The sequence below is a fragment of the Eptesicus fuscus genome, chromosome 23, assembly GCF_027574615.1.
Source record: "Eptesicus fuscus isolate TK198812 chromosome 23, DD_ASM_mEF_20220401, whole genome shotgun sequence".
Taxonomy (NCBI): Eukaryota; Metazoa; Chordata; class Mammalia; order Chiroptera; family Vespertilionidae; genus Eptesicus; species Eptesicus fuscus.
In genome coordinates, this window is record NC_072495.1 from 22,275,096 (window position 1) to 22,415,707 (window position 140,612).

Sequence of the window (140,612 nt, forward strand, 5' to 3'; positions counted from 1 at the left end):
CACATCGATTGGTTGCCTCCCGCATGTGCCCCTACCAGGGCTGGGGAACCTGCAGCCAAGGTACATGCTCTTGACTGGGAATCAAACCCGCGACCCTTCAGTCCTCGGGCCGACGCTCTTTCCACTGAGCCCAAGCGGCCAGGGCACATACATGTAATCTTTAATCCTCAGAAAAGCACGTGACTGTATACTCTTTTTTTAAAATATAATTGATTTTTTACAGAGAGGAAGGGAGAGGGATAGAGAGTTAGAAACACAAATGAGAGAGAAACATCGACCAGCTGTCTCCTGCACACCCCCTCCTGGGGATGTGCCCGCAACCAATGTACATGCCCTTGACCGGAATTGAACCTGGGACCCTTGAGTCCGCAGGCCGACGCTCTATCCACTGAGCCAAACCAGTTAGGGCGTGACTGTATACTCTTAAAGATGAGGAAACCATGGCTCAGAGAGGTGGAGTGACGTGCCTAAGGTCACACAGCTGGTAGAGTTCTAGGTGGGATGGGACTCCCAGCTGGTTGACTCGGGACATCCATGCTCTGCACAGTCATACGGAGGGACACAGGCAGGGCCAGGGACCGGGGGCTCCCGGCTGCCAGTCCCGCATGTTATTCCCCCAGACACTGTGTCCTCTGAGCTCTGAATAACTGGTGATTATGCTGGGCAAAATTAGGGTCTGGGAGGACGGAGAGCAGACGGTGTTTACCTGCATTTGGGAGACTGTGTAGTGTTTTCGGTGACCTGGCCGGGTGAGCGGCCTGCAGGGGAGGGGCTCACCGTGACTCATGGGGAATGACCCCTGTCTGCCCAGCTGGCATTTCTGGCAGGATGTCTCCGTGGAGGCCTCTCTGGACTCAGCGGGACCTTTCAGAGCGTCAGTGCCGGTGGCCGAAAAGCAGGGATATTTCGATGGGGTCCTTCTGCGTGTCTTTTAGAGATAAAAGCGAAAGGATTTGAAACGGAGGGTAGACTTGCCCCCAACATGCACGCACCCTAATGGACATTGCCTCCCCTGCGGGCTGGGCTCCCGGCACGTCCTGAGTTCATCACTGTCATTGTCACTCATTTTATTTTTGTTTTTTAATAGAAATGACCTTTTTTTGTATGTTCGCCAAGTTGCTTTATTCGTGTGTGTGTGTGTGTATGTGTGTGTGTGTGTGTTGTGTGTGTTTATTGATTTCAGAGAGGAAGGGAGAGAGTAGAAACATCAATGATGAGAGAGAATCATTGATTGGCTGCCTCTTGCATGCCCCACATGTGCTCTGACTGGGAATCGAACCGTGACCTCCTGGTTCATAGGATGACACTCAACCACTGAGCCAAGCCGGCTGGGCTATTTTTAAAAGTTTATTTTTCAGTTATGGTTTGCATTATTTTGTGTTGGTTTCAGGAGTATGTTGTCATCTATTTTAGACTTGTGTTTCGGGGCCGGCGCATCCACCCTGTGTCCAGGCAGGTAGTCTTGGTTTGCTGTCTTAGATCGGGTCCCCCAGCCGCAGAGCTTGGGATGGGCCTTCTGTGGAAGCCATTGGCTGGGGCGGGCTCCCCGGAGGGAGGGAGGGAGGGAAGGAGGGAGGGAGGGAGGGAGGGAGGGAAGGAAGCAGAGGGGCCAGGGGAGGAGAAGCTGTCTCAGCTGAGTTTAAAACCAGTTAAGCTGCCATGCGTCCAAAGCGGAAACCATCCCCACACGCCACGATATTTTGAATTTAATTAAAAAAAATCAATTTGCAATGAATATTATAAAAATAAATATATTCCTCACAATTCGGGTGTTCTTGAATATTTTCAGTGGAAAATTCTCACGAAAAAAATGATTTTAAAGTTGGTCAAGGCTGCCACTTAGGGAAAACATTTTTTTTTTTTAATAGACGCGCGTGGTGTGTGGGGAAGGCCCACCGCTTGCGTCTACAGACGCTTATGGCGTACAATGGGTTAACTTCAGCCTAATCCCACTGGAGCGGGTGTCTAGAGCCACAGAATAAATCCTGCCTGTGGCATCATTGGCGCTGGATGCCATACTTTGGGAGGGGGTTTACAGAGAGGGACGGGGGTCTTGGGGTGCACCAGTGAACTGTTAGCAGACAAACCTCACAGCAGCGGCGGGGGGCGGAGGGGTGCAGCCCCCAGGACAGGGGATCTGGTGGTGTGTGTGTGTGGGTGGGGGGGTGGGTACAACTGTTTCAGGGAGGTGCTGTGCTGCATTTGTGCCTGATAGGCTGTGAGACCTTAGGCAAGTCACTTGCCCTCTCTGGGTCCAAATTGCACCTTCTATACACTGAGGGGGTGGCGTAGAATCACTCTTGGCCCCACCCCATCCTCATCCTCCCTCAAATGACTCCTTTTTCCCACTGGAACATTCATTTGCTTCAGTGAATGTTTGCTGTGGACCTACTGTGTTCCAGGCACCTTGCTGGGCTCTGGCCGTGAGGCAGGGAACAGGACAGAGAGGGTCTCAGCCCTCACAGGGCAAGGCAGACAGGCAAACAGGCTTAAAACGGTGAGGCCAATGTCACAAAGAAGCTGAGAGCTGTGGGAACCAGAGCCTATGGGCGCGGCGGGGGGGAAGGGGAGTAGTCTGGGAAGACTCCCTGGAAGAAGAGGCAACTGATCAGGGCCCTGCCGCTGCATTAGCACACGTGAGTGCTCACATCCCTCAGGAAAAAGGGACGGTGGCTGGCGGTTTCCTGCGGGTCTGTTTCCCACCCAAGGGTGGGTTTGCGCAGGTCCTGACTCCTTCCATGTTCAAGCAAACTGAGACCTCCAGGGGGAGTGGAGCCAGGAGAAAGGGGGCGGGGAGAGGATCTGGCAAGTGCTGAGTCCCTGGGGATGGGCAGCAGCAGAGGATGCGGGGCTATGGTGAGGGCCGGGCTTTCTTTCCTAAGCACCCGAGGCCACTGGGAATCTTAGGTTTAGTTTCTCAGGCGTAACTGACGTGTAGTGAAGTGCGCACACCGTCAGTGTGAACTTGATCCGTGTTTGCATGTGTACACAGCACGGAACCACCACCCATATCCAGACACAGGACATTTCTAGGCCTCCAGAAAGCTCCCTTGTGTCCCTCCCTGTCCGTAACCCCCACATTGACCTGACCTGCCTTCAGTCACCATAGAGGAGCTTTGCCTGTTTCCTGAACTTCGTGAAACTTTACGGTCCACGCCCTCCGGGGCCCTCCTCGTTTAGCTCCGCACCATGTCTGCACCTGCGAACGTCCCTCCCTGTCGTGTTGGCCATTATGGCAGGTGTGGGGTAGCATCTCATTGTGACTTTAATTTGTTTTTCTGACGACCAGTGAAGTTGAGCATTTTTTCAAGTGCTTCTTAGTCATTTGGAGAATTTTTACTGCGTGTATACGTTTCTTTTTTGTCCTTAAAAAAGGAAAACCAACCAGATTGTCTTTTTCCTATTGGTTTAGAGTCCTTCATATATTCCGGAGAGTCCTTATGAACTGTGTATATGTGTATATGTGGAATATACTTGTAAATATAATATCCATATGTGCTGTGCGTTGTATACTTTATATGTAAGTTTATCCCAGTGCATGTCCCGCCTTTTCACCCTCTGAATGGTGCCTGCTGATGAAGAGGGTTTGCTTCCCTTGATTTAGTTTATCCCGTGTTTTCTTCTAGAAAGTTCATTGCTCGGCTCTGCTCTATGGAGGAAACCAGGAAGGAGGCTGCTGGGGTCCTCCGGGCTGGCCCCAGGGAGCGGGTGCAGAGAAGTGGGGGCCTGGAGAGCGATGTGAGCGGCAGATTGAACAGGCGTGGATGCGGGTCATGATCTCTTAGCATCCCCCAGGGCACGTTCTGTTTTAAAGAGGGCTAGCCCGTGAGGCCAGACCGACTGGCCGGGCTGGTCTGGCCTTTCTCCGAGCTGGGCCCGCAGAGTGGCTGGTAGCTTTCCGATGATGCCGTGTGGTGGTGTTGGCAGCTCGCTCAGGATTCCTGTAGCTGGGAGAACCGGTATTTACAGAACCCTGGAGCAAAAACAATCTTCATTACATATAAATAAGTATATACTGTGTGGATATCATGTAAATAAATATATAAGTAAGTATGTAATAGCAAGCATTGTGTTATATGGATTATATAAAATATATAATACATAGAAAGTATTTAATAATACCTATAAATACATATAAATGCACAGTCATATGTATACACGTTACATATATTAAAAATTGCTTGATGATCAGGGACCCCAAGTTCTAGTTGTAATTCTGACGGCTGTGCCCGCCTCCGCGTTAGGACACATTCTCTCCCAACATAGTTCCCCCGGGCTCACCTCCTTCCCAGCGTCCTGCCTTGAAGAGACTAAGGTCACGCAGGGTCAGCTTATTTCTGGAGTCAGCATTTGCCCCGGAGGTGCCATAGTTTAAAGATCCAGGACGAAAACCACCTGCCGAGTCTTTTCCCAACCCCTGGGGAGTGCTGGGCTGTCACCGTGAACGGAGGGAGGGGGCTGCTCCTGGTTACCATTGGTAACCACGGACACAGGCAGAGATGCTGGGCGCCCAGAGGTGCTGTCGTCGGGCTCCCCCAGCACCGAGCCCTGAGGCCCGGATGGGAGCATGAGTGGTTCTTTGAGGAGGTGACCCCAGGGAACACTAGTGGGGAGAGCGGAGGTGGGACACGGAAGGCCAGGAGCTGATGGTGTGTTATGAAGACAGTGCAGCCCGGCCGGCGTGGCTCAGTGGTTGAGCGTCGACCTATGAACCGGGAGGTCGAGGTTCAATTCCCTGTCAGGGCACATGCCTGGGTTGCAGGCTCGATCCCCAGTGTGGGGCGTGCAAGGCGATCAATGATTCTCTCTCGTCATTGATGTTTCTGTCTCTCTCTCTCTCCCTCTCCCTTCCTCTCTGAAATCAATAAATATAAAAAAAGAAAAAGACAGTACAGATCACTCACCTCAGAGATGTCCCCAGAGAGGGAGGAAGCGGGGATTGACACCCCAGTTTCCCCTAGTCTGTTTTTGGTGGAGAGCTGCCCTTGGGCATTGACCCCCAGGCACTTCTGCCCAGTGTTCCCGGGGCAGAAACCAAGCCCCCAGACCGTGAATGGCAGGCCCCTCAGGAAGCGGCCTTCTGCGTTAGGGCTGAGGGCACAGGGCACCGAAGGCGTCTGCAGCACCCTCCTTGAGAAACGCTTGCACACTCTGAGGTTCGTTTTCTGTTGAGAAGTTCAGTCTGTTTCCCTCTGTGCTTTCACTTAGCATTTAAAAAGCATTTCTTTATTACAAACACATTCATTTGTATCAGAAGGCAGCACAGCAGAGGAATCGAGAGGGTGGGCCTCGTGATCTTAGTGTCTCTGAGCCTCAGTTTCCTCATCTGTAGAATGGGAGTAAAATACTCCCTGCCTCAGAGGTTGCTGGGAGAAATGAGTTTTTGCCTGTGAAGTCTTTCACATGAAGCCGGCTGCACACTCAATAAATAGAAACTACTTTGTTGTCGTTGTTATTGTAAAAATTAAAAAACGTATAACTAAGCAAAAAGATTCAAATCAACTATAGTCTCATCTTCCCCTCTTAAGAGTTAACCTCTCGGAACATTTCCTATATATTCCTCCATTCCTTTCTCTAAGGATCCATACATTCAAATGTAAAATGAGAAGTGGGATCTTTGTTTGAAATATATTTTTATTGATTTCAGAGAGGGTGGGAGAGAGAGACACACACAAACATCAGTGATGAGAGAAAATCATCGATCTGCTGCCTCCTGCATGCCTCCCCCTGGGGATCAAGCCCACAACCCAGGCATATGCTCTGATTGGGACTCAAACCTTGACCTCCTGGTTCATAGGTCGACACTCAACCACTGAGCCACTCGGGCCGGGCGAGAAATGAGTTCTTAATGGTCCATATTGCACCTCAGTGTTTTACATTTTAACTCTTATTTATTTGGCTAGGCAATACACTCGCAAGTTCAGAGTGGGAAGTGACCAGTGTAGACAGTGAGAAATCTCCCTCCCATCTCTGTCCCCCACCCACCTATTTCCCCACCTCCCAGGGAGCGAATTTAAAACTTATTTTTAATTGTAGTTTTCCCCCTGAAACTCTTTGTAACTGCCTTTAGCTCAAAGGGTAAAAGATTGATTGCACTCATTGTAACTCATTATACATTGAGTGGCCAGATTATTATGATCTCTGAACTCATAATAATCTGGCCACTCAGTGTATATCCTATATAATAAAAGGCTAATATGCAAATTGTCCCCTCATCCAGGAGTTCGACCAGCAGGCAGGCCAGCCAACCGCCCATGTCCCCTCCCCCTGGCCAGCCTGGCCGGACCCCACCCATGCACGAATTCATGCACCGGGCCTCTAATATATACACTGAGTGGCCAGATTATTATGTGTTCAGAGGTCATAATAATCTGGCCACTCAGTGTATGTCCCCTATCGAATCCCAGGAGAATGCCTTATAACCTTGGGAATTGATCTGCCGTGTCCTCTTGTACGTATCGCAGAATTCCGGCCCTGGAGGTAGAGATTGGTCAGCGCCCTGTGTTCCAGTTGGTAATGGTGATGGACCCGGGGCCGAGCGGGCAAGGGTCACCTCGGGGACATGTGGCAGTCCTCAGTCTAAACCACAGAAGCTCTGTGCCCTGAGTGGATGCATGGCTTCATTCCTGGAGCCGCCATGAAGCGGAACCTTTCATTAACCAAAGCCGTTCCTCTACCCACCTGTGTTTAAGGCAGAGGGACAGAGGGGTCAAAATAAACTGTTCTCGTGACGTTATAGGTCATGACTCCTTCCAGCGGGTAAATAACTTATGGTTCAGTTCAGTCTTGACCTCCTGAAACCTCAGTTTACCAATCTCTAAAATGGGGATAATAATATTCCCGACCCCAGAAAGTCATTTGTTGAACAGATTGAAAGAAAGTAATCCCTTCAATGAATTAAATTAAGTTGACTTAATTAAAGGTAGAGCGCTCGGCACAGTGCCCAGTCCACGGTAGCAACGAATGATGCTGCCAGGATTCATAGGGTGGGATGGGGAGTGTGGCTCCACCCCTTGGGCAGATTGCTAAACCTCCCCAGGCCTTATCTGCACCCATCAAGTGGGTCTAATCCTATGACCCACCGCAGAGGTGGATTAAATGGGGGAAACCCATTTAATGTGCCATTTGGCACAAAATCAGGGCTCAGCTAGTGATCTGATGATGGTAATTATTAATACCAGGCTTTCCGAGGGCCCCGCACTTAATAGGTGGGAAGACAAAGCAATCGAATAGACTTGGAACAGCTCAGTGGGGTCTCCTTCTGGCAGTGGGGCCGGGTACATATCTCCAGCAGAGGCCGGCCTGGGTTCTCGGCCAAGAGCAGGGCCTGTCTGTCATGCCCTGAGGCTGCCAGGCCAGGCCCTGACAGGTTTACGAGGTGCTAGAAGCTGGTCCAGGAGGAACTGGTTGCCTGAAGGGCGTGGGAGGCACAGTTATCCTCCTGGGAAAGCCAGGAGAGGCCATGTCACCTGTCCTGCAGGTTGATTGCCATGACAGCGTGCAAATGGGGATGGCTGGTGGGGGTGGGGCGGGGACTGGGCAGCAGCCTGAGCCTGTCACATCTCGGGGACATGGGTTCAGTCTCCATCATCCTGTAGGCTTTTCTTGCATCCTGGTTTGGGGGGTGCTGTTTGAGGTTTATATTCTTTGGCACTTCCCTCCCACTTCCCATCCCTCCCCGATTTTCCTCAAAGCTTGTGTAGATGACAGGCGGATATTGGATCGTAGGCAGCCTTGCAGAGAGTATCCACTTAGCCAGTCGCCCTGCCTTTCTCTCTCCCCAGCTGTGAAATGGGTACAATTTGAGCATAGCGAAGGGTGGCCTCCCCTGAATCACTGTCTCTCCCAGATTTCTTCACCACACAGCTGTTTCTTTAGGTCTTAAAGAATTTGAATCCTGCCCCCCCCCCAAAAAAAAAAATTCCACCAACCCACAAATCCCTCCCGGAGGCTTCATGGTCTGTTTATTTCTTCACTCATTCATTTATGCCTTTGCAGAAACCTACTATGTGCCAAGTCTACTGATAGGTGTTTTACATATGCCGTCTCCTTTCATCCTAAGAGTCCTTTGAGGTAGTTCTCATTGAACTTAATTTACCCATGGAAAAAAAACGAGCGTTCAGAGGTGAAGTGGCTTGTCAAAAGCACTATATTCACTCCGGTGACTTAGATTTGCCCACTTACCCAGTTTGTACCAAGCTCCCTGTGTTGGATAGGAACGGTTTTGCCTTTCTATAATAGAAAACTATCTAACAATGGCTTAAATAGTACGTTGTTATTCTTTTACACAACACAACAACAACAAAAATCCAGAGGAGAGTGGTTCCAAGTTAGTACAGCGGCTCAGCTATGTCATCAATATCATTTCCATGCCACTACCCTTAAAGTAGCCCTTATTACCTCATGGTCCCAAGATGGTTGCCAGGGCTCCGGGCATCACATCTTTGTTCCAGGTAGGAAGAAGGAGAGGGAGCACTGCAAGCTGCACCTGCCTGTTTTATCAGCTAGCAAAAGCCTCCCTAGAAGTTTTCTAGCCATTTCTCTTTACTGGTATGTCTCTTTGGTCAGAACTGGATCGAATGGCCCCTCCTAGCTGCAAAGGAGGCTAGGAAAGCTTGTCTCTGCCTTCGCTTTAAGAAGGGAAGCTTCTAGAGAGCCTGCACCTGCAGTTTTTGACTCCACTCTACCGTTGATTTCCATAACCCCTGCACCATTATTTTATTTTTAAACTGTTCACTTTTCTTTTTTAAAATATATTTTATTGATTTTTTTACAGAGAGGAAGGGAGAGAGATAGAGAGTTAGAAACATTGATGAGAGAGAAACATCGATGAGAGAGAAACATTAATCAGCTGCCTCCTGCACACCTCCTACTGGGGATGTGTCCGAAACCAAGGTACATGCCCTTGACCAGAATCGAACCTGGGACCTTTCAGTCCACAGGCCAACGCTCTATCCACTGAGCCAAACCAGTCAGGGCTAAACTGTTCACTTTTTCAAAAGTCAAATACAATTTTAAAATAACCTATGGAGACAAAAAAACAAAAACAAACATAAAATAAAATAACCTATGAAAAACTGTATTGTAAATAGTAAGTCAGTGTCACTTATCTTAAATAAAAAATAACGGTAAAATTAAATGCAATGAAAATAAAATTATGTTTTAAAACCTGCTGCTCTAGCTGATGGTCTGAGCTTGGGGTTGTCTGTCTGCTCGTTGTTAAATTGGGAGGTTAGCAGATAATGCAGATGTGGGTGTCCAAGGCGGACCAAGCAGAGACCATCTCGGGGACTGCATGAGAAGGCTCCCCTGAGACTCAGAAAGGAAGCAGCTTTCACAGAACGTCATTCACAGAAGCTCGATGCTGTGCCTGGGCATCAAAGCATCCTAAGTGTTTCCCCAAACCAGTGGTCGGCAAACTGCGGCTAGCGAGCCGCGGTTTGCCGCTCTGTTGACTAATGAGTTTGCCGACCACTGCCCCAAACCATCTCATGTCCCACAGGGGCTGCCTCCCGCCTCGGGGGAACCCCACACTCTTCTATTCTGCCTTCCATGTGCCAGGCATTAAGGAGGTTCTAGGAAGGGGAACCCTGAATGCCAGGGTCTATGCCCTGGGTGGACTGGGGAGGGGAGACTGTAAATCTTGCAAGGGGGAGAGCCTCAGGCTTATTTCTGATACGAGGCATTATAATCAGGTAACATGACCAAGGAAGGTTGGAAGGCAATCAGGATAGGCTTCCTGGAGGAGGTGTCCCTTAACAGGGTTCTAAAAGGATGGGTGGGATTTGGGCAAATGGAAATTGTGCTGTAGATAAAGGGCTCTCATGGAGAAGGAATAAGTGAAAACGACACTGGAGTCCTGGAACCCTTTGGGAATTTGGGAGTGTAGGCAGGGCCTGCAGTGTAGAGCAGGTTAACTAGTTTTGGGGTGGTCCTGACCTTGTCCAAGGCAACGGACAATGGGAGCCATTTATTTTAGAGCGGGGAGCATCATGACCAGACCTTCCCAGAGTTTGAGCTTTTCACATAAGCCAGCTCTCGGGCCAAAAGAAGCAAATTCCTTCAGAAATCTATTTGTACTTTGAGGGAACGATTTTTTTTTTTTCCTTCTGAAATGCAATATGCACTCCTCAGCCTCCCTAAAGAGGGAGCGCGTTGTCTCCCATTTTTCTGAATCCGGCATTGTGCTGCGTGCGGCGTTGAATTGAGCTTTGAGATTGAATTTCCTCTGCTGTTCCGGGCTGGGTCTTCCTTCCTAGCCCCTCGTCCACGGCCAGGCCGGACATGGCCTCCGGGCTTGACCCAGACTCTCTGTGAGCAGTTCTAATTGCCCTAACAATCAAGTGTGGGATGATTCTGCCATAAACAAGAACCAGTGAAGTTGCCAGTGAGGGCATGGCCAGCCGGGGTGGGGCCCTGGTTTATGGCTCATTAGACATCTTTATTGGGTCTGCCCCAGGGAGAGGCGGAGAACCCTGACCTCCAAGCTTTGAATGAAGTCAGCAGGGGATGTGTTTCCCTTAGGTGTGCAGGTCCATTCTGCATCTACCAAAAGCTCTAAAAAAGCTGTGCACCCCTCCAACCAGCCTGCCCGCTTCTGGGCAACAATTTAGTGCATGTGGGTGTCCATTGCAGGTTTTAATGGTCAGGGATTGGGGACAGCCTAGCGGCCCAGTGGTGGGGGTGGGTTATCTGATGATGAGTGCGTGCACAGAGCACCACAGAAGCACTAGCAGCGGCTGTGTAGGTCGTGCAGCTCGGGACGTGAGAGATGTCCAGGACCAATTTTGACATTAAACAACCAAAAAAAAGGCAAGTTCCTGAAGAACGTGCACGATCTGATTTCATCTTTCTTTTGACCAAAAGTTCCCGTTGACATTGGAAACGCACACGTCGATGGGCATCGGAATGCCAGGTCTTGGGCTGTGCCAAACATGTTTGCTCGTGTGCATTTTTAAATTTCCTGCGGTTAGCGTGTGGGACGTCTGAGGAGATCTGGTGGAGGGCTGGGCCCCAGCCAGAGCGGTGGGAGAGCTTTGGATGGTTTAAGGAGGGGAATGTCACCCTGGCCGGTGTTCTTCAGTGGTTAGAGCATCGGCCTGCAGACCTAAGGGTCGAGGGTTCGATTACTGGTCAAGGGCTAGTACGTAGGTTGCAGGTTCAAGCCCCTCGGGGCAGGTGTGGGAGGCAACCAGTTAATCAATCTCCCTCCCTTCCTCTCTCTCCCTCTCCCTCCCTCTCTTCCCTCCCTCTCCCTCTCCCTTCCTCTCCTCTCTCTTTCTCTTCCTCCTCCCTCCTTTCCACTCTCTTTCTAAAGATCAATGGACAAAATATCCTTGGTGAGGATTTTAAAAACAAATAAATAAATAGGGAAATGTCACATCCTTGTCCAGTTTCTCAGGGGACTGAGTTTTCCACAGTCCAGAGGCGGTGTCCCCAAACCCTATCTGCAACGGGCCGACCAGTGAAGATTGCAGGCTTTCTGGGCTAAACAGCTTCTGAGGCAACTACTCAACTCTGTCTTCAGACCTAGGAAGAAGCCGGTAGATCACGTATGTAAATAAGTGGGCTGTGTTCCAATAAAACTTTATTTACAAAAACAGGCAGTGGGCCGGATGTGGCTGGCAGACTACAGTTTGCCCCTCCCTGATCTAGGCGAAAACAAACAAACAAAGGACAGCTTGATGAATGGTTTCAGGGAGTGCTTCAGCCAGTTCAGAAATAGCACCAACAGCAGGAAGGAACCGGCCCAGGAACATTGAAAAGGCGGATGTTTAGGTAGAGGCGTAAAGATAAGTTGTAATGTTCTTCCTGCTGCGGACCAGCAGCTGCACCTGGACCAGGGGAGAGAAAAGCCGGGGGGGGGGGGGGGGGCGGGGAGGAGCAGTTTGGGGGTGGGGTAGATTGGGGAAAAACCAATTGATATGAGTCAGAAGTATTGAACGCTGGCTCTGCTTTCCACTAGCGTGGGATCTGGCTCATGTCCTGAACTGCGTTTTCCTCATCTGTAGAATGGTAATAATTTGAAAGGCACGAGGTTGTTGAGAGTGTTAAACGGGAGAAGGCAGAAGGTGCACAGAGTCCCTTGGTATGGTGCCTGACTCAAAAAATATTAGTTGGAAGTGAATATCGCCAAATTGCTTTTATGGCTTACATTGGCCCGGGGGAGCAGATGAGCATATCAATTTCTCCACACCCACGCCTGCATTGGATATTATTATTTCCCTCTCTCAAGGATGCTCTCCCTTCACGTATTTTTTTTTTTTTTTTACAGAGAGGAAGAGAGAGGGATAGAGAGTTAGAAACATCGATGAGAGAGAAACATCGATCAGCTGCCTCTTGCACACCCCCTACTGGGGATGTGCCCGCAACCAAGGTACATGCCCTTGACCGGAATCGAACCTGGGACCCTTGAGTCCACAGGCCGACGCTCTATCCACTGAGCCAAACCGGTTTCGGCCCTTCACGTATTTTTTTGCACACTGATTTTATGTCCAGTGTGGTGGTCAGACCCTGGGAATACAGCTGTGAACTGGACCCAGGTCCCTCCTGGCCAGGAGCTCCCAGTCCAGTGGAGGAAACAGAGGCAGTTACCAGGTGTGCCCCTCAGTGCTGGGTGAGGGAGAAGTACCAGGAGTTTGATACCAGGCTCCCCGGAGTCACCTGGACCTGCCCTGAGGCATCAGGGAGGGCATCCTGGAGGAGGTGGCAGCTTGGAGCTGAAAATTGAGGGATGGCTGGAATCTGCCAGGTCGTAGGAAATGGCAGTGTGGAGGCTTGAAAGCGTGTCTTGTGACCTGTCTGGGGTTCATTGTGCTGAAGTAAGAATGTGAGAGCATCTGAGAGACAGACAGACGGATAGACAGACGGATGGATGGGAGGTGTCGATCATTAGACTGAAGCTGGGGAGATGAAGAGGAGCCAGATCCCGCCGGGCCTCAGGGAGGGAGTTTGATCTTTATCCAGAGGTCGGTGGGGAGACTGCGTGGGCTTGGCGCAGGGGGGCGACGTGGTGGTGCTCGCCTATCAGATCCGCTCTGGCTGCGGCTAGGAGAGTAGATTGGGGGCATGTCAGCGGAAAGGCGGATTTTAAATGTCTCTTCTCAGTGAAGTTTTCCCTGGCCACTCCTTTGTTGTCATTGATCTAACATTCTGTACATCTTGCTTATTTATATTCATTGTATGTTCCCCTCTTCTTTTAAACAAATTTTGTTTAATTACTGATTTGAGAGGGGGGGGGGGAGAGAGAGAGAGAGAGAGAGAGAGAGAAGAGAGAGAGAGAAACGTTGATTTGTTGTTCCACTTAGCTGTGCATTCATTAGTTGCTTCTTAATATGTGCCCTGATTGGGGATCAAACCTGCAACCTTGGTGTGTCGTTGGCCAGGGCCTGCTCCCCTTTTCTTGACTATCAGCTCCACAGGGACAAGACTTTCTGGATATGTGTCCCCAGAACTCAGTCCACAGTGGGTGCTCAGGGAACGAATGAGCGAAGGAAGCAGCCATGGGGATGGAGAAGAGAGGATGCCTGCATTCCAGTGACGTGAGGCATTGGGCTGTTTCCATCTGGGGCCTGTGGATGGATGAACCACACGCGTTTTCTGCATCCTGGCTCCTCTGGGAGGCCCCGGGCATGCACGTGGCCCTTTGCGCAGTGCCCCACACAGATGCAGACTTGGGAGGCCAGGTCACATTCCGGAAGACGCTGCAGGGTGTCAGGACTGGCTCGCACCCCTCGCCAGATGGTGGCATTCCCAGGGAACAGCACCCAGAGATGGCTGAGTGAATGACTGGTGAGCTCCCAGATCGGGTTTGAGGGTATAATTATGAAGAATTGGCAACAGCTGTTAGAATGAATCAACGCCTCTGAATCCGAGCGGAAAAGCTGCCAAACTGTTGGGTTTTGAATGGAAGCACTTCTCTGGCCTCCTCCCGGTGCCGTTCTCTCGGATTTCCCCGGAGACTTTGAGCTCCGTGGCTGCACCCCCAGCCCCGAGCCCAGAGCCTGGTTTGTGGAAGGAAGGTCAGAAGGATGGACGAATGAATGAATGCCCTTGAGAGACACCTGCCTAATTTCAGCAGCTATTGGTCTTGGTGACTCAGTTCCCAGGAGAAAAAAAAAAAATGGTTTTCGCTGCATGAAATCATAGGAAATGGAATTTTAAATTTTGCAAATCAGTTCAGTGAAATCAAGCCTGTGGACTTGGCAGGTTTAGCAAAAGCAGAGACAAACCCATCACCACCCTCTGCTCCAGGTCTGCTTGAGGTCTGACTGACATCCTCTGTCGCCTGGTCTAGTGTAGCCTCTAGACCTCCCAGGTCAGCCTTGCTCCCAGTCTGTCCCCCAGGGCGACCTCCATGATGATTAAAAAAGAGAAGGCTCGCCCTGGCCTGTGTGGCTCAGTTGACTTGGTGTCGTTCTGTGCACCGACAGATTGCGGGCTCGATCCCTGGTAGGGGGTGTGCTGCAGGAGGCAGCCAATCGATGTTTCGCTCTCACATCGATGTTTCTCTCTCTCGCACACTCAGTAATTAGGTAATTGGTGTTGTGATATGCCAGGCCACTGTGCTGACTACTGGGGACTCAGGGTGCCCTCTGGGGGCTTACCAGGGAACTAATGCACTATGAAATGTAACTGTGTAGCTATGATGAAGCCTGCCAAGTATCTGTGGGGCTCCGTGGACATATAAGAGGGAGATTGTACTAGGTTGGAGAGGGACACGGATGCCTGAGCTGTGATCTCAGGGGCGGGCCTGTGCCTGCGCAAGAGGGGTCTCTCAGAGAGCAGGCACAGCATGTGCAAAGGCCCTGAGGCAGCATCTGAGAACCACCAAGAGATGCAACGTACAAACACTACTGAGCAGGGGAACCAGGAGAAGCAGCTCCCCAGTCAGCCAGCACCTGCGTGTTCGGGAGTCACCTCCACTGAAGCCTTCCAGAACCACCACCGCCAGTTCTAGGCGGTTAACCCTCCTCGCCCTGTGCTCCCAGGTGCCCCTTTATGGACCAGGATGGATGCTTACGGCCCCTTGCATGTGTGTGTTTCCCACACAAGACTGTGAGTTCCCTGAAAGCTGGGGATATTTCTTGTTCACCTCTGTGCACACAGTAGGTGCTCAATAAACACGCATTAAAGAAACTGGGCGGGGGGAGGATTTTTACTGAGCACCTACTGTGGACTCGGCACTGTTTATGCGCATGTATATGTAAGGCTGCAACATTGAAAAGCCGGAAGGAGCGTGAGTTTGACAGGCTGGGGGAGATGCCAGCGGACGCAGTTGGAGCTCCAGAGCTTTTGTACCGTCTGTGCACACATCGCTGGAACCGGGGCTGCCGTCCCTGTCTCCCCAGTCCTGCGGAAACTCAGCCTGCAGGGACGAGTCTTTCCTCTCCTCCCCCTGGCGCCCCCCCCCCACCCCCCACCCGGGCTCCTGCCATGGGAGTGTGGGGACAGCCCTGCTGGCGATGAGATGTGACACCATTGGCTTTCTCTGGCAGTCACACATCCCCTGCCAGGGCCTGCCGGCTCGGGTAAGTGGGGCTGGAGCGTCCAGGGGGTGGAGGGTGCCTGCGAGGTCTGCCGGGAATTTTGTGTCTGTCCTCGGAGCCCTGTTATTGCCGTGTCTCTGTGTCTGTGACCCTGAGCAGGGTTGCCAGAGGTCACGGGGGCTGGCTCTGGAGGTGAGCAGCCCAGACTGTGGGCAGGCCCCCCGGTGTCACTGCAGGTAGAATTCTCCCTCTGCCAGATCCCCCGATTCTCCATCTCTGTCCCTCTCTTCTGCTTCTGACGTGTCTAGACAGCGTTCTCTGGTTTGGGGAGAAGGAATCTGTTAGCACCATCGAGCGCGTAAGGAAGAGAAAATGTCAAAATCTGTCTGCCTTTCTCTCCCGCCGGCTGCCGAGTGCGTCAGAGCCGGGGCAGCCGTGCGGGGCCTCGGGCGGGCGGGGAGCGGGAGGCTTGCATCGAACGGAAACACCCTCCAATGTTAGTCCACCCAGCTGGGGGCAGGCTGGGGGCAGTTTTTCGGGGAACGGGGACACTGGTGTGACGGTGGGGACAGGGTGGGGGAGGAATCAAGAACGGTGACTCATCTGGCACTTTGTAAGACCAGAAAGGAATACAGCGTAATTTTTCAAAAAGGCAGAGTTGGATGGATTGAGGACCCGAGGCCAGGTTTCAGCTGTGTGATGTAGGCAGGTCAGACGACCTCTCTGGGCCCTTTCCCTTTCTCTCTGTCATGGAGATACCGACCCTACCTGGCCCTTGGGGTTGTCGGAGGATTAACCAGAGGAGAGGGCACCTGCTCGGAGAGAGCAGGTCATACAGAGCTGGATGGACCAGGGGCTGTGCCCGAGCCACAAAGGAGGTCGGGTCATCACCGTACCCGCCTCACAGGGTGGTGAGGGTGATAAGATTTCTCAGTCGTGGCATGCATGCCCTCACCATTAGCTGTTGCTCTCGCTGAGACGATGAAGACAGCCAGCGAGGAGTAGGCATCCAGTAGAAAGGAACCCAAAGGCAAATGACCACCGTCGGTGAGCGGCAAGTCAAGGTGGCTTTGCGGAAGGCATCCGGAAGGGTGCGGGAGGGGAAGATAAAGGGCAGGCCGGTGGGGTCGGGGGCCATTCACCCGCCCTGTGACCTCGGGGGCTCTGGCTTTGGGCAACGAACCGTGTGAGCTGGGGCTGGCCACTGACCCTCTCTGAGCGCGGCGCCCGCACAGGCTCGTGAGGGGCTCAGCTGGGGTGCCTGAGGCCCCGTGGGCAGGCTCTGAAGTGGGAAAACGGTGACAGGAGACCGGGAACTCGAGGGGGGCTGTCAGGGGGGCTGATGCTGGGAGCGTGCAGAGTGAGTGTCGCATCCCGACTACGCTTCTTGCTTCCTGAGCGACTTCAGGCCGGTCGCTGGGCCTCTCTGAGCCCATTTCCTTATCTGCACAGCAGAGATAAGCCCTCCTTACCTTGACTTGAGCTGAGTCAGGAAAGTCCTGGAGAATGTTGGCGCCTTCCCCCCGCCCTTTGATCAGGAAGGAACTCCAGAAACAGCCCGAGTTCAGAGGGATGGAGGGACTGGCCCAGGCGTGCCCGGCGAAGTCCGTGGGGAGTTGCTGTCCAGAACTCGGGGCTCCGGCTGCTTCGACCGGACGCTGGCTGCATTTAAAATTTCCCTTTTTTTTTTTTTTTTTTTAGCAGTGGCTTCTCCATTTCGGATGTTTTGAATCCCCATGGATCCACAGCCGTAACCATGGTGACGCGGGTGGAGGTCGGCTCCATCACGCCCCTGACAGGAGTGCCAGGCCTCGGTGAGATCACCAAGGAGGAGACCCTGACGCGGACCTACTTCCGCCAGGCGGGCGACACCTCTGGGGCCCCCTCGGCGCGGCTCTTGGAAGGGAAGAGCCCCCTCCGGAGCCCCGCGCGCCTGCTCCCTCTGCCCAGACTGGCCCCCAAGCCCTTCTTCAAGGAGCGGACCCCGGCCGTGAAGTCCCCGGGGCCCGGCCCGGCCAGGCCCTCTCCCTCCGGTGGGTCGCCCCAGGCCGCGGTGGCCAAGGACCTGGGCGAGAAGATGCCCAGCCTGGGGGGGCAGGAGGCGGGCGACGAGGGCCTGCCGAGAGGCTCGTCCCTGTTCCCCAAGGCCACGTTCCTGAGGCCCAGCGCCAGCACCCTGATCCTCTTCGAAACCACCAAAGCCGGCCCTGCCCTGGGGAAGGGGCTCAGTGAAGGGGCCCCCGAGGCCAAGACGGCCGTGTCTCAGGAGTCCCCCTCGGGCTCCAGGCCTGAAGTGGCCGCCAAGCCCGCCCTGCCTGCCCGGAGGCCTGGGGGGACCCTTCCCCGGCCGGCCTCCCTGTCCCAGGACACCAGGCCGGCCGCCACCCGAGAGGACGCAGGCCCCGAGGAGCCCCCCTCCAAGGCCAGCGGCGGGGAGGACGCGGGCAGCCCCGCGGGGGAGCCCCGGCCTCGCCCCAAGAGAAGGCCCGTGTCCGCTATTTTCACGGACTCCATTCAGCCGCAGCGGCTGGGCCCCGGCGGGGCGGCCGCGGGGGGGAGAGCACCCCCCACCCCGCCCGAGAAGACGTGGGTGCGGAGGCCCCGGCCTCTGTCCATGGACCTCACGGCCCCGTTTGAGAGCAGAGAGGCCTTGCTGAGGAAGGCCGCGGGCGAGGCCGCCGCAGGTCCCCCCAGCCAGCGCCGGGGGCCCGAGAGGCTCCCCCCGGAGTCCCCCGGGGACGGGGAGAGTCCGGTCAAAGCAGAGGCTCCCCTCCCTGACGCAGACTCCGACTTCCTAGAGGTGGCCAAGAAGATCCGCGAACGGAAGGAGAAGGTGCTCTCCAAGCAGGCCGAGCTGGGCGGCCTCAGAACCGCGGGGGGCTCAGCCAGGGCCCCCCCCACAGACGACCAGAAGCCCGGGGGAGAGAAAGCCAGGCTGGACACAGAGCCAGAGAAGGCTCCCGAGTCCCCTTCGCCCAGGCCGGGCAAAGGCCGAGAGACGGCGGAGGTGAAGAGCAGAGCGTCCGACGGGGAAATCCGGCCCCGGGGAGAGTGGGTCTCCAGGGGCAGCGTCAAGAAGCGCCTCAGCCTGTTCGGGGAGGAGAACGCCTTGGCCCTGGCAGGGGGGTCTGAACCCCCGCCGGCCACCCCCGAGTCCCCATCGGCTGCTCCGGAGCCCGAGAAAGCAGGACCGAGCGTCCAGGATCGGATCAGAGGCTGGGCCACCGAGAACTCCAAGGTCAAGCCGGAGGTCAGGAGGAGGGCGTTCCAGGCTCGGCCACTGTCGGCGGATATGACCAAACTGTGAGTGGGAACGTCTCATGGGGTTCACTCTGTCCCTGAGCTGCCTCAGACCGCCCCCCAGGGGCCCCCCAGGGATGAGGCACTGCAGGCGCCAGGCTCCGTGCTGGGCACCTCACACCTCCTCTCTGGGTTCACCCGCAGCCTCAAGAGGAAGCGGCGTTAGCTGCCATTTCTCAGATGTGGGGTATGCCAGCAGTGGGGCCAGGAGCTCAGTTTTCTTGTCTCTTCTCATCTTTGCACTGGGGAGACATTGTGCCCATTTCACAGATTGGGGTAGGAAAGGCGAAGTACCGTGAGGAAGTCGATGTATTCCAGCTCCGCCTGTCTCCATAGCTAAGCTTTCTTCTCCTAAAGTCTGTGCTCACCTAATGTATGGCCGAAACCCCCACGAGTGGCCGGCAAAATAAAACCAGATGGGTCAAGATAACTTGGGTCAAGATCACTCTCCCCATGGGAAGCCCTCAGGGCATTGTAGCTTTAAGTGATGTTACTAACCCTGTTAGTCGTCCTTTTCTAAGTTCTCCCGGCCTCTGATAATCTCCTGTGCCTTTGTTTTCCCACAAATGGCTTCTTGGTTACAACAGGGAGATGCCACTGGGCGTGTCCACTAGCTCAGTAATGACATGCATGCCACTGACATACTCTGTCGGGGATGGAGCGTCCAGGGGGCAGGACCTCTGGGCAGACTGCCCTCCCAGCCCTGGGAACTAGGGCAGCCAGCTGGGCCAGAATTAGACCGGTGCTCTCAGCATTTAGAATCACCGAGAAAAAATACCAGTGCCCGGGTCCCACCTCCCGAGATTCTGATTCAGTTGGTCTAGGGCCGTGGTCGGCAAACTCATTAGTCAACAGAGCCAAATATCAACAGTACAACGATTGAAATTTCTTTTGAGAGCCAGATTTTTTAAACTTAAACTTCTTCTAACGCCGCTTCTTCAAAATAGACTCGCCCAGGCCGTGGTATTTTGTGGAAGAGCCACACTCAAGGGGCCAAAGAGCCGCATGTGGCTGGCGAGCCGCAGTTTGCTGACCATGGGTCTAGGGAGAGGGGTTCCTCGCTTGATTGTTTTTAAAGCTTCTGGGGTGATTCTCATGTGTGGGCCTGAGAACCCCTGAGCTCAGATAACAGAGAAAGGGGCACCAATGTCAGGGATCTCACACGCCTCCTCTCCCTGCAGTGCCTTGGATTATTCCCATTGGACAGATGGATAAACTGAGGCTCCAAGTGTGGGTCAGGTTTCAGAGTTTTGATTTCTCTCTCCTTTCTTTCCTCTGCAGCCCTCCTCTCCGCCCCACCCTACACTAATCTTTAGGCATCCACTCTAAGGAACTTTTCAGAGATGGCAAAATTCTAGCTCAGAGCTCCCCTTTCTCCCTCTTCCCCTTCACAAGTGGGGAAACAGGCCCAGAGAGGGACAGTAACGTGGCCAACGTCACCCGGAGAGGCAGAGACAGGCCAGTGCCCCCACACATTCCCCCGGTCCAGTCCCGTGACTGGTGTGCAGTGGGGCCGCTGTTGTGCCTGTGGTTGCTAACAACAGCCATTCATTATTCCTCCCGGGGCATCCTCGGTCTTCCCTGAACGCCCTCAGGTAGCTATTAGGGCTCTGGGTAGCCTCTTCTCCGCCCTACAAAAGGCGATGGGGAGGTGTTAATTATCCCCATTTTATAGAGGCTCAGGCGAGGTCACAAGCTCCCTCGGTGGGAAGTTGGTCGAGCTGGCATTAGCACCCAGCTCTCTTCCCCCGATCCTGGGGCTCCCGGTACCCCGATGATGCTGTGTTTAAGGTAGGCTGTTCCTCCTGGGCCCTTTTCTGTTGGTTTGGTGACCAGAAAGGAAATGTCTTTTCTCAGAGCAAAAATCAGGCGCTGTTGCTTTGATGACCTCCGATTCCACCCTGGGTCCCTGAGCGGGTTGTGGCGTGTGGGATGGAGGGAGTCGTGGCTGCTGGCCCAGCCAAGTAACCCGGATCTCTCTGTACCTGGATCTCTGTCCCAGGTTTTCAAGTTCAGCTTCAAGCAGTGAAGTCAAGTATGAGAGGTGCTCGGAGCTGAGCGGCGAGCTTGCTAAGGAGCCGAGAGAAAAGGTGAGGAGTCACTGTGTGTGGTAGCTACACTCACTGGCACGGCTTTTCTGACCTTCGAGACCCAGAAAGAATCGGGAGCCTCCCGAAAACAGTAAGACAGCTGAATGCCGAGACCGTTCAAGTCCCTTCCAGCGTGCTGGCTGCGAGCCCCCGTTCCCTCGTGTTAAATGCTTTTTACAAACGCGATCGCCAGGTCTGTGTTTTTTCTGTGCACAGAGGGAAAGGGACATGGCGTTCCCCTGTGAGAAGGCCTGCTTTGTTAAGAAACGAATAAAGCTGAAAAAATGTTCATAGAAACCCCCTCCATTTCCCTAATTATGGCCCCTGCTTCCTTCTCCACTCTGACTTTCACCTAGCAGCCACAGGAGGGAAATTGCCGGCAATTAAATCGCTCAAAAAGTATCTTTATTTAGTGCATTTCGGAAGAAAAAAAAAACTCATCAAAGAACTCCTAGGTGTAACTGGGTTGTGGTTAAGCCCTTTGGCAGAGTTGTAATTTTCTAAAACAGCTTTATTGAGGTTTAACTGGCCCACAGTGAACACACATGGAAAGCGTGCAGGTGAAGAGTTCGACATGTGTACTGCACACCTGTGAAGCTGCCGTCACAATCAAGATAACCGGCACCCAGCACTCCCAGGTGTCCTCCTCACAATCCCTCCCTCCTCCTCCTCCTCCTCCGAGCAATCCCTCCCTCCTTCCCTCCTCCTCCTCCTCCTCCTCCTCCTCCTCCTCCTCCTCCTCCTCCTCGTCCTCCTCCTCCGAGCAACCACTGACCTGCTTTCTGTTGCAATAGATTCGTGTGCATTTTCTAGATTGTTCTATAAATGGGACCAGTGCTCTTTTTTTCCCCCCCTCGGTTTTCCTTCTTTCACTCAGAATAGTTATGTTGAGATTCGTCACACTGGAGTGTGTATTAATAATTCATTCCTTTTCTTTGCTGAGTAGTATTCCATTGTATGGGTCAACCACAGTGTATCCTATTCATCCTTTGATGGACATTCGGGTCGTTCCCAGTTTGGGGCCCATTGCAAATAAAACTCCTTGTAGTCACATCAAAATACTCTAGTGGCAACAAGAGCAAGAACAAGACGAGCCAGTGAAGCAAGTTGTGTGAAATGTTATTGTCATTGAATTCAGGGGATTGGTTGAGGCGAACTTATTATCTCTGTAATTTTGTATATGTTTGAAAACTTTTTTAAAAATTAACTTTAGGGAGAGAGGAAGTGGAGAGAGAGAGAGGTGCGGGGGGGAAACATCGATTTGTTGTTCCACTTACCTATGCATTCATCAGTCTGAGTGTTGTATGTGCCCTGACCACCTGCTTTTAATCCTTGGGGTTACATATCCAGGAATGGAATTAATTGGTGGGTCCTATGAGTAATTCTCTTTTTTAACTTGTTGAAATAGACTTAGCTCTAACAGAAAAAAAAAAAAAAAAGATTAAAAAAACGACTAAGTAGTACGTGCATGTTATGAAAATCAAACAGAACCAAAGAATGTCGGATTAAAAGATGATTTTTTTCATCCTTATTCCTTCCTCCTCCTCACAGTTTGATTTATATCTTTCCTCCACTGCCCATCTACCTGTGTATTCACACACAGGTGCAGTGTGTTGTTGTTGTTTAAATGGTCTTAAATCATGAAGATACACTGTCCTGTAGCTGCTTTTCTCCCATCGACGGGACGTTTTGTGTGTCTTGGGTGCTATGACGGGGGGGGGGGAGGCCCTCCTGTGGATGCAAGGGCCTGTGTGGTCCTCCACCGTTTGGACGGATCAAAATGGTCTTAGCCCCCGCCTTCCAGACGGGCGCTCACGTCTGTGTTCACTGGCTTTCACAGACAGTGCGGTCTGGACTTTCTCGCTCACAGAGACTTGTGCTCATGAGCGAAGAAGGAATCCTGAGAGGAAACTGGCCAGATGAAAGGAAATGAGAATTTTAAAATCATGAGCGATATACTGAATTGTCCAGATGTCGGCACGACTTTTACGTTCTCTCCATCAGTGTCCGAGAGGGTCCATTTCCCCACATCCTCCCCCGCATTGGGTGGTTCCGTCTTTAAATTGTTATGGTTTATGATTTTAGTAGCAGCCATTTCAGCCTCTTCCTTTCCATTTCGAATCCTTTAACTTAAGTTTCTTTTTTTTCTTTTTTTTTTTTTTTCAGCAAAAGGAAGGGCCTGGTCTGGACGGGACACCTGCTCCAAGGAGCCCCTGGCAGCCTGGGACGCCCCGGGAGAAGGCCAGGCAGGCGCCGCGGAAGGACAGTTCTAACCAGGTCCCCAGCAGCTGTCGCGGGGCAGGCTCGGCGGGGGCCCCGAGCTCCTCGGACAGCACCCCAGAAGACGAGGGAGGCTTCCAGACCGTGAGGGCCACCGTGTTTGAGCATCACGTGGAGAGACACACTGTGGCTGACCAGTCGGGACGCCGTCCCTCGGCCACACCCCCCGGTGCTGTGACCCATGTTTCGGAGCCCCGGCCCAGGCCCGAGAGAAGCTCGTGGCTGGGGAAGGACCCCCCAGAAAAGACGATCCTCAAGAAAGAGAATTCGAGGTGGTCAGAAATCCCCGACACCGCGAGAGTGGGATGGACTCCCCTCCTGAATGGGGACCCCAAACAGCATCACACGCCTCTCCCGGAAAGGTCCCCTCTGGGCGAGAAACGCAGTAGTCACCCCTTCCTGACGTGCTTGGAGCACCCTCCCAGGTCACAGAGGGTTGAGCCCAAGTACGACGTCATGCACACAGTGGGGGAGCGTGCGCACAGTGAGGCTGTCGCCACGGCGCCCGAGGAGAAAGCCGTGGAGCTCCGGAGCGGCGGCGGCAGGGCCCGGCTCTCGCTGAAGGGGAGGCAGCTGTCCCCCGACGTCACCCCTGCCGACCCGGAGTGCAGGCCGGACAGTCAGGCGGGCTCCGTCCAAAGGGCCAGTCTGATCTGGGAAACTCGAGGGACGCAAGAGGTCAGCGGGCCCATCCCTGACCCCCGAGAGCCGCAGGGCACGTCCGGGGGCAGTGGCCTGTCCCCCAAGCGGAAAGGCGGGGCGGCCGGGAACTGGCACAGAGCCACCCTGGTGGTCAGCGATGACGGCGGCTCGGCAGTGAGCCCTCCGGTCCCCGGCGAGCGTTTGGCCAGGCCCTGGGGCCCCGAGGCCACCGGTGTGAGCACCGTCCAGGCCGCCAGCAGCGAGGCCCAGCGCCCGGGGCCCGAGGGGGCCAGGAACAAGCCGGGAGGCTGTGCCGCGGCGGGAGAAAGGGCTGCTCTCCGGGGCTGCCCTCCCGACGCTCCTTCCAGAGCCAAGGATGAGCCCTCTGACCTCCTCCGAGCGCGGCCGCCCCCTGACGGGCTCGTGCAGAAAGGGCCCTGCGTGGCGGCCGCCGGGGAGGGTGAGCGGAGGCCGGCCCCGGCCCCCGAGCCTGAAGTCAGGATGCGGAGGGGGAGCCCCGGGGACCAGCGATTCGAGAAGTGGAGGCGGCGGACGTTGCCCCACGACGTGAAGTTTGAGGAGTTCAGCTTCCTGTCTTCGGAGGGGGAGCAGCCGCGCCCCGATGACCTGAGCCCCAGCGCAGGCGTGAGGAAGCCTCAGCCATCCCGCAGCAGGGTGGAGGCCCAGGAGGGGGACCCGGCTCTCCCAGCCGTGAGGCCAGGGCCGTCTGGGGAACCCAGGGCGACCTTTTTTGCAGTGACATATCAGATCCCCGATGCTCAAAAAGCAAAGGGTGTTGTTAAGCCCGGGCCCGGAAACTTGACGGAACATTCTAGAAAAACAGCTCCGCCTCCCTCGCCTCATCCTTTAACTTCCACCTTGGTTTCTCCCAGCCCTGAAGAGCCTCCGGAGACCGTGGGCAGTAGGAGCCGGGCGCAGGGCAGAGAGCTTGACAACGCCAGCGTTTCAAACACTCTAAAGCCAACAGATGTTTCATCGCCTCCTGGGGACAGGATTCTGGATCTTTCCACCGAAAGAATCTTCGATGCAGACGCTGTATGTGTCCATCGGCGACCAGAAGGCCGCACTGGGTTTCAGAACGACTGGAGGGAAGGTGGGAGCAAGACGTCCCCCAGTAGCGCTCCCCAAACCATCCCTGCTTTCCAAAGTTGCCCGAAAGCCGGGGACCCCCTCGTCAGAAGGAGGAGCGAGAGGGTCAGCGAGACGTCCCCGGGCAGAGTCGCAGGTGGCTACAGATCCAGCGTTCTTGACATTGACGCCCTGATGGCCGAGTACAAGAAGCCGGAGGCTCCGGAGCGGACGGAGGGGCCGCCCGCAGAGCCTGGCTGGGCCCAGGAGCGGCCAGGCCCGCGAGGCGGGGTGGACCGGAGGCGGAGGAGCCTGAAGGAGGGGCCCGACGACGAGGGTCCCCGGAAACAAGCCAGTTTTGCTGAAACAAGCCACGGTTCTAGTCCAGCCTCTGGCAAGCAGCTGGCCGAGACCCCGGGGGCCCCCACGAGCCCCAAACTCAGCCCTCCTCTGTGGGCTCTGCCGCCCGGGGCTCCTGACAAACAGCCAGGGGCCTCTCCCGGCCCCGGGGGTCCCGGGAAGAAGATCTCGGGAACCGCTGAGGACGAAGCCAAGGCCTTTGCGAGTAAACATCACGGTGCAAAGCGTCAGGATTACCCGGCCGCCTGGGAGGACCCCAGCAGTGCAGCCGGGGTGTTGCCCAAATCCTCCCCAGTGGACAAGAAGAAAGGGACCCCGAGGAAATCCACCGGGCGGGGAGAGGAGGGCCATGCGGCCCAGTGGGGTGACCACCCGCACTATGGCAGGTCACCGCTGGACGTCAAAAGGGCCTCTTCGGAGAAGGGTGCCCCTGCCAAAATCCGAGAGGGCCTGTGCATCATGCAGGAAGCCAGAGAGAGGAGGCGAGAGCAGCCCAAAGGGAGGCCCAGCCTCCCTGGGGAGAGTTCGGAGGCCAAGGAAACCAAAATGGGGCCCTGTCGGCGGGACTCGGGGACTCGAGACAGCCCAAAGGTGAGTCTGAAGGCTGTTTCTGTGTTGTGAGACGTTGGTTAAACATGAAGGCCAGGGGTCTCAAACTCAGAACCTACGTGGGCCAGGTGGGTAAGGAAATGAGAGTCAGGCTGGGTGTGAGACTCTAGGGAGTGGTGGGGATTGTGGCTAATGGAAAGCTCATGCCTTGTCTGAAGGGACAATTGCTGCTCATTTCCTGCTGATTCTTGACCAGTAAGAATGGTAGTCCTGAGACAGCAGATCCGGTTTATCAAGAGAATCTGAAAAAAAACAAGCCAGGTTTTTATATGTAATTTCCCCATGAAATAGGACATTCTGTTCAGTCCAAATGAATAAAAATAAAAGTGTCTGGCTCCATTTAGCCACGAGTTTGAAACCTCCGGCCTAGAATGATAATAGTAGGTATCATTTATTGAGCACCTGCTATATTCCAGTGTGTTGGGTCAAGTTCATTATTGTGTCCCAGAGGTCAGCATTCTGCTTGACATTTTGTGAACATTCCAGAAATACTTGTTGAATGTGTGAATGAGCCATCTGATGTGAGCCTCGTGTGGCAATCCCTCTTTTGTGGTTTGGGTTTCCACAGAAGCAGGTTCTTGCAAGCATTGTTTTAAGAGGTGATCCTCAGCGGAGCTGGAAGAGGAGTGGAGGGGGGAGGCAGGGAAGGGAAGGCAGGTGATGACGGTACCACTCTGGGCCGCTAACCCCCATTCTCACTGGAGGCCTCCGGGGAGCAGCATCGACCACTTCCGAGCCGTCCTGTCCAAGGGCCGAGGAACCTGGAGCATTTATTTTCCCATAAGTTTGCTTCTGTCTTTGCCTGAGGCTGTTTTCGGGGCTTTTAACGTTCAGACTCTTCCATCCTATCTGGCACCATGCTCAGTAATGGAAGGAAAAACCCTCACACAGCCCGGCATGTGTGGCTCAGTGGTTGAGTGTCAACATACGAACCAGGAGGTCACGGTTCAATTCCCAGTCAGGGCACATGCCTGGGTTGCAGGCTCAGTCCCCAGTGGGGGTGTGCAGGAGGCAGCCAGTCGATGATGTTCTTCTCTCATCATGTTTCTATCTCTCTATCCCTCTCCCTTCCTCTCTCTATAAAAATCAATAAAAACTTATTTATTTTTTTAAAGAGAGAGGGGTCCAACCTGGAAAGGGATGTTGTGGAAATGCAACAATAGAATTATATCGATGGAGATCATGAGATGAAGATTCACCCAAGGTTAGGGGTGAAGTTTGGCCTTGAACCCACATCTCTACTCTGCCACTTACCAGCTGTGTGTAAAGCAGGAACTTGGCCTCCTCGAGCCTCAGTTTCCCCACCAGTGTAAACGGGGATCCCTGCCTCAAAGTCCTGTTCCTAGGCTGAATGGAGATAAAGCACCCAGCACGCGCCGGGCACCATAGGGCACGAGCTCAGGGCCTTCCCCTGGCTTCTGTACAGGTGCTTCTCGAGAGGGGATCCCCCTGTCCTCACCCCCAGGGTTATTGTGGGAGCGCGGGGAGAGGGAGGAGACCAGGGAAATGCGACACTGAGGCTGTCTGCAGTGCCTTTTCGGGGCCCTGCTGGTGGCGGAGCCTGCAGGGTGGAGGGCCCGCCCGGCCTTGGACGCCCGCCCGGGGTGTGCGGGCCCAGCAGCGCTGTTGTCAGGGGATCCGTTTCCTCACTAAGGACCGGGAGGCCTTGGACCAGCTCCCGTTGCTCTCCTCTCCTGCCCAGAGATATCTTGTTCTTCATCTTTAAAAAAAATGAAAATCCATACAAGCAACACAGAAGTGCACAATGTTGGTTGCTGAAAACTCAGACCTTACCAAAGTGCCTAAAATAGTGTTCCCCCGGGACCCCACCCCCTTTTCCGTCCCCCAGATGCAGCCAATGGGGCAGTTTTGGATGTCCTGTGGGACTCTCTTACACTACAGATTGTCAATCATATATGTTTACTGATAATTGTTGTATTTTCCTTATTGCAGAAGGCAGTGCATGCTTGTGTAAAACTTAAAATATTATAGGAACAGACGTTTTAGAAAGAAAATCTCCCCTGAAAGGATGAGTCTGGTGCAGGAACGGGGGCACGCCCCTCCGGGCCCAGTCACGCTTCTCGGTCTTGCACAGTTTGCTCCCAGGGCCCATTTGACAAAGTTCAAGACTTTCTTTGTTGTGACAACTGGGGGAGAGTGTGTTCCTGGCATCTAGTGGCTGGAGACCGGGGTGCTGCCCAGCCCCTCCAAATGCCCAGGACGGCCCCCCTGCAGACAGTCATCAGCCTCACGGGGACGAACGCGGCTCCAGGGCCGAGGAACCCTGAGCTAGACGCAGACAGAGGTAACATAGAGTACATACTGTCCATGAAACATGGCAACATTCTTCAGAGCATCTTACAACTTGTTGTGTTTTGTTTTTTTTAACTTAACAGTAAAAAACAGTTCCATTACCTCGTTATTTTGAGTGGCTGCAAAGTATCTTATAATGGGACTGAGCCCCAACTTTTTTTATCCAGATTCTTATTGATGGACATTTGGGTTGGTTCCAGTTTGGGGGTTAGAAGCAGGATGTCACTGAGCATTTTGAGGCACATCTTTGCTTCCTCGGGTGAGGACTTCTTGATTCACAGCCAGTTCTGCTCATGTACTGTGCATGAGTGTGATTGTAATTAAAGTGATCCCTCCCTCTTCCTCTCCCTCCCTTCTTCCCTTCCTTTCTCTCTCTTTTTTTTTTTTTTCACTTAAAAACATTTATCGAAACTTTGTCCCACGCCCGATTATTGTATTTCATGTAATTAAATTACTTATTTTTGTTTCAGAAGACAGAATATTTTCACGTGGCTCTAAAAATATTTAAAGGTATGGAGTAAAACTTCCTCCATACCTCTCGTTCCCCATCTTCCCATTCCTCCCCACCCAGTAATTACTTCCATTCTTGTTTGTACAAATTCCTTTAGAGTTTCTTTCTGAAAATACAAGCAAGTAGGAATGCATATTCTTGGTTTTGCCTCTTTTTTTTTTTTTTTCACAAGTGGTTGAAATTTTGGTTGCCTTTGGGAGGAACCCCCAGAATCGTAAAAAGCAGCAATGCAGGGGCCTCCCCCCAGACCAGTTCCATGGGAATCTCTGGGGTGGGGTCCGCCTTTGTTGGCTGCAAAAGCTCCCAGGGGGTTCTCGGGTTGAGGGTTTCTGCTGAACCACAGATCGGCCTCTTGCCTTTTTTCGTAAACGCATCTCGGAGAGTTTTTGGATTCAGCCCACGGAGAGAGGGCTCATTCTTTCTGGTTGCTGCACAGATGGGAACATTGAGGCCCAGAGAGGTCTGGCTAGGTGGCCTGAGTCACAGCTAGTGTGTGCGTGCCTGCGTCATTGTGCGTGCTACGTCATTGTGCGTGCCTACGTCATTCTGCACATGCGCAGGTCCAGCCGGTCCTCGAATGACGTTCGTTTCGTTCAGCGCTGAGGAGAGAGAAAAATGGCTCCCCAGCCGGGGCCACAGTCTGGGGTGGAGTTGGCACGCTCTCCCCATGTCCGCGTGGGCTTCCCCGGGTACCCCGGTTTCCTCCCACACTGCGGAGGGGTGCCCGCTGGGGTACTCGGTGTGTCTGCATCGGCCCCGCCTTGGTGAGTGCGGCTGTGAGCGGCCCTGGGATGGACAGGCGTCCTGTCCAGGGTGGGTGCCCGCCTTGGGCCCCGAGCTGCCGAGAGAGGCTTTGGCCCCCCACGAACTGGAAAAATGGGTTGGAAAATCATCGTCTTGTGTGTTGTTGTTGTTTTTTTTCATCTTTACCTGAGGAATGAGGATATTTTTTTTCCATTGAATTTTAGAAAGAGTGGAAGGGAGGTGGGGAGCGGGGGAGAGAAACATTGATTGGTTGCCTCCTGCACACGCCCCCCCCCCCCCTTCCCCCGGGGCCGGGGATTGAACCTGCTGTCCAGGTGGGTGCCCTTGGTGGGGAATGGAACCTGCGACCCTCTGGAGCACAGGCCCAGCCTAACCCTGGAGCCTGGCCGGCCAGCGCCATCATCTTGTTAGTAGTCATCTTTCTTTTTCATTTATTTTATTGATTTTTTTACAGAGAGGAAGGGAGAGGGATAGAGAGTTAGAAACATCCATCAGCTGCCTCCTGCACGCCCCCTACTGGGGATGTGCCCGCAACCAAGGTACATGCCCTTGACCGGAATCGAACCTGGGGCCCTTCAGTCTGCAGGCCCATGCTCTATCCACTGAGCCAAACCGGTTAGGGCTGTAGTCATCTTTCTTTATGCATAGCTCGCATTTATTTCTGTGCTTAATATTAGGTGGTTTGGGTCTTTACTTAGAGGTGTGGTGATGTTTTGTGACCAGGTACATGTCCTAGGGACTTTTGTTTAGATCAGTGAGCCTGTGGTCCGTTGTTTTGCTTAAAGTCACAGTTCCAAGGCCCTCGGGTCGACGCTCAGTGTGGACTCAGTGTCCGTCCGCGGGGTCGGGATGGCGGTCGCCTGTCCAGGGGCGGACGCGGTTGTCATTTTGCAGGACCCGCCGGTTTGCCCCGCAGCGGGGCCGGCCCAGTTTGCATCCTCGCCGTCAACAACAGGGCCCGTTTCCCTCAGCCTAGCCAGCCAGGTGTGGCCTCAGACTCCGGGGCTCATGGCCCCAATGAGTGCCCCGTGCCCCCGTCTTGTCCCGAGGCCGAGGCCGTCTGTGTTCCCCTCCTGTAACCCGCTTGCTGACCTTCCGCCCGCGTTCCTCATTGAGCTCTTCATGAGGAAGGTGGGCCCTTTGTGCTTTTCTGATTTCATGTCTCCATCTGGGCAGACCTGGGACCGGGCCCTAGCTTGGTGACTTACTAGCTGTGTCGCTCCGGGCACTTTGCCAGACCTTTCTGAGCCTCAGTCTCCTCATCTGCAGAACGGGGATCCTCCCTGCTTCGCAGACTTGTTGGGGGCTTATCAGGAAATCTTGTGTGGCCTGGCCCCAGGCCCCGGGGCCTGATGTGAAGGAGGTTTGAGGAGCTAAACTTCCAGGTTAACCTTCATCCCTTCACCTGTTTACTACATTCAGCCAGTGTCCTAACCCCAGGCCAAGCCCTGGTCTGTGGCTGGCTCCGTACACACCTGCCTTTCGACCTTCCCTTGAGATGCGGGGAAACTGAGACAGACCAGCCAGGGAGGGAAGAGGAGACCCAGAGAGTCTCATCAAAGAAAGACTCTGAGGCAAGAGGTGGGGAATCCAGCCTCGCCCTTCGCTGGTGCTGCGTGTCCTCAAGCAGGTGCCATCGCTCTCTGGGCTTTCCTCCCCTTCTCTGTGTGGGGAGAGGAGGAGACATGTAAGACCCATTCTGGAGTCTTGTATGCACTGGCCTGTGAATGTATCCTCTACATATAGCTGAGGGAAAAGAATGACAGGATTCAGACTAGTGTAGGCAGGACCATTTATATACCTAGATATAGACTCTTTCTGTGTCTCTGCATGTGTGCATATGTGTTTGGATGTATGGAGAGATGTCTAAAATGAGGGCACCCGGAGTTACCAGTGGCAGTGATAAGGCTGGATGGCATTTATGGGCTCCCCCTTGACAGGCATGTCAGGGAGGCTAGTGAGAGACAAGTCAGGTGCCCAGGACCTGTACACGTCCGCCCCCTGGTGGCAGCACTACGTCGTACACTTTCTGTGTGCAGATCCCAGCTTGGTTTTCCAGTGAACCTAGAAGCTGAATACTGTTGTTATTGGTCATTTTCCACATGGTCAAGGATCAGAGAGGTTAAGGCACTCACCTGAGCTCACACAGTTATTAAATGGCTGAGGCCGGGCTGAATCCAGACTTGCTGATCCTGCATATTACCTCCTAACATTGAGGCTGTGGGATCAGAGTATGTGTGGCTGTGGGGGTAGGGGGTTAGCAGGGGTAGGGAGGAGTGTTGCAGCTTTAATTTTATTTTCCCTGCTTTTAGGTACAGAATGGACTCTCGTGGTGTGACCTATTCTTCTTGCATATGGCGAAGCCCCAGTAAAGTCCTTTCCTTGTGTCCTGTCTCAGGTGACATCACGAGACCTGGGGAGGGAGGAGGCCCTCCAGGACAGCGATCCGCCTCTCCAGCAGGTGTCCCCTGTGGCCTTGGGCCCCCGGAGGAGCCACAGCTTCTGCAAGGACAAGAGGAGCGGGGCCTTCGTGGTGAGTGGTCCCGGCGTGGCCGGCGTGGGTTTGCAGGTGGTGCTGGTCCTGGGACACCATGGTGACTGTGGCTGTGGAGAGTCAGGGCTGGCCCGGGGGCCTGAGGCGTCAAGGCCAGGCCGGCGCCTGTCTGGGGATGTGGTGGTGTCCAGCCCGCCCAGCTGCGGTTCCCCATGTGGAGGAGGTTTGGAGGCTCTGCCGAGAATGCCTTCCTCCCTCTCAGGTTTCCGGCCCAATGCGGAGAGGGAACCCCAGCTACGGGCATGGACCCGTTAAGAGAACGTGTGCTGGGGTCTGCAAGTCCTGGGTTTGAATCCCACCACCCTCTCCTCTCAGCCTGTTTGAGCAGTTTGCTTCATTTCTCTGTACTTGAGTTTCTTCACTGGCAGATGGGATCACGATTCTTAATTCTGCACCATTGGGGGGACAGAGTAAGAATGTGCGTAGGGCCCAGCACACAGCACGGTCTCTGGTAGTGGTGGTCCTCGTGGGAGGCGGTGTTAGGCTGGCGGAGCCAGATCGCCAGGGTTCAGATCGTAGCTCTGCATGCAAATGGGCCTCTGGCCTCAGTTTCCTCATTTGTAAAACGGGGATAATAACAGTATCTACTTCACAGGGCGGATGTGGGGGTCGGATAGGGTCATGTGGGGAGTTCACAGCAAACATCTTAATAAGTGTTATTGTTATTATTATTATTACTACTGTTTTTGCGTCTTCTGGGGCCAGCACCTCCTCAGCCTCAGCCTGTTTCCTCACCTGTGGAAGGAGGCGGGTCAGTGATGCAGCAGGACCCAGGGAAGCTCCCTCCTCCAGAGCCTCTGTCCCCAAATGGGCTCCAGGGCTTCACCACCTCGGATTTTCAGCGATTTCCTTTCCTTTTCTGTTTTTGGACTTTAGTTCCATGATACTTGGAGATCTGCTGAGCACTACGCTTGCTCATGAGGTCCCTCCTGGGTCCGGGGCCCGTGCGGGGGCCTCTAAGATAGGTGTTTCTTTAACGAGGCGGCTCTAGTTCTGCTCACAGGTCCTTTTTGCTCGCACAGTTTTGTGCGTGTCAGCAATGCCTGTGCCCGGGCTCATGTCTCTGAGATAGGGGATCCCCCAGCATGTAAATCCTAGGCCCATTCCTCCCAGCTTTATGGCCGTGGGCAAGAAACGTCACTCCCCCGACCTTGGCTTCCTCCTCTGTGAAATGGGGTGAAGAAGGCGCCCTGGTAGGATTTGTGCAGGGACCTGATGGGATAATGGCTGCAACAGAATTAAAAAGCCTGACTGTGGGGCTGGGGCGGCAGAGCCAGAGGAACTGGGACCTCTGGAGCCATCCACTGAGCAGCCCCAGAAAGTGTCCGAGCGCCAGATCTCAGCCACAGGCTTGCAGACTCTCATACATTCGAAACCTGCCCGGTGTTTCCGTCGAGGGCTCCCTTCCTGTTTTCTGTCCTCCATTCACTCTCCAGTGCACCGACTCAGCTTATCTGATTGTACTTGAACTTTTGTGTGTGGGGTAAAGACAAAGGTTATAGAGAGAAAGCATTTAAAACCGGTCTTTCTATAGTCTTGGCACACTGGCACCCACCCTGGTCCCCCGGCTCCTCCTCTTCCACTCGCTGCCATTGAGGCGCCTTTGTCCTTGGAGTCCTGGCATGGCTTGCCTTGGCGCCGTCCTTCAGGCCTCCAGGCCCCCAGGCCTCTGCCCCGTTGCTGCCTGCTTGATTTTCTCTCCTTCAGAGGTGGATGGGTGGGGTCTGAACCCCATAGGCTGGAATGGAAGACCTCATTTCTCTGCTTCCAGGATTCATGCCTGCAATTCTGTGGAGTGGCCACCAGGAGGTGTTGATGGTCAGCTCACTTTCTGATGGCTTCAAAGCCTGACTCTGGGACCTCAGCATTGGGCTTTGCAGGCTGAAAGAAGTGGGTTCACGTTCCGGTTCTGACACTGTGTGACCCTGAGCAAGTGACTCGATGGACCTCCTTGAACCTCAGTTTTTCTTTCCTAAAATGAGGATGGTCCTATCTGGCCGCAGGAGTATTTCTGTGAGCAGTGAGATTACTCAGCGCTCAGAATGGTCAGTGGCCACTTTTCCTTTCTCTCAATCTCCTTCCTTTTTCCCATATCCCCTCCTTCTCTGCTAGCTCCTTTCCCTTCTTCCTCCTCCTGGCTCCCTCTCTTCCTCTGCTCTCCCTTTTTCCTCACTTTTCAACTCTCTCATTATAAACGGGGAAACTGAGGCCTAGAGAGAGGGCCTGACTTGGCCAGAGTGACCCTCCAGGTGGGGACTGGGGTCCTGTGCCCTGGGCCCTGCTGGTAGCCCCTACTCCTCTGGCAGTAGGCTGGACCTGCGTTTTGAGGGGGGCTCACTGATAAATGTCGCTTTTATTCCCACACTTTTTATGAATGATTTCGTGCTGTTGGTTTCCAATTTAGGGTCAGGTTCTTCCCCGTCTTTGAGACTGTGTCTCAGACCTTGCTGGGCTATCTCCATGTGGGGGAGTCTCACAGAGGAGGGACACGTGTGGGAAGTCTCGGAGGATGAACCGGTGTTTGCCAGTTGGGTGTGGTCTGGGAAGAGGTGGTTTGCCCGGTGGAAGGAGCAGCCTGGGCAGAGGTTTAGGGGCGTGACACTGCTCCACACGAGGGACATGTTCCAGAGTCCAGGGGACGGCTTGGCCTCGCTTTTAGTCTTTACTTTGATGCGTCCTTCCTGGACAGCCCAGTGTGTCTTGGTAACGGTGAGCTCAGACTTGCACATCGCTTGCTGAGGAACCCGTGGGCCTTGCTTTTAAGGGGCGGCACCGCCTCCCAGCCACTCTGTCGTCACAGCGCCCTCTCTGTACAAGCATCTGTCAGGGCCACCAGGAAGGTTTGGAAGCATTTGGCCCTGATGACTGTTGTAGTGACTGGAGAATGGGGGTGGGGTGGTTCGGATTCTAATGACCAGGCTGGGAATTCCTGGGAATGCAGTCCACCTGAGGTCGCCCCCACTGGACACACCGCTGCTCCTGGTTCCAGAGTCTCTTTGAATTCCAGTTGGCTGACTCGGCGTACCAATGGGAAGGGGGGAAAAATAAAAATGAAAGACTACATAGGGACTGCTGGAAAGAACTCCTCAAAGGTTGTGCTTAAAAGACAAGTTGAGAATCAAGGTTTTGTGGCTTCCTATCTGTCTGGGATGTGGACTCCCCTTCCCACACGTGATGTTACCGTGTGCGGAAGCTCACCTTCGCTGCAGCCTGTGTCCGGGCTTCATCGCTGCTTATGGCTGAGCAGTCTTCTCATGTGAACACACCACGTTTGGGTTATCTGTTCGTCGATTGGTAGACAGTTGTTTCCTCCCACTTATTGGCTCTCATGAACACACCCATCATTTTTATAATCCCATTGCCCTCGTCTCCTGTCTTCACAACTCTGACCTCTCTCTGCACTCAGTGTTATTTTGTTTTCTGGTTCTTATCTCCCTGCCCCAGATGAGAATTGCAGGAGGTGGGTCTGATTCCCTGTTTGACTCTGTGTTGTTGTTGATGTTCAGTTGAATAAATGAATGAGTGAGCAAGTGAACGTCTGAATCAGCAACCAAGAGGGCAGAGTGCTTTGTCCCCCCTGACTTGGTTGTGGGGGAGCCAGAAAGGCTCGGGTACCATCGGAGCTGGGTCTTGAGAGTGAGGAGGAGGGGGCAGGCAGGAAGGGCTATCTGGGCAGAAGGCTCAGCCCAAGCAAGGCTGGGAGGCTTGAAGCTGTGATGCAACAGTGACTTGTCGTTCTGGACATGTAGTTCCTGAGTGAGGACCCTCGTGTTCTCAGGGCGGCTCGTCCTTACTGAACAGAGGCAGTGTGGGAGGAAAATGGAGAAATTAGTGGGGAGGGGGCAGAGTTCCAAGGACCAAGTCATACTCCATCCGCCTCAGACATCCCCTGATCTGGTGATTGCTAAATGTCCAACCTCAGACATGCCCCCAGGTCACCTCGGGGCTTCTGAACCCACATTTGCAGGTGCTTTCCCTCGAGATCCTGTCAGGAGCTCCACGCAGAAGCCAGGCTGGGCAGGCACGGGGGTTTTGTGGTCAATGGGGAGGGGGGAGGGATGCACTGTTGCATTCCAGCTCGTCCCTGCCCTGAGGGGTTGGACCATCTGGTATTTCAAGCAAAACTGAGGATCTTGACCTTCATGTGAAATCTCACCATTTTTACATGTTGGAACAAAATATATATTTATTTATTATGTATATATTTAATTTAGCCATACCCAGCTGCCTTCACATGGGGTATTGGCAGTCTTGTGTCATACACGTTATCTCTCGAATCCTTGCCACATATTATTGGGAAACTGAGGCTTGAGGAAGTGACATGACTTGGCCTAGGCTCATACAATAAATAGGCAGGTGCCACAGGCAGGATTCCACATTAGTGACATCAGAAATGACCTGAGCAACCTCCAGGGGGTGTTCTATCTGCAGTTTCTCTCTTTCCCCCCATCCTATCTTCCAGATTAAGGAAGGCACCAGTTTCCTTGTGCGGTGTTCAAGAGTGGCCACCAGGGGGCAGGATGGAGGCAATCTATTTTCAACAGTACATTTTATTACTTGTTTTTAACCCCTTCTGCATTAGGACCTTCTCTCTAAACTGAAAAAGCCGTTTTTCACGACAATTTACTCAGCTCTGTTACCCATCATGCTTCTTCTCAGTTTCCATTTACAAGCCCGACATCAGAGCTGCTGGGCTGAGGTGGGGACAGTTCTTCTGCAGCCTCACTGCCCTGGCCCCCACCCCCCACCCCCTGCCTCATTTGTCTTCACTGATGGCTCCTCCCCCTCCTCCGCCTCCTTCTCCTCCTCCTCCTTCTCCTCCTCCCCTTTCTGCTCCTCCTCCTTCCCCTCTTCCTACTCCTCTTCCCCCTCCTCCTCCTTCTCCTCACCCTCCTTCTCTTCCTCCTCTTTCTCTTCCTCCCCCTCCTCCTCCCCCTTCTTCCCCTCCTTCTTTTCCTCTTTCTTTCTTCTCCTCCCCTTCCAAAGCTTATAAAGGTATAATGTACAGATTATAAAATTCACTCATTTTAAGTGTACAACTTAATACTTTATAGTAAATTTACAAAGTTGCACAGCCATCACCCCTATTTAATTCCAGAAACTTTTCATCACCCCAGGGAGAAACCCTGTCTCCATCAGCAGTCACTCCCTGCCCCCCTATCCCCTGCCCCCGTAGACCTCTGATCTACGCCGTCTCCACCGGTTTGCCTTTCTGGGAGTGTCCTGTCCCTGGAATTGCATGGCATGTGTTCTTCACGCCTGACGTCTTTCCCCAGGGACATGTTTCTGGTGCAGCTGCCTTGTAGCACGTCGATCCTCCGTGCTGGACCAGCTCCTTCTTGTCTTTGTCGCTCTCCTGCCCCGGCTTCCCCTGTGTGCCCCTCTGCATGGTCCAGAGAAGTGCAGGCTGGGCAAGAGGGGGTGAAACGTGTTTTCCTTTTTTATTTCCAGTTGTGTGTTTGAAGTGGTTTCACACATCCTGCCGTTGATAACACCTGAAAGGTTAACGTGGGTGGTGCGTGGGCAGGTAAATAGCCATCCCAGACGATGATCAAAGAAAACTAACTTATTTAAGGAAAAGGGGGTGGAGATGGGGGTATCCAAAGGGAAGGGCTGCACAGAGAAAAGGGGCCATGGAGGCAGGTTCCGGGGTTAGCCCGGGATGAGCTGCTGCTGCCCACTGCTCCCTTGGTTGCAAGTCTCCTGGGGCCCCTTAGAGGCTAGTGGGTATGCGCATATGGGGAATGGGAGGAGCGTGCTCCTTGGAGGGGGGCGCACACTGGGTCCTTTGTCCAGAGCATGTTTATCTTTCTTGCAGGTGGAAATCTTAGGGGAGGTCTCAGGGGAGGGTCTTAGTAGAATTAATTCATCAGCTTTCCAGGTGTGACTTTCTGGGTCCTGTCTCCACTGATGGGTCGGCATCAGGGCGGGGAGTCGTTAGTCAAGGCAGCCGGTCCTGAGGCAGCCGCGGGCCATTGGTCTGGTTTTGCTACTTTTCTGGACCTGGAGCTGAAATACAACCAAGGCCTAGATGTTATCTTTAGGGAGGAAAGGTCAGGGGCTCTAAACTGCCGGACCAGTGACATGCTAGGGGAGGACAGGTTACCCTGGGGCCGCGGTTCTTGTTTTCCCAGGTTTGCCCCTTGCTAGGCATCCAGGGCCTTCTGCCCTGATGCGTTTCTGTCCCTGGTCCATCGTCCTTGCTCTGGGGGTTCTAACACCCTGTGCAGTGGCTCTGCCCTGTTGGGATGAGCTCAGAGGTACCTGTTTGGGGTCGGTAATCCCTGGCCCTGATGGGCTGACCTTGTTACCCTGCCAGGCAGCATGACTGAACTGATAGGACAACAGGAAGTCATGGCTGAGATGCTTGGAGTGCTTACTGAGCTCTGGGCTCTGAGCATGTAACCATGTATGACCTCATTTCCCCTCCCAGTGACCCTGTGGGGCAGGCAGGCACTGTCGTCACCCCTAATTTTCTTGAGGGAACTAGGGCACAGAGAGGTTAACAACCAGCCCAACATCGCACAGCTAGCTAGTACTGGGGTAAGGATTTGAACGCAGGCCGTCTGCCCTCAGCGTCCACACCCTCACCAGTGCCCTGGATGCCTCTAGGAGACATGCTATCCTCTCCCGAGGTCTGTAAATTCAGGTGCCTGTGCCCTGGCTGGCGTGGCTCAATTGGTTGGGCATCGTCCCGTGCACTGAAAGGTCGCTGGTTCGATTCCTGGTCAGGGCACATGCCTGGGTTGCATTCTTGATCCCTAGTAGGTGGTGTGCAGGAGACAGCCAATGGATGTTTCCTTCTCACATCGATTTCTCTCCCTCCCTCTCTCTCTCTTTCTCTCTCTCTCCCCCTCCTCTCCCTTCCCTCTCTCTCTCTTTCTCTCTCTCTCCCCCTCCTTTCCTTTCCTCTCTCTAAAACTCCATTTTAAAGCCTTCAGATGCCTGGGAGGGCCAGTATGTGGTCTGGGCCGGGGCTGTGGGGAGTGGGAGGAATGAGGTGGATCCAGGCCCCAGACAGTAGGTGCAGTGCCTGCCTGTCTGTCCCCGCACAGGAATGCAGACCCACGGGAGGCCAGCCTGCCGTCTTTATAGAGAAGCCAGGGGTCTGCATTGCCACATGAAATTCTGCTGATGCCTAATGTTGGCAGCTAATTAAAAAAACAAAAAAGTGCACCTGCCTTCCCTGTCCTCTTCACTCCCCCCCCTGCCCCCCCAAAACTTAACACCCAAGCAAAATCACTCCCGGGAGTGGGTGCCAGTTTTCTATGTTTGGTGTGTGTATGTGTTTTGTTTGTTTTGTTTTGTGAATGCTGATGTCAACTTTAAAACCTCCCATCTTTTATATGGATGGAGTTTCTGCTAAAAGCTAAGCACGTCGAGTAGGTTTATAGGATGCTTTGGACAGTCCGTCTTTTTTGGGGATGAATGAAGAACGTTAATAAGAATTGTCCCAGGACCCGCTGCGGCCAGGTGTTGCATTAGGATGAGGGCAGCCAGGCTGACCGGGTGGGGCCTGGGGGCGCTGAAGGAGGAATTACAAAGAGGAAGAATGTTCCCCAAAAGAGGGGCTCTGAGACCCCGAGGGGTGTGGTTGGGGGGGCTGCCTTTGGCCTGGCTGGAGGCTGCAGAGGAGGCAGAAGGGTTGGATCTTCAGCTGGAGGCCTCACCAGGAATAGGAGCAAATGGGCGAAGAGGAAGGGGGAGCACATTCTCTTTCGGGGGTTACCACACCCTTGACAGCCTAAAACAATAGATATTTATTCTCTCACAGCTCCGAGGACAGAAGTCAGAAACTGAGGTGTCAGCAAGGGGAGGGCCCTGCTCCCTGCAAGGATACTGGGGAGGCCCCTCCTGCCTCTTGCACCTCCAGGGGCCCCAGGCATTCCTAGCATGCCCCAGTCCTGCCTCTGTCCCCACCTGTCCTGTGTTTGCGACTTCCCTTCGGGCTCTTACATTATACTCCCTGGACTTAGGGCCCATACCAGGAAATCCTGGATGATCTCATTCAACATCTGTAACTTGGTCATATCGATAAAGATCTTTTTCCAAATAAGGTGCTGGGTTGACACATATTTCTGAGGGCCAGCTTTCAAGGAATAGCAGAGCAAGTGCCCTGAGGGTGGGGCGGGGCGGGAGTGGGATCAGGTGGTGGAAGGTGGGCAGGGTGTGTGGTGGGAGAGAGCAGTTTGTTGGGGAGCCAGGGAAGGCTTCCAATGTGTGGGGTACCATTGTCACTTTGGTGCAGTGGTTCCCCTGGCCGGAGGAGAAGCATCCCACGGCGCAGGGTGCGGCCGGCTGACCAGAGTGAGTAACCCAGACTAGGTAGGGGTCACTTCCACCCGGGGTGAGGGGTGCGGTGGGGTCTTCTGCTCCGGGGGGAAGGGCAACCTTTGTCACGTTTCCATTAGCCCCTCAGTTAGCAGGGCCCAACTTCCAGACTTCACTGTTATTTAGTCAACCTCCTCCCTCCCCCAACACACACACACACACACACACACACACACACACACACAGCTACATAGCTAGCCTGCAGGAGCCAGCCCGGCTACTGTACCGTTAGCCAGTGAGCGGGCCAGCCTTCGGGCTGTACCACAGCCAAGACTGCCCTCTGACTGCACTGTCGGGCGGGGAAGGGGGCATGGGGAGTGAGCAGGGCTCGGCCTTCCAGCTGTACTGTCTGTGGGCAGGGAATGGCTGGGCCCATGGCCTGCGGATGTGGTGCTGAGAATGGAGGAAGCCACAGGCCGGCTTGTGAAGCGCTTTGAAGCTTGCTGTGGTTTCCTCAGCCGCTGAGCTCAGCTTCTCCCTCGTGTCCAGGGGATTTCCTGCCAGTGGCTGGGCCTCTGCCCATGCTGGGCTGGGGGCTGAAGCGTGTGGACCAGATGGGCCCGGGGGCCGGCGGAGCGGGAGCTGGCACCTCTGCCAAGTGCCTGCACCCCTTCCTCTTCTTCCTCCTCGGAAAAGGGGGCTCTTGACAGGGGCTCTGGGGCTGCCCTACTGCTAGTAGCCACAGACCCCAGTGCCTTTGAGCTTCAGCTTCTTCCTCTGGCTGGTGGGCAGGATAACGCCTCCCAGTGGAAGCGCTGCGTGGCCTAAGCTAGGTGTGCTATTCTACCTCATCCACCCGAACAAGGTGCCCTCCCATTGCACAGAAGAGGCAACCGAGGCTCAGAGTGGTGGGGGGACTTGGCAAGATCATGCTCCTGTGAAGGAAGCATCTACGCTAGGTCACCTTGGGGTGGCCTTGGGAGCTGTAATTTGCATTCTTAGTCCCTGAAAATGGATGCTCCTCCCACCCCCATGGTGCAGCGGGCAGGTGGTGACCCTGAGAGCTGGTCTCTCCCTTCCTCAGCACCCCCACCCTCTCAGGAGTGGACGGAGTCCAGGACTCGTGGTCAGGAGGCCCGCATTCCAGCCTTGGCTCGTTTTCTAACCCGCTGTGTGGCCTTGACCAGTCAGCCCTCTCTGGGCCTCGGTTTCCCTCTGTGCAATGGGGACAACCAGGCGCTCCTTCCAGGGCTGCTCAGCAGTGTGGGAGGAGCCTGACTGAGGCCAGAAGGGACTGAGGCCAGCAGGATCCTGAGTTCATTTATTTCCTTTCTGTGTCAGGAGCTGGGGGCTCTCCCCCTCGATGTGCGGTTTGGGGAGAAACCACACACACTGCGACTCACACGTTCCCTCATACCATGCTCGCACACACACCAGCACACACATCCACACACTGGCACAAACACACCCTTGTGTAAAACTCACATTCACACGCAGTCACACTGTCTCACACACACATCCTGGCTTTTCCTGCTACCCGGCTGGGATCCCTGCCATCCCCCAGCACCTCCAGGAGGGCTGAAGGTCCCCACAGCTCCCGGCTTTAGGAGGAGCCACTCCTGGCCCCGCCCTGCTGGACAGGCCACCAAAGGTGCTGCAGGCGGGGCTCACGGGCTCCTGGGACCTGAGCAGTGGCTCCCCGCCCGGCAGGCGGCGGGCCATTCGCGGGGCGCAGGGTGTCTGGCTGGTCTCCTGGCTGCCAGCCGGCCTCTGAATGATTCATGCCACCGTGAACTTGATTCCTGCGTGACCAGCCCTGAGGGAAGAGCCGCCCCCTCCCGAGGAAAACGGGAAGCACTCCGATGCGCTGTGCACAGCCCAGGCCCGGCAGAGCGGAGCGATGGAGTACTATTACTGCCCCGGCTTGCTGAAGCTCCTGCGCTACCTCTGGGTGAGTGGCGCCAGGCTGCGGCTTCTCTTCTCCTCCTCCCTCTCCTCCGCCTCAGCCAAGTTGGCCTCTGGGCTCTGCCTGCCAGCACCGTCTCTGTTTTCTTGAACAAATGGTGGTGGTTTCAAGGAGCAGGGGTGTTGGGGAGGGGAGGGGGCTTGTGGAAGAGCAGGGAATCCGGACTCTCTTGGGCTCAGTGGTCCACAGACCATCACAAGTGGCCTGAGGGGCGGGAGACCAGGAAAACAAGGACAGCTTTGGTGAGTCTTCCCGAGAGTGACATTTCTTTGATTTAAAGGGCTATTCTGTGTTCTGAAATTATATCCTCTTGCTTTTGTGTGTGTGTGAAAATGCCCCGGCTTTTATGAGATGAGAGTAGATTTCGTTTTTCTCTCAATGAACTTACTGAGCAAACGTAAAAAGTGGAAACCCTCATGTTGCGTTCTCTCCTCTGTATAACAGAAAAAAAAAACCTGAAACTTTTTCTGGCGAAATGCCAAAGGCAGGGAACCCATGCGGAAGTGGTTTTGGGAGTATGAAGTGCTTTTCAAATCTTGTTTTGACTCTGAGGCTGACCTGCTGTGTGTCCCTGGACAAATCGCTTCCCCTCTCTGGGCCTCTGTTTTTTTCATCTGTGACCCTACAGGGTGGGCAGTAGGTGATGGTGCTTCAGATGGCATTCATCAGGTCTCCGTGATCAGAGGGGCTTAATGAGGAATTGTCACGGGTGGGCCTTGGAGTTTTCTAGAACATTTGCCACTGGGTTGAGAACGCCCAAAAGGGGAAAGACTTGGAAAATATTATTTTTCCTCCTGCTGAATGTTTGCAAATACTTCAGATGCCTCTCGCCCAGGGACTTTTCCGGAGGCCCTAAAAATACAATTTTAGGAGACGTCCTTCAGCTGTTTCTCCCCCAGAGTGGGCCCTCCCTCCCGGGCCCCCTGGAGCAGCTGAAAAACAGGAGCCCCTCCTGGTCCATATCCTTGGCTTCTTGACCTTTGGACCTGGTCATATTACACCTGTAGGGTGACATATATTGCCTTAATTTTGTGGTTTTTTTAATTACAAAAAAAAGACTGTGGGCTTGGTGTTCGGGAGGCTGCGATACTGTGATTCATAATAAGAAATATCACTCCAGCCGGTGTTGCTCAGTTGGTTGGGCATCATCCCGTGTACTGAGGGGTTGCAGGTTTGATTCCCGGGCAGGCCATGTGCCATGTTGTGGGCTCGATCCCTGGTAGGGGCCGTGCAGGAGGACGCCGAACCGTGTTTCTCACATCAATGTTTCTCTCCCTCTCCCTTCCTCTCTCTCTAAGAAAAAAAATAAACTATTCTTTAAAAATATATATATTTGGTCTTTCTCCTCCACCCTTTCAGTCACAGACCTCTTTGTGCCTGACAGCCCTGGGAGCCACTAAAACCCGTGGTATTGCCTAAGTGATCAGAGCAATAAAGATGCCTTGATATTGATAACAAACCCCCTTAAGCCACACCTGAGGTAAGGATGGGAGATGGTTGCCAGGAAACCAACCAGTGATGAGAGGGTGGGAACTTTTAGTCCCAGCCCTGACCTCTGGGGGGTAGAGGAGGCTGGAGGTCGAATGGGTCACTAATGGCTAGTGATATAATCAATCATGCCTATATAATGAAGCCCCTTAAAATCTAAAAGGATGGAGTTCAGGAGCTTCTGGGTTGGTGAACACAGAGATTCAGGGAGAGGTACACACTCAGAGAAGCTCCGCCCCTTCCCACATACCTTGCCCCGGGCTCTACCTGAGCTGTAGCCTTTTCTTGTAGCCTGGTCATCTAGTGCGTAACATGTTTCTCTTAGCAAATCGATGGAATCCAAGGAAGCGGGTCATGGGAACCTCTGATTTCTAGCCCGGCGCTCAGAAATACAGGTGACAACCTGGAGTTGCCACTGGTGTCTGATGTGCGTGTGTGTGTGTGTGTGTGTGTGTGTGTGTGGGTGTGTTGGGCGGGGGGCGCGTCTTGTGGGACTGAGCCCTTCTTCACCTGTGGGATCTCATGAGAGTGTGAACGTTGGTTTAAATTGTAGGACACCCTGCTGGTACCGGAGAATTGCTTGGTGGTGTTGCAATTGGTGTCAGATTTGGAGGTGCAGAGATGACTGAGGTGCAGGCTGCCATCTCCAGGAACGGGGAGCTCAGTGTGGGTGCAGGGAGCATCAGCAGCCGGCTACCAACATATAGTCATTCAACACACACTGAGCAGCAGCAGTTCGGAGCCGGGGTCAGGTACTTGGAGCACAGGGTGAGCAATCCAGACATGGTCACTGACCTGTGGGACTTGCAGTCTAGTGTCGACATGGACCCTGCACAAGACATTGGAGCAAATACCGTGTGTGTGCGAGGACGGGGCCATGCCCAGAGCTGTGGGGACACGGTCTCATCGTGGGGTTCCACGAGCACCCGAGGAAGCCAAGCCCTGGGGGATACATAGTGATGCTGTGGTGGGGAAGGGGAAGGGTGTGGTGGGCAGAGGGAACAGCATGTGCAAAGGGCTGGGATGGGTGTGAGAAAACACAAGACCCATTGGCATGCTTGTGGTGGGCCCAGGAGCCAGCACACAGTCTGGAGGGTGGGAGGTGGGAGGGAGGACTCAGGGGCTGCTTTGGGGGTAGAGAGAGACACCACTCCTCTCACCTGGCTTTGCCCCAACTCTCAATGTGACCTTGGGCACATCTTTGCTTCTCTGAGCCTCAGTTTCCCCATCTGAACTATGAAGAGGTAAGGCGAGACGGTTTAGAAGGTTTGTCCTGGGTGTGAAAACAGGAGAGATTTCCACTCGTCACCCGCCTCCTGTGGGTGACGAGGTCTCGGCATGTGGGCTCGCTGCTGGTTTTGCACTGTGCCTACGATCTCCTCATCCCTCCGGGGCCCTGAAGAGGGCCCGGCTCACGTGTGCAGATTAGCCGGGTGTCTGGAATCCTGAGCTGGCACTCTTGCTTGGTGAGCTCCGGGGAAGCTGGGGAATGCAGAAGATCCACAGGCTTCAGATTGCGACGGAGCCAGGTGGCCTCAGCTTCGTCATCTGCAAAGTGGGGACGCGCTGCCTTCCTATCTTCTATTTGGGACACTCCTGTGACCCCTGGAAGTTGCTCCCCAGCAAATGTTAGCTCCTCCTCTTTCCCAGGAAGCCTCTGTCCGATTGAGTGGGACCAACAGACCAGGAACTGCTGTCCAGGTCCAGGGTGGTCTCCCCTCCCGACTGCAGCTTTGCATGGGAACGTGCATCCACCCCTTGTCCCTCAGCCCCGTCCTCCCTGCTCGCAGGTTTCTGCCGGTGTCTCCTCTTCTCGGGGTCTTCACTGACACCTCTGGCTAAAACAGTGCCCCCCACCCCCCTTCTTGTTTAAATGAGACTTCGTTTTGGAATGCTTTAGATTTCTAGAAAGTCAAGTTGCAGTGATAGTAGAGGAAGTTCCAGTGTCCCCTCATGTTAGCATCTCACCGTAACCAGGGGATCACCACAGGGGCAATACTGTGAGCCAGACTCAGACTTGATTCCGGTGCTGCTTCTCCCAGGCCGGCCCTCAGGGCACATTGGACAAAGTCTCGTGGTGTCATTTGATGGTCACAACCAGGGGGTGCTACTAGCAGCTAGTGGATAGAGGCTGGGGGTGGTGCCTAACATCCTACAGGGCACAGGGCAGCACCCCACCTCCACCACAGAGAAGGGCCTGGCCCCAAATGTCACAGCCCCGAGGCTGAGAAACGCTGCCCCCTTCACCAGATTTCGACTAATGTCCGGGGTCCCACATCACGTGTGCCTCTGGGAGTTTCATCCATGGGTGCGCCTGGCTGACTACTCGAGAGTGCATGAGCGATGCCGGGTACACACAGCTCTCTGCCTGTGCGTGCCCACGGATGACAGGAACGTGCCCATGTTACTTAAAAACGCTTTGCAAACATGCTGTTGGATGGCGCCTCACAGGCCCACCCATTGTCAGCCTGGACGCATTTGCCGTGCCCCTGTGGTCGGGTTGTTTTCCACGGAAAAGTGTCCAAATGTCTAAATATGGGGGGGCTGGCTGCTCTGTGCCCACCCAGGCTTTCTTGCTACTGTTTGCTTAGCTGTATCCCTCCCCCAAGCTATCAGCCACTTGGGTGGCTCCCGGGCTGTCACTATCTACAACTCATTGATGATTCTGCTCCATCTCAGGCCTCTGCTCACCCTTCATGTCACTCCCCACGTCCACTCCTCAGAAGTGGGCCAGGTGTGGGCTGCAGCCGGCCTCTGCCGAGTCGTCATTTGTTGTGGGATGTCAGCGGCTTCCTGTGGGCGGCCCACGTCCGCTGTGTAGCTGCAGTTCTGCTCTGGGGGATGAAGCCACCCGCCCCCGCTGTCAGGCCCCGCTGTCAGGCCCCATCACCGGCAGCATCAGCTGGGAAGTGGGGAGGAAGATCAAGTGTCTTTTTCAGATCATTAGTAACTGTAGCTGGGGGCCACCGCTGCCATGGCTGTTTTGAGTTACTTAATCTCCTCTGTTGTGAGATAACCGAGCCAGGCGGTCCCAGCACCGGTGGCCTTGCTGGGACGCTGGCATCAAGATGGCTGCTGTGGTTGTCAATTACAGTGATAGTAGTAATAATATGGTCCCTCCCCCTCCCCCGAGCACACTCAGCATCCTGGGTGCCTCGTCGTATCCTCACGGGGACCCTCTGGGTAGATCTCATGATTATCCCCATGTTGTGTTTAGGAAACCAGAGAGGTTAAGCAGCTCACCTAAGGTCCCCCAGCCAGGAAGTGTTGGACGGAGCCTGTATCGGAGCCCGGGTCTGCCTCTCTGTCATTTTAACTACTTCATTGAGTTGGATCTTCTGGTTTCTCAGATGGGGAAACTGAGGCCCACGGGCTGGAGGCAGCTTGCCAGCACACAGGAGAGCTTTATATTCACGTCCAGCTTTGCAGGGCGGAGGGTTATGGAAGGATATCACCCTGGGCCAAGCTGGGCTCTGGAGGGAGAGGGCCGTGGCCGAGAATCCCAGCTTCATCCAAAGCAAGTCACATCGCCCCTCCGAGCCTCAGTTTCCCACCTGTGAGTGGGGTGGTCAGTCCCACGTCGCAGGACGATGCTGGGGATCAGCTTAGATGGGGGGCACTGCATCCTGACCTGGGGCAGGACTTAGTATCTAGAAACAGGTCTTCTTTTCTGTGCGGTTGGGGATATAATGGCCATGAGCCTGGGAGGCTAGCTGTGGCTGGCCACCTCCCTCTGCTCCATGTCACCTACAGCTCAGGAGGTTGCCGGAAGGTCACGTGTGACAGTGCCTTCAGGAAGATGCCATGTGCTGTGGATTCCGAGACCCAGGGCGGCCCCCCGAACTGTTGGCTGTGGTCCCTCGCCTGCCCCCTCTCAGGCACCTCCTCGCCGGGCTTTGTGGTTGGCAGTCCCATTCTCCATGGGATGAGGGGAAACCGCCTGGTCCTCCGCTGTGGTTGGTGAGCTCTGTCTCCCCGGGCTGGGCTCCATGGCCAGATTGTTTTCCATGGAAAAATGTCCACATGTCTAAATATGGGGAGGCTGGCTGCTCTGTGCCCAGGCTTTCTTGCTACTGTTTGCTTAGCTGTATCCCTGCCCCAGGCTATCCTCACCACCAGGAATAAAAATGAAGGTCTTGAGGCAACAGCATGTCTGCGTCCCTCTCCCTCCAAGCACTTCCCCATGTGGCATCTCATTAGGCCTCCAACACCCCTTCCAGGTGGGGAAACCCAAACTCCAAGAGGATGCGTGCCCCCCTGACATGAAACGGCTGCGATGGAGATGCTGCCTTCCTCCCATTCTGCAGGTGGCACACCGACCATCTGAGAGGTTTAGAGACTCGCCCGGGGCCCTAGACCCATGGTCGGCAAACTGCGGCTCACGAGCCACATGTGGCTCTTTGGCCCCTTGAGTGTGGCTCTTCCACAAAATACCACACGGCCTGGGCGAGTCTATTTTGAAGAAGTGGCGTTAGAAGAAGTTTAAGTTTAAAAAATTTGGCTCTCCAAAGAAATTTCAGTCGTTGTACTGTTGGTATTTGGCTCTGTTGACTAACAAGTTTGCCGACCACTGCCCTAGACCCCATTAGTAAGTGGCTTAGAAGCCAAGGAGCCTGGCACCAACCCTGTCCTCTCCTCTGCAGCCGTGATTAAAGGGCACCCACAACTCGAGTCAGATGCCGACATCTCATGACGCAAGCTGTCCTGTGACCCAGACCTCAGGCCCAACTGATCAGCACAAAAATAGCCAGTTCTTCTCTTCTAACCGCACACGCTGCAAAGCCAAACTAGACCCTCAGCACAAGCTGAAGGCACCAAGACCTGAGGTTCAGGAGCTAGTGATAAAAATAACAGCGACAGCATCGCGTCACGTTCAGACTCCAGCCATTTCCATCCCCACAACCCCTTTGGCAGACTGGGTGGTCCATCAGCCCATGTCTACCGAGCACCTACTGTGTGCCAGGCACTATAACAGGGCTGGGGCGTCGGCAGTGAACGGGACAGACAACCTCCCTGCCTGGGGGAGAATGGGTGCTGTAACCAAGCATGTTAGCTTCAGTGCCAGACTTCCCAAGTTCGAATCCCAGCTCCACCCCTATGATGGGATGGCTGAGCTTTCCTTACGGCACGTGCGGTGGGGCTCAGATCATCTGGGCATCCTGCTCCACCTCCAAAGAGTGCTTCGGGGCCAGGAAGCTGAACCCCTCAAACTTCACATCGTGGGGTAACGTCCGCTGTCTCCACCTCTTGAATCTCTGGTTCACCCGGCTCCCCCTCCGCATCCTGACTTCAGGCCTCTGTTTACCCTCCCCGGCAGCTACCATGAGGGGCCCTTTCTGCACAAGCCTGTCAGCGTGTGGCAGTGCTCTGGCCTTGTTGAATTTGAAATGTCCATTAGACACACAGTGTCATCACATTCCCTATCCTTCCCAGCCTCACTTTTCCCATCTGTATAATGGGAAGGTAATTCCTGTCCTTCCCATATCTAGAGGTTGTTGAGATGCTTGGGCAGGAATTTCAGAGGACCTCCCAGGAGGATTAAAACACCAAGCCCACGTCATGAGATTGTTTTACCCCTTTAGATACTTCCCGGCATTTCTGAGCCCCTAGGAAGAGGCACTCAGAATCTCTTAAGCATGACCAGGCCCCACTAACTCCACTGTAGGGTTTATAAGAATTCGCTGGACCAAGGCCAGTTCCCCCTGGCATGTCCTTCATTGTGGCAAGTTCCAACTCTTCTACCTGTTAGGGCCCCTCCAGCAGGACCGCTGCCCCTGTAAGGCCGTAGGATCCTCAACATAAGATGAAACGAGAGCCCCGTGACGCTGATGGCTCCCCTGCCTTGAAAGCCCCTCCTGGTCCTCAGTGGGCCGTGGCCAGCCTCGTGCTGTTGGGAACTTCATGCGGATGGGCAGGAACGACAGGCTGGCAACCCTTGCTGTCCCAGGGGAGCCGTTGCTGTTTCAGACATTCCGGGCTTAGAGCGGTGAGAAGGGACACGCCGATCCTGTGACCGCTAAAGGGAATGATAAACGCAGGGTAGAAGCTCCAGAGGGGTGGGCATGTGGGCAAAACACTTCAGGGAGCCAGGAGTCTGGGGAGTAATTGCTGTGTGACTCTGAGGCAGTTACTTGTCCTCTCTGTGCCTCAGTTTCTCTGTTGGCCCGATGAAATATCGGAGTGGACCTCCTTAAGGTCTGTTACTGTGTACAGTCTCCCAATTCTAGGGCTCCAGTAAAGAATAGAGTTTGGGGGTCAGACAGATCTGGGTTCAAATCCAGCCCTTCCTCCTGTGTGACCTTGAGCAAGTGGCTTCATGTCTCTGAGCCTCAGTTTTCTCATCTGGGGATGAGAAATCCCCCTTTCTTTTCAAGTGGGAATTATATCAGCATCTCATTGTGAAGAACAATAGGGAGAGTGCAGGGCACATAGTAGGCTCTAAATAAATGGGAGCTGTTATCTTTTTACATACCTTCCCAAGGGTTTTTATTATGTTGGTACAAGGTGTTGGCTGGCTGCCTCACAGGCAGAGTGATTTTCAGATCCATACGCTAGAGGGCGCTCCTGTTCAAACAAATGGCCTTTTCAAAGCAGGTGCAAGACTACACCCCTTACACACCTGAGCATGGGTAGTACTCTCCATAGAGGCGGGCGCTCTGATTGTCCCTATTTCACAGATGGGCACACTGAGGGAAACCTGACTTGCCCAGGGTCGCACAGAGGGGAGGGGTCAGAACTGGGTTTACTTTACGGGCAAAGCTTTTTATCCTGGAGTTCACGGTTTGCTGTCACTCAGGTCTCCTGCCACCTGAGTTCTAAGGCCAGTGAGGGGGGAGGAGCCCTGAAAGCTGTGTCGCCACCAAGATAAGTCTTGGTGGGAAAAGCCAGGGCAGCTTCTGACCTCTGGTTATTTCCGCTAGAAAATTCAAAATCAGGAGGGGTGCGGTGTGGATGTTCCTGCTTGGACAGAAGCTGCACCTATTTTTGGTAACAAATCTGGCTTCAGACCATAAGCAGTGGAGGAATGAAAAGCTTGATACAGGCCAACGCCCATTCTGCCACTTCATTTTGTCACTGGTGGCCAAAGGGTTTTCCAGAGCTGAACAGGGACTTGGATTTGGGAGTTTCAAGCTGAAGGAACACGTGGTTTTCCTGTTTGAGGCAGAACTGATGAGCAGGGAGGCCTCCTGGTCTAGGAGGAGAGCCTTACTGAATTGGGAGCCAGGAAACTGGTGCCTAGTCCCAGCTGTGTGACACTGGGCCAGTCTCTGCCCCTCTCTGGGCCCAGCATCTTCGTCTTTGAAGTGCACTCGTTGGCTCATCTCCAAGTTGGCTTGCTGTGCATGTGTATTGAGTGCTTGCTGGGCTGGGTCTTAAAGCCCGAGGAAGGCAGGGGGTCGGGGCATTCAGGTGGCAGGATGAGCATGTGCAGAGACCTGGCAGTTCTGGAAGAGGTGAGAGAATTGAGGGTGTCTTTGTTTGGACTCCAAAGACACAGTGTAAATATTTCCTCCATGAATGTGAAATAATGCAGGGTTGAGAAGGCTGTCAAAGAATTTGATCTGAATTGTTTAAGAAAACGCTTTTACCATGTCAACTGTAATTGAAAAGTAAATTTTTAAATATTGGGGAAAAAACCTCTTTACTTTCTTTTTAAGAGCACCTGATGTTTTATGTAGAAATTCTTAGGTAAAGAGGGACAATTGTGAGCAGATGGAGTCTGTTTAGTGTTATACTAATATTTTGTATTAAACATACTTATGTTAAAATAAGCACATTCATGTTAACATAATATTATCTCACAATTATAAGTGCAATAAATAATATAGTTATAGGATTTCTCTTCCTATATGCTAGTGTATGTATTTGCTAGGGCTGCCATAGCAAAATACCACCGATGGAATGGCTTACACAACAGAAAATAATTTCCTCACAGTTCTGGAGGCTGGAAGTCCAAGATCAGGTGTGGACAGGTTTGGTTTCTCCTGAGGCCTCACTCCTTGGCTTGCAGAGGTCACCTCGCTGTGTCCTCATGTGGCCTTGTCTCGTGCGCACACCCTTGTGTCTCTCTCTGTCTGAATTTCCTCTTCTTGTAAGGCCACCGGACAGATTGGATAAGGGCCCACCCTAATGGCCTCATTTTACCTTAATCATCCCTTTAAAGGGCCTCTCTCCAAATACAGTCTCATTCTGAGACGCTGGGAATGGGGCTTCGACATATAAATTTTGGGGAAACAATTCAGCCCACAACAGCCAGGCACTAGGCAAAGCACTTTATATTGCTTCATTTTATCCTCGCAGCAGTCCTGGGAGAGAGATGCTATTATCATCTCCATTTTACAGATGACAAAACTGAGGCCCAGAGAGAGGTTGGGTCACTTATGGAAGATTATACGGCTGGTCAGTGGTGGAGCTGGCGTTTGCTCCCATGCTGTCTGGCCTTGGAGCCCACACTGTGTTAATTTGTGATTATCATTTGACTTTAATCCTGTGGGCTTTTTTTAAACCTTTCATGTTCGATTGAATTGATGCAATATTTCCCTATTTCCTCTCTGAACTCTGCCCTGCCCTTGTTTTAGGTGTGATTGGAAAAAGCCTGGAGGGGGAGGGAAGGCCCTTGCTAGACCCCAGTGCTGCCCAGCTTATCTAGGCCTCACCCTGCCTGTTGTTGGCCTCCTTTGCAAAGGGGGAGTGCGGGGGCCGTGTTGGGTGGGCGTGTTGGGGGCCAGCCTGCTGCCCGCTCTGCCCCAGACTGCCCGCCTGTGTTTGCCTAGAGCAGCCAGTGAAAGCAGCCTTTGTCCTCCAGTCCATTCCTCCAGAGGGATGACCTAAGTCCCCTTTGGGGAACAAAGGGGCGACCTGCCACGTGAGTTCAGGTCAGCTCAGTAGCCCGCAGTCTCCCGGGCTAAGCAGGGCAGGGGACGGCCTTGGTTTCAGGGCTACGGAGTTAGGTGGGGTTCTGTGTCCTGCGTGATGATGCTGGGGGCTCCTGTGTGCACAGACTTCACAGTTTATAAAACTGTTCCAGGCTTTCCAGTTTAGCGGGTCCTCCCAGGTTATAGAGGCCAGGGACACAGGGGGCAGGTGTCAGTTGTCACGAGGAACTCTAAAACATATGAGTATAAACCAGGGTCCTTAAACTTTTTAAACAGGGGGCCCGTTCACTGTCCCTCAGACGGTTGGAGGGCCGGACTATAGTTTAAAAAAAACTATGAACAAATTCCTATGCACACTGTACATATCTTATTTTGAAGTAAAAAAACGAAACGGCAAAAACACCCGCATGTGGCCCGCGGGCCGTAGTTTGAGGACGCCTGGTATTAACCAACCACTTCTATATGCTGGTAATATTCAGTGGCTCAGGAAACAGGGCGGGGTCAATGGGGACAATGCTCCACGGTATTGGGGTGTCAACGGGGAGCCCTGAATGACTGAATCATCCAGAGACTTCTTTACTCACCTGTTGGCACCTGTGATGTCGCAGGCCGGGCTTCTTCGGGACATGTGGCCTCTGCTGTAGCTTGGGCTTCCCCACATCATGGCGGCTCAGGGCTCCCAGAGCGAGTGTTGTGGTGGAGGCTGACCTCCCTTTATGATGGACGCAGCCTTAGAAGTCACACAGTGTCCCTTCTGCTGTCCTCTGTTGATCGAAGCATTCACAAGCACCCCAGATTCCAGGGGAGGGCACATGGGCCCCACCTCTCAGTGGGAGGCATGCCAAATCGCAGCCATATTTGAAAGCCACCACAGTCAGAAGTAAAAGAAAATGATACTGGGTAACATTCATTGAGCACCTGCTATGTGCCAGGCACTGTGCCAAGGGCTTCACATGGGTGAACCTATGTGATCCTCCCCACAGCCCCATGAAATGATAGATTCAAAGACTATTATTGGTTTTTTTTTACAAGCATTTTGGCCCAAAAGACTGGAAGAACCTTGCAAAATCCACAGGGCTGCTGGCAGTTTGGTGTTGAACATGCCACAGTGGGAACTTGTGAGCTGATATTTTTTCCTTCCTCTTCTAAACTTAGACTATTCCTTGAGTTCTTGAAAATTCTCACTTAGGTGTCTGATTCATCTCCTCCTTACTCACCAGTTCTTCCCTTTGGTGTTTATTGTGAGCAATTTCTCTCTTCCTGCGTGCTGAGTGCCCTCACCCCCATAGCTCTGCAGTTCTCTGGGAAGGGTGGGTTGCAAATTTCCCAACCATCTGCCTCTCCCAGCTTTTGAGGAACCATTAGTTAGGCCTCATGGTCTTGACAGGGGAACCAAGCCATCACTTTCCTGGGTGTGCGGGTTTTTCTGTTCCTCCAGGGATTCATTCTTCTGCTTCCCTAGGGACTGACATACAATAGGTGCCTAATATGTGTTTGGTGAGCTGAACCCATAAAAGATGAAGGAAGGCTGGCTATTCAAGGGTAGAGAATCCCTCTTATGCACACCTGTGTCCCTGACATACAGTAGGCACTCAATAAATGTTCACTGTACCAAATGCACAGGTGGGTGAGAGACTGAGAGCAGCAACTGTGCCGTATGTTTATATCCTTGTCACATACACAGTACCGGACACCCATTCATTCCATCAGTGAGTGTTTCGGGGAATGAGTGAAGGAGCCACTAAAGTCACTTCTGGACCAGATGTGTCTTACTTCACATCTGTGTCCACGGTGCTTAGCAGAGGGCCGGGAACACAGCAAGTGCTCAATCATTGTTTATAGAACTGAATGAAAGAAAGAGTGAATGAAAAGCTTAACTGAGTAAATGAACCTTCTTACCATCAGGGACCTTGTCCGGTTCATCTCTGTCTCTCCAGTTCCTAGCATAAAGTCTTGCATACAATAGGTGCTCATTAAATGTTAAATTGAATGAATGAATGAATGAGTGAGTGAGTGAATGAATGAATGAATGAATGAAACTTGTGAAGGATAGGCCTGTATCTTGTTCATGTCTTTACTCAGGTCCTAATACAGACCAGGCATACAGTAGGTGCTTAGCACACCCTTCTTGCACTGCCTGGGAATGGATGAGGAGGGATGCTGGGCTGGGAGGACCTCACCCATCTGGATTTGCCCCCTGCCCACTGGGCCCCACTGCAGACTTTTCCTGTTGTTCGGTTTGCACAGGTGGACAGGAAACCCCCAAAGACCTGCCCAGAGCTCCTTGCCATGTTTTCTTCATGCTGGGCTGGCCTTGAGTTGGACCATGGCGCCACGCCGAGCCCCAGTGCTGTCTGGCTGTGGAGCAGTGCCCCCGAGGGACCCCGCTTCCTGACCATAGCAGTTCTCTTTTAGAACTGGCTATGCAGTCTGCAAGTGAGGCCTGGGTGAAGGCTCCGCTCAGAGCCAGCTCCTAAAATCACCTTGTTCTGATGCTGGCCAGGCCTGTTAACCCCCTAACAGCTGAGCATCAGCCACAGAGCGGAGAGTCAAGGCTTTGGGGTCAGAGAGAGTAGGGTTCAAATCTCCCTGGGTGACTTTAAGTTGAGCCTCAGTGTTTTTCACCTGTAAAATGGGTGTGATAAACCTTTTTTAGGGGATCCTGTTTCCCAATCTTGGCTACATGCCTGTTGCTTTTGCAAACGCCTCTGCTGGGGCTGTCCACTCCCAGAGGTGGGGTTTCAGGAGATTCTCAGCCACTGTGTTTACGGAACTGTACGCCCCAGTTGGTTTGAGAGGCAGTGTCCCAGGCTGGGTCCCCTAGACCCAGAGCCCGAGATGGGAACTCACGTGCACATAATGTAGTGACAGAGAACTCGAGTCAGCCTGATCCTGGAGGAGTTCGGAGGGTAAACCACAAAATAAAACCACCTTGGAGCCGCTGGGCAGTTCTTCCTCCACTGGCCAAGGTCTGTTGTTGGAGACCAAAATGCTGTAGCAGCCAGCACCCCAGAATCGGGGGGATGGGTGTCCCAGTCAGGACAGGGGACCTGGGCAGGGCACCAATAGCCTCTACTATGGTCAGCCGGGGTTGATTCAGTTCAGCAAGAAGCTGGGTATGAATTGTCTGGCATGGAGCAGTCGGAGGTTAATAAATAGTAACTTGGTAAAAATGGAAAGCTCTTAAGAAGATGGAAGTCAATATATGGGTGTTAAAGGTGTCATTTGTTCCTCTGGCACTTACTCTCAGCAGAGGGCCTGGCACACAGTAGGCATTTAATGAAGGTTTGTTGAAAGACTAAGTAAACTAGTGAAGGTTAAAGTAATACTAATGGTTCCTTTCATTACAAACAAAACTTTTGTTTGCTTATAATCGTACTTATTAGTATGATGATTTGGTTTCTACTCAGAATTAGACTCACATTTCTAAAAATGAAACTCATCTGTCTTTGCAACCAGTTCATCCCGTAGGGATCTGACAGTGTGCTTGTTTTCCCTCTGGGAAGCAAATGAAGATAGCTTAGAATACCCCCAGGGAAAGAAACCGGAACATTTTCTTTAGAAATTTCTGCATCATAAGTTAAAGCGAGATGGAACTGTACTTGAAATTTTCAGTTGCCATGGCTACTGGGTAACACAGGGAAGCGCATTCTTACATATGGCCTCCACTCCACCTTCCACAGCTCGGTTACAGAGTTTTGGCTCCTGAGTGCGTGTGATGCAGTGAGGGGCTGAGAAGCGATTCCTTCTGCTGTCTCTGCCTTCTGAGGTGCTCTAAGCAGCTCCTGGGCCCAAGTCCACCGGGGTTCACCTCCGTCACCATCCTGCGGGGGTTGGGTTGCCACCTCCATTTTAGAGATGAGCAAACTGAGCCCCATAGAGTTTGAGATGTGCATTTGTGTATTCACTTCACTCTGTAATTTATTTGTTCATTCATTTATTCCTTTGTTTATCTGCTCAACAAGTATTCATTGAGCCCAGGCGCTGGTCTAGGCCCTGAGCCTCAGTGCGGAATAAGAAAAGCACAGTTCCTGCCCTGGCAGCATGTGTGTGCCCGTGGGAAAGACATAATACATACAAACAGTACATGCTGGTAAATGCATGCGGACACTAAAGCAGAATGCTGTGGCAGAGAGACTGGGAGGGGTGTGGCTTGAAGGCCTCTGAGAGGATGTGGCATTGGAGCAGAGATCTGGAAAAAAGGAGCTCACCATGTGGGGACCTGGGGCAGGAGTGTTTCAGGCAGTGGGAACAGCGTGTGCAAAGGCCCTGAGGTGGGAACCAGCTTGGAGGGGTTAAAGCCAATATGGGTGGCCCAGTAGGGATCGAGGTGGGGAAGAAGGTAGGGGCCTTGAGCGCCAGGACCAAGCATTTGGGGTTTCTTCTGGCTGTGGTAGAGAGCCGAGGGGCACTTTGGTGGAGGCTAACATGATGGGAGGGAGGATTATAAAGCTCATCCAGGCTGCTGTGCAGGGTGGGGGGTTAGGGGTGGACTAGAGGGGCGGAGGGAAAGTAAGGAGGCCAGAGGTGATGAGGGCTTGAGTCTGATGCTGAGGTGGGGACTCTGTGAACTAGGGAAGGTTAGAGTACTGGTTCCTTCCATCACTAACAAAACTCTGTTTGCTTATAATAGTATGTATGTATGATGATGATGTGGGTCCTATTCTCAGAATTAGACTAGTGTTTTTTAAATGGGGGAAGAAGTGATCTGGTCCAGGCTGATGCTGAGGGTGAGGGTGTGAGGGGGGAAGACACTAAGGGAGGTTCCGGGCTGCTGGCCAGGACAGCGGGCGGTGCAGTGCTTTTTGCTGGACAGAGAAGAGAATGGAAAAAGCAGATTTGGAGCCCAGATTTCTCTTTCAAGAGGAGATGGGACCTAGGGTGGGGGTGGGGGTGGGGGTAGGGTCTTTTGGCAGAACATCAGGGACATAAAAGGTATGGTGTCTAACCCTGAGCTGGGCCCACGATGGGTGCATGTGGTGGCCGCCCCTCCCCTGACCTGTTTCTGTTCGCTCAGCTTCCACCAAGTGACACTGGCTGTGGCATGTCATTACTGCACACCGTTTTCAGTTGCTTCGGGAAGTCCTTCCTCCAAGGGACCTCATTAAGTCACTGGAAATGAGCACGCTTGGCGGGGCGGGAGGCAGTTAGAAGTTATTATTATACTCTGCAAATGACTTGTCTGGGTAAGAACGGAGAGGCCCTGATCTTTCCTGACACTCTCAGCTCCCCACATACCCCCCCCACACACACTCTCACTGTCCCCACCCCTTTCTTGTGTGGGTGGCTCAAGACTTTGATGTCAGCTACAAGCCGGACAGACCCAGGTTCCAGGCCTATCTCTGCCACTTCGCAGCTGAGCAACCTGGGGCATCACACTGTATGTCTCTGAGCCTCAGTTTCCCTCTGCATGTTGTCCATCTCACAGTGTGGAACTAGAGGTTTTATGAAAAAAGTGGTCCTTATAAAATATGGGACTCTGTGTGGTCCAGCCTTTGCACTGAATCACATCCTAGCATCCAAGAGCAAAACAAAATAAAATAAAAATTATGTGTAGTGTTTATATATGTCTACAAGAGCAGGTAAGCTGGAAGCTGCAGGAATCCTGGTGACTTGTAAATCTCCCTGACACATCTCTGCACGCCAGTGACTCAGTGGTTTCCTCCGCCTGGTCTGTCTCTCCCCTTGTCCTTCGTGGTTTAGCTAGCCCGGCCCCCTGGTTACCCCTGACTGCCTGTCCCTGCCCCAGGCCTGTGGCTCCCTGGCCAGGAAAGACAGCTCCTGTAGAGGGGGCGGAAGGCCAGCGTCCCACCGGGCCTCCTCGCAGTCGGACAGTCCCTGGGACCAGGTGGAGGAGGAGGGTCTGCAGCTGCAGACCCAGACGTGTCCCGCCTGCTGCAGATGGTGCCGCTGAGCTGGGAGTTCTGCCTCTTCTCTCCGGGATGAGTGGGGCAAAGTCTCAGGCTACAGGGGATTCTGGTGTGCGCCCTGGGTCTCCTCAGACGAGAGGAGACCAGCTGCGGGGTGCCGGGTGAACTGGCGCCCCACACACCCTTTTCCTGGTGGGAAGTCCAAAAAGGACTTGTGGGCGGTCGGCCCAGCCTACGTGGGTCCCAGAGGCTGGAGTGGCCATCAGGGCCAGGAAGGAAGAATACTGTTCCTGGTTGTATTTTTCTAGGCCGGTTCTTTGATTAGTTTCCTGGTGCCAGTTGTTTTGAGTGGGTTTGAGCTGGGTACCAAGTCACCCTGTGCATCCTGGGCCTCAGTCCCTTCATCGAGATTTGGGGAGAGTGTTGTCTCCTTTAAGAAATGTTGAGGAGCAAAGGCATGCCTAATGTATGACACACAGTCAGTGCTCAGTAAATGCTGTCCCTCTTACCCCTCCCCTGTATTGCTGGGTAGGCCCTGCGATTCAGAATGGAATTGACACAGCCCTGACCTTCACACTGTCTACAGCTGAGGGGTAGATGGGTGGGGAAATTGGCCCTGATAGTACAGTGAAGAGAGTACTGTGATGGGGAGCCAGGAGTTGGAGAGTCCAGAGGAGGCACTGAACTGAGTGGGGAGGGTAGCAGGAAACTGGGGGTCTTGCCTTGATGGTGCTTGTAGTGGGGGGCGGGGGGAGACTCTGGAAGGCTTTGCCAGGCTAGCCCAGGGTCCCAGGACTGCGAGGCTGCTGGAATGTGCCTTGTACCAACAAGTTGAGCTGCTGTGAGGACCTGTGTGGAGACACACCTTTGTGCCCAGACTGCCTGGCTGCCCGCCTCCCTGCCCTCCCCGTCCAGCGCAACATGGCTCTTGGAACAGCGTGGGCCACACAGAGGAGGGCTCTCTGCATGAGGAGAAGTGAGGCTGTAGAGAATAGACCCCCAGCAGGGTCGGGCGAAAGCACTCCTGTGTGGAGGCGTCTGTGAGGGGACTTTTGCTCACAGCAGCTTTGACATGAGAGAACGTCTGAGGGCTGACGAGCTGAGTGATGGGAATGAGGGGGTGGGCATGGGAGGCCGGAGGTACTGACTCCCAAGTTCCCACTATCTGCTTGCGCACTGAGCCACAGCTGCAGAGAGGGGTGTTGGGAGCACAGGCCTCCAAGCCAGATTTGCCACTGAATTGCTGTGCAGCCTTCAGTCTTGACTCTCTCTGCCTCAGTTTCCTCATCTGTATAATGGGGATAGTTGTTCTCATGAGATGGTCAGAACACACATCATGTAACCTTCAGCACCACCTGAGAAGCGGGGGACCATTTTTATTCCATTTTAAAGACCAAGAAGGAGAGGCTCAGAGAAGGCAAGCCACTTGCCCAGGGTCACACAGTGAGGAATCAGCCTTGGGACCCCCTGCCCTTAACTGTGTTTGTCCCTACATGAGTCTCCTTTTCCTGGTCTCTGCAATGGCGTCATGGTTACAACCTTCCTAGGTAATACGGGTTCAGGAGGTGGCAGGGCGCACAGTAGGCCCTCGGCAAGTGTGAACTACTTCAGTTTGTCATTATACTTAGTGCAAAGCCCAAATAAACCCTCTGGGGGCCAGGGATCAGCTACTTTACTCATTGTCTCCCCAGCGTCTGGCACATAGTAGGTGCTCAATTAAATATGTACTGAAGTCAGAAGGGAGGAAGGAAGGGGCCAAGGAAAGAAAGGCCTTCTATCATAGGCCTTCCAGTCTTCTATTATCCTCACAGAGATCCTTCAAATCTTGGGGTGCTGCTTAGGTGGCAGTTCAATAGCAAGCTCACTGCTCAGAAATAAGTGTCTTAGGGGACATCATGCAACCCTCATCCCAGTTCTAATTGTTGCTCCCCAAGAACATCTTGCTCTTTTGCTAATTGATCCAAAGGGGGGGGGAATTCAGCGGATGTGGTGGGAAGGAACGTGCTGACCAACCCCAGGCAAGGTGACCAGACAGAGTTCCAGGAGGTCCTCTCCTTCACTGTGTGCTCGAGCAGAGAGTGGCAGCGTCCTGGAGTCCAGTGTCCCCAAAGCCAGTGGACAGCCCAGTGGGATGAATTAGGTGGTCCCCTCAGCCCAACCTGTTTCCGTTTTAGAGGCGGCCTGGGCGCCCGGTTTTATTAGGGCCCAGCCCTTGAAGAGGGGCTGTAATTACAGACTGGCCTCGCCACGCCAGGCGGGGCCACACAGTAGCTCTCTCGAGCATGGAAAATGTCACTTTCCACTTGAGCTCAGGGTGGGGCCTGATGAAGAGTTCCTAGCTGTTTCTAGAAAGATTTTCTTTCCAGATGATTTTTTTCCCTCTCCTCCCACGGTTAATTAAGGGCATCTTGGGCCTTTAAAATGACTGTTTGAATAAGAACGTAATAAATGAACCCTAGGAAATAGTCTTGGGCTCGGTTTGTAAATAATCTGGGATTGACTTGTAAAATCAAGTCAGTTCTGGTGTTTTCTGGTATATATATATTTTTCCATATCAGAATTCTTTTCCCTGTTGCCTTGGAAACAAGCCTAGGGAGAGGAATGTTTCGAGTTGTGTGACTTAGGTTCAAGCCTCAGTGGCTCCTTCATTTTACCCAGTAGGCATGGCGAGTGCCTGCTGAACGCTGCATGCTGAGACTCAAGCGTGAACAGGACATGTTTCTGCCACCCTTGGGCTCATAGTAAATCAAGTTTCAGCCCAGTGTGCTAATGATGCAGTGGGGGAATGTGGCAGGGTGGGGGCCTAGAGGTGACCTTCCATAGGCTCAAAGAATCAGGGCAGGCTTCTTGGAGGAGGCTCTACCTAAGCGGAGTTATGAAGGACAATAGATAATGACCAGGTGAGGAAGAGTGGAATGGTGTCTTAGCCATAGGGAACAGCATGTGCAAAGGGCTGAATAAGAGGCACTGTGGTACATCCTAGGATGGCAATTCGTCCCGTTTGGCTGGGGTGGACAGAAGCTGGGAAAATAGGTTAGACATGAGGCCAGAGACCCTGCAAAGTCCTGATCATGAGTGACTCCTGGGAAATCAGAGGGCGCCTGCCACAGATTTACTGTGGGCCCTGAGCCACTGTTTCTTCAGTGAAATGAAAAGGGTGGCCAAGTCTCTCTGCTGGCTGTTCCAGTTCTGACCGTCTAGGATCCTATGATTTGAACAATGCGATGCTATGAATTAGAACAGAATAATTATCATCCTTTATGGCTGCCATTTATTGAGCATTTATTCTTTTCTGGGCAAGAATGATCTTAGTTGTTTTTTACCACAACCTTTTGAAGTGGGTCGACTTTCTGATCTCCTCTTTATGATAGGGTTAAATGAGGTGAGATGTGTGGGTAACCAGTTCCTGGCACATAGTAAATCCTTAATTAATCGTTGTTATTTTTACTGCACCATCTTCCTCATAATATAATATTAGTATATTTCTAGGCCCACGATGCACACTCCTGGAATGTCGAATATTTAGGGAAGCAGGATGTGAAGAGGGTTGTAAGACCTCCTGGGAGAGATTTAGGAAAGTTGCTAAAAGTATTCTTGGGGTGAGGGGAGATCCAGGAGCGATGGGGAAATAGGGAAAGCAGCCTTAGGCAGGGACACAGCACGTGCAAAAGCTGAGAGGCAAGGCTGAATATGGCCATGCCCCTAGCCTTTTGCATATATTGTTCTCAGTCAGCCTTCTTGGAGTACTCCTAATCAACCTTCAAAACCCCACCCAGATACTCCTCTTCCGATTGCAGATCCTCAATAAATGGCCATCTTCCCTTTGCTCTTCTTTCCTCAACTTCCCACTTTCCTGGTTGAGTTTCAGTGTTCCCATAGCATGTTACTCACTTGTCCATCATAGCTCTTGACACATGTATTATCGTTGGTCATTCTCTTCTGGCTTTTTCTTCCATTTGACCAGGAATTCTTTAGAGTGTGCGTGTTTGTACCAGACTTTTTGGAGAAAGTAGAAGCCTCGGGTCTGAGGTGGTCCACTGGGTACCCTCCCTCCTTTGAATGGCTGAGCATCAGGGAGCTACCCTGAGCTCTTCAGGGACTGCAGGTCCCCTCAGGGCCAGCACAGCTCACACAAAGTAATGCACAGGGAATGTTTGTTGAATGAATGAGTGACCAAATGCTCTGATTATGTAACTGCACACGCTTCTCTCGAAACAGTGCTATCTAGGCCCCACCTCACGTTGTGGATCAAATTCCCATTTGTTTCCTGGATCTCAGCAGCCCCTCCAGCATATTTTGGATTAATTATGTAAGGAGATCGCTTTCTTCCCTTTTCAATGCCCAGCAACATCCCGGGAGTTTCCTGGAGAGAACAGAAGAGTTTGCAGAAAAAGTCCCCCGGAAGGGAAAGTGCTTGCACTGCCCCAGTTTTCTGAGTGACGCTTTTTATAGTCTCAGTCTCAGAGCACATTGTACCTCTAGGGAGGCTGGAGGGAACAAGCAAGCCGCCTGGCTTTTCAGCTGCCTTCTGCACCCTGCTCCTGGCTTGGGAAGGAGGCAGAGCTGTGCGATCCTGCCCACCACGTGGTCTCCTCTGTTTTTCCTGACACTTGTTTTCCATCCAGACTGATTTGGCAAGAGCCAGGACATCCTCTACCTTGTCAAAGGTGTGAGGCTGCCACTAGCAAACTCCACCACTTAATAGCTGTATGCCTTGGACTGGTCACTGAACTTCCCTTTGCCTCAGTTTTTCCACCTATAAAATGGGGGTAATAATCACAGCACAAACTTCATTTCGTTGTTAAGAGAAGATGATATAATGTTGATGTAATAACAGAGAGTAAGTGCTACTGACAGCATCCATGACCATGATGAGTTGGATGATTTCATCTCTGAAAATCAGAGTGGTTAAGTAACTTACTCAGGATCACACAGCTAATAAGAGCTCGTGGCAGATTTGAATCATGATACTATATTGATTTAGCAAATCCAGGGCTGAGACTAAAATGAGGTGACTTAAACATTCACCTAGCATGCAAAATTTAAAGCAGGTCCAAAAAATATCAACAATCAAGATAAATAATATTGTAATGCAGTATTTTAAAAAATAAAAATTAATGCAAAAATCCATGATGAACAAATGATCAACATTGTAAAAAAAGTATCGGTATTACTGATTTGTTTTCTTTTGCCTCTGATGTCCTATGACTCATTGCTGTGCTGAGCAAGTCTCTTTTTGTTGGACAATTAGGTTCTGACTACTTTTTCACAAATCTATAATAACAAAAGCATAATACGCTAATTAGACCAGACGTCCTTCCGGATGACCTTCCAGACGAAGCCACAGCAGTGGGGGCCGAGGCAGAGGCAGCCTCTGTGGTGGTGGGGGCTGAGCCCTGTGCACAAATTTTGTGCATTGGGCCTTTAGTATATATATGATATATGATACGTTCTTGAAGCAAATATTTGTATAGATCATTCTCATTTCTAAAGGCAGATTATGAGATGTGGAATTCATGAACTTCAGGGTTAAAAAGCATGCACGTCCTCCCACACCCAGCCTTTTGGTATGAAATTTTTCAAAATATAGGATTGTACAATGCACACACATATACCCATCAGCTAGATTCTATAATTGCTAACATTTGCTTTGTAAAAATCTAGCCATTCATCCATTTCTTAGTATATCTTCTTTTTTTTCCTGCATGTCAAAGTTAAGTTATAGACATTGTCAGTACATTTCAGCCTGTATGTCATTAACTGGCAGGCCATTATTTTTAAAACTTTTGATCTCTGGGGTGTTAAATTCCTTTCAGGAACATACACTGATTTCCATCTCCATCTGCTGTGGACATATATGTCTCTTCCACCACAGCCTGGCCAGCACTGGGTGTTATCATTTTAGAGGTATTTTACTTACTGCTTTGATTTAATGTTTTTCTTCCCAAAGGTTCCCAGTAGATTACCCACCTCTGTGTCCTGACTGTCTGTTCAGAAGCTCTGATCCTTTCCAGCCCTTCAGTTATTTCTGGGGTGGGAAGGACTCAGCACTTTCTCGTATCTGCTTCTAGAAGTTCCTGTCCCCAGCGGGAGGGAGCAGGGCCACAAGGTGGCCTGCCTGCTGCAGGTGGCTGGCTGTGCACACTCTATGTGAAGAAAATGGATAAACCTTGGGGTCCAGGAGGCCTGGGACCCTGAAGGCTCTACAGGTGGCGGGTGGGGCCCTGCGAGTTTCCTTGTCTGCCTTATGGGTGATGCTTCCTAATAGCAGGATCCGCTGCTGCTGGGAGAGCCCCTTGTTGCCCTCCCCTTCCCCCCGTTCTGCTCCAGCCCTTGGATCCTGATGGGCCAGGCACTGTGCTCTGGGCATCTGCATCTCTTGTGGGTCAGGAGCTTGGGAGCGGCTTGGCTGGGTGGCTTCGGCTTAGGGTCTCTCACGAGGTTGCATTCAAGGTGTCTGCAGGGCAGCGGTCATCTGAAGATTTGATCTGGGATCAGGGTCTCCTTCCAAAGGGGCTCACTCACACGGCCGCATGGTGGTGCTCTTGTTCGCTGGGGCCTCCGATTCTCTCCACGTGGGCTTGTCCATAGGGCTGTCTAGCATCCTCACAACATGGCGACTGGTGCCACCACTGTGATCTCAGAGAGCCAAGTGGAAGCTGGGACGCCTTTTGTGACTTAGCCGTGCCTGTCACTTCTGCCTTCTTTGGAGTACCTAGACTAACCCTGTGGTCGTAGGGGACCACAGTGGGGTGTGAATAGCAGGGGCTGCCTGCCACATTGTGTGACCTCAGCAGATGACTTATGGGCCTCAGTCTCTTCCTCTGTCTATTGGATTCATGGGGGGATTCATGACTTAATTCCTGGGGGCACTTGGAATGGCATCGGGGACTCAGACTCCAGTAAATATTGCCACCACTGTAATGTCCTGCTGGCCTGTGAGCTCAGCAGCAGGGACTGTTCTCAGCCTCTGAACCAGTGCCTGGCGAGGAGCAGGCACCTCTAGTGTTTACGTGAACAAGTGAGAGGATGAATGAGTGAATGAACAGCATGTGGACTAGGAGTCTAGAGAAGGAAGAGATCTGTGCAGTCGGATGCCTTTGTGAAAAACTCAAGCGAGGCCCTTCAATCAGTGTCTAGGGAGCAAACACTTACTCGAGACCAAGGTGATGCGGTTGGGGAGCGCTCGTGATCAGTCAGGCTGACCAGAGTTTCTGTGTGGGACCCGGCGTTCGAACAGTAAATATGTACTGAGCTCCAACTCTGGTCCAGGTGCCCTCTTGGACCTTGAAATGGTGGGGAGGGAACCACCTCTGTCCATGCCCTGGTGGTACCCTTGCTGTGTGACCTCGGGCAAGTGAATGTATGTCTCTGAGCCTGCATTTCTTCATCTGTAACATGGGGGTGGCAGGAGAAAGCAACAAGTGGGCTTCCCCTCCAGGACCCAGCTACTGCTGACGCTCCCGACAACCTTCTCTGGTCTCAGAATGCTGCTGTCTTGTCTCCTCACACTCACCCCACCCCCATTCCAGCTACTCCAGCTCCATAAGAGTTAAAATGCAGGCTCTCATGTGACCCAGTGTAAACCAGGAATCATTCCCATTGCTCCCTGTGCTGAGAGCCTGCCCGCCCAGGATGGGGCAGATGCTGTGCCCCCAGGTTGCCATGGCAACTCCGCCTGTACTGAAATACAGCCCAGCCCAGTTCCTTCCTTGGGGGACCTCCAGGGTTTCACCTGGCTCTGTGCTGCCTTTTAGGGAGGCAGGGAGAGAGAGAGAAAAGAGAGAGAGGGAGGGAGGAGGAGGGAGAGAGAGAAAGAGGGGGGAGAGAGAAAGACAGAGAGAGAGAGAGAGAGAGAGAGAGAGAGAGAGAGAGAGAGAGAGAGAGGTGGAAATTTGAGACTCGGAGAGGGAGGAGAGAACCTGATAGAGAAACAACAGACCACCAGAGGGAGACAGACTGACAGCGGCCAGAGGTCCTGAGCAGCCGCCTGTCACCCTAGAGGCAGTTTCTCAACTGTTCCAACCTTCCGGGGGCTGCCAGGTCTCCACATCCGTGTGCACACGTGCTGGTGTGCACCGCGGGCGGCCGAAGCTCCCCCTGCGCCTGCAGTGAGGGCACTGGGCGGGTAGCAGCCTGGTGGGTAAAGCCACTGTCAACCCCGCGGGACAGTGAGCGAGTTGAGACTTGGGGAAAAAAATGGGGGCGGACGTAAGCTCCCTGGGCGTCCGCCTCTCTGAGGCGCCTCCTGCATTCCTGGGCAGCGAAGCCCCTCGCTAAGACAGGCACTGATGTCATCCCGGGCTGCTTGGCCAGGGGACCCGGGGCCCTGGTGGCTGCTTCCGGAAATGAGCTAGCTGCCGGCCGACAGGTTTGGAGTCTCTGGCCAGAGGACAGGAAACCTGCATGGGTCAGGTGAGCGGGGCCCGGCTGTGGGCAGCTGGGCAGGGGGCAGTGGCGGGCTGCAGCCTGCCCACCGGATCCTTCCTGTGTATTCCTGGGAGGGGCTGCCTCCCTGGGGGAAAGTGAGGACCAGGTGCCCAGGGCCACTCTTCCTCCCCCACCTCGAGGGACGGTCACACCCTGGAGCCAGTGCCATTGACTCTCTCAAGCTCCTGGTCACAGCCGGTTCAGTGGGGTGATCGCCAGGGACTGGCTGTTGGACCTCCCAGCGTGTTGACTTTGCATCCCGGTGGGTGGACTCCCAGCCCGACCCTGAACTCTCTCCTGCTTCTGAGCGAGACCCGCGGACGCAGCCGGCTGCCGGCTCAGCGATGTGGATTCCCTCTGGGTTCAGCTGAAGCGGGCTGCTGGCTTTCTCTCCACGCAAGTCCTGCACTTCCAGGAGTGGGAAGAGGGCGAGGACCCTGGCCTTGTGATTGCTTTCCTCCCTCTCATCGCCCGGCCCCATGGATTACCTGGGAGACAAACTCAGTGTGGCTCAGACCCACATGACCCAGTGGATGGGCACCGTGAGGAGGTCCTTCCAGGATGCCCTCAACTTAGTGACCACCACCGTGAGCCACGAGCGGGCGGGCGGGGAGCCCACCAGCCGGACCCCCTTCAAGCGCACCTCCTCCTTCCGCCACCTTGCCTCCCGGAGCCGGGAGTCTTTCCGCCGCTTCTCCGCTCGCAGTCAGCAGAGGTTTTCTTCCCTAAGGAAAAGGCACCCGGATTCGGAGCCACCAGATTTTGTAAGCTTATTCTGTTTTTTAAAAATATTAAAATAGCAGTCAAAACTCCTCCCCTCCCACACTCCCCAGGTGGGGAAGGAGGGGGCTCCCCATAGATCCAACCAGGGAAGTTGCCTCTTTTTGAATAATTGTCATCAGGCCCCACTGTTTCCTCTCCCCACGCCTGGGAAAGAGACAGGTGGGGTGATCCTCCTGACGGTGGAGTTACTCTCCACCCTGAAGTGGTCGGGAAATTCACACTGAGTCCAGCCTCTGTGCGGACGGGCTAGCTTTGCCAGTTGACTTATCTGTAAGTGCCGACACTCCGGCCCCTGAGAGAAATGCTTGTCCGCCCCTATTTTTAGGGAGGATTAGCTGGCACCTGCTTCATCTCCTCTCACCCTCCAGGATGACTGAGTGTCCATGCCCTATGCATGTTGAGTTGTGGCTTTTGTTGTCTTGTCATCGAGCGAAGTCTAGAGGTCGCCTCTGATTACCTAAGGAGACCCCAGGTGGTGGGTGGGTTTGCCCACTGGCCCGGGAACCTGGAGCTTGGTGTGAGTGGGCCGGGCCGGGTCCTGGGGCTCTGCCATCTCTCTCAGACAAGCTTGATGGGGCTTGGAAGACAGGCTGGAATGTCAGCTAATGATTAAAAGCCTGGCCTGCGTCCTGCTAGGGCATGGTGCAGAATCAGTCTCAAGGACCTCACTGATGATTTGGAGAGGTGGGCCCAGAGAGGGAGAGGCACCTGCCTGGGGTAGCACAGCAAGAGAGTAGCAAAGCTAGAGGTTCTGATCCCCAACTTGGCTCTCTCTAGCCAAGCTCATGGCATAAGGATTTCTCCAGAACTTCCTGAAAACTTCAGGTCTCCCACGTTAGCAACCAGGACTGAACTCCAAGAGAGGGCCTGGCATTTTCCCACCTGACTGTGTCGGCCCGGGTTGCAGGAGGCTGAAGACGGGCAAAGGGCAAAGCCAGCTCCTTCCCTGCGCCTAGCCTTGCGTGAGTCCCGATGGTCATTATGGGACCAGGTGTTTAGGGACGGAGTCCTGGGGTAAACCAGGTGTCAAGCCGGCCACCTGCATAGTTGAGGTCAAAAACGCTCACACCTGCCCTCAAGGTGCAGGGACTGACCCGGCATCCCCTTGGCTGGTCCAGAGAGGTGCAGTGACTTTTGGGAGGCCACACAGCAGCCAGAGTAGTCAGGTGCAAACAGGTGTCTTATGAATATGACATCTCTCATGGGTCTGTGTTCTTAGTGGCCCCGGACAAATCAGTGGGGTCTGAATTTATGAGACAGGTCCCCCAACCCAACCTCTGTAAAGGGGAGAAGGCCTCTTGTTCATTCTTTCTGTCCCTCTGTCTGTCTCTCTTGTCTCTGTCTCTACGTGCATATCTCTCTGTCTCTCTCTTTCACTCCCGATCCCTCTCTGGCAATGCGGTTAAGAGTGCGGGGGTCGATAACATTCAGCTCTCCCACCCTGGGAGCCATGGACCCTGGGCCTCCTTGCCTGGTGTAACATGTGGGTACCGCTACATGAATGAATGAAGTTAGGCCGTGCAGGCCGCTGCCTCCTCTGTTCACAGTTCTCACGGTGCCTCCAACCAAGTGAACATGTGCTCCATAAATCTGGGCTTCGGGTGCCTGCCCATTTAGCATTTGGCATCTACTGAGTGGTGGGCACCAGCTGTCATTGGGTTGAGAGCTTGAAACAGACTCCGACACGTCCATGCGGAGGGAACTTGACTGGTTCTCAAGCCTGTGTCTTCCTCTGTCAGCAGGATGAGGGCAAAGTTGGGATGGGCACACATGCTCTGTCGCCGAGGGCTCGGGTTCAAATCCTGCCTCTGCCACCTCCCAGCTGGGCTACCTTGGTGAGCTCCTCCCCTCCGTGTGCCTCCGATTCCTCACCTGTGAAATGGGGATTGTCATCATTTCACAGTCACACTTCTCATTGTTACCATTTTCGGGCAGTGATGTAACCATGTGATGCCACGTGGTACGTGTGCCTTAACAGTCAGTCAGCAATGAGGACAACCAAACCTTCTCTCCCAAACCACTTTTTTCAAAGCTTCCCAGTGAACTGGAAAATACACACACATCCCTTTTACCTGGGGCTTTCACTTAAATATTTGTTTTATGGGAGGAAACTTGAAGCCACAGACAGTAAGAGTTTAGGGACTGGAGCAATATCCGTAGGTGGTAAGAGGGGGGCAGGGTTTCAGTCTTTACGACTTGGACTTGTACACGATTTATCTAAACAATCAGTTCAGTTCCAATCCTGCCTGAGGCTGGTATTTACTCAGAGGCGTGCCCTGAAATGTTCTCCAAAGCCAGCCTTGAAATAATTTGCTAATGGCCTGCCTCTGCCTTAAGAAAGAAAAGGGGGAATGGAGGAAATCAAACTCATTGTCTCAGAGCCACAAAGGCAGGAAGAGGCATGTTGTGTGAAGCCCAGCAGACTAGGTGGACTCCAGTAGAGGCCAGAAGAACATTCCAGAATCCAGGAACAATGGCAATGCCACGGAGGCTGAGGCTGGAATAAACGTGGGAAGTGGGGGTTTCTAGGGCCGGGGGTGTTCTACAAAAAGGGCTTTGGAATCGGACAGACTTTAGGCTCAAGCCTCAGCTCCACTATATGCTGGCTGAGCGACCCTGGGCAAGTTAAATCACCCATTTCAGCCTCAGTGTCCTCATCTGTAAAATGGGGATTCTCCTGGTGGGTGGTCCAATGGGATGGCGAAAGTAAGAACCCACACCGCCCTGGAACCTGTTAAACACCTGACATACAGGAAGAGCTTAACAAATGTGCATTTCACATCACTTTTGGGGGGGTGGGGCGTGGGGAGGTTGTTGCCTGTGGATGAGTCCCACCTGCCTAGATGGCCAGACCCGTCTTCCTGCTGACCTGAGTTGGGAGAAGGACAGGGGTCTTACACATTGAGTACCTCCTGTTTGCCAGGAACTGGTCTCATGGAATCTGCACAACTGCCCCTGAGGGAAACGGGCTACAGTCCCATATTTAGTGGATGAGAAAGCCAAAGCACAGAGAGGTGAAGTCACAGGCCTGGGATCACACAGCTGGGATCGCTGAGGCTGGGACTCCAGCAATACAGTGTGTGTCGGCCTTGCTGGGCCTACAACCCGCCCTGCGCTGGAGAGTCACAGTTTAGGCATCGGCACCTGTGCTGAGCAGTCAGCCTCCAGCGAAGGCTGAGTGGGAGTATTTGGTTCTGCGTCAATTATAGAGTGAAATGGATGCCTAAAATATTCAGCAGGGCTCAGCGTCCACCCCCCTCCCTACCCCCAGACACATACAACCCCCTCTTTATTTTAGCGAGTGGGAGAGAATGTGAGGGTAAAAGGATGTTTGTGACTCTCATCTTCAGTCAATACCTCCCCTGCACTAATTTCTTAAGTCTGCCAGTCTGCCATAATACATTGCCACAAACTTGGGAGCTGGAAACAACAGAAATTTATCTCTCTCAAAGAAAAAAAAGAAAAAAAAAAGAAAGAAAGAAATTTCTCTCTCAAGGTCTTGGAGGCCAGAAGTCCAAAGGTGTTGTCAGGCCATGCCACCTTCCTAGAGGGAGGATCCTTCCTGCCTCTTCCAGCCTCTGATGGCTCCACGCATTCCTTGGCTTATGGCCGCATCCCTCTAACCTCTGCCTCCGAGTTCATAAAGCTTCTCCTGTCTCTTCTAAAGACGCTTGGCAGTGGATTCAGGGCCCAAGAGATACTCCAGCATGATCTCATTTTGAGATCCTTAACTTAATTACACCTGAAAGACTTTTTTTCCCAAGTCAAGTCACATTCTTAGGTGCCAGAGGTTAGGATGTGGACATATCATTTTGGAGGCCTCTATTCAACCTACTCACCCTCCTTACAACTTTCACTCTGGCCCTCTCCCCTCCAGTCCATTCTCCACCCAGCAACCCAAAGGGTCAGGTCATTCCCCTGGCTCACCCTGGACTTAGAAAGCCCCAGCTTCTTGCTGTGGCCTGCAAGGCCCTGTGGGATCTGACCCCGCCTCCCTTTTGATCTCAGCTCTTGCTGCTGCCTTCCATGCTCACTCTACTCCTGCCACTCTGACCTCCTGCTCTTCTTCAGTCAAGACCAGGGGCCTTTGCCCACAGTTCCCTCGGCCTAGAATGCTCTTCTCTCTCTCTTCACCTGCACAGATACACAGAGAGGCTGCCTGACAGCTGAGGTGGAGGCGATCCCCACCACACTTCCCTCCAACCCACCCCTGCTAATGTCCTCCGGGCACTCGTCTCAGTCTACACTTGCTTCATTTCACTCTTGAATTCTCTGTCTCCTCCACTAGAATGTAAGACCTGCGAGGGCTGAGATTTGGGCAGCCTGATGTCCCCAGTGCTTGGAAATGTTTGGCACGTCTAGTATCTGGCTCACCTAGTATCTGGCTTCCTGAAATTCACTCTCCTTTATTCTTGTGTCCACCTTGTGTACCATCTCCATATTGTAGATGGGTAAACTGAGGCCCAGAGAATATCAGTGACTTGGCCCTGCGGCACACCTCCTAAGAATTGACACCAAGATTTCTCCCGGAGACCTGGGCTTCTGGGGAGTAGGGCTCAGCTGCCATGACCCCCTCCTCCATCTCTTGCTGTCTGTGCCAAATGCTGCCCACCACTGCGTGTCCAGAGCCCTGCCAGGTGCCCCGGCTTCAGGCTGCCCCTTAGAGTGTGGCACTGAGGTGCTGGCCTAACCGCAGCCCCAAGGCCAGCATGACAGGATAGCGCCTCCGCTCTGGTGAGGATAGGCAGGCAGGATGGACCGCTTTCTCTTGCGCTGGCCGCACCCAATTTCAGGTCTCCTTTCCACCCTCCAGGCAGCAGGATGATGTCACCCAGAGAACAATGGCCCCTTCATGAACCCAGCCGGCCGAAGGCTGGGCCCAGACTCTGGGAGAGGGACCTGGCGTGATAGGCAGGGCAGGACAAAGGGCTTGGCCGCTCCACTGGGCTCTGCCTGTGTAAAATAGCGTCCATCACCTCTCCCCTCCCTCCAACTAAAAAAGTGGGTGTGCTCATTTCATATTTGGAAACTATAGAAAACCTGCACAAAAACAAAACCCACCCATTATCCTGACATCATGAAAACCAGTCTTGGCATTCAAATGCATTTCCTTCCTGTCTTTTTTTTTTCTTCCAGCCTTCTGTCTTTTTCCATCTTTAAAAAAAAAAAAAAAAAAAAAAAAAGTAAGTTTTATAGGTCTTGGGTGAAGACCATTTTATTGTCCATGCAACATGCAGCTGCGTGCAGGCTCTAAGGTATCAACCCCTCTGGCTGGGTGTTTGGGTTGGTCCCATTTGGGGCTTTCAGGAATGCCTGCAGGGGCGGGCCTGGGTGTGCACTTCTTTGTGGGGTTTCTGAGAGGTTTCTGAGATTTAAACAACCTCCTCTCCATCTTTGGAGCCCGAAGGCCCCTCTGTTACTCTCACTTTCCCTCCCTCTTCCAGTGTTTTCAGATCTCAGATGTTTTGTTCAGACAGATGCCTCTTGCTTCCTCACCAGGAAGTCAGAAACTTCAGGAAGGAAATCTGGATTGATCCACATCACAGGGAAGGTTATATTTTTAGATTTCATGGAGAGTGTGCTCTTTAGCAAAGAGTCATACAAGATAATTCCTTATTAGAGGAAATGGTATGCTGGGTCAGCTACAGTGGGCTGCTGGTAAATGTTTTTTTTCCTTGTTTGTTTTTAAAATATATTTTTATTGATTCCAGAGAGAAAGGGAGAGGGAGAGAGAGAAAGATAAAAACATCCATGATGAGAGAGAATTATTGATTGGCTGCCTCCTGTACACCCCCTACTGAGGATTGAGCCCACAATCCGGGCATGTGCCTTGACCAGGAATAGAACCGTGACCTCCTGGTTCATAGGTTGATGCTCAACCACTGAGCCACGCCAGCCAGGCTGCTGGTAAATGTTTAACAACAGGTTTTGGGGGAGCAAAAGTCCTGATTTATAGTGTTGTATCCCACCAGAGCCAATTTTAAGCTACTAATTAGCACAAGGAGCTGAGAAAAGTTGCATAGTGTGTCATTATTATACAGTATGTGTACCATACAGATTGAGTATACGTAGATGATCTGAAGGCCGTAGATAATAGTAAATATCGTAATTGGAAAGTGATACAGTGTGCATATTTTTTTACCTTTGCTTTTAATATGATATATTTCATTGTAAGTTTATATAATTTAAGTTTTAGCAATGTCTTATAACAAGTGGCTCACAGAGGGCTCCTAAAAATGTCACTGCTGCCTCTGGGAAGCCAGGACCAGCCAGCTCCAGCAAACCACCCGTGGTTAAGAAGGCAAGTTGTGGGATCCACGAGTTGTGGGTGTGAGTCCTGGTTCCACCTCTTGCTTGCTCTGTGACTTTGAATAAGTTACTTGGTCTCTTTATGCCTCCATTTCTTCTGTGAAATGGGGCCAGTCATGTTACATTGCTGCACATCTGCGGTGGAGATTATTTTGAGGCAATGCACATGAGCACTTCACACAGTACTTGGTGTATAGTAGGATCTCAATAAATCGTTTCTGTCATTATCATCATCATCATCATCATTGTTTTTTGTTTGGTGTTTAATTGTTGTTGGCAAGACACATTCAGACACTGGTCGGCAGCCCCCAGGTTGGCCCCCAAGGATTCTCATCTTTTGATATTCACTCCTTTATGAAGTCCCCTCCTGTACCAGGTTGGTCAGGGTGACCAATAGAATATAGCAGAAGTGATGGTGTCACTTGTGAGATCAGGTTACAGAAGACACTATGACTCTCCTCCTGGTCACTCTCCCCTTTTGGAGCATTTACTGTGGGGGGAAGTCAGCTGCCATGTCTTGAGGACAGTCAGGCAGCCCCATAGAGGGGCCCACATGGCAAGGAACTGAACTACTGTCAGCCAGGAAGTGAGCTTAAACCACTCAGCTGAGCCCCTCCTGGATCCCTGACTTCCAGACACTATGAGAGAGAACATTTGTTGTTTCGGGCCAATGAGTTTGGGGCTATTTGTTATGCAGCAATAGATAACTGATACAAGTTCCTTTTCATTTCTACCTACCACAACAGTCTGAGGATGACCAGGAAGTGTTACTTAATCCCTCCTCTCACAGATGAGTAAATTGAGGTGAGAAGAACTCGGGTGATCTGCCCAAGGTCTATAATGTGGTAACCCTTGGTGTTCCCAGTGGGTGCTTCTCTCATCTCAGGAGTCCTTGCTTGTAAAGGAGGCTGCTCAGCCAGCCTAGGTTTGTGGTCCCAGGGGCTTTTGAGCAACTCACCCTTTTAGGAATTGGCATGAATCTGGAATCCATTTCTTGGATCCTAAGTGCTCATCACCCCATTTAACTCATCAAACATTCATCGTAAGGGCTGGGCCATAAACAGCAGTGAACTCTGCACGGATTTGAGAGCAAGGCACACTACATCGATTTCTAGGCCCTTTGGATTGTCCTGCTCCATTTAAAGGAGGGTCCTCAAGCATAAGTTATAACCAAGAGTTAAACATTGCCAAGTTTGTGAACAGTTTTTACTATTTTTAAACAGATTTGGTATTCTTGGCTGTCCTTTCTTGATTGAAGAAAAATAAAAGAGATGCGGGTAGAATTAGGTCAGTCAGGTTAAGAGCTTGGCTTTCTCTTTAACGCAGATATGAGTTTGAATCCCAGCTTTGCCACTAACTAGCTGTGGGACCTCAGACAAGCGACTTTACTTCTGTGAGCCTGTCTCCTTGTGAAGTACTTAGCACAGGGCCTGGAGCCTAGAAAGTGCAGAATAAATATTGGCTGCTTCGTTACCCATGAAAGTTTTTATACGAGCCCTGGGAGCAAGTGTAAACGGGTCGTGAGGGGCAGGATGTCGGCATGGAGTTACCCCTCCTCCGGAAGCTGCTCCTGAGCCTTGATTGTCAGCACATCTGGATCATTCCGGTCCACCCTTTCCTGTCACAGTTTGGGAAGCCAAGGCCCAGAGAGGGAAAGAGACCTACACAAAGTCACACAGCAAGTCAGTAACAGACCCAGGGCTGGAGCTTACATTTCTAAGTTCAAAGTTGGGGCATTCAGAGGCCATGAGATCCTCAACCTTGATGTCCTTCAAAGTCGAGCAGCAGACATTTACTGAGCTGCTACTGTTTGCAAAACTCTGCAGTCAGCTGTGTGAGGCATTAAAAATAATGAGAAAAACTCACACCTTTCGGAAGTTTTCCGAAAAATGATCCCAGCTGTGCAGCTTTGCACCATTCCCTTCTCTGTAGCACAGGCTCTGGGTCTCAGTTTCCCCATCTGTAAAAAGGGAATCATAATACGTAAGTCGTGGTAGTGAGAATCCTGCGTGGCGATGAGTAAAGCACTCAGCGGGGCTTCCGGCATGTGGTGAGCACTCAGTAGCTACAGTTAATCATCATGATTGCTCACTGTACCTGGCCTTCCTTGCCAGCCGCCTGGGGCTGCTCCCAGCTCTGGGATAACCGTCCCTCTTCCCTGCCTTGGCACAAGCCATTGCCTCCATCTGGAATGATGGAGCAGGGACACAGGCTCCATCGGAGTTTGAAGGTCAAGCCTCCCCCTAAAAGTGTGCTGTTTTGTCACCAGAATGACCCCCCATCTGCATGTATTGTTTGGTGGGCCTGGTCTACAGTGACAGAGCCTGTGGCTCCCAGCCTCCCCTGGGCTCCCCACCCTCGCAGCATGCCCTGTGCCCTCCTCCCTTCCTCCTGCCTCCCATGGCTACTTGATGGGAAAGCATATTGGGGTCATTAACAGCCATGGCTAACTAGGAAGGAGGCAGCAGTGCAGGGTTAAAGAAGAGGCTCAGGGTAGACCAGTTGGAGGTTTTCCTACCTTGGCTGTTGTTTCCTTTCTCTTGCATAAATACAAGCCCTCTTGGGGGAGGGATAAAAAAAGAATGGAGGCCTTCGGAGCTCAGCTTAATGAGTTTCCTAATCTCTTCATGTAATGTGGAGCCCTGTGGATTTTCAACAGCTCAGTGCCGTGCCGGGGGTGGGAATGGAACCCTGCCAGGCTTCCGAGCTGAAGAGCTGACCTGAGGAAGCGTCTGTGCTGCCAGAGTGTTTTCTGACAGCCTGGGTGGGGGGTGGGGGTGGGGGCGGGGGAAACAGCAGGAGTTATAGAGTCCTGGGTTTGAATCCCGGCTCTGATACCTCCTGTGTCTGGGACCTTGGCCAAGGGTCTTGACTGCTTTGAGCTGTTGTGTCTTTGGGTACAAAGGGGGCTTAAACCGTGAGGACTGAACTCAAACTTTAGTGGGCGCCTTGGATACTGGTTTGGTGAGTGGAGTCCCAGGTGTGGGGTCTCAGGGGTCTGCAGTATAGCCAGAGCCCCACGTGAGTCCCATTTGGAGACTGTCATGTGGGCACAACCCTTGGAGAAACAATTCCTGAAAGCAGTGCCCCCAGTCAGCAAACCATCTGTGTGCCAGGCCCAGGGATCCCTCAGGGAACAAGACAGAGGTGGCCCCAGCCCTCATAGACAGTATGACCTTACAGAGGGCTTGCTGCAGATTTGCTTCAACAAACATCATGTGCTTGAATGAATGAATGAATGAATGAGTGAATGAGCAAATGATGGCGGCACGAATTGTTAATACACCATTCTGCTCATTGAGGTGTCTCTGCACCTTCTTCCAAATTCTTCCCAGCAGTTCTTGCTAGACCACAAAGCAATACTGAGAAGTATTCGCACTTACACATCCTTGGAGCCCAGCACTGTGCCTGGCACACTCGTGACACTCAGTGAATATCTGATGAATGAATGAGTAAATGAATGAATGCATAGATGAAGGTGTGAATGGACTCTGAGCTCCCAGGTGGCCACCAGCCAAATTTGTTCGGTGGGTGGCTGGAACTCCGTGGAGCTGTGGGTTTGCTAGGAGCTTGGTTTGGAGAGCTCTGGTTTGTAGATATGGAGCTCTCTGTGCGGTGGCAGACTGTCCCGGGAGTCACGGCTGTCCTCTCCCCATGAGGATCACAGAAGACTCATGGTCTGTGGTTGTGGTCGAGAATCAAGACCTTGAGCAACAGAAACCCCAGTGTGTTTTCCCTCTTCAGGCCACCGCAGTTTTATGTGGGTGCCCCTGCTCCATATCTGTGGCTATCCCCCATCAGCCATCTTGCTGGACCCCAAGATTCTCATAGCTGTGCTACGCATACAGGCATTTGTTGATGGGGCTGCGCGGGGTTGGAGGCGGCAGCCTTCCTGAGAGCTCGTGTGGAATCGCTCTGAGCCGATGTGAGGTGTTGCCTAAGGGAGGTGCCCGAAGCTGCTCTTTAGGTGGATCCCATCCTCTGCTCATGTGTTCAGCTAACCTGCGCTGAGGGCCAGCTGCCTGCCCGGCACAGTCTGGGTGCATTCACATACTTCACCCTCCTTTCAGCCTGGGGGTTGCTGAGAATCAGAAAAAGTTGGTTTGGTGGCTAAAAGCACAGCTCTGGAGCCAGATGGCGTCTGTTCCAACCCCAGCTTTGCAGTCTCCTAGCTGTGTGATGTAGGCATGTGTGCCTCGGTTTCCCTATCTCTAAAATGGGCATAATTATAGTACTTCACAGGGTTGTCATGAAGGATATATTGGTTGACGTATGAGAAGCACCTGGGATAATGCTTGGCTTGGAGTTAGCTCTGAAACATGTTCAGTATGGGTATTAATATTACTATATTCACTATGTTATAAGAATCCTATGAACAAATACATAAAACATTATGAGTCGATATTTTGGAGGTGTGGTTTACACACAGCCAAGCTTGTATGTATATCTTAAGCATACAGTTTGCTGAGTTTTGACAAGTGCAGACCCATGTAACCCACATCTTCCTCAAGATCTAAAACATTCTCGTTACCCCAGAAAATTCCTTCATGCTCCTGCCAGTCAATCCTCCTCCCCTGGCGCGTCATAAACACTTCCTGAGTGAACGAGTGGGTGAATGAGATCCATTGTGTCTGATCCCATCCCTCTGTAGGCCAGTTGTGCTTGTAATCATCATTACATAACTTGACTGGCTGTGATGTCAAAATGTATGAAACAGGAGTGTGAAAAAAGAGTGGCCACACCGTGAAAACTTAAACCTGTTGAAAAGACTCCATAAAGGTGCATTCCTAAAAAAGAATCGTGTCCTATTGGGGCAGAGGTGACTGGGAAATCACACATTCCTAGGTGGGTTCCCGCTCCCAGATTCCCCAGGTGTCTGGGCCTCCGCTCAGAGCTCAGGCACTGCCTGTGCCCTCGCTGGCACCGCAGCACAGGGACCCCATCCTCCGGGCCGGGAGCCCCTCTCTCCGCTGCTCTCCAAGCATGTTCCTTCCGGGGAAGCAGATCCGCCTGCAGGATGTAGGAGGCGGAGAAGCTTCACCCTGCTCGTGGTTTTCATGGGAATGAGGGCCCAGAAGGAGAGAGGTGGGTCCAGGGTCCTCAGCCCCTACCGCACCCCAAACTAGGGTTGCTCCTCGATCCTTGCAATATATTGGACTCCTTGATTTTGCCTGGAGTTTTCGTGTGTGTGTGTGTGTGTGTGTGTGTGTGTGTGTGTGTTTGTGTTTATTGATTTCAGAGAGGGAGAGAGAGAGAGAAACATCAGTGATGAGAAAGAATCATTGATCAGCTGCCTCCTGCACACCCCACACTGGGGATCGAGCCCAAAACCCGGACATGTGCCCTGACCAGGGATCGAACCGTGACCTCCTGGTTCATAGGTCAGTGCTCAACCACTGAGCCACACTGGCCGGGCTGGAGTTTTCTAAAACTAACGAAGGAGAAGGGAAATGTAAAATGGGTGCTGTGAGGCCACCCCCTGCCCTCCCCAGAGGCAAGATGTTCCCACGGGGCAGGTGCCTTGCCAGTGACACGCTGCAACGCAGTGACAGGCTGTTTCCATTTTAGACTTCTAGCTCTGAGCTTTGAGCCTTTTCCTGGGTTCCCAGTCGGGTGCTGTCCCCCTGGAGAGCACATCTAGGGACCCTACCTTCAGCCCAGCCCATGTGACCCCATTTCGGGATCTTGGATGCACAGGATACCCAGCGTGTACCTGGTACCTTGCACAGGTGGTGCCCGATTCCAGGGCCTGAGCAGGTCCCGCTGCTTCTCAGGGGACCTGCTGTGCTTTGGGTCTTGGGTTCAGCTCCTCTCCCTCCAGGCCTGGCAGTTGCTGGAAGCTGCTCATTCCCTCTGGGGAGGTGGGGTGAAGTCACCCTCCAGGCTACTGGGCCTCGTGGCTGGTCAGGTGAAGGGGCCATTGCACTGGCTCAGGCTGATGTCATCCCGGGAAACCATTTGGCTCTGGGGACCGCCTTCAGCCTGGCTGCCTGCCTGCCTGTCTGTCGCTTTTGTCCTGTTTTGTTTGTTATGTGGGGCGGGCTCAGGGAGGGCCTCGAGGCTCATGAAGAAGGTCTTCTCGCTGCCCTCTGGGAACAGGTGACACTGATGCCATCCCTTTCCTCACTGAGGCACCTCAGGTGTGGGGCAGACTGGTTTCAGGTTCAGTTCCCACCTCGGCCACCTCCCTGCTGGGTGGCTGTGGTGGGTTATTTTGCCCCTCTGTGCCTTGGGTTCTTCCTCTCCAAAAAGGGGCGACGGGGCATCGCCTGCTAGGGTTGTTCTAAGGGTGACTGAGGTGATGCTGGTAAAGCTGCTGAGCGTGATGGCTGCCCTCGGGAATGTCTGTGGCCATGGTCTCGATTATGGAGGTGGCGGCAGTGGCTGTCATTTTTTTTGCATTATTCCCAGAATTCATTTAAGTCAAGCTTAAAAAACATACAAAACGACACACTTGCTCCCTCTTGGCTCCCCACCTGTTTTAAATGAATGCGATTTAACCAGACACAGAGTCTGTGAGCAGGGTGGGTCATTCCCAAAACCTTTGCTCTGGCAAAGCTCTCAGCCTTTCAATTTGCAAACCATTGCTAGGGAATGGAGCTTCTCAAAAATGCAGGTGCCCAGGCCCCACCTCTCAGGCGACTGACATTATTGGTCTGGGCCGCTGTCCAGGAAGCTAGTTTTTGAAGCTCCCAGATGCCTCCAAGGTGCCGCCAGGCTGAGTGCCACTGGGCCGGGCGGCAGAACAGAAAGTAAGTCACCTCTCAGGGCAACTTCCTCCACCTCCCAGGCCCTCGGTTTCCTTGTCTGCAAGATGCTTCAAGAGGCTGCTGGGAGGGACCTGAGGGGTGTAAAGGAGTTGATGAGTCAAAGGGTGGACAAGTCACAGATGTGTTCCCTGGACACCAGGGTGGGGCAGGGACCTTAAGACACCGCTCAGCCAGCCAACCCCACCCCCCACCGAGGATCCCGATTCCTGGTCTCCCCCTCACTTTTCTGGTCTGGGAGTTTCCCAGATTTTTTGCTACACTTGACACGTGGATAGGTGTCCCATGAATAAAGAATACCAGAGAAAATACACTGAAAAATCACTTGGTTAAACAATATTGTTAATGCAGGACTTTTCAGAGCCTTTTACCATGCAGATATACTTCAGGAACCTCCAGAGATGGTCCTTGGCATCCTGGAGTGCCTGGAGGTCTGAGACCTCAGTCCCCAGAAGTGCTATGGATTCGCTGGCTGACCTGAGGGGGGCGTGAACGGGAAGTGTCACTGTAGGGAGTGCACCTGCCCTCAGGAATGCTGAGTCTGGGGATGGGGTGGGGCCCTGCCTCCAAATGAGGGGTTAGTAGCACTCAGCACTCAGGACAGAATTGGTGTCTGCATAGCACACTCCTAATGGGCCCAGTCTTTTCCCCTCTAGAATGATATACCTTGGCTTCCAGTAAAAGACTCTGTTCTGCAAGCTGCCTTATAAAGTCCACATTCGTTTATTCTCTCCTCTGTTTTTATTGGGCAGAGAGGAAGATGGGTGTATGCGTGTATGGCTGTGTAAATCATGTCATCCGAGTGTGGATGGGATGGGCCTAGCAGGGCCCCAAGATTCCAGAAGAGGAGCTCTCCCTCTGGTCTAGGCACCCCATCCCCCTTTGGTTGGAGGAGGGGCTAAGGCTCAGAGATGGAAGAGACTTGGCCAAGGTCATGAGCCCCTCTGAGGCCATCCTGTCCCAGGATTTTTTGCTGTTGTCCATCTTGGCAGAGGAGCTTGCAAGCTGTTTGTACATCCTGAGTCTGGTTGGCCTCCAGTTATTATTGAAATGAGTGGAGGTTTCCGGGAACAGAGCAGATCCATAGAGTTTAATTAATGAATGCCCTGAGGGCTTGGCAGCTGGATTCCATGTTTACCTCAGGCTCGCCTGGCACGCAGTTCAGGAACTGCAAGAGGGCGGTGTCCATCTCCCCACCTACCCTGCCCTCCTGGTGTGTGTGAGTGTGTGTGTGTGTGTGTGTGTGTAAGAGAGAGAGAGAACCTGAGATCTCCCTACTCCCTTTACAGCCCTGTGACTGCATATGACTTTCTTAATTGTTTTGAAAAGTGCTAGCGTTTTGTTTTTCGAATTCTTTATCAATTTGTTGAAATGAAAGCATCCCTCAGAGACCCTGGAAATAGAAGGAAGTGTCCCTGACCTAGGCAGACCTAAGTGGAAGTGCTGTCGTCAGTTGTTACCGGCACATTAGACCAGATTGGGGCCTGTGGCCAGCGGTAAAGCCGAGGTAACCTCCGTGCGCTGAACCCCGAGATAGGAGGCAGCAGAGCCAAGGCGAGTGCTCTGCAGCGTTGCCAGGCAGGACCTTGTAGTGGCCACAAGGCTCAGCGTCAGGCAGCCCAAGTTTAAACCCCACATCTGTCACTTGCCCACTCTGTGTCCTGGAGCAAACACCTGACGTCTCTGAACCTCAGTGACTTCTTAGGTAGGATGGGGATACTGATTGTATATATAGAGAGAGCTGATGCAGGCAGAGCACATAGGAGGATGTCTCCTAGCAAACACTGTCAATGTGAGCAATGATCATAGTCATCATCACATGCATTCCCTGTCATAGTGTGACAGCCCAGTCAGGAGAGGGTCGCCGACTTGCCATTTGCCACAGCATTGGGATTATATGTTTGCTGTGACCAGCCTCGCCACTCCTTCATATGGACACATCGTTGGGGGATCCCGGCCCTTTGGCCGTCCATCCGAATGCTTGTGGTTATGTGGATGCTGCATGGCTTCCTGGAGCAGTGCTGCTCGGCTTTCCCTCCACATTCATACTTCGGCAATTTCCTTCCCACTCCCGAAGTCCCAAGACTCGCAGCCAGACATGCGACTCATTAACACCTCTGAAGTGGGGGCATAATAATGACTTTAGATGTCATTAAAGTGGCAGCCACCGAAAGAAGGGGATCCTGCCCCTCCCGTGGCTGCCTGATGAGTGTCAGCTCCTTCTCTGCTGTCCCCTTGGGTCCTCCTTCATCCTCCATGTCCCTGGGGAGAGCTGCCTAGTGCTCTGCCGAGGGCTCACTGGGTGCCAGGCTGTCCCGAGTGCTTATCATGCTTAGGTGGTTTAATCCTTACAAACACCTTGCGAGGGGGTGCTGTTATCCCCTGTACAGTTTTGGGAACTGAGGCTCAGGGAGGTGAAATGACCTGCTCAGGTCGTGGCCTGGGTGGATGCAGAACTGGCATTAGACACAGGGCTTTGGACTTGAGCCTGTGAGCATGACCATGATGCCACCCAGGGTATAAGCTCTGCAGCTAACGGAGCTCTGCATGGAAACTGCCCGGCCCCGTTTAGAGGAGGAAGAGGGGAGGGAGCTGATCTTCCTTTTGTAGCTACTCTGGGCTTCCTGTGCCAGATGGTATGAGCCCTTTACATACAACTCCCATTTAGTTCTCTTCTTTTATATACTCCCTTTTCTCTCTCTCTCTCTTTCTCCCTCCCTCTCTCTCTCACACACATACACATGCACACACCATTAGCATTATGATCCCTGTTTTTTGGATGAAGAAATAAGCCTCAGAGCCATTAAGGGGCTTTCCCCGATCACACAGCCAGTCAACATCAGAATTCGCACCCAGGTCTAGAGGATTCTGAGCCCATAGTTTTTCCACACCGAGCCAGATGGTGGCATTTCTGGTCCTGTCCTCACAGAGGAGAGGGATGATGTGAATCTGGAGCTTGGCTCATGGAAACAGCCTAAGACCAGGCGTCAGGAAACCGGGAACTTAGTCCTGGTTCTGGCAGGATCCTGCGGGCCAGAGAAAATCATGCCCCTGCTTTTCCTCCGTTATTCCATTTGTAGCGAGTTCGTCTCCCTGGTTTCTGAGCCCCTTTCACATGCCAGCATCTCCTGTGCATTCTGATCATAGCAAAAGAAGCCCGGCTGTGTGTCCCGGAGAAGACACAGCTCAGGGCAGACCCGCAGACCTCCCTGGGGTGTGGGGAGGAAGCACATCTGTGTCTCCCAGGCAGAACTTGGACCAATAATGGGATTTTTACTTAACAAACAAGGACGTTTTCCTAGTAGCAGAATAGACAGTCTCCATCGCTGGGTTACATTTCCGAGGCTGTAACTATTCAGTTTATACAGTCATAGCACATGTTAGGGAATGTGGAGTGGGGCGTCTCCCGTCTCTGGTGGAGAGCAAGCAGAGGCTGGATGCTCTCATATGAGGCAGAGTTAGAATGACCTCTCAGATACCTCTCAGTCCCGTAATCCCATGATTCTGATAAAAGGTAATCAGCTGGTAAGCCAACAGCAGGGTACCAAATAGATCTCCAGCCACCTGCTAACTCTAAATGACTGACAGTGACTGCCTGTGGTTGTCTGAGCTCCGTTCTGTAATTGATTATTGATGTCTGCCATGGGCAACCAATGGTGTTTTGTTACTGACTTTCTACATTTTGCTGTTTTCTGAAGAGTAACGCGTTGTGTTTCCAACATGAAATTATTACTATGTATTTTTTTTTTTAAATCCGGGGACAGGATGGCGTGGATGTCAGCAGCCATAGTAGCAGCAACCACCAACTGCACACCTGGAGTTCTCTGTCCCACGTTATCAGGCCCGTGCGTTCTGCCTGTAAAGGCCAGAGGCCTTTGGTCTGGCAGAATTTAGCAACAGCCAGTAATTGAGGTTAACAGAAGCGGGTAATAAGGACATTTGAGATGCATCTCTTCTGTGTCTTTCGGTGCACCATTGTATATCTGCCTGATTTTCAGAGCTTACTGGACATGTGCTGGAGGAAGCAAGATAGGTGTAGTTACCAGTTTCCCTAACTCTGTGCAGTGACAGTAGCTGTCAGGTTCTCATCAAGTGATTTTCTTTCAAAACAAAATAAAAGTCACGCATCTCTTCCTGGGAGAGTTTGTCCACCTGCCAGGACCTGTGAATAGCAGGGGAAGTTTCCAGCAAGTGAACGGTTTGTAGTGGGGAGGACCAAGACCCAGAGAGGGTAAGCCACTGATGCCTAAGACCACATGGACAAAAAGCAAAGAAATGGGCCTGTTTGCCTCAAAAGCCCTACTCTTAAATACGGCAAGTGAAATACGTCAGGGTAGGCAAGGCTATGCTGCAGTAACAAACAACTCCCAAACTTCAGTGGTTAAAACAGAAAAAAAAAGTTTCTTTCTTGAGTGCTCCACCTGTCCACTGACATTAATTATGTCTGTGTTTCCTGTCATTGTCAGTCTGGGGCCCAGATTGATGGAACAGCTTTCCTGGGACATGGCCAAGCATATTGCTGAGGGAAAGTGAACATGGACTCTTAAAGTTTCTGCCTGGAAACAAATGACATCACTTCCTCTCACATTTCATTGGCTAGGGTGAGTCACATGAACATACATGCATTTAAGAGGGGTGTATAAACCTTCTGCAGGGAGAGGCTGCAAATATGTAAGCCTCATAATACAGCCTGCCTGCCATAGTCTCAGCATGAACTTTATGGATTCGTCTGTGGAAAGTAGTTTGCACAGGCCCATTTTTTCCCCTTCCCTATAGCATGAGCCACCCTTTGGAGTAACTCTTCTTGGTTCTTGGATTTATCAAGGTGCCCCAGGTTGAACACATACCCATTACCAAGTACAGCACAATTTCTCATTCTGACATTTCCACTTATTCATCTGTTGGTTCATCCTCAAGATGGACTGCCAACCTGCATTAGTGAAAAAAACAAAAACAAAAAACACTTCCAATACCAGAGTTCTTCAAAGGAATTCAGAGTTCCTTAAAGGAGTGTAGGCCTCCCTCTCCCCAGCTCACGGAAGTGCTGCTGAGAGGACCCTGGGGCCTGGGTGGCTCCAGGTGGGCGGCATTTATCAAGCACCTGCTGTGAACCAGATGCATATGCATCAGAATTAGGGTGCTCTTCGGCTACCGGCTGTCTCAGGAGGGTCCCAGGGAGCTCAGGGAGACGTTTGCTTCAGTGTTTGGGAATTCCGCCCCCACCTGTTCTTCCCTCCAAGGGAAAGGAAAACCCAGGTTCAGTGCTAGACCAGAGAGAAGCCCCAGCCATCTACCCCGCCCCCCAACCCTCCACACCAGCCCCTGACCGAGAAGCAGTGAAGGAACTATTAATAAAGGGTCTAGGCATAGTCTTAAGGGGTCCCCTGAGAATGTGTGCTCATCTCTTCTTATTTGGAAATTTGGGGATGCTGCTCTGAAAACAATTATAAAAGAAACGCTTATTGCCTGGGATGCTCAGAGAGGCAATTACTGGTACATAGGAAGAAGGGGGGAGCTGAGGCCCCCTTGATTTGTCTCACCTGGGAGGTGGGGGAATGGGAAGCTGTGTGCTTGGCAGGCTGTGGCCTCCAGCCCTGCTCCCAGGACAGGGAGCCTGATCAGAAGGAGGCCTCCCTGTTACAGGGGAGGCCCTGGGAGATGGGAGGAGAGCTGTATGATGTATAGATGAGGTCTGACAGACTTGCCTTGGTTCCTAATTATGCCATCTCTTTGCTGTGCAGCCTTGAGTAAATCACATTGCCTCTCTGAGCCTTAGTTTCCTCTTGTCCTAAAAAAAATGACATTAACACAATCCAGTTGTCGAAAGTGTTATAGTGGCTCCTCAGCTTACCTGGGAAAATCAGACAGTAAAAAAATTATCACACTGGCACATCGTCCCTCAAGTCTGATCCCAGCTTCATAAAATACTGAACAGACATCTCGACCAAGTAGCTCAGTTGGTTAGAGCAGCAGTCGCCAACCTTTTGGACCTCACGGACCACCGGTTGGCGACCGCTGGGTTAGAGCATAGTCCCGATAACGCCGACATTGCGGATTCGATCCCTGGTCAGGGCACATACAAGAAGCAACCAATGAATGCATAAATAAATGGAACAGCTGGCCAATGGTTTCCCCTCTCTCTGTCTCCCTCCTTTGTCTCTCCTCTTCCTTGCTTTCTCTCAAAATCAATAAATAAAGTAAAATAAAATACTGATCAGAAGTCTGATAGGGAATAAATTTAATTCACCCATATTTTAACAGTGATTCTCTTTGATGGTGGCATTGTGGGTTGTTATTTATTTTCTTATAACATTTTATTGTTAACAGATATCTTATGTCTAGATCTATATTTATATTTTACAGGGAAATTGTGTAACTTCTAGAATCAGAAAAAAAATTCTGACTGCCAGGGCTTTGGGGTTGGCATATCCCTTTTTTACACCCTCCAACCATGCTCCTTACAGCTGATGGGGGGGCTGTGCATCTCCCCATATTTATTTTACTTAAAAGTGGTCTGTCAAAGTGGATTTTCATTTTTCAACTTCCTGAAAGCTGAGTTCTCGTGGTGGTTTTGATTTACACCATGAGCTCATGGTGTGTCTGGCATCTTGCAAAGTCCAGAGTTCAGTAGATATGAACTTGAATTTGACCCCTGGCTCCACTATGTACTAGCTCTGTGACCTTGGGCAAGCCACCTCCTTTCTCTCCAGCCTCAGTCCCCCTGGCTTTGAATGGGATAACCATAGCCTTGCTTCATAGGGACGGATGGTAAGAAAAGCAATGGGGTGAATCATATGGAGGCACCTCACAACCTAGAAAACACTGCAAAAATGGTCATTTGTTCAAAATTAAAAATTAATGAGCCACACATTCTTTATCAAGCATTTCTGTGGGCAGACCTTTAACATCTGCAGAACCTCCCATAGTTCCAGTCCCAAGGGGTAGGGTAGGGGGTGGGATGTGCTCTGTAGCCGCTGCCTCTGGTTGCCTAGCAACTAGAAACCCGTAGAGGTAGATATTCTAATCTGTCAGAATGGTTTACCCGCTGAGATGGAGCTGATATCCAGTTACCTGAGAAGGAAAAGAAAATAAGCTGTGTGCACAGCCCTGTCCACGAGCTGCAGAATCCGATCCCTTCCCAGAGCCTTCTCACGCCTTAGTTAAGATTTTAGAGGCCACCAAAGAGTCGTGAAACTGGTTCTTTCACCGCAGGGAGCGCGTGATCCCCATGAATTTTCAGCTCCAGCTGCCACCTTGGCCTGTGGGTCTGGCTTTGAAATGGTGTTTTGGGTTGAGGCGATCGGGATACTGTTGCTGTCGATCCATCTGGGCTCCTTTTAAAGCAGGGGGATGAAACCTAAGGTGCTCTCGGGCCTGCCCTTTAGAAGCCCAGCTGGCCACTCTCAAACTTGGGAGCCAAGGCCAGTCATTGCTGTAAGCATTCTCACAGTTCCTGTAAGTTCTGCCCCATCCTCAAAGAGGGTGTTGACGGGTGTCGGCGCTGCAGTGATCTGCACCAAGAATTTGGAAAACGCCTCCTTTCTAAAAGCTTCTGGTATCACGCTGCCTCTGTGTCTCCGGCTGGTTTCAGAGCCACAGAGAGAAGATTCTGACTTCTGAGCATCATGATGACAGCACTCATTCCTTGAGTACCTGCCATGTGTCAGGCACCGCGCTCAGCACTTTACATAGGTCATTAGCCGTGCAATGCTGGCATCAGCTCTGAATGTTGAAGTGGTTCTCTGCTACCACTGAGACTCAGAGAGGTAGAGTGACTTACCCAAGGCCACACAGCTTCTATGTGATAGGGAGCCAAGACTGGAGCCAGGGTGTGTTTGACCCCAAGGCTCCTGCCAACCTGCCATCTCTTTTTCTTCAGTCCCTGTGACCTGCATGGTCTGCAGCTAACATTCCAGACCCTATGGGGGAGGCACCAAACCCTCCCTGAGGAATTCCCTGGAGGGGGAGGTGCAGACAGGCATCTGGGAGGAGGCAAGTGCTTGCCTGGCTGGGTATGTTATAGATCCTTTTCCTCTTTTAAAAAAACTGCAAAACCCAGACATGCTCACTGTAGAGAAGTAAGATCATAGACGAAAAGGAATTTTAAAAAATTTACTCAATGTCTCACCCCCCAGAAATAACCCTGTAACATGTCTATATCTCTTAAGATTTTTGCATACATATGCAAAATATATATATACTAGAGGCCCAGTGCATGAAATTCATGCATGGGTGGGGGGTCCCCTCAGCCCAGCCTGCACCCTCTCCAATCTGGGACCCCTCAGGGGGTGTCCGACTGTCAGTTTAGGCCCGATCCCTCGGACATCCCTTTCGCAATCCAGGATCACTGGCTGCTAACTGCTCACCTGCCTGCCTGCCTGATCACCCCTAACCACTCTGCCTGCCGGCCTACTTGCCCCCAACTGCCCCCCCTTGCTGGCCTGGTCACCCCTAACTGCCCCCGCTGCTGGCCTGGTCCCCCCTTCCAGCCCCCCCCCCCCTGCCAGCCTGGTCGCCCCACACAGCCTACTGTTCAGTCGTTTGGTCGTCCCTCACTAACCCCCCTGCCGGTCTGGTCGTAGGCAGCCATCTTGTGAAAGCGTGACAGTCAATTTGCATATTACCTCTTTATTATATAGGATATATGAATATATGATAAATATATACACATATATTAAATACACATTTTTGCATATAAATGCAATATATATTGCACGTAATAATGATATAATGCACTATATATGCAATATATACATATTTTTGCATATATGCAAATAGATCAATAAAATGGAATTTTGAACTCATTTGTACCCAGTTTTCTGTCATCTTTCTCTACTATGACTAACTTCCCATGTCAGTGAAATGGACCTGCATTCTTATTTTCAATGGCAACAGCATCTTCCATTTTTTAGGTTATGCTGATTTTATATGGTCAGGCCCCAATGGATTTTGGACACTCAGGTTGTTTCCAGTCAAATTTTTGTCTTATAAATAACAATAAAAATCGCTGGACATTCATTGTCACCCACCTGCATAATCGGAATAACTTTTAGAAGTAGAATAAGAGTAACTGGAACAGAGGCAAACAGCCTGTGCAATTTTAAGGCGATGCTTGTTGCTAAGGGAGTTCAAGTTCATCGCCAGAGTCATTGACGTTGCCTTGGAGGCCGTGTGTGTGGCACTTAAATCCCTCCCTCGCTGTCAGCCAGCCCTCTGCATGAGCACACATGCACACACACGTGCACACACACACACAAACACGGCAAGTTGCATAATTCCTCTGGGCGTCTGTTTTCTCCTGTATAAAATGGAACACCATGTTGCAATCCCTAATCCACCATTCCACAATCCACAAAGCTCTCATTTGAGGCAAAACTACCCCATACCAATTGTGCTGATGTGAAGTAATTAATAGTATTTATTTATCCCACGTGATGTGACTATTCTTACATGTTGCTAGAGAAATATTAACACACTTGCCTGTGGGATGTTGCCCTACACCACTATTTATCCACTTTTGGAAGGGGGAGGGTCATTATTATTCCCTAAAGAGCCTTTTTCAACATTTTTTCTTAATTGCCTTTCCATGAAATGTTATATCATGGCTACATTGCATATCGGTATATATACTGTATGCAGTAAGAAATAAGGTTTTTTACACCCTGGCCGGGTGGCTCAGTTAATTGGAGCATCGTCCCATACACCGAAAGGTTGTGGGTTCAATTACTGATCAGGGCATATACCCAGGTTTCAGGTTGCACCCCCAGTCGGGGCACATACGGAGGCAACCAATGTTTCTCTTTCACATCAATGTTTGTTTTCTCTTTCCCTCCCTCCCTCCTCTCTCTCTCTAAACTCAATAAAAACATATCCTCAGGTAAGGGTTAAAATATAATAATAAATAATATTTTTCACCTCCTTCCCAAGAGCCAGTTTTCACTCCCTTGGGGAGGGGACGTATCACTCCTGTGGAGAACGCATGACCTAGACCAGTGGTTCTGAAGCATGGGTGACTGCCCCTCAGGGGACAATTGGGTATGTTAGAGGCATTTTGGGTTGTCAGGACTGGGTGGGGGGCAGGGGCGGTTGCTACTGGCATTGGTTGGTACAGACAGGGATGCTGCTAAACATCCTACAGTGCGCAGGGCAGCCCCATCATGTGCTCTAGTGCTGAGGTTGGGAGCCCTGCCCTAGACCCCCCACCGTGTGCCCACCTGCTCTCTTCCTAAAACCTGGCCGGTCCCAAGTTTGCTTTATTTTCTTTTTATTTATTTATTTATTTTTTTTATTTTTTACAGAGAGGAAGAGAGAGGGATAGAGAGTTAGAAACATCGATGAGAGAGATACATCGATCAGCTGCCTCTTTCACACCCCCTACTGGGGATGTGCCCGCAACCAAGGCACATGCCCTTGACCGGAATCGAACCCGGGACCTTTGAGTCCGCAGGCCGACGCTCTATCCACTGAGCCAAACCGGTTTCGGCAGGTCCCAAGTTTGAAATGCACTTTGCCCCTGGGCTTGGGATTGGGCCAGTGGAGCTGTGACACTGGAACCCACTTCACAGGTTGGTGGGAGGACCCTTTGGGGGCTGACGCAGGAAAGCATGTTGCTGGGTACCTGGCCTTGGTGCGTGCTCACCCAAGGTAAACCAAGATGCCCAAGTGCCAGGTTGCTGGCATCCCCAGTGCCTGGATGTTGCCCCCAAATTGAGAAATGAGCCCTTCTGCAGCTGGACATCTGGCCGCACCTTTCCGCAGCCTTGGGAGCCTGTCACAACCGCTAGGTCTGACTTCCAAGTCCTACCAAGTGAGCTCTGGCCCCGAGGGTGCCCGGCTCTGCAACTGCCTGAAGCCTGCGCGGGCCCCAGCTCTCCCCCATCAGGCCGTTGTTTTGTTTGTGGGCTTTGCCAAGGCCCAGTGTCTGCCTGAACAGGTCTCAGGCTCTGCCCGTGCGCCAGTCTGCAGCCAGCTGATAAGCTGGCTCCGCGGTGCTGGGGCCGACCCTGGGCCTGGAGCTCTCGGCTTCGGCTTCCAGAGCGCTCTCCCCAACTTGTGACCAGGGGGCCATGTGATGAGCAGGCGGGAACCCTGTGGGACGAGGCTCTGCCCCAACCTGGGCACTATGAAGCGTTAGCCAAAAAGATAGCATCCAGGCGGGCGTTTTCCAGGGCCTCTGGCCTACCTATCGAGGGCTGGGTTGTGAGTTACATCAGGCGGCGCCCTGGGCCCTGGGCAGGGTCTTTGAACAAAGCCACAATCTGGGCTGGGCACCAGAATGAAAGGGAGCCCTTGGCTCTGTCCCGGGCGATGGAATGTCAGCCCAACTGGTTTTGCTCCTTCACTGGAGCTGATGTTCCTTAACAAGGGTGCCAGCGTGCCCGTTGAGGGTGGTGGGCGTCCACGCTCAGCCCCTACCTCTGCCCAGCCCCCCCTACAGCGGAAGAGGCGCCCCATTCACGCTTGGTGCTCTGAGCTCTCCTCTCCTCACCCGGCCCGGACAGCCTGGAGACACCAGCCCCTTGTCTGTAAGGCGGGTCTAGTCTCCCCTGCAGCAGGGATGGAAGGGGCTGTCCAGTCCACCACATAGCAATGAAGACAGCATCTCCCTCCCCCGCCTCACCTTCTCCCAGCCTGACCCCTCACCCGCACTGCCTTCTCTGTCTCCCACACTGTCCCTATCTGACCCACTTATCAAGGCCTGGGCCCTGTCACATGCCCTCCACGAAGCCACCTGTCACCTACCCCTCGTCACCCTTGTGCCTCCTTCCCTCAAGTACCTTGGGTACCTGGGATTGGAAACTATTAATCTCGGGGCCCAGGGGAGTTTAAGGCAGAATTTTCGTGAACTATCTACAGTGGCTTTGACATCTTTCCATGTCAGCGCCTAACATTCTCCCTCATTGTTTTTACTGGCAGCAGCGTGTTCCCTTGAAGGATAAACCAGGGTTTGTTTATGCCTTAGATACCCAAAGCGGTGCTATTTGTTTGTATGTATGTATGTATATGTCTAAGTGTATTTGTGTGTGTATTATGTATATGTGTAATTATATTTGTGTATATGTTTATGTATACACTGAGTGGCCAGATTATTATGATCTCTGAATGCATAATAATCTGGCCACTCAGTGTATATCCTATATAATCCTATATAATAAAAGGCTAATATGCAAATTGTCCCCTAGACCAGGAGTTCGATCAGCAGGCAGGCCGGCCAACTGCCCATGTCCCCTCCCCCTGGCCACCCATGCACGAATTCATGCACTGGGCCTCTAATATATATATAATCTGGCCACTCAGTGTATATTTGCATGTGTGTATATTTGCGTGTGTTGTGTATACGTTTGTGTATATGTATTTGTGTATATGTTTACATGTGTGTACATTTGTATATTTTGTGTATATGTGTGTTTGTATTTGAGTATGTGTGTTTGTGTATATATTTGTACGTGTATATTTGTGTGTGCATCTGTGTTTGAGTGCGTTTCTCTGCGGGATGAGTCACCAGAGGGGCTTGGGGAGCAGTGTTATGACACTGGAATGTGTTTCTGCCACTGATCACGGGCAGGAGACGCTGCAGGAGTGGAGTTCTCAGGCAGAGAGGGTCACACCACTCCCTGCCTTCCACCAGGGTCACACTTACATGTTCGAGGCTGCAATTCTGTCTCCTGACAAGTTGAGCCCTGGCCTGAAATAAACATGCGAGATGTTTTGACGTGTGATGGTTAAAAAAAAGAATCCAAAATTGGCGGAGACTGTTTTAAGAATCCAGGAGGAGCCAAGTCTGGCGGGGTTGGAGCCGATTCCGTGAAAAGGAGAAGCTGGGAAACAAAAGAATCAGATATTTATGTAGAACGGTACTTTTTAACATTTTTTAAAAATTACTAACCGTAGTGTTACAAAATACAAAAAGAGGTAAATTAAAATCTATGTTTGCCTCTGCGCCCCGCCCCTCCCACACATCACCCAGTTCCCTCCCAGAGACAAGCAACTCAGTTTCCTGTCCTCTGAGGGTCTGTACGTTCACGTGTTTACGTCTATATTGCTTCCCCACAGCGGCAGCACACACCCTCTGGAATTCGTGTCTTGCTTTATACACTTGATAATGTATCTCGGGGCCCATTCCATACACACCTGCCTTATCCTTTTAACAGCTCTTTTTAACAAATAAATAGTATTCCACATTATGGCTGTGCTATCATTTAGATTACATGCATTTTTAAAAGCCCCCCAATTCTCTTTTCCCTTGGCTCATCCTAACCTTAGAACTATGGACCTTTTATTAATAGGGCTTTATACTTAAGAGGGAAATTTAATTTGTCCGTTTTCATGCAAAAGTATCTCAGTACTTCTGGAATGTTCTACACCCCCTTCCATCCTCTGCACGAAGGTTCTTGATTGTTTAGGGGATTTCGTGAATCAATCTCTCCTATTTTGCACCTTAAAGAAAGTCACAGTAGCCAGTTAACTTTTATTGTTGCCAGCACACTGAGCGTGGTGTTTTAGGGGGGGAAAAGGTTTATTTTAAAAGTAACAAAAATTAACTATTAAGGGCATATTAAATATTAAGGGCATATAGATATATTAAGAGAGCGTGACTAAACAGCAATATTATCACAGACATTAGAGAGAGGGATCATTTATGGGTTCGTTCATTCATTCGTTCACTCATTCATTCATTCATCTGTATATTTTCAGTTGCTCCCTAGCCACAGTGGCTATCTCTTTACTTGGCACTGGGGTTTGAGGGTTAACAGACCCCAGTGCCTACACTCAGGGAGCTCACAGTTTGGAGGAGACGGTCAAACAGGAAGCAAGCACAGCCAGCACCTTAAGTTCTTTGATGGCTGGGCACAGGGTGCTCTGTGGGGGCCCGAAGAGAGACCCCGTTCAGCTGTGGTTGGGGGCAGTCAGGAGAGGCTTCCTGGAGGAGGTGATGCCTGAGCTGTGTTTTAGGGGCACATTCCAAGCAGACCTGGGGCCAGCATTGGCCAGTGGCTGGCAGACTGTACCAAGAAGTCTCCTGGAGGGGCGTTTCCTGGGTGAAATTGCTAATAGGAGTTGTTAGAGTGGGAGGGGGTAGGTAACAGGCCATAGACTCAGAGCCCAATGCCTGGGTTTGAATCAGGCTCTTTCACTCACTCGTGAGGCCCTTGGCAAGTCCCTTCACCTCTCTGTGCCTCAGCCTTCTTGTCTGGAAAGTGGGGGTAATAACAGCTGCTACTTAAGGTTGTTGGGAATACTAAATATGGCAACTTGGCACACAATAAACGACATGTAAGTGTCTATTGTTGTTACTGTTTAATTTCTCACAGCCTCAGCTACCTCATCTGTGAAATGGGGACATTAATAGTATCTACTATGGAACTAAACTAGATGGTCCATGTAAGGAATTTGATGCGGGGCCAGGCACAGTCAGTGCTCCTTAAATGTTCAGGGTTATTACTATTCTTGCCACCTCCTCTCTCACCTCTGATGCCCGATGGACTCCTGGAGCCTGGGGGCCTCTGTGACGAAGCTGCCAAGAGCCTGGGCCCCCAGCCCAGCTGTCGTGTCTGTTTATAGCCTCTGAGACCTTCGGGGCAGCAAGGCAGCCCTGGCCCCGGAGCCTTGTCAGGCACTCCCAACCGAAACCAAACACGCCTCCCGAGGACCAGCTGCAGACGTGCGTCCCTGTCACTTTGGGCGAACACTTGTCCATGGATTCTAGGCCCGGCCAGACACCCGATCCCCTCCCTTCAAGCCCGAGCTAGGAGAATGCAGCGGCTTTGGGGAGCTCAGGCAAACCGGGTGCAAATCCCAGCTCCCCCACTTTCTAACTGTGACCTTGGGCGTGCCCGTTTGCCTCACAGGGCCTCAGTCTCCTCTCCTGTGAGATGGGTCCATGACAGTTCCTGCTACACAGGCCTGTTGAGAACAGTGGGAGGCAAAGTGAATGGCACACCATCAGCTCCCTGTGTTAGCCTTCGACACTGTCATTACCATTGCCGCCCAGTCCTTGTGCGGGTCTGACCCGGACACAGGACAGGAAGGCACTGAGACAGAGCTAGGTTCCCACGCCAGCCCGGGCCCCATGACCGCAGAGCTCCCTGCACAGCTGGGGTGTAGAGTTGCAGAGGGGATGGGACCCACGTCTTAAATTGCTCAGAATCGCTCTGTCATCTTGGGCCACCAAGCGCTGCCCTGACTCAGGGTTCTTTCTTAGGCGGATGTGTCAGACGCCCCAAAATACACACAGGCATAATATTCTCTCCTTTCCCTACCCCGTCGCTAGCTCCATTCTCTTTTCTGGATAAGAAGCTCACACCTACTCATTGGAAAAAAGTTATTTTCAGGAACATATTCTTCCAACAGACATTTATTCAACAATTACTCCAGGCCAGGCACAGTTCGGAGTGCTGGGACACAGACTAAAGGCTGTAGATCAGGGGCCACAGCCAGCCAGCCACCTCTTTGTCAATAAAGCTTTATTGGAACACAGCCACGCGCACTCACATATTGCTTGCACTGCTTTCTTGGTAGCAGTGGCAGAGTGGAGTAGCTGGGTCAGAGACAGGGTGGCCTATAAAGCCCCAAATATTTACTGGCTGGCCCTTTACAGAGAAAGCTTGCTGGGCTCTAATGCAGCCTTTTGAGCATCTTGTCCACAGCATCCCTCAAACATCATGGGGTACACAGTGTCCCCAAAAGTTGACAGCAAGAGAATGGGTGGGAGGTGGGCACTTACTGGGCCAGATGCTGTGGTAGGAGCTGTCGTTGCATCTGTGCCCTTGGGGTGACCACTGTTGCCTACTGAAGCCCTATAACGTCTCTGTGCAGCAGGAAGGGAGGTGGAGGTCACGCACAGCTTTCCCCGGGTGCACACTTGTTTTGCTGAACCATGTGTGCTTGCTCTGTTGAGGGCAGTTCCACAGAAGCTGGGAAGAGGCACGCTCCCACTTCTGGGAGGAAGAAGCTGCTCAGGAGAGGGTCCTGCCCCCTCACTAAGCGCCTACTCCATGGGGAACAAGGATGATAGAGTGTCCTGACCTTGAAGGGTGCATCAGCAGTTACAGAATCTCAGCATCTGTGTTGTGATCCTACCCCCCTCTTTAGTGCCTGGCACATAGTAGGTGCTCAGTAAATATCTGTTGAGTTAATAACTTGCCTGCACAGAGGTGAGTCCGGGTTAGGCAGGAAGAGTTCAGGAGGAGGAGAGAGCCCTGTGGGTTGCCATGACTCTGGGTAGGAAGGATGGATAGGAAGAGGGAACAGCACAAGCAAAGCCAGAGGCCAGGAATGTGCGAGGTTTGGGTGGGATATGGCGAGTAGGTCAGGAGGGTCGATGGAGGGCTTGTTTGGGGTAGGGGTGGGAGTTGGGACTGGACAGGAAGTTTTGGGCTCAATTACAAGGGGTGTTGGATTTCAGTAGGAGGACAGTAGGGAGCCATAGAAGGTTTTTGAGCAAGAAATGAATGCTATGCATATGCAGAATATGCCTCCTGACCTCAAATAGAACATAGAAGTGGTCTTTCTGGAGTTGGGAGCAAAGTTGCTGTCATCCCCTCACCCCATCTCCCTCCATATTCCTCATCTCCTGGCCTCGGGTCGTCAAAAGATGGTCTCTGGGAACACCCTTCAAACCTCAGAAGCCAAGGCCATTTGAATTGTTACTGTGCCAGTGGCCGCCCAGGGGGGTGGAGTTTGGTTTCTCCTTGACTGCTCCGTCTTCTCCCAAGTGAACAAGTTGAGAAGCCAGCAGTTCATTCACTTAATGGAGATCTATGGGCTCCCGCCGTCTGCCAGGCCCGGGTGGGCCCTGCAGCCAAATCTGTGGGAACCAGCATCTCCCCAAAGGCCCAGGTCGAGCACAGAGACCAGGAACTGAGCAGGTGGTGACAGAACCAAGCGATCCAGGCCATGTGGGCCCAGTGGTTACCAGTTTGGACTTGCAGGTCCAAGCCCCCTGCCCGGGTTTGAGTTCCACTTTGTCTCTTCACCTCCTAAGCCTCAATGTTCTCATCTGTAAAATGGGGATTGTGATAAGCTCCACCTCATAGGTTGCCGGGGGACTGCAGTTTGGCGAGGTGATATGTACACAGCTTGGTGAACACCAGGCACAAGTTCAATGCTCCAGGGATGCTATGCCAGGTGGTCTTGAGGGGGGGAAGCCAGGCGGCCATCAAAACCCTGGGTGGGGTGCATGTGGGGGGTGCCCTAACCAGACTGGTAAGTCCTGGGAGCATCCAAGGTGGAGAGAAGTTTAGCCTGGCTGCAGTGCAGATGGGCACTGAGGAGGGTCGGGGAGCGCCCAGCAGAACCCTGCTTGCTGAGGAGGGTAGCCCCTTCGACCCAGTTTGCCCGGCTTTAGCACCGACGGTCCTGCATCCCATGATGTCTTAGGCAAACTTGGAAGGTTGGTCACTTAGCGCCCACCAAGACATCTGGACCCACCTCTGAGAGCAGTGGCGGGTTAAGCCCGGTGATATGTTAGGATTTGCGCCAGCTGGGACCAGGTTCTGAGCATTTTCCCTGACAGTAACCCCCGGTCTGGCCTTCCCTTGCAGGATCAGCTGAAACAGTGCTTCTCCAGGCGGCCCCCCGAGGCCAAGGACACCGACACCCTCGTACAGGAAGCCGACAGCCAGTATGGGACGTGGAGGGACCAGCACCAGAGCGGGGAGAGGTAGGTGGGGTGTGCGAGGCCCCTGGCCGTGGGGCAGGGCAGCTGGGCAGGGATCTGGGCAAGTTACTGGAGCTTGTTTTGTCTGTAATTGTAAGAGTAAACCATTCTTGTTGTAAAAAAGAAATTTAGAAAGTATTAAAAATAGCAAATGATATGTGAAATATCCAGAATAGGCAAATCCGTTGAGACAGAAAGCAGATTAGTGGTTGTGGGGGTGCGGGAGAGGGGGCAGGAAGGGAGATTGGGAATGACTGCTAAGCAGGTACCAGTTTCCTTTTGGGGTGATAAGATGTTCTAGAACTACCTGGTAGTGATGGTCACACAACGTTGTAAAGGTACTGTATCTCACTAGTGGTAAATTCTATGTTATGCATATTTGCCACAAATTAAAAAACATGAAAACACCAGTAATCTCAGCACACAGCTATCAACCTTCAGTAATGTTTTTGTCTTTCTAGAATTTTTCAATATATCTGTGTGTTTACAGATATAAGGACATATACATATTGCTTTATACACTGCCTGCATTTACTATGGCCACTGTCAACGGCCTGTAGGTCCTCAGGTGTCAGCCTGGCTCGGAGGGATGCTAGGATCGTGGCAGAAGCCCGAAGGTTATCCAGGGTGGCCCGGGTTCAGGAGGCAGGAGGTCTGAATCCCAGCTCCACCCCAGCCGGCTGTGGGACGGCCTGGCCCATTGTTACTCTCTCTCTCTGGGTCTCCAGTGCCCCTCTTACTGGGACCTGGGATCTCCCAGGGAGGTGGGTGCCTCATCCTGTCTCCTAGAGGCACTGCATCGCCCCCTCCTGGACAGTCCCAGGAGCCGCTGTGCTCCCAGCCCTAGCTAGCAGTGCCATCTGCTGCCACCTCGATGGTATTTCTCCTTATTTTTTGTGGATTTGGCTCAACCCCACCCCATACCCCTAAATCCTGCCTATTTCAAGTAATAAAATCATCCCAGAGCTGACAAAAAGCATCTCTGTGCTCCCAGTACCCCTGGGTCGAAGGGTCTGCTTAAGAGTGCAGCTGTGGGGACTGGGGAGGGGGGGTGTCTTTCAGGATAGACCCTCCTATCAGGGAGGTGGTGTCTGGCGTGCCCACACACCCTTCCCCAGTTGGGCTTCCTGTGCTCTGGACTTTGGGGTCTTTTTGTGGACAGGGAGAGCCTTTCTAATGGAAGGACTTGATTTATTTATAAATTTCCTATTGTATGTGATGCCCATTATCCAAGTGGTACCTGAATATATGGTCTGGGAAGAAATTCCGGAAGTAGAAGGGGGTCAGGGATGTGTATTCTAGAGTCAGGTCTGCCCCTTTGGGCCAGCTGCCTCATGTCTCTGTGCCTCAGGTTCCTCATCTTCCGTGAGGTTAATATTTCATTCAGGAGGTTAACCTCCCATTCCACAGCTGGCCAGGTGTTCTAGAGGCATGATCAGCACCTGGCTGTGTGCCCAGGGTGGTTCTCCTGGGATGTCTGTCTCCTGCTTCCTGGTGTATAGAGCACCCCCACACCCCACTTTCTGCGCCTTCTTTACCCTGATACTCAGTCCTCGGAAACAGCCTGCATGACCATGTCCCCTTCCTTCCTTCCTTCCTTCCTCCCTTCCTTCCTCCCTTCCTTCCTTCCTTCCTTCCTTCCTTCCTTCCTTCCTTCCCTTCCTTCCTCACAGCGTGGCCCCTGAGTCTCCGTCCCCGGACAGCAGTGCCGCGTCGGCGTGGAAGCAGCCCTCCAGCAGCCGCTTGTCCTCACTGTCCTCCCCGACGGAGGCCACCTCGGCCGGGGACCAGCATGACTGCCCCAGGGACCAGCGGAGCACCAGCGTGGACCGCTCCAGCACTGACCTGGAGTCCACTGACGGGACCGAGGGGCCGCCCCCGCCAGACACCTGCTCTACAAAGAAAGTAGATGACTTCTCCTTTATCAATGTAAGTCGGTTCTTGGGAGCGTGTGTTGGGAACACTTATTTCTTCTTAAAGGGACATACTAGCATCTCCTGATGAATTGCCCCTTTCCAGGGTAGAATCTGTGTGGGTGCAGAGGGCACAGTCTGAGATGGGACTGGCGTCTGCCTGTGGCTTGGGCCTGCCATACACCAGCTGTGTGTCTTGGGGCAAATGCTTTCACATCCCTGAGCCTCGGCTTCCTTATCCACTTGTGACCAGCAGAATGGGCTCCACAGCCTCAAATGCAATCACATGTGTTCAAATTGAAGCTGATCCTAGCCCACGCCTGTTAGGTGACCAGGAAGTCTGACCTCACCCTGCCAGGTGCTCTTAGTGGGATGTGTCCCTACTGCCAGGGCGTACAAGTCTCTCTGTAAACGGAGAGCAGTCGTTCTAAGAAGGGGAGACCCCCTCAGGTGTGGGTCCCCAGAAGCAGCCCTTACAACTCAGCTTTCTAGGTGCCAAGCAGAGGCAATGCCAGCTGCCGGGTCCAACTGCTCCTGCTCCAGCCCCTTCCAGACTGCCGCCTGTCCTCTTCCTCCCCCACCCGAGGATGCCCCCTGCAGGGGGCAGGCAGACTTTCTTTATCAACCCTTGAGACATGAAGGTCTCATCATTCTGCTTCCTTGACAGTAGGGCTGCCCTCCCACCCTCCTGAAGATGCAACATCAAAATGATGCAGAATCGAAAAGGGACCCACTCTCCTGGCAGTAAAGCCTCATGCCCACACTCTTATGGATGGCTGCCCAGATTCCCCCTGAGAAAGAACCCCACTGCTTTGGGAGGGGGACTCCCTGTAGGGCCTCAAAGGGGATTCCCCTTCCTAAGTATAGTCAGCTGGCACCTCTGGGTAAGAACAGAAGTGGGGAAAGACACAAGTTCAGTCTCCCCTGGGGCACCCCACTATATAAACATGGACATGGTATGGAGTATAGGGATTTAATTAGGGGATGTCTTCAGTTGTTCATGCAACAAACATGTATGGAGCTCCTGCTATGCATTGAGCATTGCTCTCGCTTATATGCTCGTATAATGTCACCAGGAGGGGAAAGGCATTTCCATTGTGTGCCCACTATGTGCCAGGCACAGTGCCAGGACACTCAAGCTTCATTTGATTCTTGTAATCAACCTACATGGTTTGTTTCATGGAGAAATTTCGGCTTCGGGTGTCAGGTAAGTATTAAAATGCAGAAATGCTGGCCCGTGTGCCACCTAAATAGGGTCTTGTGCATCAGCGAAGCTTCACACACTTCTCTTGGGTGGTGCCCTCAGTGAATGGTCCCCTTGTTTTTCCTCTCTTCCTCCCTACTGCTCCCAAAGCAAACCTCAGTCCTCGACTCAAGTGCCCTCAAGACCCGGGTACAGCTCAGCAAGAAAAGCCGCCGCCGGGCTCCCATCTCCCACTCCCTCCGGCGCAGCCGAGTCAGCGAGTCAGAGAGCAGGTCTCCTGTGGAGGAGGAGGATGACACCATGTGGATGTTCAAGGACTCAACAGGTACACCCCTCGCCTCCATATATACCACATTGAACAGCAGGAAGGATGGAGGTTAAACACTAGAAGGCACTTCCTGTGAGTTGAAGGCTATAGGATATTAGACCATAATTACACAGGAAACTGTGATTTCTTATTCTGCACAGCTTATAGAAACTAAGTAAAAAAAAATATTTTAGAGGGATGATATATTAATTGGGGCTCTGCAGGTTGCAAGGGACAGAGCCACAATTTAACAGGGTTCCACGATTTCTGCTTTTATCCTTATTAAATTTGTCCTATACTCTTCAGGTTTGTTCGGTGGTCTTCTTTTCTAGATTCTTCAGTTAAAAGATCAGTTTATTTATCAGTCTTACTTGGTTTCTAGTGAATTATTTTAAGGCTACGCACTTTCCTCTGAGGATTTCTTTGGCTGCATTTTGTATCAAATCCTGAGCTGAATTTTAAAGGGCAGGTAGGGATTAGCCAGGGAAGGGTATTCCAGACAGAAATATTAACAGGACCAAGGAGGGAGAGGTGTGGAAAGAACATTCTCTGTGTGTTGCAGGTGCCTCTCTAAGTGGTTCAAGCCAGTAGTAGCAGGACTTATGCTGGAAAAGTAGGTGAGGCCAAGTCATAGGAAGTCATGATTCTTTGCCAAGGAGTTAGGCTTTTTCTGTAAAGAGTTTTGAGCAAAATCTTTTCTTATAATGGAAACCATAGCAGGTGACCTCCCCACTGTACACATAGACAGCCTTAGTCCCCCACAGGCTACTGTAGGGACTTGTGTTCACTTGGCAAACAGTAGGATGTCAGACCAGCTTGGAGCTGAGTGAGGGCACAGCTTCTGACCAGATATCTTAAATGCTTGGAGGGCTATCTCTCCCTCTCCCATCTCATGCCTGTTATTCAAGGAAATGTTTAAATGCCTCTGTACACTTTCTTGGTTTTCTGAGCCAAATTTCACAGAGCTGTTTGACCAAGTAAAAACGAAAGTCAAGACAAAAGCAAACAGTTACCGCTAAAAGCATGTAATTACCCCCACCTCCCACCCTGCTGGGGGACATACAACAGCTCCTGGTTCCCAGCAGCCTTGAGGAACCAGCCAGGCGCTGGGGAGGGCCTGGGGTATGCTTTCTGGACACGCCCCAGTTTCCTGCTTGGCCTGGGGCCCCAGAGGACCAGGCCTTGCCTCCTGCCCCACTCCCCACTGTGCCCAGTCCTGGGTCCAAGTCTCCAGGAAGTTGAAACTCCGCCCCTCACTCCTGGAAGAGTGGGGACAGCAGTCTATCTCCCAGAAGTCTCACTACGAGGCTGGAGTGTGATGATGGGGTTAAGCCCCAGAGAGGGGGGTTTGGGTGAAGGAGGGTGGCCTCCTGGTCCAACACCAACTCCGAGCAGCCCTTGCACAGACACGGGATCCCTCTCGCTCTCTTCTGAGAGCATGATCCCGGGGCATTGGGGCTGGAAGCACTTCTGGCTCCTTCCCTGCCTCTACCAAAGAGCTCCTTCTACTTCCCTGCCTGGGAAAGAGCCGGGACCCAGGATGTCTGTGCCCGGTCCCAGGAGGAACCCCATCCTGCCCTACTGAGCACATCTCTCGGCAAGAGCTGTGGAGAAGGAAGGTCAGGAGTGCAAGTCCTGAGTGTGTCCTTATCTGTCCGATGGCCCAGGAATGCCCAGATGGTCAGGGCTGGTGTGAGGATTGCCCGAGGGTCTGTGTGCAGAGCATCTGGAACCCGGGCCTCAGTGCACGGGGGCTGCCAGTGACATCGGCGTGCTTTTCTTTGCAACAGAAGAGAAATCCCCCAGGAGAGAAGAGTCCGATGAGGAGGAGAAGCGGTCTGAGAGGTCACCCAGCAGCCATCCCCAGAGGATGCCTATGTTTCCGGGCATCGACCCGGCCATGCTCAAGGTACGGAACCTCGCACCCCGAGTCACTCTCGGCTCTGGTAGCAAAAAGAACAGAAAAAGCAGGCCCCATAATTCTTACTCTCTCTCCCTGCCTCTCTCCCTGCCTCCTCCCTCCCTCTCTCCCTTCTTCCCTCTCTCCCTTCTTCCCTCTCTCCCTTCCTTCCTCCCTTCTGCTGTCCTCCAAATATGGGTGAGAATCCACCCTGCCTTCTTCCTGTGGGAATCCGACAGTCCAAAGCTTCATCTTATTCAAATGGATGCAGGAGCATGGAGCTGGACAGAGCTGAGTTGCACCTGCAGGATGAGTTGGTGGCCCCACCTCAGGTGCAACTGAGGTGGCTGTAGGCCTGGCCACCGATTTTCTTTCCCCCCGACCCCAGGTCAGCCAGCATCTCCCCTGCCCCGGGGCTTCCTGCCTGTGGGGGCCCCGGCATCACCGTGCAGTGGCAGTGCCATGGGATGGGACCCTCTCCAGCAACAGGTGGTTACAGACTCGGCTCTCTCCTCTCCCAGGCGCAGCTGCACAAGAGGCCAGAGGCGGACAGTCCCAGCGAGACCCCCGGCTGGGCCCCCCAGCCCAAGACCCCCAAATCCCCCTTCCAGCTGGGCAGTCGCGTGCTACCCACCAGCTTTGAGAAGGACGAGAGGTGAGGGCTCTTGGGGATGAGTGCCCTGCCCCCCTTGGGGATGTAATTTTGGGGGAAAGCGGGGGCTGCCTGTTGGGTTTTAGAGCTGAATGACCGAGAATGAAAGGAGGAAGTGTGGGCACTGCTGTAGACATGCTCAATAAAGGATAGTGGAATTCTTCTTAGGAGTCCTGTTAACATGTCAAAGCTAGGGTTTATTCATGATGCTGACATTGTCATATAATAAGTGCTATGATAGAGCAGGGGCTCTCAAACTATAGGCCACAGGTCAAATTCAGCTCATTGTCTTTTTGTTTAAATAAAGTTTCATTGGCACACAGTCACAACCATTCATTTATAGGTTGTCTGCTGCTGCTTTCCTGGTGCAGCTGCAGAGCTGACTGGTTGTAACAGACACCCTGTAACCCCCCAAAAATATTTAGAGTCTGGTTCTTGATTTGACCCTGTAATCGAGGACGAACTGGTAAACTAGACTTAAGGAAGAAAGGTGTGGGAAAGGTTTCGAAGAGGAGACACCTGAGCTGAGTCATGGTGTCCACAGAGGTGGCAGCGTGAGGGGTCCCCGGCTGAAGTCATGGCATGTACAAAGGCCTGGAGACCCGATAGTGCCAAGGGCTGCAAGGACTGCGTGCTATTGGAGCACAGAGCAGGCTGCAGGAAGCAGAGGACCCGAGGCTGAGAGGGACAAGGCCACGGCTGAGATCGTGCCTGTCTTGCTCTGGGGACGCCAGATCCGTAAGCCTGGCTCCAGAGTCAGCGTCACAGCTGGGGGAGCCCCCAGGCCAGGTCTCAGAGGCACCACTGGGGGCCTGGTCTTGTGCCTCCACCATCAGACAAGGCTTGCTTGGTCTGCCCAGGGAGGCTCTCCTTCCTCACAGACCCCCCACCTCCCCCTGGCAGGTCAGGAACTTCCCTGAGCCTCCAGGCTGAGCCCTCCAGGACCACATGGTCTGGAGCTTTCTCTGAGATCAGCATAAGTCAGGTCTTATGTGTACGAGATAGATAGATAGATAGATAGATAGATAGATAGACAGACAGACAGATAGATAGATAGGATGTTGCAGTTTGAATCCCAAAGTCAGTCTGTTGGCAGAATTCCCTCTTCTTCAGGGGAGGTCAGTCCTTTTCTATTAAGATCTTCAACTGATTGGGTAAGGCCCACCCATAATATGGAGGGTAATCTGCTTGGCTCAAAATCTACTGATTTAAATGCTCATCTCATCTAAAAAAAATACCTTCACAGAAACACCTGGAGTGATGTTTGACCGTGTATTTGGGTACCATAGCCTAGCCACGTTGACACATAAAATGAACCACCACAGAATTTACATGTGTGAGAGATGGCAGGATAAATGGATGGAGATAATTTCATATAAGCATGACGGGATAGCTGCAGATTATTTCATAGAGTGGATGTACCAGGGTTTATGTAACATTCCCATTGTTGGGTGCTTTGGTTAATTGCAGTTTCTTGCCTGTCAATCATGTGAGCATGGGCATGTTGGCCATCTGTGAGTGCCCTGCTCAGCGTCCACCTTGGCACGGCAGATGGAGAGTCGGGTACCTCACAGCGCTGCCTGCAAGGTGCCCTCGTTCTCACTCACACTTGACTCTCCCTGGCTTTGTGGTTTCAGATCAGGAGAGACCTCGCCCCAGTGGCTAAAGGATCTGAAATCTAAGAAGAGGCAAAGCCTGTATGAGAATCAAGCTTGACCAGGTAGGAAGGGCTCTGGTGGGGGAGACCTGAACGGAGCCTGCAACGCAAGGGATAGGGAACGTGGGCGGGAAGGCACCAGAGATTTGGGGTGTTGTACCCTAGGAGGGAGAAGGAAAACTGTGGGTGTGGGTGTTCTGGTTCCTGTAAAAGTGTGGCGATGCCTGCTTCCTCTTAGGGATACGGTCACAGCTGGACCACCTGGAGTGGCTGGGTAACCTAGCCTCTGGCTGGCCCTTCTCCTGCGTCTCCGTCCCCTTTTATAACAGGAGAGAGCAGGACATCGACGATCAGCTTAATCTGAAAGGTTCCCAATCTGCATTTATATACTCCCTGTATAATTAAAAATGAATTGGGGAAAAAAAAGATTAAAAAAACACAAACGATTTGATATAGCCTGGTATAGGTCCCGAACAGCTGAACACCTTGGTCTTTAGTTTCCCCGTCTGTAAAATGGGCTGACAGCACCCATGTGGCCGAGTGGTTCAGGAGCTCCCTGCAAATGCACCTCCAGTGCCTCCTGTGCATCCTCAGGATGGGAGCACACGGTCCATGCCCAGAAAAACTGGCTCTGAGAGGCACAGCACAGCAGACCTCTGCCTGCCTCCCTGCCCCCCGCCCCCGCACCCCCACCTCTCCTCCGTGTCCACAAGTGGAAGCCAGAGCCCTCTGACAAGGAAGCATCTCCCTCTCAGAGGCCAAACCTGCCTGCGTGGATTTAATACTGCTTAGGCTGTCTCCCCTCTTTCTGTGAATACCCGTACATGATACTGCAGGCATATTGTGTGCTTGCTTATGGGCTGTTGCATATATTGTGCAATATTTATATATTTATATATATGCATATATGGGTATGTATTTGTGTATCATAAACCCCAAAAAGAATTCTAAATTCTGCATGAAGCTGTGCTCTGGGGTTTGGATGAGGAATGGAGCCTGTTTGGGTGTGTTTCGAGCTGTGCAGGTGATGTCTCAGTCAGGCTCCATCACCCACGTGAGGACGCTGAGGCTGGAACCCCGACTTGACTCAGTTTCACCTCCATTCCACCGCATCCTCCTTCCTCGTCCCAGCCCTTAAACAGCAACAAACCCCACATCATCCTTCCCAGCCTGTGGCCTGGGGCGTGGCCATCTTGGGGAGTCCCAGCAAAGGTCCTGAGGCCTGAAGCTAGAGAGTAACTGGGCCCCTGTTCCCCCTCCTGACAGGGCTCTCCCTTCCTCTCCAGACGGGGACACCGCACGTCTAAAGAACAGAAGCCTTAACTGTCAGACCCCCAAGACGAGGCCACGTGCTGCCGTTCCCTCCTGCACAGCAGTCACCTGCCTGGGCCCCGCCTTCCGGTCAGTGCAGACGCTGCCCGGGCTCCACCCTCCGCAGGCTCTCAGGATGGACCAGATCGGACCGGATCAGGCGGAAAGGCTCCCTCTTCACGCACCTGCACGCCTGCCAGACAGCACTTCAGGCTGGGAAAGAAGCCAGGCTGCCCAGAAATGTCCCTGTTGGCAGTTTTGTTGCGGTTTTTAATGTAAAAGTGCATTTCCGCCCACGTAAGCAGCAGCTCTGGGGCACGGCTCAGTTCTGGAAAGCACCTGAACTGTGAAGCGCCTCCTCCCCTCCCCTCCCAGGGCAGGTCTTCCCCAGAGGACTTTCGGAGGAGGGAGGAGCCGCTCATTTCCTGCTGGTGTGTCAGGCAGCACTTGGGGTGGGCGTCCTGATTGCTTTTCGGCCAGTTCCCCCTCCCTCTCGGAGGCTCCGAAGTTCCCATGTTAAGCGTCCGCTTGCTGTGTTGATCCTTCCACGGGGCTGTGCGCATAGCTGACCTCCTTTCTTGCGTGTCACGTTTGTTTGCTGTCGAAGGTGATAAAGCAATAATGCAGCCAGTTTCCCTCGAACACGGACATGTATATACGTTTTCACATTAAGGAACGGGAGAGAAGAGGTGTGGCTGCTTTGCCGGGAGTGTCTGATCATCTCAGGTTATCTTGTCCCTATCCGAGCTTTTTGTAAAAATTCCGATGGTCACCCTTGTGTATAGCTCCCTGGTTTCTTTCCCTTCTGATCTCTGGTTTCTGTGGAGGGACCTTTGTCCCTTGGCCTCCAGGTTCATAAGCTGCAGCCCCTGGCAGTGCCTTTCCCACGGGGCCGTCAGACCCGCCTGGGGTTTCCCGGCGTGGATTTCCATCACTGCCTGCGCTGCAGGGAAGAGCTGGTCGCAGTGGCCTCGCTGAGCAGATGCAGGGATGAGGGGCTCTTGTGTTTCTACTCACCTCTTCCTTTACCAGCCCTCCCCCTGCATCCGCCATCTTTTTAGGTCCAGATGAAGGGAAGGGGTCTTGCTGAAAGCCCTTCAGACCCCAGGCCAGGGACGCAGACAGAGCGCTGGATGCTGGGGGACAGAGCGGAGGTTTACCTGCCTCTTTCCCTTGCTGTCTCTCCTCTGTCCTTCTCTTTGGAAATCCTCCACACCGGCCTCCTCCACCTGCGAAGCCCAAGGCCCCAGCAGACGTCCCAGAGATGCCTGCTGGCCATCTGCCACGCCTGGAGTCGCCATAAACTGTGTGCCAACCTTCCCGGGAGACGCCCTTGCTGAGAGAGATGCTTGGGCAGCTCTCAGGGCGGCCGGTGGTGGCCGAGGGGCCCTGGGGCTCAGTTTCCTCGTGGACACATAGACCGCATTCGCTAGATCTAGACACATGCTCCCCACCCCACCCCCGTAACTCCCCAAAAGGTGAAAATCTTCATAAATCCCATTATTTGCACATGGCGTCAAAACATACCTCCTTCCCAGCCACCTCTCCAGGAGTTAGTGTGTCTGCCCATCGCTCTGTTTGCATCATCTCCCTTTGCCTCCCTCTCCTCCTGGGAGTGGGCAGTGGTGGACAGCAGTCGTGTCTCTGGGTTAAGACAGCCTGTGCCCTGGGGAGCGGTTCGCTTCAGCACCGCAGACAGTGACCGGAGTCGCCTTCCCTGAGTCCTGCGGGCTGAGCTCCGGCTGCTTCCTGGTGGGCACTGGTTGGACGCTGTCGCCCACCCATCCTGTGGGTCTGGAAGCCTCGTGCATCTGTGTGTGGAGGTCTGGCCCTGCTTGATCATAGCTGTACCCCTTCGTTCCCTGAGTAAGTGGTTGATCCGCTCTCTCTGGCCGTTGGGGGATTTAATTCCTCCAGGAACTGCTGGTTGACTTTTGTTGCTCGTGCTTTACAACAGCGTTGATGTGGTGGCTTTCCTGGTCAGGGGTCCCCTTGGGGCACTGCTCATTCCTTTCTCAGCTGCTGCTTTCTTTGTCCTGAAGGTGGGAAGGGCCCCTGGCACCATCTCAGGCAGAGGAAGTGGCCCATTCTGTCCAGGGAGTGTAGCGCACTCATCACGCAGAACGCTCAGTTCTGAATTAGTCATGTTTTAGCCCAAGTTTACCCGACAGGAAAGAAAAACACTTGAAAAGGAGATCTTTTGCCTACCCTATCCTCCCCCCCCCCCCCCCCCCGGCTGGAACTAAAAGTCCAAACTGATTCCGTGGTGATTGAGACACAGAGTCCACCCCTTTCAACTGACTAGGCAGACCCTGAGCATTCTCCCACCTTCTTTCCTCTCCTGAGGCCTCCTCTCCATGCAGAGCAGACAGTCACAGTGGGTCAGGAGGGACCCACCAGTGCAGCCTCCCCCACCCTCCGCCTCAGGATCCCCTGGGGTCAGTGCATCAAGGCTAGAAGGATTGACGTCCCAGCCTGTGCAGACGGCTGGGCCAGGGGTGTGTGCGTCTCCTCTTTCTAAACTGGGGGAGCTCTTTGGGGCAAAGCAAGGGTTTGCACTTTAGGTTCTTGAGTGAGCCTGGGTCATCTTTGGAAACCTGTCTCCTTTCACACGAACTGAATATGCCTTAATCATCTGTATGCAGTCAAGCCCCTGCCCCCCTCTCTCCTTCCTCCCCTGGGCCGTTGGCTCTCCTGAGTGAGAGTCTTGCACAGAAAGCCAGTTGCTACAGATGCACCATCTCAGCCACCTCTCTCCTCCCTCCCGCCCCCTGTCCCTCTCCACACACACCCTTTGACCCTTTGCGCATCCGCGTCTTGGCAGATGGCCTCTTGACAAGTCTGTATGTTCCCCCAGTGGAGCCCCTTCCTCGTGGTCTCTTGTCTGAGGAGGCAGAGGCCTCTGGCCTGTGAACTTCCCGGCACGGCCTCCGGCATCAGTGCTGCGGAGAATGACTTGGTGCCACCAGAGAAATGCTGGGGCCGCGAGACCTCACGGTGTTTGGGGTGCTGGGGATGGCGGCCTCAGGGTGTCTGGGGTTTGGGGCAAGGACAATCAGATGGGGATGTGTTCCAGGGGGACAAGCCACGTCCTGTGCTCTCGGACAAATGTGCTTTCTTCTGTGCATCCCGGGAAGTGAGGCCAACGCCAGGTATTGCCAAGGAGAGACTAGACGAGGCCCAGGCCTGAGATCCTACTAGTAAACCTTCAGAGGCTGCGCAAAGGGTTTAGGAAAACCCTTGGCGTCCTTTCTCAAAGGAGCCGCCCCTCCTGGTGCTGAGAGCTGCCTTGTCCATTCACGCTTTTCCATTTCCCACCAGGGCACCCCGGGTTGCCCAGGCTCCAGGCATAACTGCAAAGCTAAATGTCCGCAGGGGTGCGGGCGGATCACCTGCAGAACGGAATGCTTTCTTAAAGGTGACTCAGGCCCACGTGGAAGACAGCGTCCACCCACGGAGAGGGCTGTCCCCCTCAGCCCCTGCGGTCCCTCCCACGAAGCCCTGTCCCTTAACACAGGAAGCTGGATATCGGCTGCCTTTGTATGAACTAGCGTTCGGGGTGGGCCTGCGGGGAGGGGAGGCGGGAGAAAGGCGCTCTCAGTGGGCCATTCCAGCCCCCCCTTGGAGCCGTGGCGGTCACTTCCATGACGGACAGACTGTGCCTTTCCTCCCGGGAGCCGCATCCGCCAATCGGACAGGCACGTTCGGACCATCGCTGGTGGCATCGCGCCCGCGCAGAAATACGACGCCGTGGTCTACAGAACTTGAGCCTTTTTAACGATCTCACTCCACATGGCCTTACAGATCCTGTAAATAGGGGGCTGACAAAAGTAATATATTGTGTTATGGACGACATTTTGTACTAGGCTGTTTCCTAAGTCAAACCAATATTTAGAAGTCAGGCACTTCCCACCTGATTTTGATCCTCGAATGCTTTGTAAGACGGGGGAGTGGAAATATATATACAGAGACTGTATATTTTCCTAGCCTTTCTTCCGGGGCCCTTCATCGGAGAGTTGAGTCACGACAGAGAGGGAGCCCCAGTCGGGTGTGCAGGAAAGTTAAGCTCCTGCCCGCTGGCATCCTCGCAGTTGCCTTAGAATTTGCCAGCCTGGAGTTCTGCACGGGAGGAGGCGAGAGGCACTTTATCCAACCCCAGAGGGAACCTCGAATCATGTAACTGACAATTCACCTAGAAAAAAGCCTATATTTTTAACGTTGAAACCACGGGGCTCCCTGGACCTACCCGAGTATTGGACTTCGACAAGTGCTTTTATATTTTGTAACTGTAAAGAGTTTCATACGCACATCGAGAGCAGTTGGGAAGCCGGCCAACTGCCCCCAAACGAGATGACCTTTGCATGTACAGAGATGTTGCATTCAGATCATGAAAACAGAAATAAAGCTTTGGTGCAAGTTGCACTGCAGAAGTCGGCGTGTCCGTGTGCGAATGAATGGGCCCCAGGCCTGCACGCCTGCCACCCGCCGCATCAGTCTCGTGTCCGTGCCGAGCTGGGGCTGAGCAGCAGGAGGGGGCTGGGGTCCTGGACACAAAGCTGGGTTTCCACTCAGCGTGGGGCTGACTCCTCATTCTGCCACCTCCTGGCTGTGGGACCTCCCTGAGCCTCGGTTCTCTGCAATGGGGTGGTGGTAGCCACATCAGGGCAAGAGTTTAAGGCAGTGGTTCTGGGTGCATGGAGCTCCCCAGGTGACTTCAGGCAGCGACAGGAGATGTTTGGTTGTCACAAGGAGGGGAGGGGCTGCTCCGGGCACCCAGTGGGTGGAGGCTGGGATGCTGCTCAGCATCCGACGTGCACAGGACGGTCCCATCACCAAGGATGGGCCCATCCCGAATGGCAATAGTGCCGAGGCTGAGAACTCGGTGACATGCGGGTGCATAGTGAGTCCTCGGGGTCCTGAAGGGTCTGATGGGGGGGCGTCCTGCCCCCATGTAGGCTGCCCACCTCTGTCTTCCCCTTACACTCCTAGCAGGTGGTGACTGCACCCCAAGTTACGGCATCAGAACCCACTGCACTGTCCATGGTCACCCTAGGAAGGGACCTCTGTGTGAACTGTCCGCAGTAGGCAGGGTCCTCAGAACAAAAGTGAGGCAGTGATAGGCTGTGCTGAGTGCTTTGCCGTCAGTCTGTCGGTGAGTCGGATAGCGAGAAGGTTCTCTGTTTCCAGACAAGGAGACTGTGGCTCTGAGACCATCAGGAACTCACCCAAGGCCACACAGGGTCCTCTGTCATCCCGGGTCCTACCAACATATCAGGGATGAGGGGCAAATGGGTTTTATGCTGACATGAGGATTTTTCACCAAAAATAACAGCAAAAGAAAACCCTGCTGGTTAGCAGTTTGTCCCTTGTTTTATTTATTCGATGATCATTATTCCGTACCCATCATAGGCGAACGTACGCTGTTAGGCATTTAAAAACGCATGGACCTATTTCTTTGGTCATAAATAAGGTGACTGTCATTGTCACCTGTGTTTCTGTCGAGGCTAAAAGCCGGGCCCTGGAGCAGGCCAGCCCTCCCTCCTCTGCTGTGTGTCCTGGGTGAGTGACTTCACCTCTCTGAGCTCAGTTTCTGAACCACCTATGAAATAGGGATCAGAGTTCCTCCCCTCAGGGGGCTGGGTGAGGAGTAAACGCAGTGCTCACGAAGCTGACACAGTGACTTGCACATAGTAGGTCTTCAGTAAACGGTAGCTGTTGTACAGACACGCTTTTTATATGGAGAAAATGAAACTTCAGTGGGCCTGCTACGGCTTTCCACAGAAATGGGTGGGTGGATTCGCACCCAGTTTGGAAGGTAGCTTTAAGGCGATAGGGCTTGAACTTCAGGCCACGTGGCATAGGGGAGAGGAGGAATTCGGGGGCCCCTCGCGTCAAGAACTGGAGCCTTTCCAAGGGTGTCGTGTTGCTACAGGAAGATGGTGGCACTGAGGAGTCAGAGGAGGAGTGGGGGAGGTCACGGGGAAATTTATGCCAAGTCCCCGTCCTGGCACTGTAGGGCTTCCCACAAAGCTGACAGGTCTGTCTGCCCCCCGGGAGTCATCGAGGCCATGGCTGAGGACACACAGGCACTGGGGCCTCATGGGGCCGTTATTGGAGTGAAACAGCCTGAACGGAATCGGGTGGACAGGCCGCTGCCTCAGCAGCCGGGTGTGCTGGGCTGTCAGACGCGCCCATAAGTAGGACGCGCCTTGCGAAGGCAGATTGTCTGCAGTGGTGCCGGCGCCTGTTCCTCCCCAGGCAACAGCATCAGGTTCATGCTGGAATAGGCGGGGTGGGAAAGCAGAGCTGCCCTAGCCCTGGGTGGGGGCTCCCCATGGGGCGGGCAGGGCTGGCCCTGTCCAAACTGGGGGTCCACTGGAGGCTTGGAGCCGAGCGGGAGGACCCGAGACAGCCACCACGCCTAGCCTGGCTGTGCTCCGGGCAGGCAGCCTGCAAAGACGGGGCACAGATGGGGAAGGGGACTGGGCACATCTGGAGGCTGCCATGTCTTCTGAGAGCCCTCCCTGAGCTGGACCAGGCCCTAGTTCCTGCTGAGACTGGCCACAAGCCCGCCAACAGGCCATGCATCATTGGGCCTGTGTCCTGAGTATATGGGTCACGCAGCTGTGCGTGCCAGGGTGGGAGTGTGGGAGCCGTGGGTGGATGGCAGCCGGGTGTGGGGTGTCGGTATGGGTGCCTGTGGAGCACTGTGGATATCTGAGATGGGCATATGTATGCATGCATGTGCGTGTGTGTGTGTGTGTGTACCCTTTGCATGTGCATGCATGTGCCTGTGCTGATAAACCAGAGAACAGTCCCATGTGTCTGTGTGTGTCTGACAATCAGGAGCACCTCCCATGTGACTACTGCCGGGCCTGTGCTGCGTCATCCCCGTAGGGATGAAGGGAAGCTGTCCATGTCTGTTTCTTTAAGAGGCTGGTATACAGCAGGTGCTCCATCAGTGTGTATGGAATGAATAACCCAATGAATGGAAACTGGGCTGGAGCAGGTGTCCGAGGACCTGCTCCTCTGGATGTCTGCTAGTATATGTCTGTCTGTCTGTCCATCTCTCATCAGTCTCTGGTCTCCTGTTCATCTGGTCACCCAGCACAGGGCCAGGCACTGAGCGGTGCTCATGGAATCTGGGGAATAGAGTAAGGGGTGAGCTAGAGGCTGCAGCCTGGCGTGTGGAGGTGGGAGCGATCCCTGCAGAGACCCCTGCAGCCTGCCCTCGACCAGGCCTGGAGGTGGTGTCTGCACAGAGCCCCGAGAGCCCCGTTTGGGGGGAGCAGTTGAGTATGGGTGAAGGGCATGGGCTTCCCAGCCTCAGGGAAGTGGCCTCACCTCCCTGGGTCTTGGGGTTCCCCTCTGCAAAATGGAGCTCCTGATCCCACTGACCCATGGGAGGCCCATGGGAGGTGCTCAGTGGATGTTTGTTGAATGAAAGTCTGGATGTAGGTGTGAGTAATGGCCACGCCGCCAGCAGCAACGTCCTGTAGCTCATCGTCGAATGGACCTGGTGACCACTTCCTTTGGTTGAAGCAGAGGAGTTCCTGCGGAGATGGCTGAGCAGCACGGGACACCGGAGCAGGCTGCCGCCGGCAGGAGCCACGGAGGCCTTGGGGGCAGCTACAAGGTACTGGGCCAGGAGGGGACCTGGGGGCTCTAGGCCAGGGCTGCTTTTGGGCCTCAGGGTGTACCAGCCTGCCGGGCCCTGGGCCGGATCCACGCACGGTGACACCGGGCTGGCCTTGCCCTGCAGACCATCAGGCCCCTCCTCGGGGGAGTGCGGTGGTATCCACTGACCTCTAAGGCCTTGGCGAGTCCCAGAGGAAGCTGCCCAGCGGGAAGGTGGGTGCCACGGCTGGGCCTCCCTGCCTCCTTTTGCATCTGCGGGCCTTGCCCTGTCCACACCAGTGCACGGGAGCAAAGAGCTGGCTGACTTAACAAACTCAGTGCCTCCACTTTATTTGCTGTGCAGCCCGAGACAAGTGACTTACCCTTTCTGAGCCTTCTATAAAAAGGCCAGCCTAGCCGGTTTGACTCAGTGGATAGAGCGTCGGCCTGCAGATGAAGGATCCCAGGTTCGATTCCGGTCAAGGGCACCCAGTGCCCCGGTTGTGGGCTCAACCCCCAGTAGGAGGCGTGCAGAAAGCAGCCAATCAGTGATTCTCATCTTGGATGTTTCTATCTCTCTCCCTCTCTCTTCCTCTCTGAAATCAATAAAATGTATATATATAAAGGCCAGAGCAGGGCCTCCTACAGACACAGTGTGTGCTTCCAGGGAGGGAGGGAGGGGCAACACCTTCCTTTGCCTCTGCAGGCCCTTCCTCTCTGGGCCTGGGGCAGGCGAAGGTCAATCCAGAGGTTGCAAACTGGTGGTTCCTCTGTCCTGCTCAGGCTTTTAAAAATGGGGATATTTCACATGAAGGAAAATATAGATTTTTGGCCTCGATTGAAAAGTTTAGAACAGGGTCCACATTCCCTCCTGGCTGTAAGCAGCTTCCTTTCCCTACAGTCTTCCCTCGGGGGCCTGACTGGCTCCTGCTAGAGTGGCAACCCCGGTTTCACTGAAGTTCCTGGAGGCGGTCCCCTCCTTGGCCACCAGGGGGCAGTGCAAGCCCGCAGCGGTGCCGGCTCCCGGCTGGTAGCAGGAGGAGCTGTTGGAGCTGATGGCTGTACCTCCCTCCATTGCCCTAGGAAGGACCACGCAGCGTAGGGGCTGGGACTGGGAGCCCCACCCGGATGTGCCGCTCAGGATGCTGCCCCTTCCAGGTGACCGTGTACGAAATGGAGAACTTGCAGGGCAAAAGCATCCAGGACCAGAAGTGGCACAAGCGGGGCTGCTTCCTCAGCGGCTGGGGGCGCCCAGCCCAGCGCCCCGGCCCGCGCTGGGGGCGGCAGGGGCAAGAAGACTGGGCTTCCGGGCCTGCCTGTCCCCCCTTCCCGAACCTGCCAATAAAGCCTGGGCGGGTCCCACCTGCCGTGCTCCTCTGCAGTCACCTCCTGCGTGGCCAGGCCGGGGCGAGCCTGGGAGGGGCGGGCTGACGGAGCTTGAGGGTTTGAGACCCCCAAGGGAGGGCTGGGGGCTGTGCTCGGACCCTGGGCCCGAGTCCTTCGAGCAGACGTGTGTCTGTCTGCCTGTCCGTGTCTCCACCTGTCTGGCAGCCCATCCATCCATCCATCCATCCATCCATCCATCCATCCAATCCTTCCTTCCATCTTTTTACATTTTCTTCTTCTCATTGATTCATTCATCCTTCCTTCCACCTCTCCATGTTTCTATCCATCCTTCCACACATTCTTCCATTGATCCATCCATCCTCTCCTCCCTTTCATTCTTCCATTCTTTCACCCGTTAATTCATCCATCCATCCACCCATCCATCCATTTTTCCTTCCTTCCTTCCTCCCTCCCTCCCTTCCTTCCTTCCACCCATCGATCCTCCCATCCATCTGTCCATCATTTCCCCCCTCTCTGTCCATCTCTGTTTTCATTAATTTATCCGTAAATGCCAGGCCCTATTCAAGGCCTGAACACCAAGTCCGCCCCTCACACAGCTCCCCTTCCGTGGGAGAGACGGAAGTTGAACACGTAGATTGTCCACGTGATGTTGGGGGTGGCAAGTGCAAGGACAAGGATGTGGGTACGAGGATGGAGGGCGAGGGGGGCGCTGCTCTGAGGAGGTGACTTTGGAGGGAAGACCTGAATGAGCCGGGAGGACATTCAGGCGGAGGAGTGACAGGTGAAGACCCGGGGCAGGAGCGCGTCTGATGGGGACACAGGAGGCCGTGTCTGGAATGAGTCAGTGCTGGGATGGGGAGGAAGTCCGAGAGGGAGGGGCAGAGCGCGGAGGGCCCGCAGGCTCTGGGACACTCGGACTCTCTGAGGAAGGGGGAGCCGGGGAGAGTTTGAGTGACAGGAGGCACCGTCTGCCTCAGGGTTTAGCAGAGTGGCTCTGGCTGTGGCACAGGGCGGAGACCTTGGGACCCGGGGACTCGGGAGGCTCCTGCGGATCTGAGTGAGCCACGGTGGTCACCTCCCGGCGTCTCTTCCACGCATCAGGCACTCTGTCCCCTGGCCACAGCCTTCTGCAGCCCTGGCCGGGGGACTAAGTCCCGGGCCCACGTCCCACCACCAATCGTCACTGCTCATCGGGCCCAAGGGGCCGCTGTGGGCAGCGCCGCTGGCGTAAGTGCAAGTCTCCTCCGGGAAGAGGAGGGAGTCTCCTGTCTGACAGTCAGGTGACAGCTGGCTTCAGGGGACCCGGTGCCCCCCACCCCCACATTCCCAGGAGCCAGTCCTGCCTCCCTCCCCTGGCTGTGCTCACCCGCCATGCCCAGAGCCTCCGCTGCCCCTGCGGCCTGCCCTCGCCCTGCAGCTGGTGCGTGGGGGCCGGGGGGGTCTCAGGACGGGGTTGAAAAGAATACAACGATCTTCAGTGACCTCAACCTGCATATATTTTTTAAAAATATGCATAGTCAGTGTGTTCCTATATGCATAACCCATGGGCAGAGACAATAGGATGAGGAGGCCTAGGGTGGGGGATGGGGACGGGCTAGAAGGGGTCAATGGGAGAAAAAGGGGGACATATGTAACACTTGCAACAATAAAGATTTTTTTAAAATATGCAAAGTCAAGAAATCGCCTTGAATTATTTTTACTGTGGTGTGGAGGGGAGAGCTGGCAGGGGGGGACCCCATGTGGATGGCAGCCATCCCCGCCCCTCAGCCCTTGGTCCTGCCAGGACCACCCCTCCTCCCCCTCAGAGAGAGGCCTGTTCATGGCTGTGTGGAGCAGCCACTCCCGTGACCCGATGATGAGCGACCAGTGGACACAAGGGAATGAGGCTCTGTGGCCCGGCTCGGGGAACCCGAGAGCAGGGCCCGGGCTGAGCAGGGCTCCTGGAGACAGGGCTGGAGCCCGGGGACCCCGGGGAGCTGGGTGGCAGGCCCGCGGGCGTTCTAGGTGTTGCAGCTGGCGAGCCTCAGCGGATGCATCCCCCTCCTGGTTCCTTTGGGGGCTTCCTCCTACTTCCTGCTACCGGCTGCCCCCCCCCCCCCCCCGCCAGCCTTACCCTGGACGTCTTATCTCCCCTGGATGCCCATGGATCCTGTAGGCGCTTCCCCATGTCCCTTACACCTGACAGCGTTGGTGTGTGAGGGCCACTTCCAGCTGCCAACATCTGCATGCCTTCATTCCGGGGGGCGGCTGCCGTTCCGGGGAGTTAATACCTACTAGGAGCAGCGGTCATCAGGTGACTATAAGGATCGGTGTGTAAACACCCCAGCTCCCTCCCCTCGGGTGGGGACTTTCCCAGGCCTCTGGCCCCATCCCGGAAAATCCTGGCGCCCACGTCGATGTTGTGTTTGCAGCACCAGTAAGTCCTGCCCCACTGAGTCCACAGCTGACACGCAGTAGGTGCTCAGGATGTGGAAATGAGAGAATGAATGAATGAATGAATGAGTGCAGAGAATGCCCAGGTTTCCGACAGCCTCTGGCCTCACACCTTGGAGTGGGGGCATGAAGAAGGAATAGACTAAAAGGCTTTGAAAAGATTGCAGTCCGTGTAGATGCAACAATAATAAAGGAAGAGGTACAGTCACGGACTGCTCTATAAGGGTTAGAAACTCCACTGAGGGCTGCTCACGATGGGCCATTTTACAAAGGGTGTAATTACAAATGCTACAATGTTGGAATTCTTACAAGTTTGGAAGAGAAGGAAACTTCAATTCGCAAGTGAGAAAGTAGATGTAAGAGGAGAGAAGCAGGGCAGGGTGAAGGCTCTGGAGTCTTAAGAACCCTGAGTTCTGAGTTCAAATCCTGTCTCTTCCACTTTTTTGCTGTGTGACCTTGGACAGGTTAACCTCTCTAAGCGTCAGCTTCTCACCTGTATTAGGAGATACGTCTCCTTCAAAGATGGCTGCGAGAATGGAGTTTAATGAGCCAGCAGGTAGAGGGTCCTTCAGTGAGCTTCGTAGGGGCTCAGTCCACAAAGCCCAACTCTGCTCCTCGCTGACTGTGCAACCTTGGGCAAGTTGCTTGATCTCTCTGAGCCTCAACTTCCTCCCCTCTAAAGCGGGATGATTGATAACTGCAACACTTCCCTCTCGGATTTGTTGGGAGGATTGGAAGAGCTAGTACAGAGAGCGCCCGTCCCGTGATAAGATCTCTTACTAACCTACATGTTAGCAATTCTTACTTATCGAGACACAGCCAGGTCTTGAATCCATCTATGTACTCAGCAAGTCTGATCTAACATTTGTTTTGGGTTGAACTGTGTCCCCAAAAGGGTATGTTGACGCCCTAAGCCCCAATACTCGGAACGTGACCTTATTTGGACACAGGGTGTTGACAGAGGCAACGGAGTCAGAGGCAGGGCCCTCGGGTGGGCCTGGATCCAGGGGGACAGGCGTCCCTATAAAACGGGAAGTCTGGACAGAGCGGCAGACACGCACAGAGGAAAGACCACGGAAGACACAGGGAGAAGACGTGACAGCGGTGCCTCCACCCACCGAGGATGGCAGGAAAATTCCAGCTCCCAGCCCCCAGGACAGTGAGAAGTGCATGTCAGGGGGTGGGAGTTGACTTGACCTTCACTGCGGTAAAATACAACATACACTCGACCGTTTCAATGGCTGTACGTGCACAGTTGGGTGGCGTTCAGCACATTCACGTGGTTGTACCATCATGACCCTCCGTCTCCAGAGTTCATTCATTTTGCAAAACTGAAACTCGGCACCCGATGAACACCTGCTCCCACCCCTCCCTCCTTCAGCCCCTGGCGCCCACCGTTCCACTTCCTGCCTCTCTGACTTGAACTGCCCGAGGACCCCCGCGTGAGTGCGATGACAGGGCACTTGTCCTCGTATCTGGCTCATCACCCTCCGCCTAACGTGTGCCAGGCTCACGCATGTTGCCGCTGGGCCCGAATTGCCTTCCGTGCCACGGCTGAGCGGCATTCCACTGTGTGGACAGGGCACACCTTGGTCAGGCGTTTCGTCAGCGATGGACACTTGTCCTGGGAAATGCAGCAAATTGAAGGGTAACGTGATGCCAGGGGGTGGGAAGTGCTGCGGAGGAGTAACAGCTTGGCTAGTGGGCTGGGGCGTGGGTGGTGCGTGCACGTGCGTGTGTGCACGGGCGCAGGTGTGTGCGTGCACGTGTGCACGTGTGCATGCGCGTGCATGTGTGCGCGCATGTGCTGGGAGCATAAAAGATAGGGAGAGCGGTTCTCCTCACTCGAACCCCGTCTCCAAGCCCCAGTGCTGTCCCCGCTCCTGCCTGACCTTGGATCGTCAAGACACCAAGGGACAGAGGGGCTGCAAGGAAGGAAGGCGTGAAGGCCGTGGAGAGGCCGTGGGGGGGCGGGCAGCAGGGATCCCCAGAGGTTTCTCCGAAGCTCAAAGGCCTGGGGTCCTGGGAGCACCTCCCCTTAGAACAGCAGGTGCTGGGACAGCCGGGGGCCGTCAGCGTGAAGTTCGCTCTCCTCGCCCTGAGCCATCAGGCCCCGCCCCCTCGGCCATCGAGCCCCGGCCCTGCCCCTGCTGGACCTGTCTTCCCCACCTGGCTCCCAGGCTAATTCCTCCGGATCCCGGAGGACTGCCTCTCTTCCCGTGAGCTTTCCAGGGTGGTCCAGGCTGACACCGCCTCCTAGAACAGGGCATGGCACCACGCAGATGTCTGGTGAGTAGGTGATGGATGGATGGATGGATGGATGTGGATGGATGGATGGATGGATGATGCCGGATTCTGCCAAACCACCCTCTTGTACTTGAGTTTCTATCCAGGGCCACTGAGTTTTGCCTCTGGCTGCCTTCTCCCAGGGCTCCCCTGACCTCACCGGTGAACCCAGCATGCCCCGGCCCGGGCAGCCAGAGTGCTGATGCATGCAAAGCGGGCATCTCCTTGCCCGGCCGCCTGACCACCCTGGCGTGGCCAAATCTGAAAGCTAATGACATTGTTGTGCGGAGACACAATGTCTGGGGGCATTTGCTGACCTGGCCTTTGGCGCGGGCTTAATCCCCCATTCTCGCCCCGCTTTCCCCAGGGACGCGGCCTTGGCACGGGCTCTCCGGGGGGAGGTATAAAGGCCACCTCCCGCCGGCCGGGCCTCGCAGACACTCTCGGGGGCCCGTGTCGCTGGTAAGAATGCCTCTCTCGCTTGCCTTGCCTTTCCCTCTCAGGCTCCTCCCTGATGGAAACTGGGAGACCCGGGTTCGAACCCGGATGCCACTACTTCCTGCCACGGTGACCTGGGCGAAGACTGCAGTGCTCTAAGCCTCGGCGCTAGGGCAGCCTGCGGCCAGGCAGTTCAAAGGCAAGGCCTGCAGCGCCGGGGCCCGAGTCCCCCCGGCGAGAAAGCCGAGGGCCCAGCAGGGTCCTCACTGCCATTTCTCCCCGTGTCCTCCAGGTCATTCTTGCACAGGACAGCCCACCATGGCCTCGGACCACCAGACCCAAGCGGGCAAGCCACAGCCCCTCCACCCCAAGGTAGGTGCCACGTGGGAGGGGTGCAGGGGGCCTGGCAGAGCGCCTCTACCAGACTCAGTGTCCCTTCTGCAGAGTGGGGTCGGCATCTGCCTCCCGGGCCTCCCTCTCTCTGCCTCTGCCCCTCGCTGTGCCTCAGTGTCCCCACTTGCATGGGGGGAGGGGGCGGGCGGCGCTGATGCTGAAGGTTCCTCCCTGGCCCACAACGGGCAGGTCAGAATCCCAGCACCAGCTTCCGGCTTTGCAGACTTAAGTTTCTTTGCCTTACTACCCCCAACCCCCACACTATTGTCCATGGGGCCCCCCAAGGGCCAGGGTGGACCCTCGTCCCAGCTAAGAAAGGCCTTGTGAAGGGGAGATGGGGGTTTGAGTCCTGGCTCCGCACTGCTGTGTGACCCTGGCCAGCCTCTTGGCCTCTCTGAGCCTCGGTTCCCCCATTCGCAGCATAAAGAGAATCGAGTTCACGGTGTAGGGTGATTGTGAAGAGGCAAAGCGCAGACCCCGCCTCATGCCTGGCTGTGGGGCCCTCCAAGGCCAGCTGCTAATAGTGTCTTCTCTGCTTTCTCCCCCTCCACGTCCTTATCCCAATGGGAGCTCGTCACGCCCAACCGGCCCCAAACCTCTACCAGGCTGCCTCTGTTTCCCCCTGCACTGGGGCCTGGGCGGGGCGTCCACCCCGGAACTGCCCTCTGTCACCCCATTCTGTCCCCTGAGGGGCTCACTTTCTAGAGGAAAGACAGTCCATAAGCAATCCAGTAAATATATGACTTCGGGGAGTGAGAAGTGTTGCAAAGAAACACAGAGCGAGGGTTCCTGAGAGTTGGGGTGCACGAGGCCTGGTGTGCTAGCTGAGGTGCTCGGAGAGGGCTTCTCGGAGGAGGTGGCATTCGAACGAAGACCCAGGCCACGTCAGGGAGCAGCCACGTGAGCATCGGGGAGCGGGGCGGGGGAGAGCATTCCAGGCAGAGGGCACCGCAGGTGCAGAGGCCCGGGGGTCGGGACGAGCTGGGTGGCTTTGAGGAACAGCAGAGAGGCTGGTGCCACGTGACTGAGAGCAGCGCTGTCCAACCGACGTAAAACCGGAGCCCCATGGGCCTCCTCGCAGCCACGTTCAGAACGTGCAAAGAAACAGAGGAGACGGATCTGCCTGCCGCATTTTATGAAACCCAGTCGAGTCTAATGTGAAATCAACAGGCCCATGATGAGGGAGCTGCATGACATGATTTTCCTCCTACTAAACCTCACACACCTGATGTGTGTTTTATACCGATAACACGTCTTCATTCGGGCCCGTTGCCCCTGCTCAATAGGTCTACGTCGCTAATGGACAGCGCAGGTTTAAAGGGCCAGAGACGTGTAAAATGCTAGCATCCGTTTGTGGATGAATAACCACCACACGAATAGCTCCTGGGCTCTCGGAGGCCTTTCAAATGAACAGAAAGGCTGACGTCCCTCGCTCTCTCCACGCCTGCACGCCCTCGTCTCCCAGGCCAGGGCAATCACACACCAGCCCCTCACTTCCCTGTTCTGGACTCTTCTTGGTGACCCTGCAGAATAGGTGCGAGCCCCCATTTCACAGATGGGAACGCCGAGGCTCGGAGCCGTCAGGCCGCTTCCTAGGGTTGCACGGCTGGATGCAGGAGAGGTAACACGGATGCCCGCGCCTCCTGACCATCCGTGGTGGCGTCAGTGACCCTAAAGGCGGCACGGAGCCCTGGAAGGTGTCTCGGAGCCCTGGCCGGCGTTACGTGGCTAATCCCCGGCCTGGGAGAGAGGGGCACGGTCACCCGGCCTCTGCGGACCCGGCGGTTTGCACGGCTGCCCTCCTGGGAGGCCGCTGCCCTGAGCCCCCTTCTTCATCCAGAGGCAGCCCCTGGGGAAGTGGCTGGGAAACCCCTGCCCCCCGCCCTCCCCCGCTTTCCCCGTGCCCCAGATGCTCTTTGGAATCATAAAAGGTGGCAGCTGGCCTCCCCTTAGCACTTGGCTCTGAGGCCTTGGGCTGGTGAGAGGCCCGGTGAGTCCTGGGGGAGGCCCGCGTCCTGTGGTACCAGCCCCGCCTGGGAGCTCCCTGGATGCAGACCTGCTGGCTGGGACCCCGGGGAGGAACCCTGCAGCCTCCTCCGAGGCTCCCTGAGTCCCCTCCCCACCCACCGCCCTGCTGCCCGAGGCGATGGCGGGGACTGACCTTCTCCTGCTGTCACAGATCGTCATCTTCGAGCAGGAGAATTTCCAGGGCCAGTCCCACGAGCTGAGCGGGCCCTGCCCCAACCTGAAGGAGACGGGCGTGGACAAGGCCGGCTCCGTGCTGGTGCAGGCTGGACCGTAGGTACCGGGGCGGCCGCCCCTGCGCGGGGTGCCAGGCTGGGACGATCGGGGGGACCAGGATCTGGGGCCCGGCAGCCTCGCGGGAGGACGTGCGCTTCGGAGTCAGAGAGAGCTGGGTTCAGATCCTGCCTCCACCACTTCCGGGCTGGGTGGCTTCCCTCTCGGAGCCTCAGTTTCCCCCTCTGTAGGATGAGGACGAAGGGGCAGGGCTCATGGGAAAAGTCTGACTCCTCGAGGCAGGCAGTCGGTCACGGTCACGGTCGTGGGCCTTTTGAGAACGGCCCGTCTCTGGCTCCGGGAATGTCCTCTCTCCCTGGAGGCTTAGGGCTGGCTGTTCCAGCTCTGTATCCACCCTCCCTTCCCCAATTTTTTTAAAAAATATGTTTTTATTGACTTTTAGAGAGAGAGAAAGGGAGAGGGAGAGATAGAAACATCATCCATTGGCTGCCTCCTGCACACCCTTCCTGAGGATCGAGCCGGAAACCCAGGCATGTGCCTGGATCGGAATCGAACCTGTGACCTTTTGGTGCATGGGATGATGGATGCTCAGCTGACTGAGCCACACCAGCCAGGGCTATCAGCCGTGAGCTCTTGAACAAACAAAAAAAAATCTTTATTGTTGAAAGTATTACCGATGGCCCCTTCTTTCTCCCCGCATTGCCCCTCTCCACCCGGACCCCACCCGCCCTAGGCCTTCCCCGCCCTATTGTCCGTGTCCATGGGTCATGCATGTAAATTCTGCAGTTAATCTCTCCCACCCTCCGCCCCTCCTCCGTCTAAGACTCGTCAGTCTGTCCCATGTTTCCAGTCCGCTGGTTCTATTTTACTCACCAGTTTATTTTGTTCATTAGATCCCTTGTTCGTTTATTTTGATTTTTAGATTCAACCACTGATGGATATGTATTCATTGCCACTTGGCTGTTCATCTTTTTTTCTTTGCGTTCTTTCTTCTTCTTAAAGAGACCCTTTACCCTTTCTTTTTAAAAAAATATATTTTATTGATTTTTTACAGAGAGGAAAGGAGAGGGATAGAGAGTTAGAAACACCGATGAGAGAGAAACATCGATCAGCTGCCTCCTGCACACCTCCCTACTGGGGATGTGCCCGCAACCAAGGTACATGCCCTTGACCGGAATCGAACCTGGGACCCTTGAGTCCACAGGCCGGCGCTCTATCCACTGAGCCAAACCGGTTAGGGCGACCCTTTACCCTTTCATGCAATATTACACAAAACCCCGTCTCTGAGATTCACAGGGACAAGAAATAGTGCCTTCAAGGGAAGGATTGCCTCCGGGGACACGTGACTAACAGAGGAGGGAGGAGAATGGGGTAAAGAAGACGCCACTTCCAAATGCCTGGCGTGTGGAGGCGGTTCGTTGCCAGGGTGCACCTGCAGCCGGTACGGTAACGGCTGCTCAGAATGGTCACCTAGTCGTTCACGGAAGCGGTGAGCGTGTTTCCTGCTGCTTTCAGCGGAGGGTATACTCCACCCCGCAATTTGGCTCTAGGCCGCGGGTCCTCAGGAAGCAGCTGTCAGAGCTCACTGACGCCCGTCGGCATGCTGGCGTGTGGAAGTGCGTGTCAGCCACGGTGGGAGCATTTACACCAGGGAAATTGGCAGATGCCTCCCTCGGAGCTTCGTGTTGTGGTTTTGGGAGCCGGCTGTTGGTCCCAGCACGCCCTGGGCCCTCGTGCATGGGCCTGGAGCTCTGTGTTTGCTGCCCGGCCGTCTGGCTTATGTCCTGCTTGGTTTCCCGATGGTTGACGTCAGCATGGCGCTGGGTGCTGGGTAGCTGAGGTGATTGTGCTCTTGGATTGGCTGTACTTGGACTTGGGTGGGGCTCCTATTCCTTGATGAGCTGAGCAGGTGTGAGCCTCTCTCTCTCTCTCCCCCCCTCTCTCTCTCTCTCTCTCTCTCTCTCTCTCTCTCTCTCTCTCTCTCTCTCCCCATTGCAGCTGGGTGGGCTACGAACAAGCCAACTGCAAGGGCGAGCAGTTTGTGTTTGAGAAGGGGGAGTACCCCCGCTGGGACTCGTGGACCAGCAGTCGGAGGACGGACTCCCTCAGCTCCCTGAGGCCCATCAAAGTGGTGAGCCCCCGCCCCTCACCCTCTTCCTCTTTATCGCCTCGGAGTGAGGGGGTCTAGGGACCAGGGAGAAGCCTTCGCCTCCAGCAGTGTGCCCTGCTGGCGGGCAGCGGACTTCCTGGCTGTGTGACCTTGCAGAAGCCCCTCCCCTCTCCCCGAGCCTCGGTTTTCTCCTCTGTAAAATGGGGATATCCGTCTACTGTCCTGAGATGCCAGCAGGCTTAGCCCGAGAGCGGCACAACCCCGCAGAGCTCCATTCACAGGACTTCAGATGGCCCAAGGGGGGCGCTGTCCGCGTTCTGTTCTGGGGGATGGGGTTTGCAGGGTGAACAGCTCTTGCCACAGAGCAGCTGCCCGGGCGGCGGCAGCCCCTGTAAGCACGAGAGGACTTGGGGTGGGTTGTGGAGCAGAGGGGCCACCTCTTATCCACAGCTCAAGCCGGGGTGGCCTGTGGCCTTTCCCCGGTCCTGATTCCTCCCGGCGTCTGAACTGGGGTGGACACAGAGCCCAGCAGGGCTCCGCCACCCGCCCCGCCTTCCCAGCCCTGCCCCGTCCCCCCAGAGCCTGACAGAAGGTCGGAGAACCTCGGACGCAGCCTTCTGCCCACCTGGGTTCCTGCGTTGCTCTGTCACTGGCCGCTGGGTGACCTTGGGCAAGTCACGTGACCTGTCTGAGCCTCAGTTTCCTCACCGGCCACATGGCACAAGCGGCTGAAGGGCTGGAAGGAGATGCCTAAGAAACACGGCGCAGGAGCAGGAGGGCGGGGAGAGAGGTGGAGATGCAGGAACGCCAGAATATGTCACCTAGAGGCACCCTGAGGCCGTGTGTGTGTGTGTGAGTGTATGTGTATGTGTGTATATGTGTGTATGTGTGTATGTGTGTGTGTGTGTGTATGTGTGTGAGTGTATGTGTGTATGTGCGTATGTGAGTGTGTATGTATGTACGTGTATGTGTATATATGTGTGTATGTGTGTCTATGTGAGTGTTGTGTGCATATGTGAGTGTGTGTGCGTGTGTGTGTGTATGTGTGTGAGTGTGTGTATGAGTGTGTATGTGTGTGTGAGTATGTGTGTGTGTGTGTGTATGTGTGTATGTGAGTGTATGTGTGTATATATGTGTGTATGTGAGTGTGTGTATATGTGTGTGTGTGTGTGTGAGTGTGTGTGTATGTGTGTGTATGTGTGTATATATGTGTGTGAGTATATGTGTGTGTGTATGTATGTATATGTGTATGTGAGTGTGTGTGTATGTGAGTGTGTGTGTGTGTTCGTGTGTGTGTGTGTGTGTAGCTCGTGGCTGTCATTCATGTTAAACGGAGCTGAGGCTGTGGGAGGGAAGAAGACATTTCAGAATCAATATTCCCCGAGTGTAGACTCGGAGGGTCCGTTTCAGGACGGCGGCCCCAGAGGGTCTCCACAAACAGCCGCTGTTCACTGGCAGTTGTCACAGCCCCTCGGGTGGGGGGCCCTGGGCAGAGGCCATGGTGTAGCTGCTGATCCCGGCTCCAGGGCGTGAGGAGGGTGGGGGGGCTCACTGCGGCCCCTCCCCGGCACTGATCCCCCCACGGCCCGTCAGCAGGACAGCCAGGAGCCCAGGATCACCCTCTACGAGAACCCCAACTTCACGGGGAAGAAGATGGAGATCGTCGACGACGACGTCCCCAGCTTCCACGCCCACGGCTACCAGGAGAAGGTGTCCTCCGTGCGGGTGCAGAGCGGCACGTGAGTACAGACCGCCCGCCCCCGGGGTCCTGGGTCCTGCCCCGCCCCGAGCGCTGGGGACCCTGCTCACTCCCACCGCGGTCTTCACAGCGGAAGCTGGGCGCGATGCCACCGGCCGCCCGTGGTGGCTCTCAGCCCTGACGTCCCACCCGGCCTGCCTTTTGGGCAGCAGCCTACCTTCGGAGGAGGGAGACCTGGGCCTTAACCTCAGCCCCAAGGTCCCTGTTGGTGGGGAGTCCGGGGGCGGGAGACAGGGTGGTAGCAGGAGCCTGGGAATGAGCTGAGTGGCCCTACAAAGCTGTGAGGCAGGGAGCCTATCGCACGCTGGCCTTTCCCCCAACCCCCTGCCCCATTTGATTTTGGAGAAAGAGAGAGGAAGGAGGAGGGAGGGGGAGAGAGAAACGCCGATGTGTGGTTGCACTGATGGATGCATGCATCGGTTGATTCTCGTATGTGCCCTCACCGGGAGCCAACCCGCACCTTGGCGTATGGGGACAACACTCTAACCACTGAGCGGCCCGGCCAGGGCAGACCGTGCTGGCCTGGTCACGCGTGAACTCCTGAGTTGGGGAGAAGGAGTTGGCATTTCCCACCACGCGAACCTGCTTTGGCACATGAAGCTTGGTCACCAGCACGGGGGGTGTCTCACTGGGGGACATTTCGGTGTCAGAGGGCCCCACGGGTGGGCGTGGGCGGCGGCGTGCTGCGGCCGGCTGGTACCAGCTTGCAAGAGCCGACTGTTAATTCTTCAGAATGTGGATAAGCTGGTGGTTGAATCGTGGGCAGCTTGTAATCAGCCATAGTGGGAGCGTTGTCACCACGGGAATCGGGAACATCCCTCAAACCAAGACTTTGCTCCCCCAAGGGGGGTAGTTTGCCATCACGACTGGCCTTCTGGGGTCTGTCAGACTCCCCAGAGCGCCCTTCACTCCCTGCCGATTCGCCCACTGGTTCCACCCGCCGAGTGCCGCCACGGGCCGGGCCCCGTGCGAGCGGCCTGGCTTCTCCTCGCGTGGCTCACAGTCTAGACGGGGATCCGAATCACACACATCTGGGCTCCTTCCCTGGGGAAGGGACTCGTGAGCTGAGATCTCAGAAAAGAGCAGGAATTGCAGGGTCCAGAGGGACCCCTGGTGAGCGGGAGGGACTCTGCAGAGGCCAGAGCGGCAGGGGTGCCGGCGCGTGGGGACCCGGGACTGAGGAGCAGAGCGAGGCGTCCCCGGGGCGGGGCCAGGCGGGAGTCTGTGGGCCAGGCTGTGTGACGTTTTCTGGGGAGAAGACACTCTATCGGGTACTGGACAGAGCGAGGGACCCCCTCGACGGGGCCGGCGTCCGATGGGCCCCCTCCAGCCCTGCCTGGTTCCTCTTGCGGCCTTGCCGCTGGGCTTGGGCTTGGGCTTGGGGTACGAGGCCTGTCTTATTCTAAACGCTAAGTGAACTCAAAATCAACTCCTCCCACGGATCCCAGTCTCAGGCCTTCAGTCAGAAGGTGCTTCGTGAGGTAGTGAGCTCCCCATCAGGAGAAGGAAGAAAGCAGATGCTAAAGGGTGAAACTGGGAGGCTCAGTCTTCAGGAGATGGAGAGATCAGCACAAGCGATCGAGTCCTCCGTTTCTATATGGACTCTCCCCCCACCCTTCTCTCTCTCTCTCTCTCTCTCTCTCTCTCTCTCTCTCTCTCTCTCTCATCTGTTTCTCCTTCTGTCTCCCATGTGCCCTCCCGCCTCTGGGCCTGCAGGTGGGTCGGCTACCAGTACCCTGGCTACCGCGGGCTGCAGTACCTGCTGGAGAAGGGAGACTACAAGGACAGCAGTGACTTTGGGGCGCCCCATCCCCAGGTGCAGTCTGTGCGCCGCATCCGTGACATGCAGTGGCACCAACGGGGCGCCTTCCACCCCTCCAACTGATGCCCCCATTTCCTCCTTCCCAGGGGCCTGGTCTGCTGCCCAGGACCCTCCCCTCTGCCCCCCCAGGCCTCTCGGCGAGTAAATAAAGTGTGACTTGCAACTGGTCCGCTGCAGTATCTTTTATGCCCAGTGAGACTAGGGTGCTGTATGTGTGTGTGCGTGTGTGTGTGTGTGTGTGTGTGTGTGAGAGAGAGAGAGAGAGAGAGAGGGAGAGAGAGAGAAGCAGAAACTGGGCAAAGGGTAGGACAACAGAGCCCTCATTAAGTCTTACGGCTCTGCAGCTACTTAGCTGTGTGACCTTGGGCACAGGGCCCAACCTCTCTGAGCCTCTGTTTCTTGCCTGACTGACAGACAACACCTTTGCCCCGAGTGGCTGGCTTGGCTGATCACCTGGGCTCCCTCTTAACGTGGCTGCCCCCAGGGGCATGTGGTGGATGCCCCTCCATAGGAATTATTTTAACCATTTTCGCTCATTCACCAGTTTTTCTTAGACAATGAGTAGGCACTTTTTATCCACCTTCCTATGGTTCGTCTCCTCATCAGATCTTCCCATGAAACCCCCGCCTTCTTTGCACATGTACTGTGATTGCTCACAATTCGTTTGCCCCTCCTTCCCTACACAACTGGACGCTTCCTGAGGGCAGGGGCGGGGTCTGCCAGTAGGCTCCCCTGCCCTGTACCCAGCGCAGGCACATGATCCCTAGCTGCACGCATGCGTGAGCCACCCTCCTCTCTCAGAGAAGCCAACCCCTTCCTCCTCCTCCTCCTCCTCCTCCTCCTCCTCCTCCTCCTCCTCCTCCTCCTCCTCCTCTTCCTCCTCCTCCTCCTCCTCCTCCTCCTTCTCCTCCTCCCCCCTCGCGTGCTCCAGGAGCCCCAGGAAGGAAACATCTGCTATGGAAACTGGGCTGGATTGCTTGTGCGGATCTCTCCATCTTCTGACAGCTCACTGCTCAGGCCCCAGCAGCGATGCTTCCTCCCCCTGGCATGGGGCACCATCCCTGGGGGGCCCCTCAAGGGCACAAACTCTTGAGCCTGTCCCAGGGCGAGATGTCCATCCTCACTCTTCCTCGCCCTGCGCCTTCACCAGCCCCGCCCACTGTTCTCCTGTGAACGGCTCCTGGGGCTCACTCAGCAGGAGCCAGCCCGGAGCCAGCCACCTGAATGCTCTGATTGTGTTTTTTTAAAAATATATATTTTAATTGATTTCAGAGAGAGGAAGAGAGGGATAAAACACATCAGTGATGAGAGAGAATCTTGGATCCGCTGCCTTCTGCACGCCCCCTGCTGGGGACACAGCGCAACTGGGCATGTGCACGGTGCCCTCCTGGTTCATGGGTCCACGCTCAACCACTGAGCCACACCAGCCGGGCTAGCTCCTCCCTTTTAAACTTCTAATGCTCCCTCCTTTCTCGGGGCCACCAGGGTGTTCCGGCCGTCTTGGTCTAGAGCACCCAGCACCCGCCTTCACTCCAGGGCAGGCTTCTTACCCTCAGCTCTCCTGGTAGGTCCTGGGGCTGCGCTGCATCGCGAGAATTTGAGCAGCATCGCAGCCTCTGTCCGCTAGGTGGCACTCTCACCCCAAGTTGTTTGCACCCGCCTTGCTCCCAAAGGCAGCCAGTCTCCCATCAGCCTGGCTGCGAACCGCTGCTCTAGGGACCGGGGATCCTCATCCTGGGGGTAAGTTCATCTCTAAAGAGGACCGTGGGCGGGCGTCACCAACCGTGGGACTGCAGGCCGGGCTGCAGAGGGGAGGAAGGAGGAAAGGGAACAAGTTGGACGAGGAGGGCCTTGGTCTCGAACCCCTCCGGGAGGCAGACTCAGATAAACTGTCAGGGCTGAAGCGGGCCCCGTCTCTCTTCTCACAAAAGGGGAAACTGAGGTCTGAGGCAAACAGTGAGATTTGGGTGCCTGAAACACGCATGCACAGATATATATATATATATATTTAATATGTACACATATCTACATATGAGACATATACTGTAGATAGCAACTTACTAACAATGGATAATGGAGTCACAAGTAGGAAAAGAATTTTAAATTTTGTTTCTCTGGGTACCCTTGGGTGGGTGTACACACACACACACACACACACACACACTCACACGCGTGCAGCCCAACCTTCTCGGTTCCTTTTGTTCAAGGAAGAGAAAGTGGGGGGAATTTGGGGTGCGTTTGCCGCTTGCCTGCGCTCTTTTGCTCTCGAAGGCGTGGGGGGGGAGGGCGGAGAAGGAGGAGGGGTGGGCAGATGGAACCCCGTTGCTCAGCCAGAGGGACCCCTGTGGGCTGAGTGGGGACAGTGTCATTTTGTCCTTTTATTAAACTGTTTGGGTGTTCAACAGCTGAGTTGCGCCCTCCGTGTGACATGCAAGTTGTCAACAAGCAAACCCAGGCCCATGACCCCAGGGAGTGGGGAGGGGAAGGAAAGCCCCCCCCTTCCCGCTGGCAGGGCCGGCTGGGCCCTCAGGCTTCTCCCAGGAGCGTTTGTGCCCCGTGGCCAGGGATTTGGCTTCGGGCATCAGGGCCCCAGGCTGCGGGGGAAGGGCTTTCCAGAACCAGGCGGCCGCGTGTGCGAAATTAGCCGAGAAAAACTCTATCAGGTGCGGGAAACGCAGGCCCGGGGTGAGCGCGGCCTCTGCGGTGGAGGAAGGACGGTGGGGGGCGCGGCTGGCCAGGCAGCAGAGCCCAGGGCGTGAAGGTGGGTGCTGACAGCAGAGAGGAGGACACTGGGGTGCCCCGGGAGGGTGCTGAGCCAGGAAGGGGCACTGGGCCCCCCCTCTGAGGACTGCCTGGGGCTGGGGAAGAGGCCCGTGCTGTTTTCTGTGACACAGTGACTGTTGGGGGGTGGGCATGCTAAGGGATGGGGCGGGACCTCTCCGGTGCACCCAGTCCTTACGGGGATCCCGGGGGGCCTGGCACCCACTTAAGGTGCTTGCCATGATCCCGTTTTTAATACCTTTTGTCAACATGAGAAACGGCCAAACCTGTGGCAAGTTTTCACGAGTTTATCTGAGCCAAACTGGCGGCATATGCGGGGAGCTGGACCTCTCACGCTTCCTGGGGAACGGCGGGTTATTTTATTCGTTCGAGGAGAAGAGGCGGGGAAGGTGCGGGAAAGCCGTGGGTGGCAGATGAAGGAGGCGGGAGCAAGCAACGTGGCGAGATCGGTAGGCCTGGGTGGAAGGCCAAACGGAGACACATGCTTCTCTCCCAGAGATGGGGAGTGTGGTTGGTGCTGAGCGTGTGCAGCAGACACAGGTGGTCCGGGGAACAAGGTACTGACGAGGGGTCTGCGGTCTCGCCTGCGGGGAGCCTTCGAGGGGACGAGAGAAGGAAATCCCGCAGACCTTCCTAAGCCAGTGGTCGGCAAACTCCTTCGTCCACAGAGCCAAATATCAACAGCACAACGATGGACATTTCTTTGGAGAGCCACATTTTTTAAACTTAAACTTCTTCTCACGCCACTTCTTCAAAACAGACTCGCCCAGGCCGTGGTATTTTGTGAAAGAGCCACACTCAAGGGGCCAGAGAGCCGCATGTGGCTCAGGAGCCGCGGTTTGCCGACCACGGTCCTAAGCGATGCCGCCCTGGGCGCGGGAGGACAGCGGGCAGGGCTCTCACTGGTGAAGACGGACTTTGCCAAGGAAGCGGCAAGCCGACCTGGCCACCTGCCCCGGGAGGGATCTGCGGCCAGACCCTCCTGCGGGGTTACTTTGGGTCACCGAGCTGGTGGGCCTGCCATGTGCCCCCCACGCCGAGCGGTCCGGTGTATCACATGGCCCCCTTTTCATTCACATTTCCAGACACACTTGCTCTGTTACACCACCAGAGGAAGCCGCGTGGGTCTGAAGATCTCACTGGCTTTCAAAGCGATTCATAAAAAATAAAAATAAAAAGTGATTCATGAATCTGGCAGCGTCCCAACCAGCAACTCGGAGGGCGCTCCGAGGGCCGATGGGCCTGAGAGGGAGGAGGGTGGAGCCAGGGAGCTGTTCACAGAAGAAAAGAAAGACCATTTGGGGGCTGGGACATGTGCTTTTGGAGGGACGAGAAGGGCAAGGGTTTGTAGTGTGTAGACTGCCTCTTCTCTCTAGGGTGGAGGGTGGGGAGGGTCACGTGACAGGTGACCTCATTGGTGTTGGCCAGAAAACTCCAGGCTGGTTGGTGAAGATCCTGTCCCAGGAGCGGCAGCCACTGCTGTTAGAGCAGGTGTTAGATCGAGGTTTGGTATCCTGGGCTTTTGACGCCATTTTGGGGCCTGTGATTTTTTTCCCCTGTAGCAGTTCATTTCTTGTTTCAGACATTCCTTTTATGAGAAATAAAAGTTACAGGTACCGCCCCCCCCACCCCAAAACCACTCCCTTTTCTTCCCCTGCCTTGAGGTGCCACTTGTATCTTTTTTTTTTTAATTTCACTACATTTGTGGATATCCATAAACAACATATAGTATATTTTTTGCAAGAGTTACGTTTCTTTTTTTTTTTATTTAATATATTTTATTGATTTTTTACAGAGAGGAAGGGAGAGGGATAGAGAGTTAGAAACATCGATGAGAGAGAAACATTGATCAGCTGCCCTCTGCACACCCCCTCCCCCCTTCCCCCCCCCCCCCCCCCACTGGGGATGTGCCCACAACCAAGGTACATGCCCTTGACTGGAATCAAACCTGGGACCCTTCAGTCCGCAGGCCGCCGCTCTATCCACTGAGCCAAACCGGTTAGGGCTATAGTATTGTTTCTACACTTTTCCTAAACAGGAAACCCGAAGCATCATTTAGTAACTTGTTCTTTCCTCTCGACATTATGTCCCCAAGGCTCATTCATGTGATAACACGTAGTAGGAACTTTAGATCATTCATCTGAATTGGTGCGGAGTGGTTCATAGCGGGGACCTAACACGGGTTAGTAGCCCAGGCCCGCACGGGGGGGGCGGGGGGGAGGGGGGAGACACTAATGTTGCCCCATCCTTTCTCTCACCTCGTTGGGTGCTGACGGCAGGAACTCTGCCGCGGGGCTGACAGGGTTCACATCTCAGCCCCATAACGTAAGGGCTGGGACGCACCAAGTTCCCTAAGGAGCCCGGTTTTCTCATCCATAAAAGCAGGGACAGAGCAGCGCTTACCGTGTCGGGCTGTTGGGAGGACTCGCCTGCCACTGTAGCCGAAGCACTTGGAATAGAGCCTGCGAGGCGAGTGTTTGATGTGAGCGCGGTGCTGTGATAACCTGTGCAGAGAGGGTGCGAATGGAGCTGTGTCCCAGCCGCCTCTCCCAGGCTGCGCCTCTGGACACTTCCCCGTCGGTAGAACAGGGCAGCGGTGGCGTTTAGTGGACACTCAGCAAAGATGCACTTTTCTTGCCTCACGGCCGTTTCCTCACGGCCGTTGTCCGGGCGCAGGTTAGAGTCTTCTTAGACAGCTGAGGGGACTGAGGCTCAGAGAGGTGGAGACACTTCCTGCAGGTCACACAGCATGTTGGGGCGGGTGGGCTTTCTCCGGGCCGCGCCCCTGGGCTGGGTGCCTGCGCTCATTGTGGCAGACCCTCAGGGCCAGCCCTTCCTCCTGCAGACAGACAGACAGACAGACAGACAGACAGACCCGGGGCCTGGCCCTGAAGCTCGGCCGCCCGCTGCGTTCTCGCTTCCACGTGGAGCTGATACAAACAGCCCTCCACGGGCCTCAGAGGCAGCTGCAGAATCCAAACAAGCTCTTAATAAAAGATCAGGACGGGGAGGGCGGGGAAGGGAGAGGGAGGGGGGACGCTCCCCCCACACCAGGCGCCCCTCCAGGCCCCCCACTGCTGAGCTTTCCTTTGTGGAAGTGATTTAGTCGGCGTTGTGTCTTCACAGCTGAAGGAATTCCGCCCCCAAGTTGTTTGCCTCCAGCCGACCGCGGCCGGGAGCCAAGCGGAGGGTTTAAAATATACAGAAGGAAACAGGGCATGGCGAGGCCTGGAGGAGAAGGCCAGGAGGCCGCGGGTGCCCGGGGATGGGGTGGCAGAGCGGAGCGGGCACTGTGCCATGTCTGGAGCCAAAAGTGGCTTCGCCTGGGCCCCCGGCGTCCCCAGGGGTCCGAATGGCAGCACGTGACCTCTCGTGCCCACTGCCCAGCCCCAAGTCAGCTCCTTGCAATGAAATCCCAAAATGGACAGCGGGGAGGCCCCCGAAGACCGCCTGATCCCCCGTCTCCAATTGCTTTTTTAGGCAAAGAAGTTGTTCTCTGGATCATCTGGCTGAGGAACCCCAATGGGCAAAGCAGGTAAGAGTGTTGGGGGGATGCCAAAACCGGTTTGGCTCAGTGGATAGAGCGTCGGCCTGCGGACTGAAGGGTCCCGGGTTCGATTCCGGTCAAGGGCATGTCCCTTGGTTGCGGGCACATCCCCAGTGGGGGTGTGCAGGAGGCAGCTGGTCGATGTTTCTCTCTCATCGATGTTTCTAACTCTCGGTCCCTCTCTCTTCCTCTCTGTAAAAAATCTATTAAAAAAAAAAAGAGAGAGAGTGTTGGGGTGGAAGTGGGAGCCTGGCATCCTGGCGGGGGGGAGCGGGGGGGCGGGGCGGGGAGCTATTGGGTCTCTACCTTATCCCCCCGCCCACGGGAGACTTTAGCATCTGCTTCCACTGTCGGCGCCCGATGGGACGACAGGACAAGTCCAGTCCCCTCAGGCACAGAGGGCGGAACTGTTGCTGGAAGTGGTCATGTTAGCTGACTCCCGTTGTTATGCTTTAAACAGGCCAGGGGCAGGGATATGGCTTCACCTGGCAGACAGGATCAATCCCCCAAACCACCTGATCGGGTGCGTGGTCTGATGGTTCCCCGCCTTGCAAATGGAAGCACAGAGAGGCGTAGTCACTCCCCGAAGGCACCCAGCCGGCACGGGGTGAAGCCAGACTTGAGAGCGCCATGTGGTTGATTCTGGAACCTGTGCCATTGAGCACTGCGCGGCCCAGGTTGTTGAAAGTCCGAGCTGAGCTGGTCGAAGAGGCGGCCTGGCGTGGAGGGGAGCTCCCAGCTGTGCGGGGCCGGGGCTCTGGGTCCAACATGCGCACATGTCCAGGCCCTTTGGTGAGGGAGGGAGGGAGGGAGGGTGAGTGGCCAGTGGGCACGGGAAGAGGAGGAGGAGAGAGGCCTTGAGGTCGCCCTGGAGAACTTGGAACTAGGGAGCTACAGCAGGTGCTGGAGCAGGAGAGTCAAGTCCGATCCGTGCTTGCCCATCCGTGTTGGAGCCGTGGGCTCCGGGCATGTTTTGTTCACGATAACCACCACGGTGCCAGCAACTGCGCTGAGCACTTTGTGGGCGTGATCTCCATCGTCACGGAAACTCCGGGGGAGAGGTGCTGTGATGACCCCATGTTACAGACGAGGCCACCGAGGCCCAGAGAAGTGACGTGGCTCGCTCGCCTGGGGAGTGGGGTACAGCTGACATTTGGACTCAGGACTGGCCGATCCCCAAGCCCGCGCGCCTGTAGCAGTTAGGTGTGGCCACCGGAACGCCGAGTAACAAATACTCACAGAACCTCGGTGCCGTAGAACCCGTGTTGAGCGGACTCACCCGTCTAATGTGTGTTGGCTGAGCCAGCCGGGCTCCGCTGGGCCGCTCCGTTCTGCTTCAAGCATCTCTCATCCTCTCCGGGGGGTCAGCGGGCTGCCTGGACACGGTCCTCTCCCGGAGATGTCAGGGAGAAGGCAAGCAGAGACACCCAGAGCCTCTTGGGGCGTAGGTTCAGAACCAGCACAGAGCCATCCCTGCCCCGTTCTGTTGACTGAAGCAAGTCACGGGTCCAAGTCCAACCTCCGAGGGTGGGGAGCTACACTCTGTCCCTTTAACAGGAGAGACGGCAAGGTCCCTCGGTACGAATGGGAATGCAGGGAGGGGGAGAGAACGGGGGGGGGCCAACGCCGGGTTCTACGACAGTGCCTGTGACTTAGGAAAAATACATCCATCCGCACATCTTTCAGAGGGTGAGCCCTTGAGCGTGGGCTGGGCTTCTTCACTCCCTTCTGATGAACAGAAGATGGACATGACGGCTGGGACCCCGTCCTTGCTCTCTTGAGGATCATCACTCTGGGGAGAGACCTACGTGGTGAGGACCTGGGGACTCCAGCCAGCCACTGTGCGAAGGACCCTTTTTGGAGGCAGGTCCCCCGGCCTCAGTCGAGCCTTCAGATGACGGTAGCCTGCTGACATCCAGGTGGGAATGCCCCATGAGAGGCCCTGCGTTAGAACCACCAGCCACGGTGCTCCTGAATTCCTGGCCCACGGAAGCCGGGAGACAACACATGGTTCTTGTTGAAGCTGCCGGGCCCTGGGACAGTTCCGTCTGCGGGGACAGCGAACTGACTGGGATGCTGACTCACTGCCGCCCCTTCCGAGACTTGGACGGGAGATGCTTGATCTGCTCCCTGGAGAGCCAACCAAGTCCCAGCAATTGAGGGAGATTAGGGACCAGAAATACTCACGATAAACTGGTCATTAAGAAACATCTGCTCTCGAGCTGCCCAAAGCGGGCACTTCTCAAAGGGAATGAAAATGCATCCGAGGATGGGGGCGGCTCTGTGGGGGCTGATGCCCCCCACCCCGGGCAGACTCAGCTTGTTATTCGGGGCCCTCCGTGCAGCTGGGGTGGGGACAGGAATCTGAACAAAGGTCGGGTGGGGTTTGTGGAAAGGAGCTGCCTGTAGCAAGGCACTGAGGGCCCAGTCTAGGGGCAAGGGAGGTTCCCCACCCTTACTATACCCCTACTGTGTGCCAGGTACACCTACTGTGTGCCAGGTACCCCTACTGTGTGCCAGGTACCAGGTAGGCACTTAGCACCCCGCCTCTGAGGACCGAGGATTGGTGTGTTGGCAGACTTTGGCTATATGAGGACTAAGGGCCGAGAGGCAGTGTGGCGCAGTAGTTAGGAGCCCATGGGCAGACCTGGGTTTGAATATTGGCGATGACGCCTGCTCGCTCTGAGCCTTATACGTGGCCCGTGGCTTCTACACTCTGAGCCAGTTTGCTCATCTGTAAAGTGGGCATAATAAATCGCAGAGCTGCCCTAGCCGGTTTGGCTCCGTGGATAGAGCGACAGCCTGTGGACGGAAGGGTCCCAGGTTCGATTCCGGTCAAGGGCACGTACCTCGTACCTCGGTTGCAGGCTCCTCCCCAGCCCGGGCCCTGGTCAGGGAGTGTGCAGGAGGCAACCAATCGATGTGTTTCTCTCACATCCGTGTTTCTCTCTGTCTTTCCCTCCCTCTTCCACTCTCCCTAAAACATCAATGGGAAACTATCCTTGGGGGAGGATTTAAAAAAAATAAATAAAATAAACAAATCAACAGCAGAGCCTACTCAACCTGTGGCTGTGCTCTGCCCAACTTTGCTTTGTGCCCCAAAGTGCAGACTTCGGAGTCAGGAGACTGGAATGTGAGCCCCCAGATCCCGACTCTCTCAGCCTCAGTTCCCTCCTCTGTGAACTGGAGGTCATAATAGCACCTACCTCCTCGGGCAAGAAAAGGATTCGATACGATTATGGTTGGTGAACGTGCAAGTCCTCGCTTGGCACAAACAAGTGCTCCCCCTCACCCCACCCCCCCGGCGGGCACCCTGTCGCCCCGATCCGCTAGGATCCCAGCCGGCGGCTCCCTCCCCTGCCTGACCCAGTTTTCCATCCAGATTTGGCCCCTGGCCCAGGCCCTGGCCTATTTTAGGTTCACCTCTTTCTGCTGCAGGAAAAAGAGACCCACGCACATTACCTTAAAACAGGGGGTGTATTGTGGGGAGAAGAGGGGACAGGAATGTGGGGTGGGGGGTGGGGAGGGAGACAGGAAAACCCTTGGGACTGGGTCTGTTTCCATGTGGACTCCCTCTTCTTTGCTCCTTAAAGGAACCCTTCCACCTCTCTCGGCGGGGAGGACCCTTCCCAGGCCTGGAAGGTCACAGGCCCGGGGACGCGTGGCGACTCTCGTTGTTGGGAGCTGAGACTCGTGGGGAAGAAATGCAGGTTTGGGCTGCTGATCGCTTTGAATCCAGGTTTTAGCAGCTCTCAGGGTCCGCAGGGCTGTTGTGAGAAAGGAAGTGGGCAGGGGTGTGGGCGTGGATGGATGCAGGCAGGGACCCTCATTTTCCCACCCGAACAGGACACTTGGCGATGGAGAGGGGCGCCGTGAGTAACCGCGCGGGGACGGCAGACACCCACCGAGGCCGGGCCGGCGGGCCGGGACCTGTGCTCGCCCCAGGAGCGCGGGGGTGTCTGGGAAGGAAGAAGGGGGTGAGGCAAGCAGGGGCCCAGACTGTGTGCTCAGAGCACCACGCAGGCCAGGAGTCCTCCCTTCCTCCGGCTCTTCGTCGCTGGCGACTGACTCGTCCCCTTGTCTTCCTGCCTGACTCCCAGCCCCGCCCCCTGGCAGTGATACCATCCCTCAGATCTTAGCAATCTTTAAAAATGGCTTTTAATTTATTGATTTTAGAGGGGGACGGGGGGAGAGGGAAAGAGAAAGGGAGAGAAACAATAATGTGCTGTTCCACTCATTTATGCATTCATCGGTTACTTCTCATATGTGCCCTGACCACGGATTGAACCTACAACCGTGGCTGACCCAGCTGAGCTACCCAGCAGGCCTCTTAGCCATCTTCACTCCCCAGGAAGGCCCCTTCCTGACCCTGGTGGTTCTCATTTTGCTTATTTACCGCCATCCCCCTTCGTTATGTAGCAACAGCGCCCCAGTTTTGCTTAGGTGGGACACCCCT

At 53.8% G+C, this 140,612-nt stretch overlaps 2 protein-coding genes across 3 annotated transcripts; both read left to right on the forward strand.

Moving 5' to 3' along the window:
* Positions 1-17,244: 17,244 nt before the first annotated feature.
* Positions 17,245-109,564, forward strand: KIAA1671 (KIAA1671 ortholog). Its single transcript, XM_028146830.2, has 11 exons — positions 17,245-18,791; positions 20,791-20,878; positions 23,045-25,840; positions 31,846-31,980; positions 98,305-98,423; positions 100,094-100,349; positions 101,688-101,862; positions 103,635-103,753; positions 104,266-104,399; positions 106,034-106,116; positions 107,320-109,564. The coding sequence occupies exons 1-10, from the start codon at positions 17,245-17,247 to the stop codon at positions 106,110-106,112; spliced, it is 5,448 nt and encodes a 1,815-aa protein (XP_028002631.2). The 3' UTR covers positions 106,113-106,116; positions 107,320-109,564.
* Positions 109,565-114,925: 5,361 nt separating this feature from the next.
* On the forward strand, positions 114,926-129,891 carry CRYBB2 (crystallin beta B2). Of its 2 annotated transcripts, XM_008142496.3 has the most exons (6): positions 121,485-121,509; positions 121,778-121,857; positions 124,058-124,176; positions 126,136-126,268; positions 127,844-127,986; positions 129,723-129,891. In XM_008142496.3, the coding sequence occupies exons 2-6, from the start codon at positions 121,804-121,806 to the stop codon at positions 129,889-129,891; spliced, it is 618 nt and encodes a 205-aa protein (XP_008140718.1). In that variant the 5' UTR covers positions 121,485-121,509; positions 121,778-121,803. The 2 variants fall into 2 exon arrangements, with proteins under 2 accessions (XP_054568743.1, XP_008140718.1); XM_054712768.1 differs by lacking the exons at positions 121,485-121,509; positions 121,778-121,857 and adding an exon at positions 114,926-115,000.
* Positions 129,892-140,612: the final 10,721 nt, after the last annotated feature.

Bases quoted from the DNA above. Each gene is read 5' to 3' on its own strand.
- KIAA1671 (XM_028146830.2), top strand. From the start codon at position 17,245: ATGGTGACGCGGGTGGAGGTCGGCTCCATCACGCCCCTGACAGGAGTG. The intron at 31,981-98,304 runs GTGAGTGGTCCC...CTTCCCTTGCAG, and splicing joins AGAGGAGCGGGGCCTTCGTG to GATCAGCTGAAACAGTGCTT. The intron at 101,863-103,634 runs GTACACCCCTCG...TCTTTGCAACAG, and splicing joins GATGTTCAAGGACTCAACAG to AAGAGAAATCCCCCAGGAGA.
- CRYBB2 (XM_054712768.1), top strand. From the start codon at position 114,926: ATGGCTGAGCAGCACGGGACACCGGAGCAGGCTGCCGCCGGCAGGAGC. The intron at 115,001-124,057 runs GTACTGGGCCAG...CTGCTGTCACAG, and splicing joins GCCTTGGGGGCAGCTACAAG to ATCGTCATCTTCGAGCAGGA. The intron at 126,269-127,843 runs GTGAGCCCCCGC...GCCCGTCAGCAG, and splicing joins CCCTGAGGCCCATCAAAGTG to GACAGCCAGGAGCCCAGGAT.